Source organism: Stegodyphus dumicola, chromosome 8, assembly GCF_044657685.1.
Source record: "Stegodyphus dumicola isolate Sdum_Otavi_A_Nest chromosome 8, ASM4465768v1".
Lineage (NCBI taxonomy): Eukaryota > Metazoa > Arthropoda > Arachnida > Araneae > Eresidae > Stegodyphus > Stegodyphus dumicola.
Window position 1 is genome coordinate 8,753,687 of NC_140775.1, and position 144,179 is coordinate 8,897,865.

The 144,179-nt window shown below is 32.8% G+C and overlaps 1 protein-coding gene and 1 long non-coding RNA gene across 2 annotated transcripts; one reads left to right on the forward strand and one right to left on the reverse strand.

Moving 5' to 3' along the window:
* Positions 1 to 2,239: 2,239 nt before the first annotated feature.
* Positions 2,240 to 4,624, reverse strand: LOC146995637 (THAP domain-containing protein 1-like). The gene is made up of 5 exons (XM_085822896.1): positions 4,577 to 4,624; positions 4,533 to 4,544; positions 4,414 to 4,433; positions 3,637 to 3,835; positions 2,240 to 2,284 (listed from the first exon to the last, which is right to left on the reverse strand). The coding sequence occupies exons 1-5, from the start codon at positions 4,622 to 4,624 to the stop codon at positions 2,240 to 2,242; spliced, it is 324 nt and encodes a 107-aa protein (XP_085679022.1).
* Positions 4,625 to 5,440: 816 nt separating this feature from the next.
* LOC146995638 (uncharacterized) lies at positions 5,441 to 44,013 on the forward strand. Its single transcript, XR_015042479.1, has 2 exons — positions 5,441 to 7,461; positions 32,773 to 44,013. It is a non-coding gene; the product is annotated as an uncharacterized LOC146995638 (long non-coding RNA).
* The last annotated feature ends 100,166 nt before the right edge of the window (positions 44,014 to 144,179 follow it).

Consider the following 144,179-nt stretch of genomic DNA (forward strand, 5'->3'; position numbering starts at 1 on the left):
CAACATGCCCTGAGAGAGGCGAAATGTGTACGGAATATTTACCACACCCTGGAGAGTTACCTTTCAGAGCGAAAATTGATTCTACCGCATAACAGCGGTGTCATCCAGCAAGACCAAACCCAAGGATGTCCGCAAGGTTCCTGCGCAGGGCCGTTTCTATGGAACGTAACGTACAACATCATACTCACACAACCGTGGCCGGAACACACAAAAATAATTGCATACGCTGACGATACAGCTCTAATTGTGAAAGGAAACACCAGGGAACAGCTGCAAGCAAATTGCCAGGAATCCTGCAACCTCTTCCAGGAGCGATGCACAGCAATAAAACTCCAAATAGCTGAGACAAAATCTCAAATACTGCTGATTCCTAAAAAAGGGGGCACACTCGCACGCCAACCAAGAATAACGCTCAACGGCCAAAGACTCCGCATTAAGCGAGAATTAAAGTACCTGGTCATAACTTTTGATGATAAACTAAACTGGATCCCTCACGTGCTGGAGCTTAGGAAACGAACAGCACAGATTGCCCTCAAGCTCAAGTTGATGAATGGTTACAGATGGGGACTTAACCCCCATTTACTCAAGACCCTGTATATGACAGTCACTAAGAAAATAGTAACATATGGAGCTGCAATATGGGCCTCTCCGATGCAAGGACGCAAAATAAAATATCTACAGAGTATACAAAGGCCGTTCCTGCTCAACATTACTAAAGCTTTTAGAACATCTCCAACGAATGCACTCAATGTCCTGGCCGGATTGCCCCCTCTTTACATAAATGTGGAAAAAGAGGCAGCCTACCAGTTGGTGAAGCTGAAGCAGCTTAGCCGCCCTGCGGTGCTTGGTGACCATACTTTTACGGCAGATAACCTAGAACGGGAGTCCAATCGCCTCCACACACACCCGTCAACGCAAGGCCAAGGCGTGCACATTAATATTAAGCAAAACACAAGAGCTACGGACAATGATATCGTATTCTACACAGATGGCTCAAAAACTGACAAGAATGTTGGCTGTGCATACATCGCATTTCGGCAACAGCAACCAATACGCCAATGGAAAGGACACTTGGAATCCAGAAACAGTGTTTTTCAAAGCGAAGCCACAGCCATTTATCACGCAATAAACATTATTACCCAATATCGACATCAAAACAGTTTTATAATAACAGACAGTCTGTCAACATTATATGCTATATTAAATCCTATGCACGGCTCCACCATAATTGCAGCAATTCAAGAACAACTCTTTTTTCACAAGACCTTAAAAATCAACCTAGAATTGACAAAAGCGCATATTGGCAACCTTGGGAATGAGGCCGCAGATCGGCTCGCAAAAGAAGCAGCCCAAAATAATGATGCAGAGACACTGCAAATTCCATGGCCCACCTCATATCTAAAAAAGAGCTTGAAACAGGTCGCTTTCACACTGTGGCAAGAGGCATGGAACAACGATGAGACAGGACGACGTGCGTATGCGCATCTGCCAAAGGTTGAACCAGAACGCCTTATAGTAAATCCACAACTGGTCTACTATATTACCGGGCATGGCCCGTTCCCAGTCTACTTTGAAAGATTCGGCAAGACGACTACCTCCTTATGTTGCTGCGGTGAACTGGGAACGCCAGAACACTATGTCGAAAAATGCTCACTAACGGAGGATCTACACATCCCGTTCCCAGAGATAAACAGATTAGCCTTCAGCAGGTTCATAATTAAGCAGCGACATCTCAAACACAGCATTACAAAAATTGTTGACAAGCTTATGGGCTTAGGAACAGACCTATGCCAAGTGTAAACCATTTAAGAGTACTTAGTGCATCATGCAACATTCCCATACCAGCTAAAGGCTGGTATTATATACACTGGCAGCATTATATAATTGTAACTGCACATATGAATGGCTCTAACTTATTATGTATGCAGCAGTAGTATACAAGTACTTTGTCATCATAAAACGCAGTAATGGCAGCATCTGTAATCACAGTCAGCAGCATCATATGTACTATGTACAGATGAAATACCAAATGTATGCTTTATGTACTCCTATATTCTGCCACCAATGCACTATTATTTTCGTATTTTTGTAACGCCTGTCTGCAATTTCACTATACGTATTAAATTTGTAATGCGTATTTTCCCCCGGTATTTAATTCAGTAATCATGTATATAATTCACTATCTCGTATCAGTATAATCTCACCCTCTCTATGTTTCAATATCACCGAACTATGCATCTCAAGTCTGTAATTTATATACGCCATTATTACACACTCCTATATCCTGTCAGACATAAAACAAATGAAACACTATGTTTATAAGTAATAGAGAATGAGAATAAGTGGTCTGTTTCATCAACACAGAAATATACACTATACATGAAAGTAACAAAACTTGTACATGTCACATACAGTGCACTGTGTGTAATCTATGCATTCAATTATATATATGCAGCTGTATTGATTCATCAGTTTGTAGAGACATTAGGTATTTTTTTGAAAGCAAGCAAGATGAAAAATATGCAACGCCTTCACCGGGAATCAAACCGCAGACCTCTGGATACATATCACACCATGAAGGCATGCCAAGAAGGTGGGAGAAATACTTTATATACTCCCCCTTTTAAAGGGCGACTGGGGTTTTTGGGGGACTTAATCGCCAAATCCTGGTTGTGGAGAACAATCATCTAACACCCTTTTAGTTCGGGCGCCACTGTACAGACATTAGAATTTTACATTGGAAGCAAGAGCGATTGAAAAATTAGCAATGCCTTCGCCGGGAATCGAACCACGGACCTCTGGAATATGCGCCCAGTGTGCAGACCACCACACCAAGAAGGCGGGAGAAATACCTTATAAGTTAGGTGGAGTATGTGCAAACACACTAGAAATACTGCTACTTATACTACAACTACAATACATAATGAATTATCCACTTATTATAGAAGATGAAAATGAATTTTGAATTAAGTAGCCGAAAAAAAAATCACAGACCCTCTCACTAGAACACACAGAGTCGTAGCTAGGGTTTTCAGCGCACAGGGACAACTGAAGATTTCACGCCTCCTACTGCTCGCCAAGGATGGAAAAGGTTTAATTCTAAAATGTCGTAACATCAATTTGCCGCCCATTGGATTCTGCGCCCGGGAACAGATGCCCCCCTTGCCCCCCCTCTAGCTATGCCCCTGGGAACACAGAAAGAATGAACTAAAACAAACATGTTTAGAATTAGTAGATTCATTAAAATCTGACAAACAATGTGATGTGTTAAACAAGATTCTAAAGCCAGCACCACTACAACTAGAAGCGGCTGATATGTTAAATGCACAAGAAATACATTTCTTAAGGGCTAATAAAGATATTCCACCTAATAAAAATATAATACCCAAAAGATTCTCAAATACAAAACGAAAAGGGAACTGACAAAGTAACATCACAGAATGAAGATAATAATACAGTTCTAAAAATTACTTTGGATCACAAAAATTTTACACATAATAGCACAGAAGAAACTTAACATATCTAGTGAAAAGTACAGAAATATTTGATCTTTTGCAAATATCATTTCAGAGATAAACATTTACACAAATTCTTATTTAATTCCTTATTCTATGTAATAATAACAGAATAATGTACCTTCTGCAGGTGAAGTGGAAATGCTTTGAAGATATTAGGCACAGCATTTTCTCTCAGTCTTACACAGCATAATGAAGTTCTGTCAATCTGATCTTCAGAAAAATGATCCGAACAAAGTCGTGAATAGGAAGTTGGCATCCAATTCTCTCTTCGAACAGCTCGTATCCAAGCTGCTCTTCGTTCTGCATTTTTAGGAAACCTAAAATTAATAGCAGATAATTATCTAAAAAAATAGTCACAGGTTGCATTTTTTTTAAATGAAAATTTAAATAGAAGATCCTTTTCACAACTTAATAAAATAAAACAGATTTATGTGAATTCAATGATTTCAGTTTATGCGCATTTCATATTTATTAATCTCAAAGAAACTGCCTTTAATTAAGCTGAATTACAGAAATATACCTATACAAGTTTTTGGATACATCTTTCCACATGTTCAATAAATATTTTACTTAATTTTATCACTATACTGCCCAGAAATTTGTAAGTTTATGCAAAAAAATTTTAACAACAGAACAGTTTATCTTAACTTAAAAAAATGAATAACAATTAATATATAAAGAAAAGCATTGCTTAACACCTTTACAATTAATAAAAATAGTAACAATTGATTTCTTACTTTTCATGAAAGTTATAAAAGGAATTACCTAAAACATTCAAATTATACAATTTAAATCCTACCATATATCATTGTATCTTAAGGAACGAAGATACCAGCTATAAACAGAAACATTAAAATATATTTAACATTTTTTGATTGTAGTTATATTACATAACATGTTGTGATTATTTAACTCCTTTTTTTTCACATCTGGAAAGAAAACATAACATTGTGATATTTTTTAACATAGTTGCCATATTACATAAAAAAAGAAAATCAATACTTACGTGTGAAAAGTAATGCCCGGAATTTTTTTTTTTTTTTTTTTTTTTTTTTTTTTTTTTTTGAGAATCTATTTGTGCATCCATATGCAACACAAGCTGACATGCTTCAAAAAGAAAAGAAAAAAATGTTGCAATGACAGACTTCCTTGCAAAAGTCACGGTGATAACAGGAAGATGGCCGCCACGCTTCACCGTTTAAGTTGAACCTTCCCTCCTTCTATTCTAATCTCCTTAGTGAAAACATGTTTTGCCCCTGTGGCGACTTGCCTATTACAATGCTGCCAGTTTGGTAACCCATAACAATGAAAGACAAAATAATATTTATTCTATTCTATTGTTATGATTATTACGATCTGTCTCAATTATTGTACTACCTTAATAAAAATTGTATTACTACAGCCCCCTACCCCCTTGGGGGCCAAATTCTCAAGGGTAGGGGTCCTTGGGGGGTCGAACTTCTGAAACTGGTTTTTAAGTATTCATGTTCCATACATTTTAAAGCAAGACTCTTGTGTACATCTGTTTCTTCCTTATATGAAAAAACGTAAAAAACATTTTTGCCCTCCCCCCCCCATTGGGTGCCGAATTTTTAAAAATCTCTTCTTAAATGACGCCTTCAGTAGACAAGAAATGAGTTCCTAGCTTTTGATATCTGCATCTGTAATAGCTTTGGGCGATGATGTATAGATGAATGAATGAATAAATATCAGGAATTCTTTTATACACAAATCAAAATAATATATTATTTGATAGAAAATGAGAAACAACCAAAAATCAATATCAAACATGTAAATATGTATCCGACTTAAAAAGAAAAATACTGTAGAAAAACTAAAAAAAGAAATGAATTTGCACTGAGTAATGCGCAGCACTTTCGTAACTTTACATTCTTTGGCCAGCTGATTTCTTTCTGCATGCCGATCTCCCTGACATAAACACGCTGCGCGTGAATGCGCGCAAATGATCAGGGAGGAATCAGGAGGAAACTAGCATCTGAAGGGCTAGACGCTTGTGTAAGACTTCAATTTGTGCACCGTGGTTTTGCGTAATACTTCGAAATGTTATCAGTACCAAAGCTACTACTATACATACGGCTTTGGTTAATACGATGCCCAATTTAGATACCGCTTTAATCCATGTTATTAAAAGGACCTAAAATTTTACGTATTGTTCTGTATTTCTCTCCATGTTCAAAAACGTATTTTCTAACGATTCATGCAAGCTTGCAGCTAGTAGCATTTGCTGGCAAAACTGGAGATTGCATACCAGTTTCGCTTGTTTTGGTGCCTGTTTTGGAAATATCAACTCGTCCGTACATGCTAGTTGGCGCGTTTTCGAAAAATCATGAATTTGCCCAAAGGATAACTGAGCAAAAAATAGTATTCCTGTGAAACATATGTAAGTTATTATTTAAAGTGTTCCTTGAAACCATCCCATACCATGTCAATCACCTGTATAATATGTATTGACAGTTCAGTGAAGATGTTTACAAGTATCTGCATAAGACACCGAAAGCCGAAGTGAAATATGAATTTTTTTTAAACAAATGTTGTATATTCATGCAGAACATGAACATCCTGAGGTGTATTGTGGATTAAATTATATCAAGGCTGTCGATTGTGGATAATGTGCTTAACTTTTCAAGTTCTAGGAGATCTGTAGCAAATCATTTGGTGAAAGCATTGTTTTAAAAAGAGATCATGCCTAACGATGCAAAAGAAAAATGTCATGTGTGTACAGTATGTAAGAAGAAATTTAGTAACAAATATGGTTTAAATTTGCATATGCTTATTCACACGAAAGAGAAGCCTCATGTGTGTGAGGTATGTGAGAAGTCATTTAATCAAAAGGTTCATTTAAGCACACATATGCTTATTCACACAGGAGAAACACCTCATGTGTGTAAAGTATGTAAGAAGTCATTTAGTATCAAAGGTAATTTAAATGTGCATATGCGTATTCACTCAAAAAAGAAATATGTGTGTAGAGTCTGTAAGAAGACATTTGATCAGCAATCCAGTTTAGATGTGCATAAGCTTATTCACACAAATGTAAAACCTCATGTGTGTGAAGTATGTGAAAAGTCATTTAGCCGAATATGGGATTTAAACAAGCATAATCGTATTCACACAGGAGAGAAACCTCATGTGTGTAAAGTATGCAAGAAGGCATTTACTCAGAAATACACTTTAAAAATGCATATGTTTACTCACACAAAAAAGAAACCGTATGTTTGTAAAGTATGTAAGAAGTCATTTATTCAGAAGGGCTTTTTAAACTGGCATATGCTTATTCACACAAAAGACTAACCTTGTGAACGTAAAGTATGTGAGAAATTATTTAGTCACCAACTGTAATTTAAAATGTGCACGTGTTTATTTACACAAAAGAGAAACCTGATGTGTGTGAAGTATGTAAAGAAATATTTAGTCAAAAAGTAATTTAAATATGTATATGCTTATTCATGCATTAATCTGTGTCAAATATGTAACAAGGCATGGGACAAAAGGCTAATTTAAACTAGCATACTCATGCTGCAGAAGAACCTTATCTGTGAAGTACGTAAAAAGTCATTTATTAGAGAGGATGAATTAGACATGCATATTCAGATAAGTAAGTGATCTTAAATTATGATTATATCAAATTATTTTTGCGAACAAAGAATTTGAAGAAACATTTATTTATCTGCACAGAATGCATACTTCATGTTTCTGAACAGATGCTACATTAGTCAGAACCTTTATTTGCCATTGCAGTAAGACATTACACATGTGTAGTAGAAACCTCATTGTGTGAAGTCAAGATTGGTTCAACGACGGTAGATAGCCGAATTTAGGAATGGCATATTTCTTAGAATTTAGAGAGGTGCTCAGTGGTAATATTTAGGACTTCCATGAATTACAGCTGATGGCATAATATCTGTTGCTGATCCTGTGTGAGGTATGTAAATTTTCATTTTAGTAAATTAAGTAATAAACTATTTATTTGTTTTCACAACAGAAGAAACTATTTAGGCTGATCTTTAGAATATGGTAACTGGTAGTTTGGCGACATTTTGGAGGCGATAAAGGTTACTACCTGGAACTTTGGTAATAACGTGAGCAGTACTCAGTTCCGATTAGGCATTATTTTGTGTGAGGAAAATGAGAGATCATGGGATATGTCATGTGATATTAATGGACAAATTACGGTTCTTTAATCGGAAAAGGGGGGAAATCGGGGAAAAATCTGGAAATTTTGTATTTGGCTTTATTCTGTGTTGTGTGAAACAGTGTTCGTTAATTTTTGGATCCCGTGGCCCTAACTAAAGTGAATTCAAAATGGGTATTTAGTGGGATTGAAAGGGATAGTAATAAGTGTTTCTTTAAGGTTGGGCGAGATAGAAGTAAAGATGTTATTTATTTTACCTGGTACCTTGCTGTGAACTATAAGTATGATTTTAAAGATCCTGAAACAGGCGCAAATACGCTTGCTTTTTATTTAGTGGAGGAAATAAGAAAAGTTTATCGGACACGTAATCAAGATTCTGAAGAAGATTAGGTAAGTTAATATTTTTAATTATTTGAGGATATTATTTTTATGCATTGTTCTAAATGTAAGGTGGAAGTAAAGTAATTTGGTATTATTGGGAAAATTGTTATTAGCAATGATTTAGTTTAAAGTAATTAGGATTGTAAGCTAATTTGGTTTAATCCTAGTATCCGGTGCACACGAGATTTGGCTGCTTTTGGCGACTTTATGATGAGCAGTAAAAACGGGACATAAACGATGAGTAGTAAATGGGTCATTCAAAGAATATATATAGTTATATATAGTATATATTATGTATTTGGCTCTAGTGTAGAATTGGGTGCCCCTTCAATTAGCAACAATTTTTTGTAAAATTTTGGCGATGAAATCGTACTTCTAATTACCATGATAGTGTAACTTTGCTTTAGCATCCTGATTTTTTTTAAATAAAAATAGATTGATGTGTACATGGACAAATTTAAACAGTGCGCAATGCCTAGTTTGTGCAATTCTGGGATTTTTTTTAAGTGAAAACAGATCGATGTGTACATGGACACACAGTTTATGCAATTCTTTGACATTTTATTTTGGTTTTGTGTACCGGCCATCTTGAAATTGTGTCTTCCTGACGCTGATCTTGCCGTCAAAAAAGAATCTCCAAAAAACAAGGGGCACCCAATTGTAAACTTTTACCATGTATTTACACACATAGTGTATAGTCAAAGAATCTTTGGTATAGTATATAGACGTTCTTTGGATCATTTTTGGTGTTGGCGATAATTTTCAAAATCACACCAAGGCTGCACCGTATACTAGGATTTTACCGCTAATTTTTATTAATTTAATGTATGTGCTTATTTATATTTTAAGTAGTGTTTTTGAATTTAATTATATTTTAATTAAATGATAGTTATTTTGTGAAATTTATGTTTGTAGGAATTTGGTATACGTTTTAGTTGAAGTAAACGTGCATGGAAATAATTTAAATATTTGACACTAAGTATTTGTAATGTTTGCGGTATGAATTCGTTGGTGATGTTTATAATATAATAGATAATTTAGAGGTAAAAGTTTTTGGATATTTTATTTATTTTATACTTGGAAATGTTCATATTTGGAAAGGGTATATACTTTTTCGGGTTTAATCCTAGTATCCGGTGCACACAGGATTTGGCTGCTTTTGGCGACTTTATGATGAGCAGTAAAAACTTGACATAAATGATGAGTAGTAAATGGGTCATTCAAAGAATATATATAGTTATATATAGTACAGTCAAAAGTCGTTAATCCGGACTCGTCGGGACTTCGGCGATTCTGGATTATCGATTTTTCCGGATTATAGATCATCAGTTTAAATCTCGTAAGATGGCATGCAGAAATTCTAAAATTAAAAATATGAAACCGTAATTTATGAAATAAAGAACAATTATGATCTAAAGGGTATCAAAAGTTGCAAAAAGAAAAAGCTTAATACTTATTTGTTTACTTTATTAAACATTTCTTTCAATTTAAGTTTTGCTTCGTTTCATGTGATAATACTTTCTCTTTAATTCTATTAAACAGACATAATTTCTTGTTCAGTTACAAAGTTCCGCTGTTCAAGTCCTATAATTGCTGTGTTGAAAACACCGACTAATTTGTCAATCGAAATTTTTTCGTTTTCAATAACCTCTGTTACTTTCTTCACTATCGAAAGCAAATTATAATGACGAGGAACTTGTTTTAAATCATATCAAAGACGGAGCATATTGAGATGAAATACTACATTTGGTAAGGAATTATAAGCCAAATAAAATAAAAACATCTGCACTGAAGATAAGGATAGTGCTGACAGATCAACTTCCAATTCATTACGCGCCTGCAGCGGCGACCCCCCCCCCCCCCGCCGAGCAGCGTGAAATTGATAAACAGATTTCCTATTTCAAAACATACTTTCGCTTTAGATCCTTTACATATTAACAAATATATATCGGAAATTCTATTTGATATAATCGAAAGTTTAAGCTTACTTTTATAAAATTGCTCTTACAGTCTGCAAAAAATAATAAGCCGGATCCAATTCGAAAATTAAGGAACAACGCAATCATCAACATTAACTGAAATAGATAATGAGATAATTTTAGCTTATACGTTCGTTATACATAAAACGCGCACGCGAAAACGTATTCTGCACTTGCGCACACTCATATGCGCAGTCGTAAAAGGTCTTACGCGCAGGCGTAAACGCCTATGCGCATGTGTCAACGCGATGCATGCGCAGAAAGTTTTTAGTTTTGAGGTCCGGATTATAGATCATTCCGAATTATGAGTGTCCAAATTAACGACTTTTGACTGTATATATTATGTATTTGGCTCTAGTGTAGAATTGGGTGCCCCTTCGATTAGCGACAATTTTTTGTAAAATTTTGGCGATGAAATCGTATTTCTGGTTACCATCATAGTGTAACTTTGCTTTAGCATCCTGATTTTTTTAAAATAAAAATAGATTGATGTGTACATGGACAAATTTAAACAGTGCGCAATGCCTAGTTTGTGCGATTCTGGGATTTTTTTAAGTGAAAACAGATCGATGTGTACATGGACACACAGTTTATGCAATTCTTTGACTTTTTAATTTGGTTTTGTGTAGCGGCCATCTTGAAATTGTCTTCCTGACGCCGATCTTGCCATCAAAAAATAATCTCCAAAAAACAAGGGGCACCCAATTGTAAACTTTTACCATGTATTTACACACATAGTGTATAGTATGTAGACGTTCTTTGGATCATTTTTGGTGTTGGCGATAATTTTCAAAATCGCGCCAAGGCTGCACCGTATAATAGGATTTTACCCTTTATCGTTATTAGGTAATTTCATATATGTTCTTTTTAACGGGTTTAAAGATTCAGAAAATTGTCATGCATTTTCGTGAAATTTTTCTAATTTATGAGAAAAAAGGAGTGTACGTGGATATGGTGAAAGTGTGCGCAATGCTATTTTTGTGCAATTCTGGGATTTTTTTTTTTAAGTAAAAATAAGTCGACGTATACATGGTTTAGTGATATTTTAATTAAATGATAGTTATTTTGTGAATTTTATGTTTGTAGGAATTTCGTATACGTTTTAGTTGAAGTAAACGTGCATGGAAATAATTTAAATATTTGACACTAAGTATTTGTAATGCTTGTGGTATGAATTCGTTGGTGACGTTTATAATATAATAGATGATTTAGAGGTAAAAGTTTTTGGATATTTTATTTATTTTATATGTGGAAATGTTCATATTTGAAAAGGGTATATACTTTTTCGCGATCAGGTAATTTCATATATGTTCTTTTTACCGGGTTTAAAGATTCAGAAAATTGTCATGTATTTTCGTGAAATTTTTCTAATTTATGAGAAAAAAGCAGTGTACATGGATTATATACATGGTACATGGATGGGTATAGTGAAGAGTGTGCGCAATGCCATTTTGGTGTAATTCTGGGATGTTTTTTTAAGTAAAAATAAGTCGACGTGTATGTGGTTTATGTGTATGTGTTATTTTGAAAAACGCGTAAGGAGTATGGTATTGTGCACTTTTTCCCAATTTTGCAGTGAATATTTGTCATGATTAAGCAGTTTTGTTAGATAAAATTTCTAGCATAAGTGTAATTCGGCTAGTAGATTGTTGGAAGAAGTGTTCAGTAGATAAAAAGAAAAGAAACATGTCTTTACTTCGTGAAGACAAAATGGCAGCGGGAAAAAAAAAATAGAGGGTTGCTGTAGGAGAGTTGGTCGCCAAATTTTCGCCAAAAAATCGCCAAGTTACCATAATGTAAAGATCAACCACTATTGGCGCAAGATAAATATATCATTTTTAATATACTGAGTTAAGGAAATAGTTGCTTATCCATCAACTCCTCCTATGAAAGAGAGGTTTAAAACAGCATTGCGAATGAAATAAACAAAAATATTGAAGTTATCTAGGTATTTAATTAATAAATTCTAAAATTGTTTTCGGTTGTATATCTTAAATGGTATTTGCACTAAAAATAAATTAATATATATGCAAAAAGAATTTTGTAAGTGCCGCTAAATACCTGTTAATGAAACAATTTGTAATTAAATAGCCTAACAATTTTTCATATACAGTGCGCAAAAAGAAAAAAGGATAGTTCTATATCTCCCGTTCTACTGGGCCGATTGACGAAATTCAAGTTGCATTCTTCATGTCTCAAAAGCGCGACTTAGGATATATTAGATTTATATATAGCTCTATTCTGACATAGTTATTTTGACACAAAATCGGACTTTTTCTGAAATAACAGATAAATTTTTTTCCATATTTCGATTTTATGACTCAAATTATGCTCAAATATGAAATTTTGTAAAATTTGGTGTGAAATTTACGGAGAAATTTACAAATTTATGACACTTTTTTTTTTTTTTTTTTTTTTTTTCAGTTTAAGCCAACAATAGTTCACTTGGCGAACTTCTTAATATAGGCAACCTATTTTTCCTTTTCCCTGAAAAAAAAAAAAAAAAAAATAACAATGTTCTTTCTTTCAAATAATGTTCTTTATATTATATTTTTATGTTATTATTTTAAATATTTATTTTTTCTTTTTCGAATTTCATTTTAATTGTTTAAGTTGCATGGTTTCTTTTGAATAACTGTTTTAAAAATTTCTATTTACCCATTCGAACTGCATAGTTTAAATATAAGGTGCATTCAAATAGTTTTCTTTATAATTTATTTATTTTTGTGATCACAGTTATTTTTTTAGGTAATTTTTAGACTTTTATTTTAATTGTTTGTGTTGCTATTCAAATTTACTATTTTTTCATTCAAACTGAGCATTTTAAATATATTTATTAATATACATTTTTCAGGATTTTATTTTATTTATTTGAATTGCGTTTCAGTTGATCTTTGGATTATGGTAACTTGGCGATTTTTTGGCAAAAATTTGGCGACCAACTCTGCTACAGCAAACCTCTATTTTTTTTTCCGCCGCCATTTTGCCTTCACGAAGTAAAGACATGTTTCTTTTCTTTTTATTTACTGAACACTTTTTCCAACAATCTACTAGCCGAATTACACTTATGCTAGAAATTTTATGTAACAAAACTGCTTAATCATGACAAATATTAACTGCAAAATTGGGAAAAAGTGCACAATCGCAAACTCCTTGTGCGTTTTTCAGAATAGCACATACACATAAACCATTTACACGTCAACTTATTTTTACTTAAAAAAACATCCCAGAATTGCACAAAAATGGCATTGCACACACTCTTAACTTTATCCATCTACACTGCTATTTTCTCATAAATTACAAAAATTTGCACGAAAATGCAAAAAAAATTCTGTGAATCTTTAAACTCGGTAAAAAGCACATATATGAAATTACCTGATCGCGAAAAAGTATATACTGTTTCCAAGGATGAACATTTCCACATATAAAATAAATAAAATATCCAAAAACTTTTACCTCTAAATTATCTATTATATTATAAACGTCACCAACGAATTCATACCGCAAACATTACAAATGGTTACTAAGTGTCAAATATTTAAATTACTTCCATGCACATTTACTTCAACTGAAACGTATACCAAATTTCTACAAACACAAAATTCACAAAATAACTATCGTTTAATTAAAATATCACTAAACCATGTACACGTCAACTTATTTTTACTTAAAAAAACATCCCAGAATTGCACAAAAATGGCATTGCGCACACTCTTCACTATATCCATGTACACTGCTTTTTTCTCATAAATTAGAAAAATTTCACGAAAATGCATGAAAATACTCAACGTATTCTACTCAAACGTATTCCAAAATACTACAAACATATAACTCACAAAATCACGATCATTAAATTAAAATATAATTAAATTAAAAAACACTACTTAAAATATAAATAAGCACATACATTAAATTAATAAAAATTAGATTAGAATCCTAATTACTTTAAACTAAATCATTGCTAATAACAATTTTCCAATAATATCATATTAATTTATTTACTCCTTAAATTTAGAACAATGCATACAAATAATATCCTCAAATGATTAAAAATACTAACTTACCTAATCTTCATTACGTGGCACGCACACTTCCACGATTTCACATATCACACAATGAAGCTTAATACAAAATAATATAGTACCACAGTTTTCCAAATTCCCCCCCTTTTCCGATTAAAACTGTAATTCGTCCATTAATGTCAAATGACATATCTCATGATCTCTCATTTCCCTCACATAAAATAATGCGTAATCGGAACTGAGTACTTCTCACATTATTACCAAAGTCCTAGGTAGTAACCTTTATCGCCTCCAAAATGTTGCCAAACTACCAGTTACCATATTCCAAAGATCAGCCTGCGTTTCTTTCAGAAGAATACTTTGTGTCCCAGACTATGATGCATCTGAAAACTGAATACAGTACAAAGTCTTTAATCCGGATGTCCGTAATCCGGAATGATCTATAATATGGACCTCAAAGCTACAAACTTTCTGCACATGCATAGCATTTACGCATGCATATAATACCTTAACGCATGCGCATAATATGTTTACACATGCATGTTTAATGTATAACAGACGGTATAAGCAAGGCTAAAATGATCTAATTATCTATTTCAGTTAATGTTCCACATTGCGTTATTCCTTCATCTTCTAATTGGATTCGGCTTATTATTTTTTGCAGACTGTTAAAGCAATTTTATAAATTATGTCAAAAAGAGTTTCCAATTCTGGAGCTGCTAAAGGATCTACAAAGCGAAAGCATGTTTCAATGTCCATCAAACAAAAAGTGGAATTGCTGCAAAAAATGGATAAAGGCATTAAGAAAGTGACAGAGAGGTTAGTGAAAAAGAAAAAATTTCGATTGACAAGTTAGTCGATATGCTCGGCACAGCAATTACAGGACTTGGAACAGCGGAACTTTGTAACTGAAGAAGAAATTATGTCTGTTTATAGAATTAAAGAGAAAGTATTATCACGTAAAATGAAGCAACTTAAACAACTTACATTGAAAGAAATGTTTAATAAAGTAAACAAATAAATATTAAGCTTTTTTTATTATATATTTTGATATTCTTTAGATCATAATTGCTGTTTATTTCATAAATTACGGTTTCATATTTTTAATTTTACGAGGGCTATCCAGAAAGTAGATTACGTTTTGGAATAAAAAAATAAACAAAGTATAGGAAACAAATTTTATTATATACAGATGAAAGCCACACTCAAATACTACTTTTCTACATAGTCACCATACAAATTAAGGCATTTATCGTAGCGATGTACGAGCTTGGAAATTCCTTCGTCGAAAAATTTGGCCGCCTGCGCCTTCAACCACTTCGTTACCTCTTCTTGCATCTCTTGGAATCCATCTTGCACAAAACTTGTGGTAACCAAGCTTTTCGCTGATGATTTCGTGCAACAAACTTCGCGAAATTTGTGGAAAACTCAAAGAAAGTTCCGTTATTGTGAAATTTCGATTTTCACGGACTTTAGCATCAACTTTTTCGAGAAGTTCGGCGGTCACTATGCTGGGTCTCCCACTTCGATCTTTGTCGTGAACATTGGTTCGGCCATTTTGAAATCTTATGACCCACTGACGCACTCCACCTTCAGTGATAATGTTGTCCCCATACACTTCACGAAGCTGCCGATAGATTTCTATCGGTTTACAGTTTTTTGCAGTTAGAAACCTTATTACTGAGCGCACCTCGCAGCTCGCGGAATTTTCAATTAACGCAGACATTTCAAACCGTCACAGTATCTGAACGGAGCACAGCACGAACCTCTCACTAGCACGGCTAGATGCAGACTGAGCTGCGCAATGCTCTGACCCCAAGATGGCCGCGCTAGCCCCGCCCTTAGTGGACACAGACGGAAACGTAATCTACTTTCTGGATAGCCCTCGTATAATTTCTGCATGCCATCTTAGATTTAAATTGATGATCTATAATCTGAAATCGAAGTGCCGACGAGTCCGGATTAAAGACTTTGTACTGTATATTAAAAGAGAAAATACAGTAAAGCACAGTTAACACGCCTTTCAATTTTCCGTTCAGAAAAGATATATAAATAAGAGAGAGATATATCTGACAGTTTAATTTAGGATTGCTTTACACAATTTTATCATCCTACATTTAGTTTCTTAAAATATTATTCATATTTTAGTCAAATATTTTATTTTTGAAATCGCAAGAATCAAATATCATAAGATTAAAAAGTTTTAAATAAAAAAAAAAAAAAAAACTAAATTTTATGCAAAAATTTATTCTTTTCTTCTTAATGGCTTGCTTTTTTTCTTCAGGCATTCTGCAAGTATATTAAAAAGCATCCATGTTTTCGAAACGTCTTGATATTTCTGACATTCATTTTAAATAAATTTATCGCCTTTCATTCCATACAGCCAGCGACGGCTGAGCGGTAAAAATCACTGAAAACTGGTAGTTTGCTCCGGGGTTCGAAAATGGGCTGATTGCACGGGTGTTTTTATGGTATTTCTCATTATAATGTGTATGCGAGCTGGTTTCCCATAGAAAGTTCTTCACGAAGGCCTTTTAGGGCAGATAGCCCTGCTTTGCCGTAACTTAATAATCCAATTCAATCCATTTCATCAGTACTTGGTGTAAACCTTTATCAGTCTTTAGAGGCTAAGCATTTTAAGGCATGAGATGAAAGGAAAGACTGGTTTCCTCAAGAGGGAAAACGTCTTTAGGTGACATCCACATACATCACTGGATAAATTCATGAATATTCAAATAATTCGACTAAGAAATCATGGGATTCTCCATTTATGATGATATGATGTTCTATAATGTAATTTAAATTTATACAAACATATAGTTGAAAACCAGTCGCTCTTCATTTTAATCTGCAATGATATCGTTTTTGTCTTTTCCTTTAGCACAAGCTCATTTGATGGTACAGTCAAAAGTCGTTAATCCGGAATCGTCGGGACTTCGGCGATTCCGGATTATAGATCATCAGTATAAATCTGGTAAGGGCTAATCTTTGGAATATGGTAACAGGTAGTTTGGCGACATTTTGGTAAGGCGATAAAGGTTACTAGCTAGGACTTTAGCAGTGTACATGGATAAAGTCAAGAGTGTGCACAATGCCATTTTTGTGCAATTCTGGGATGTTTTTTTAAGTAAAAATAGGTCGACGTGTACATGGATACCGTGTATGTGCAATTCTTAAAAACGCGGCAAGCAGTTTGCGATTCTGCACTTTCTCCCAATTTCGCACCTAATCTTTGTTATGATTAAGCACTTTTGTTCCATAAAAGTTCTAGCATAAGCATAATTTGGCTAGCAGATTGTTGGAAAAAAATGTTGAGTTAAAAGCCTTTACTTCGTGAAAAGAAAATGGCATCCAAACAAAAACTAGCAGGTTGCTGTAGCAGGGTTGGTCACCAAATTTTCGCCAAAAAATCTCAAAGTTGACATAATCCAAAGATTAACCCTGGTAAAATAGCATGCAGAAATTATAGGATTAAAAATATGAAATCGTAATTTATGAAATAAAAAACAATTATGATCTAAAGGGTATCAAAATTTACAAAAAAAAAAAAAAAAAGCTTAATATTTATTTCTTTACTTTATTAAACATTTCTTTCAATGTAAGTTGTTTAAGTTGTTTCGTTTTTTATGTGATAATACTTTCTCTTTAATTCTATAAACAGACATAATTTCTTGTTCAGTTACAAAGTTTCGCTGTTCAAGTCCTATAATTGCTGTGTCGAGAATACCGACTAATTTGTCAATCGAAATTTTTTCGTTTTCAATAACCTCTGTGTCACTTTCTTCATTAGCGGAAGCGAATTATAATTACGAGGAATTTGAATTAAATCATATCAAAAACGGAGTACATCGAGATGAAATAATACATTTAGTATGGAATTATAAGCCAAATAAAATAAAAACATCTGCGCTGAAGATAAGGATAGTGCTGACAGATCAACTTCCAGTTCATTGCGTGCCGTGACGTCCCCCCCTGAAGAGCAGCGTTAAATTGATAAACAGATTTCGGAATGGATAGAGAAACAAAGGATATGCCTTTATCCATTTTTTGCAGCAGTTCCACTTATTGTTTAATGGACTTCGAAACATGCTTTCGCTTTGTAGATCCTTTGGCAGCTCCAGAATCAGAAATTCTTTTTGACATAATCGAAAGTTGAAGCTTGCTTTTATATAATTGCTCTAACTGTCTTCAAAAAATAATAAGCCGGATCCAATTCGAAGATTAAGGAACAACGCAATCTGCAACATTAACTGAATTAAATAATTTTAGCTTAGCTTATATTGTCTGTTATACATTAAACGTGCATTCGTAAATGTATTTTGCGCATGCGCACACGCATGTGCGCAGCCATAAAGGTCTTACGTGCATGCGTCAACGCGACGCATGCGCAAAAGTTTGTAGCTTTGAGGTCCGGATTATGGGTGTCCGAATTTACGACTTTTGACTGTATTTGCTAGTGTACATGTCCAAGTGTTTTCTCTTTGAACACCCTTGATTCCTTGATTAATTCCTTGAAGTATTCCTTGAATTATATTCAAAAGTATCTAACTTTTCGAAACACCTTTGTATTTCTGACAGCCAAAATCCCCTTAAAATGTTTGCTTCCTTTTCTCCCCACATTTGTTCCTTCTACATTTATTTTCAATGCTCACCACAAGAAAATTGAGATTTTTCAAATGTTACACTTCCATAAATTTTGCATTCTTGTCATTTTTTAAAAAATATCAATTACATCAACTGCATTTCAGTGTAAGATAGCTTTTCATTTTCTAGAGATTTTAACTATAAATAAAGTTTTAAAGCAAAGTCCAAAGGATAAATATTTGAAATAAAGATTTTTTACTAAATGACAAAGAAATAACAACTGTATCACCAAGTTGACCCGATTTTTTATATCGGCTGAATCTAAATCATATTAAAGATCATGTTTTTTTATATGCAATCTATAATGCGAGAGAAAAATTATCTTCTTAAAATATTCTTTCTAAGAGAATTAATATAAAAATTTGTATTTATATATATATTTTTAAAGCTGGGACTTGAACCAAACTGTCAAATTTTTAAAGTTTAATTTACATGGTGGTTATAATTAAATTTCCACTTTCAAAATAATAAACTACTGATCATAAAAGGAAAAGTACCGGACCATATGTTATCAAACTTGGTAATCATGTAAAGGAGGTTATGGGAATTTATTTTCCGCGGGGAAGGGAAAAGTTCAAAAACTCGCCACCAGGGGGAAAATGGCGCTGTATGCAATATTGTTAAATGAAATAAGACATCAGTTTAAAATGTGTAAAACTTTCTGCTTTTAAGCATGCGTGTAAGATCTTTACGGTTGTGCATATGCGTGTGCGCATGTGCGTTTCATGTATAACGGACGGTATAAGCTAAAATTATCTAATTATCTATTTCAGTTAATGTTGCAGATTGCGTTGTTCCTTAATCTTCGAATTGGATCTGGCTTATTATTTCTTGCGGACTGTTAGAGCAATTTTGTAAATGTAAGCTTGAACTTTTGATTACGTCAAATAGAATTTCCGATGCTCCAAACCTCCCAAAGGATCTACAAAGCGAAAGTATGTTTCGATGTCCATCAAAGAAAAAGTGGAATTGCTGCAAAAAATGGATAAAGGCATATCCTTTGTTTCTCTAACCATTCTGAAATCTGTTTATCAATTTCACGTTGCTCTGTGGCAGGGGGGGGGGATGCTGCGGCACGCAATTAATTGGAAGTTGATCTGTCAGCACTATCCTTATCTTCAAGGCAGATGTTTTTATTTTATTTAGCTTATAATTCCTTACTAAATGTAGTATTTCATCTCGATGTACTCCATTTTTGATATGATTTAAATCAAATTCCTCGTCATTATAATTCGCTTCCAATAGTGAAGAAAGTGACACAGAGGTTATTGAAAACTAAAAAATTTCGATTGACAAAATTAGTCGGTATTCTCGACACAGCAATTATAGGACTTGAACAGCAGAACTTTGTAACTGAACAAGAAATTATGTCTGTTTATTGAATTAAAGAGAAAGTATTATCACATAAAACAAAGCAACTTAAACAACTTACATTGAAAGAAATGTTTAATAACGTAAACAAATAAATATTAAGTTTCTTTTTTTTTTTTTTTTGTAAATTTCGATACCCTTTAGATCATAATTGTTCTTTATTTCATAAATTACGGTTTCATATTTTTAATTTTATAATTTCTGCATGCTATTATACCATATTTAAACTGATGATCTATAATCCGGAATTGCCGAAGTCCGGACGAGTCCGGATTAATGACTTATTGACTGTATTAAATTTTAATTTGAAGTTATGCATTATATGTATACCATGCATAAGATTTTCGCTTTTATGGAAAAAATAAAGAATCGATGCAAATAGACTTGGGATAATGGACCAAAACTGAAAAAATTTGCCCTCCCTCTGAAAATATTGAGAATTCGGAATTTATTGGATTATCGAAATATTCAATTTGACTTATCTTCTAAATCTTAGTTCCGACAACAATTCTGTCAAAAATTCCAAATTACTGAAGCTTAAGTAAAAGGTTTAGTATATATTCACTGTATGTTAATAAAGTAATCATAGTTTAATAAAAATAGATTATAGAATTTATGCTTATGCAACATTCTGTCTGAATGCACAACATGTAATGAAAGAGAAGGCTTGTAGAGATCTGTTTTTGACATGCCTCTAAAAGTAGATGTCATACTCCTTTTGTCTCTTCCATGTAAAAACATTTTCCTTTGAGAGGCAACTTTAGTTTTTGGGAAAGAAAAAAAATCACCAGAAGATAAATTTGAAGAACATGCAGGACAACTGAGTACAAATACTTATTTTCAGAACAGAATCGGCTCTCGGATTGGTTATTGAATAATGAAAAGATGCATTGTCGTGCAATACAAAACATTTAGAATACGTTTTCTGACTGAATAATGCAAATTAAAAGTCATCTGCTTAATTCTCAGCCATTTACAAGTCAACTACTCGGGCAATTGCAGAAACACTTCTTTAATCTTCCGAGAACATTCCTTCTTTAGCACATATTCCCAAGAATATTAAGTGAATACAATTATTGCAAAAGAAATTGAATATTCATTTGCACTACGGCTTGGTTGTTTACTAACGAGTTAACAAAATTTAAATTCTGCTTATTATGTCTAAGAATACAACAATATTTTAAATATTTAAAAATAAAATATTAAATTGGAGCCTCACCAGTGACCTAGCATTTGAAGATTGTTAAATACTAATTGTTTGTTGCGAAGTCTAACCCATCCTGCATGGTTGGTTTTCGTAGTTTTCTAGGTTCTAGGTTTACAAAGGTCCTCTATGAAAGCATCTTAACCAAATAGCACCCATGTTCTTTCTATGTTCAAATAACCAACTAACCTAGTTTAAGCGCGACTTCCATGTGAAGTTACTAGAAAAAGCCGAACACTCATTAAAAATCATGTAGCTTGCCAATCGGGAGAAACTTGAAAGATATGGCGCCAATAATTGAATTGCTATTACGGCACCAATACGCTGTTTCTAAACTTAGAAAACATTCCTTAATTAAACATAAGTGATTTGTAACTTCTACTAGAGCTGACGGTAAGAATTGAAGTGCAAATAAATAATATCTTGTGCAATCTTGATTAATATAAAATTAGAAATATTTGCATAGAAAAGGACAACTTATTTGCAATTACTTTATAAGAAGGATTTATTAGTAACCATAATAATAACTTATTATATTACTAATGATTAGAATTCAGTTCTTGACAATTACATTCTAAATTAGAATTTTAAGGATATAAGGAAAATACGCTATGCAGAAAAATACATTTTAGGATAAAAAATGAGTTGATATTTTATTAAGACACAATAACACGCCGAATAAATACTAATTCAGAAGTCAAACAACAAAAATCAGCGTTAATTCACAAAATTTTCACAGGACTAGTTTCGATGATTTTACCGAACCATCATCTTCAGCTGCAAAAATGCAAATGAACAAGATAGGAAATAATGTTTAGATAAGATAAGAAAGCCTGGACAAGAATAAGCAAGTGGCGCCATCTGTTGGCGAAACCAGAACTAAAACATAATTTCTCTAAAAGCCGAAGGCAAATTTGGATTGGAATTAGGATCGTTAACTAGAACAGAAAGATTTTTATGAATGTGAAATGCCTCTAGAAAATCCAGTTCTCCAATGGAAGATGTTTTTTGAATAATTTTGGCAGCAGAAAAATTGAAAGTGTGATTTTCGGACCAACAATGTTGAGCAACAGAAGACTTCTGTGTTTCCTTTTTTCTAACATATGCCTCATGTTCTTTGATGCGAAATTTTAAGGCTCTCTTAGTTTGGCCAATGTAAATTAAACCGCACTGGCAAGGAATCCTATAAATACCCCAGGAATTCATATCCGGAATGGGGTCCTTGAGTATAGAAGTTGGAATTTTATTGATGGGAGAGTAAACAACCCGAAAGTTAAATTTCTGCAAAATATGTGCAACTTTATAGCTAATTGATGGAAAGAAGGGAATGACAACAGAATTTTTATAATCTCCTAAAATAAGAGTGTGGCTTTTAGTGTGTTGAGATGAGAATTTTTTAACTGCTTGATTAATAATGTTGGGTGAAAAGCCAAAATTATTCAAAAAACTATTATTTATTATTTTCTGCTGCCAAAATTATTCAAAAAACATCTTCCATTGGAGAACTGGATTTTCTAAAGGCATTTCACATTCATAAAAATCTTTCTGTTCTAGTTAAGGATCCTAATTCCAATCCAAATTTGCCTTCGGCTTTTAGAGAAATTATGTTTTAGTTCTGGTTTCGCCAACAGATGGCGCCACTTGCTTATTCTTGTCCAGGCTTTCTTATCTCATCTAAACATTATTTCCTATCTTGTTCATTTGCGGTTTTGCAGCTGAAGATGATGGTTCGGTAAAACCATCGAAACTAGTCCTGTGAAAATTTTATGAATTAACGCTGATTTTTGTTGTTTGACTTCTGAATTGATATTTTATGTTTAAAAACTTCTTAAATTCATTTAATAAACATTGTTCCCTCTTTGGTAATTGAATCCAGAATGTTGGGTGTCGCTTATGTAATTATTCTTATTTGTCTACACAACATGCTGACCTACTCAGCTATTAAGTAACTGTGGATCATTTCTACATAACCATTGAACTTCCATTAATTCGGTCTCTAGAGGGCTGCATGTTTATATCATAATTTGACTTTTATAAAAATGATTATTCTAAATCTTATGTTTCTATAAAAATATCCTGTACTTTAAAAATATGAATGGTAGTATCAGTCGCTCTTTCAGCATAAGCAACAGCTTGTTTAGAAATAAATTATGCAGTTAATGTCACAGAATATTTTTGAACACAAAACATAAATTTTAAATTGCTGCACTTGCTACAAACAGGAAAGAAAAGTAAAACCTTACATTCTAGTAAATTTTGCAGTCGTTAAACATTTCTGTAGTAAATGGCAACATAATATTTTGGCATGTTATTTGAAGTATTCAGAAGTATTAAATACATCATGTGATAAATCAGTTTCAAATCTGAAGATGCATTTTTGCTTATATATCGAACATAAAAGACATTATATATCATATAAAGAAACACAGCGAATTGAATGGAATTTTTTGCAGAATATTTTCGATCCCAAAATGATAAAACCTGCAGAATATTTTCAGGAAAAGTCTGATTTCTGATTTTGCAGAATATTTTCAATCCCAAAATGATAAAATTTTGAGGTAATGAATTAACTCCATCAACCTGAACTTTTTGGAACACTATTTTTGATTCCAAAAGCTGTAGTTTGGTTTGATCAGTTATATTTTGTGCAAAATCTCCTCCTCAGTTATAGAAAGTGAAACTCTATGAAACATTAGACTGCTAATCTCTAAGGTTATCACGCACTTTTGGGTTTGTATGTCACTTTTTAAGAGTATATCACTAACAAACAGGTGTGTACAGCAAAAAATAAGATATTTTAAAGTGTTTTAATCATCTAAAGAAATAGAAACTTTATAAAATAAATATAAATAGTAGAGTTCTGATAAGCTGAAAGTGAATGGAATTTAAAAAGCTATGAATAGAAAAAATTAACATTCATTCCAATTCTACATTTCAGCTTATCACAATAAAAAAATTACTCATTCAGATAAGATAATAATGATATTTGTTCTTTCATTCAACATAAAGAAATCTTATATGAGCTAAGTGCTTTTAATTGTAAAAGCTAATTGATTTTATTCTTTCATCTTCACAATTCAATTAATTCAATTTAAACGAAGTAAAAGTAAAATAGCAGACGATAATACGATGAAGATAAAAATTTATTCTTACAGGTATTTTTTTAAAAAAAGAAGAAAGAAATTTTTAAAAAAAGTTAAAAATTTGAATAATATCATCTAAAATTTTTTTAAAAATTTTCTTTTTCACATAGTATTAATAAATATTTATTACGCATCATTGAGGGAACAAATTTCACATAATTAATTCTCCCTAAAAATTTATTTGAAATCTAAGGTTAAAAAAAGCTGTGACAATTCACTGTAACAAAATCCATAAACCACATTTGGCATTATTATCGTTCAAAAAAAAAGATGCCAAATTTCAAAACACGAAAATATGTAAATTCATGTATATCTTAAAATTTTAAATAAAAAACTATAATTTTTTGCAGGTATGCTTAGAAATATGTCTACTTTAAGATGACGGTAAAAATTTGATAGGCTATAATTCAAACATTTTTTCGAAAAATTTATAATAATTATTTAAAATAGAAATTAAAAAAATAAAACACAAAAAAAAGTGGCTGAATTTTATTCGGAATGAGCCTAAATTTCGAAATGTGAAAGGAAAAGTCAAAAAAGTTTAATAAAAAAAGAGATATTAATAAATATATGCCAAATTCAATTAACATTGAGTAGCTAAAATTTTGAGAGCTAATTTTTTAAAAACTACTCGTACGATTTTTACAAAACTTGGCAGTCTGGCATAATTTGAGTCGTAGAATCGAAATATGTAAAAAAAATTGAATAAAAGTCCGATTTTGTGTCAAAATACCTATGTTAGAATAGTGCTATATATAAATCTAATATATATCCTAAGTCGCGCTTTTGAGAAATGAAAAAGGCAATTGGAATTTTGTCAATCGGCCCAGTGGAACAAGAGATAAAGAACTGTCCCCCTTTTTTTTTGCACACTGTACACATGTATTTTTTTTTTTTTTTTTTTTTTTAATATTTCGAGTTTTAAGCATATGTATGGTAATGTTTAATCAGAAACTTTTAGTGTTCATGCACACAGAGTGCACATTTCATAATATTCTTGAGTGAAATCTAAAAAAGGTAAGTGGCATGCCTAAATTATGATACAACTGTTTAGATCTGAAAATTAACCAAAAGTAGCATTAATTAGCAGTCCCCCCAAACCCCATTCAAATGTAATAAAATTGTTGGTGAATTTAGAAAAGCATTTGCAAACTCATTTCCAGCATTGAAGAGAAAGATTTGTTTGGATATTTGTATATCTATCACAAAGATGCATCCAATATTATCTATGTAAAAGTTTACAAATGGGTGTCCTTTTTTTTTGGGGGGGGGCGATTCTTTTTTGATGCCAACATTGGCACCAGGAAGGCGCAATTCCAAGATGACCACTAAACAAAACCAAATTAAGAAATCAAAGAATTGCACAGACTTGCTGTCCATGTACACATCAATCTATTTTCACTTAAAAAAATCAGGAAGCTAAAACCAAGTTAAAACTATCATGGTAACCAGACATGGAGTTTCATCGCCAAAACAGAACAAAATTTGTCGCGAATCGAAGGGGCACTCAATTCTACGCTAGAGCCTTACCTATTTTTATGGTTTTTTTTTTTTTTTTTTTTTTTTTTACTTTCTCTCCATATAAGACATGCACACTTCACAGTTTTTGATATTTTTCTTTTTCGTATATACACATAAATTATTTTCACAAAATAAAATAAAGAAAAGAAGCAAAATAAGAGAGTTGTGCGAATTTGTCACAAATATTTTGGGTTGAAATTTACTGAAATTTACCGCATGGTTTTTGTCTGAAAAAATCAACAAGTGATATTAAATTTTCATGAAATCTAGAAGCCCGTTGTGTGAAGTAGGTTTCTTGGTAACCTTAATGTTGATAATGCTGACAAAACTAGTCTTGGGGGAAATTGCGAATATTGCCAAATGTATTGTGATAAGTTAAGATTTTGTCTATTTTTCGTAATAGTAACCCTTTCGATTGGACCGGAGATTTTGAATTGCTGTGGTTTGGTTGCACGTGCATAATGTTTTATGAAAGTGGTGCATAAAAGTTTGCTTAGTATTATAAATAAGTATATTATTCCGGATACAACTATAATTTCTTATTGCTGGAAGGAGTACATTAAATAGAAGGAATGGATTTATGGCTTTCTGGGATGCTATTATACATATTTATTCATCATTAACAGCGGATGAGCCAAAACGACCAGATATTTAATTGAATTACGGCTCTACTCTTATATGCACCCTAGTGTCACCAAATGTGACGATATGTGTTCTGTGCTGGTTTTTGGCACGATTGCATGTTGTATGGCAGCCCTGTTGACATTGAAAAATCTTCTGCTGGAGTGGTTTAATTGCTCGTTGGTTCATGTGCGTGTTTTGAAATGGCCTATGTTGCAATGATAGATGTGGTGGCAAGATTTCAGTCGCGTATTTTAGATTGTGTGGAAAGTAAATTTAGTATTAAGAAGTACGATGTTGGAGTTGTTAACGAGTCTTTTGTGCACGGGTGTGTTTATGAGGATTGAAGTGTATTTTTGGAATTTCTGTTGGATTTTTAAAACGGAGTCTGAAATGTGGAGCTGCTATGAGAACTCAGACGAAGAAGGCAGTTTCTGATAGTTCTTGTATGAATTTGTAGTCAAATGGTTGCTGGTAAAGTATGTGGCTGTCAGTGGAGTTTACGATTTGGATTGTGGTTTTCGTGTAGTAAGTTAACTTTGGAGGAAGTTTTTACCGTTATTTTCAAAATTTTAAATCTCAGAAAGACGTGTGATATAGCAAAATCGTGGCACTTTTCAAAGACGTGGGGCTGGCGAAGTTTTATTAACAAATGTATTATGGTAAGTGCATTTTATTTTACTGTTTTTATTTTGTAAAATGTTATGTTCATTGTTTTTTACTGTGAATTTCTGTTGTTATTTGAATTGTTTGTAATTTAGTTTATTTGGTTGATTTGTGCGTAGTGCCTAGATTGTGCAATTCGTAGATGTTTTTTTAAGTTTAAACAGAATGCTGTGTACATGGTATTCTTTGAAATTTATTGTTGTTATGTTAATTTATTGAAGCGAGGTGTTCGTAGTTTGTAGAATCCTTCGCTGCCTAGAATGCACAATTTGTAGATTTTTTTTTTTAAAGTTAAAACATATCGCTGTGTACATGGATTCTTGTCAAATATTTTTGGTTAGAAATGTTATGTTTTTGCTATCTAAAGTTTTTGTTTTGGATTTTTAGCTTAAAATGTGTGTTCAAAACGTGGTTTTTGTATGTGTAAAAACCATGTTTTTGGAGATATTTTAGGCTTAAAATTCGAAATGTAGACATTAACATGATAGTTTTAAGTTTGTTTCAGCTTTCTGATTTTGAAGTGAAAATAGATCGATGTGTACACGGAAAAAGTGAAATTTAATGCGTAATACCTTGGTTGTTCAATTCTCTGATTTTTTTTTTTTTTTTTAATTAAAATAGGTCGATGTGTATATAGATAAAGTTAAAATAGTGCAGTGCCTAGTTTGTTCAATTCCAATTAATTTGAAGTTAAAATAAGTTAATGTGTACATGGGTAAAGTTAAATTAGTTGGCAATGCCTAGTTTGTGCAATTCTCAGATTTTTTTTTAAATAGGCCAAAGTGTAAATGGACACAGAGTTTGTGTAAATGTTTGATTTCTTGTTTTGATTTTCTGTAGAGGGTGGAAGGATCTGCATCGTCTTGAAATTGGTGCCGATGTTGGTGTCAAAAAGGATTGGCACCAATTTTGCGTCAAAGTACTGCCATGTTATTGCAACACCACCTTAGTAGAAGTTGTCAGATTTCAGAATGTGCCAAATCCTGGTAGCCATGCACATAACACATTCTTGAGGAAACCATGCTCATAATAATCTTTCAGTCCAGCAATGTTGCCATTTTCGAATGTTTTCTTTTTGTTTTATTTCAGGTTTCGAAATTTTTAAAGATGAATTGTGACTTTTTTTTTTTTGGTCCTGAATTTAGTTCTAAAATATTGCTGTAAAATTTGCTAGATATGGAAGGAACTGTATTATAATACCTGCAGGAATACAGGCAGCATTTTCTGCAAAATTGCTAAAGAGAACAAAGTTTTAGCATTATTTCATATTTATTTAGTATTAGCGTTATTTTATATTTTTATTCATTATTTTCATATTTGTTTACTCTCATTTATTATTTCATATTTATTTGCTTTCTCTTTCTTATTTCATATTTATTTTCTCTCAGCACTACCACCTTCTGCAGCCTTTAACAGTTAATATTTGTCATTGACTCTAATTTTGAGGTGGCAAATTAAGTGACACTTTTGTCCTGCCTCAAGAAATTTAATAGCTGAACTACAATCGTACATACTCAAAAGCTGTCTTAGACATTCTGCAATCAGTTATTGCCATCGAAAATTAAAATCTGTAATAGTAATTCCAGAAACTGACATTTTTCTCTTGAACATTATTGCTTGTAGTTATGATTAAGGAAACAGTGTACTAGTACTTCCTTTTATATAGATGTCCTATAAAATACTCATCATTTATTTTTCTTGCTGTTGCACATTTGTCAGTAATGAAAAATTGTAAAAATCATTTTTTCCGTAGTAACTGTTGAGCAATATGTTTATAGTAAATTTTCCCAGCCAATGGCCATGAAGTTAAGATCTCTGAACACTGCTAGTTGGCAAATCTCGGCATATGAATTGGTCCGGTATATGTTTTTATTACTTTTGGATGTTATTTTTAAAATGTTTTTGTTACTTTTGGATGTTATTTTAAAAGTGTTTTGAAACATCCATAATTAAAACTAAATTTTGATATAAATATTTTCAGAGTTCAAGGTATTTATTGGCATGATGCATGTATCTAAAAACTATTTCAAGCAGACACATGAATGCAAGCATTAACAACAAAAACATGACACAGGTTATGGGTAGGTTTCCTGAAAGGTTTGGTAACAAGCCACCAAGTTCTAAATCTTGTGACAGAGAGGTTTATGTATGAGAAGTGTTTTGGTTGTCCCCACTGTGGTCAGCCATCATCCCAAAGAAAAACATGCTAAAGTTATTCCATCAGTCACCCATCAAGTCGAGGAGAAAGTATGCTGCAGAACTTGGAATTAAATGAACTCCATATGAAAATGGACTTTAGCCTGCAAGCATTTCGGCCAGTGGCCATCAATGAACTAACTTATGACGACTTAAATATCCAGCAGGAAGCATACAATATCTTATTGCAGGCCTTCTCCACCATTCCTGTAGGTGTGCTCTTTTCTCTAAATCTTCACATGGGGAAAAGAAAACCCACATGCGGACAAGTCTGCTTGAAGCTTTCCAGCACGTGAACCCACAGCTGCTAAAGTGGATGAGTTGGGGCACATTTAAGTATATCATGCTCAGCATGTTTGATGGCAACTGCACAAAATAAATAAAAATGGAAAGTTTGTGGCTTTTTTTTTATGTTTTGTGTGTTACCTTTATTTATCAAATATCATGTTCTTCGCACTTAAAACATAAAATTCAGTTCAAGAGCAATATCCCAAAATAATTTTAAAATGAGCATATCTGTAAAACTTCCGATACACAGTCTCGTGTGCTGAAGATAATCCCCCCCCCCGTACAGTGTTACCATTGCTGGCTTTGAAATCGTTGAGTTTGTTAATAAAAAAAAATTGTTAAAACTTTACAAAATATGAAACAGATAATAAAACGATTTCCAAATTTGGGCTTCCAGATGCTCATATTCGGACGGAAACACACGTTTTTCAAAATTTGATGGCTCTAAATACTGTTATTTTATCACAATGCGAGAAACATACACACATTTATGCAGATTCTTCATTATTTAATTTCTTTAAATATAATACAGGGCTCAATATTTGGTGGCAACAGTTTGAAAATTGAATCGACAGTTCAATGCAGAATGCCAAAATGAAATTAATAGTCCTTCTGGGCAAACTGCCCTTTTGAACTAAAGAAAGGGACAGTTTTATATCTCCCATTCTACTGGGCCGATTGACAGAATTCAAATTGCATTTTTCATGTCTCGAAAGCATGACTTAGAATATATATTAGATTTATATATACATAGCATATTTTTAATATAGGTATTTTGACACAAATTCGGATTTTTCTGAAATGACATACCAATTATTTTCCATATTTCGATTCTGTGACTCAAATTGAACCTAAATATTAAATTCTGTAAAATTTAGTGCGAAATTTACGGAGAAATTCAAAAATTTATCTTGGTACACTTTTTTCAGTTTGCACGAATGGCAAACTTCTGAATTTATAGCAACCTATTTTCCTTTTCTTTATTGAACACAAGCAGAAAAAAAAGTCATTGTTTATACTTTCAAATAATTTTAACAAAGTGTGTAAACCACATTTGGCATTATTATCGCTTATAACATACACCCAAAGGCCGTTACATTATGGCCACCCTGTTAATAACATGTAGAACCATCTTTAGTCACCGAGCTATAACAATTTGACCTTTATCGAAGTCTAATAAATCAGTTGCTTTTTCCATTATGTTGCTAATTGCACTATGTTTCGAAAGACAATGCATAGCCGCTTTATATACTCCAACATCAGCCACACACATGCAATGGTTTGCTTCCTGGATGAAACCATTGTTATAGATAGAAGGTGGTCATAATATGATGGCTCTTCGGTGTATATGCCAAATTTTGAAATGCACCAATATGTAAATTCTTGTATCTCTTAGAAAATTTTGATTAAAAAACTCCAATTTTTGCAGGTGTGCCTAGAAATACATCTACTTTTAAGATGATTTAAAAAATTGTATAGGCTATAATACAAAAATTTTTCGAAAAATTTATAAAAAGTATTTAAAAGTACAAATTTTTAAAATAAATATGAAAAGTGTGCGAATTATATTTGGACTAAGCCTAAATTTCAAATTCTGGAAGAAGGAATCAAGCAAGCTTAATAAAAAAAGAGATATTAATAAACATATTTCAAATTCAATTAACACTGACGAGTTAAACTTTAAAAACTACTTGTGCGATTTTTACAAAACTTGGCACTTTGGCATAATTTGAGTCATAGAATTGAAATATGGAAAAAAGTTGGCATGCCATTTCAGGAAAAGTCTGATTTTGTATAGAAATACCTATATTAGAACAATGCTAAATATAAATCTAATACATGCCCTAAGTCACGCTTTCAAGATATTAAAAATGGAAGTTGAATTTTGTCAATCGACCCAGTAGAATGGGAGATATAGAACTGTCCTCTTTTTTTTTTTGCACAGTGCATATATCGACATTTTGATGAAATAACCAAGTGTTATTAAAGGAATATAGTAAAGTTAAATTTAATAAACATTCTCTATTCATAAGAAGCAAATTTAAAGTTAATTAAATTTTAAATGAAATTGAATTACAAATAATTAACTTTAAATTTGCTTTTTACAAATAGAGAATGTTTGTTAAATAAGTGTTATTAAAGTTACAATGAAATAATTGCACTTATAAAGGGAGTTCCTAGCCATCTCTTATTGTACCATCAGTTATGTACAATATAAAGTAATTTATCAATATTGTATAAAGTTTAAATATTAGCCAGAATTTTTTTATACCAGAAAATTATGCATGTAATCCATTGCAATGAATTATTTTCAACATTCATCCAACAGTAGTGTTTGATTTACAATTTTTTAGCAAAATTTTGAGACTGAGAAATATGAATGAATTTAAGGGTTCCATTAATGCAAGGTGAACGATTGCATTTGATTGTGTCTTTGACTAAGTTTAAGTAAGCCTGAGAAATAATAATAATAAAAAAAATATATATTTTTCACATGTTTTATGAAAGGTTTATAGAAATTATCTTTTCTCTTTTTTTTTTTTTTTTTTTTAAATATTGTATACTTAGAAACATGGCATAACATAGTAAGGTTTTTAATTCTTTAAATAAATGTAACTTTAATAATATTTAAAATGTTATTTATCAGTCTTTCTTAAATATTCTGACTCAGCTCCTTTTTATTATTTTTAATCTATTTAGAAATCTATACCCTTAATTTCCACCCAAATTTCTCTTATCATTTCCCTAAATATCCTCAAATTGCATAATTTTGTGCTTTGCAGTGAACCTTAATGCATTTTAATTGCAAAAAATTTTAATTATAATCATGTGTTTCACATCAGTTTAATTTAGAATTTTAATGCGTAGGGCTCCAGGTTTCAGAATTGATTTAAAATATATTTATACCAATTTTTATAATTTCTTGAATTTTTTAAACCGTTGGCTTTATATTGTGTTCAATTTTGAAAATTCAGATGTTAAAAGACATATTTATTTTAGTACCTGTTTCTCCTAAAAGTAAGGTAATTTTATTATTCTAGATATTTTCGTATTTTTATTTACAGTTTTCAAGAAATAGGATCATGGTGATTATTATAAGGAAGTGTAATGGAAATCACTGAAGTTTCAGAAGAACAAAGGTCAGTGAAGTGCTTACATAATTGAGACAACTGAAGATTAAATCTGAGAGATCCTCTTGTAAAGGCAGAGCTTTTTCAAAGAAATCTTCAGCTAAGTTCACCTACATGCAAATGATTTATTGAACACAGTACAAAGTCATTAATCCAGACATCCATTATCCGGACCTCAAAGCCACAAACTTTTTTTTGTATGCCTTACGCATGCATCGCTTCCGATAGTGAAGAAAGTGACAGAGAGGTTATTGAAAACGAAAAAATTTCGATTTACGAGTTAGTCGGTATTCTCAACACAGCAATTACAGGACTTGAACAGTGGAACTTTGTAACTGAACAAGAAATTATGTTTGTTTATAGAATTAAAGAGAAAGTATTAGTGCAAAAAAAGAAGCAACTTAAACAACCTACATTGAAAGAATTGTTTAATAAACAAATAAATATTAAGCTTTTTTTTTTTGTGTAAATTTTGGTACCCTTTAGATCATAATTGTTCTTTATTTCATAAATTACGGTTTCATATTTTTAATTGTATAATTTCTGCATGCCATCTTGCCAGATTTAAATTGATCTACAATCCGAAAAAACCTCTAATCTGGAATCGTCGAAGTCCTGACGAGTCCGGATTACGGACTTTGTACTATAACATTTTCTTGTGGTTTATCATGAGAGTAAATTTGCATGTGTTTTCCTAAATGTCCTTTACTTTAAATGAATTGCTACGTTTAGCACATATTTGTGATTTCTCACTAGTGTGGGTAAAAATATCTTTATTTGTTGTTGTTGTCATGTCCAGGGCAAGTGCTAAAGACAGACAGATAGAAAGAAAAAAAGGAAACATAGAAAGGAGTAAAGAGAGAAAGTCAAATAGGGCCAAAGGCATGAAGCACTACCCTGGCCATGTCCTTGGCTTTGTCTGTGAAAAGAATTTCTCTAGTCCATTCATTGTCAATATGGAAAGAGCCATTGCGATGGCAGTACGGACCAGGATATGTCTGGAGTCCAACTGCGTGTTCGGGCAGTGCATACATTCCATGTATATCCTGGTGCCGTCAGGCAGGATCTTCATGCCCCTCATATGCCTTGTTCTTAGTCTTGCGATTGTGGTTATGATATTTTGGGTACAATTTAACTCAAGTATTGAAAATTTTGGCCGTGGATGGACAAAATGTCTCCACTTTGCGACAGGATTAGCAGCAAAAAGTGGGGTGGGCAAGATTGCAAGTTCGACTCTTCTGGCTTCCTTGGCGAGAGAGTCTGCTTGCTCATTCTTCTCGATATTCACATCAGCTGGGATCCATTGAAAGTTGCATGACTTCTTCTCTTCCACAAATACACAAAAGTGTCTTGATGTCTTGGGAGAGTTTTGTCTTGCCATTTTGGATCCCTTGAGTGAGTGCGAGAAAACAATGATGTGATCAAAGGGAGCATTCAGGTGTGAAATAGATGTTTAACACTTCTCTAATGTGACAAGTTCACACGTGAAATTGGAAGCAATCTTCCCTACTAAAACTTTGTGTTTGGAAATGCTGCCATTCGGGTAGATAAAAAAGATGCCGACTCCTCCTCTATGGCAGTAGGAGTCAGAAGAACCATCAGTGTGAACTATGACTTCATGTGCTTCATGTGCTTCTTTATGTGGCTTCATGAGCTTTGATAATGAGCTTTGATATAGTCTTTAGGCCTTTTGATAGTTTCTTGTGATTCTTTTTTGAGCATGGTTCCAATATATCCAAATTCATTTTAACAGAAGGGGGTCTGTCACGAAATTAACAGGACTGACAAGGAATATTGATTCCTGCGGCATCTCAAGACGTGTGTTCCAGATTTATTTCTTGCCTGATGTCTTTGTCATATTGAAGCATGGATGATCTTTTCAACCTGTTCTTTGCTATCCAAGCATGTTAAGTGACATTTGAGATGTGTTCATCAGCACTGCTCCTGATTTTGTATGTGAATTTCAGAATGGCAAGTTTCCTTCTGTTTTCCAGCGTCCAGCAGGGTTATTCCACATTTGGTCTCAGTCTTTGAGTTGTTTGTAGATGAGACAGCTTCAATAATAATCTTGGATGCTTTTAATTGATCTTTTCCTTTGCTAAACAAGATGCTGGAGCCCAAATGGGAGCAGCATATTCCAGGATCGGTCTGATGACTTGTATTTAGAAGTGTGCTTGGTTTGGAACCCCATGTTGATCTGCAGTTTTCTCGAGGCTGTATGTGAGATTTCCTTGAAATGTCTGGTAAATCTCAGTTCTGCATCGAGTGTAAGTCCAAGGTGTTTAAGATGAGTTATTTGTTCAGTAGCAGAATTGCAAGTTTTGATTACAGGATGGTAGGTGTGTCTTCCTTTTCGGTCAGTTGTGAATATGCACTGTTTGGTTTTCCTAGGATTAATCATCAGCTTGAGATCTTTAGGCCAAGTGCGTCCGCCAATAACAATATCATTGGCGTAGCAGGCTATCTTAGCATCTTAGCTTCTTAGCATAACATAGTAAGGTTTTTAATTCTTTAAATAAATGTAACTTTAATTAAATTAACTTTTGCCAATATACCCATGAATGGTGTTCACTTAAAGAAATAACAGACAGCTAAGGACTGAAGCCTGTGGGACACCAACCCAAGATTTGCGTTATCTTGGAAAATTCTCCACTCACCTTAAGAACGAATTTTCTTTTCCTGAGAAAGTCTTTAATCCAGAGTAAGGAATTGCCAGAGATGCCAACGCTGTGTGTGACCTCGATCAGCTTCTGTCTATATGTCTATTTTGAACACACATTTAATTGTGAATAACTAGTTATCACATTTATGTCATTTCTCATTATGGGTAAGCATTTGCCAGTTTAATTCATTTATATATGTAATTGATTTACATACATTACATTCATGCAGTTTGTTCTCAATGTGTGTAAACATATTTATTTATATCATGCCTGCATGTAAATGATTTATCACATATAGCACATTTTTGTTTCTCTCATCAGTGTGCTTAAGATTTGCATTTTTGCTTGACTTTTAAGAATAAATTGCATGAGCACATGCATGTGGTTTTCTGACCTGTCTGGAAAGCATATACTACATATATTAGTCATATGATTTCTTATTTCCTTTGATATACATGTGGTTGTAGAGTGCACTTAAGTAAAGATGTCATCTATGTATACTAAACACCTGGTGTTTTCTTTTACATGCCAGGTTGCATATGTATTGTAACAATAATCATTCAGTGTTCATTTCTGTTTATAGGTGTAGTCTCTTTATTCCATCATTCAAATTTTAACATTTACAGTGTATCTACACTGCTCAAAAAGAAAAAAGAGGGACACTTCTAGATCTCCTGTTCTACTGGGCCAATTGACGAAATTCAAATTGCATTTTTCATGTCTCAAAAGAGCAGCTTAGGATATATATTAGATTTATATATAGCATTGTTCTAATATAGGTATTTTGACACAAAATCAGACTTTTTCTGAAATGACATGCCAATTTTTTCACGTATTTTGATTCACTATTTTATCTCCTCAATGTTAATTGAATTTGGTATATATTTGTTAATATCTCTTTTTTTTTATTATTATTATTTCTTCCTTTTACATTTTGAAATTTAGGTTCAAATAAAATTTGCCTCTTTTTTATGATTTAATTTTTTGAAAAAGAAATTGAATTACAACCTATAAAATTTTTTACATCATCTTAAAGTAGATGTATTTCTAGGCACACCTGCAAAACAATAGTTTTTTTATTCAAAATTTTCTAAGATGTATATGAATTTACATATCGTAGCATTTTGAAATTTGGCGTATTTGTTATAAGCGATAATAATGCCAAATGTGGTTTACCCACTTTATTAAAATTATTTGAAAGTATGAACAGTGACTTTTTCCCCGCTCGTCTGCAACGAAAAAAAGGAAAGGAAAATAGGTTGCCATAAATTAAGAAGTTCGCCATGTTAAATTTTTGAATTTCTACATAAATTTTGCACCAAATTTTACAAAATTTAATATTTAGACATAATCCGAGTCTTAGAATCGAAATATGAAAAAAGATTGGCATGTGATTTCAGAAAAAGTCAGATTTTTGTGTCATACCTATATTAGAATAATGCTGTATAGAAATATAATACATATCCTATGTCGGGACATGAAAAACGCAATTTGAATTTCGTCGATCGACCCAGTAGAACGTCCACCCCCTTTTTTTTGCAGTGTACATACATTTGTGTATTCATACATGATTGAATGATATGTTCAGTGATAAGCCGTTGGGTACTTAAAATTTTTTTTTAATTTCTCTGTGTCACAAGACTGTTCTTTTGTTGCAAACTAGAAAGTGCTTCCACTGGATGAATATGGGGTTGTGGAAATAATGCTCTAAGTTTCATATGGATTTTCTGAAAAGTATTCAAAAAATCCTTTAACTGCATTTTGTTCTAATGTAGCTAGTGTAATGTTAGGAAGAAAATGAACATTATAATCTGACATTGCTTAGCTGGTTACTTAGAATTAGTATTAAAATATCTGATAAAAAATATGTGTATTATTTTGAAAATATGAAATGTATTATTTTGAAATATTTGTTGACAAATTTAATATTTTTATCATAAATCCACCCTAAAATCAACAAGAATTCAATAATCTAAGTAAAGGTCTAAATGTTGAAAAGTAAAAAAATTCAATGTGTTTTTCGAGCATGCAATTTATGAATTGCTTTTGACATTTGAAGAAGTCACCCAGACTTATGTGAGCATTTGTATTGTTTGATAAATATAAGTGTTTTTTTTAAGTAACTCAAAAGTTGGAAATATTTAAAACCTAACACTGACCAGTCACTGACCGGGAGGAAAAAAAAGTAATTTTTATGGTATCTGCTTCATCTTCGACATATGTGTATAATTTGCAACCTCCTAAAGCTGGAAAACCACTGCACAGTTCCGCTAAGGTTATCGTAATGAATAGTTTTTTTCAAATCACAGGAGCATTTTCCTAATAATTCCAATAATGTTACTTGTTATAATCTTAGCGGGATTAAATACCTTAGTTAAAAAAAAAAAAAAAAAAAAAAGGAGAAAGAAAAAAAAAAAAGGCCCTTTTAAGAGCTACAAATTAAAAATACTAGGGCCGTTTTTAAGGCTAAGAATAAAAAAAAAAAAAAAAAAGGCAAAACTATAAACATTTATAAAAAGCATTATAAATACAAGCTAACAACCTTTAGAAAATATAAAAGTAGCCAAGTGGTTAAATCTCAGAATACTAGTTCTGTGCTTTGCTATATTCAAATCACCTAACTTAATACAGAAGTACTGATCAATTAAGTTAACGACAGTAGAAGGAACAATGGTTTCTGTGTAAAAGAAGAGATGGCTTCATGTGGACTTTATAAGGGTAAAGGACTTTTTTTATATAATACACTGAGGGACTCCCATGCAGTTCAGAGCTTACAGTCATTACAGACAAACTCGCTGCATACTACCAGCGTTTCATGGCTAAGGAATGGAATAGCTAGAACTTTCCATATGATATGCTTATTTTTTTATACCTCGAAGGAAATGTATGGTTTTTACCTAACTTATACAGTCTTACACGACATAATATAACTCGTGGATTTTTATAGAGCTGAATCAGCCAGCCTTTTATAAATTCAGAGATGTAAAAGCAATGCATTTCCCTGCTGCGAATCAAAAGACTCACCTTTCATGCCCCATAGACGTTTTATTCATCAAAGCATAAAAACATTAATTTATCTTTTAAATAAAGCAAACAGTCGTTAATTAATATGGTAAATGTCTTAAAAGGAATAAACACATTTCTTAAGAATTAAATTTTTTAAATACTTTTTTAGTTCGTATGAACATTTGCGATTTGTTGTAACTAATATAAGGCATTTCTAATGTTATAAATATTTTAATTGATTGGTATAAGGTCATTTGCTTAACTTTTATGTTTGTTTCACAATTTTAAAGTTTTAATATTTATCTAATGCCTTCAAACGTTTAATGGTAAACTCTTAAGTTATTAGACTGCAGTCTGAAGATATCAGTTTCTAGTCTTTTAATTTACTTTATTTTTTATTTTAAAGGGAAGATGATTATCTGGGCCTGACTGAAAGTGTATGTGTCTTAGGGCACAATTAATACAGGATACAATTTTTATAATGTCTGTTATATAATATAGTCAGAGTTTTTTAAATTAAAATCAAATTACTTTAAATAATAAAAATCGAAATTTTCCCCCCATTCACTGTTTTGGAAACAAAAAACTGTATAAATTCTTAAAAATTAATAGAAAATAACTTACTACCAGATTTTCAAAAATTATATATTTTACATCTAACTAAGCAAAGTCTCGAGGAGGGGGGGGGAAATTTGACCCAAACTACAAGGAATACTGTGTTAGCGCTTCCGTTTCAAGTTTTAAGTAACAATTCGAGTTTTAAATGTCATCAAATTCGTATACGTCACATTTAGATAATAGTGAAAAATTTAATATAAATTAAGACAATGAATAACATACCCTACATTTTATACTACAATAAACTATCAGTTTCAATTGCATAAAAAGATTGTTGTTTAAATACGCTGGATTTTGCAAGAAGTCTTCAAATGTGCAGTGATTGGAAGAATTGAATCTCCGCATGCAGTTTGCTGCGTATGGATAACTTGAAGAACAAGGTGAAGAGGTCGTTCTAGCCTTGTATGTGTTCTCAGGTTAGCTTGTCGTGAAGCATAGTGATTCTTATCCTACAGGAATTTTATTCTCTGATAATTTGTGACTTGTTTTTTATTTTAAAATATTTTTTGGTTTATGTAATGATTGATATTCTTTGTTGCTCTAAAAAGTAAAAGTATTATTATTAGGTTAGACATTTTGTTTTTATAAGATAAGTTTATGAATCACTTGATAAAATTTTCATAGTTTTTGATTGCATGCATAGAATGAATTCATTGATGAAAGAATTATGAAAAAATTTTGTTAATAAAGATAAAATATCACTTGCATTGGACAGGACTCTATTATTTAGTAAAATTAATAGTGACAAACTAAATTTGAAAGTGCAGTTTAAAAATAAGAAAACTAGGTTTTATTTTCTACAATTAGAATAAAAACTAATTTGTTACTTATTATATTTTGTGACTGATGGTAATATATGTATTTTAACAAATTAAACAGTTTAAAGATATGTTTCGAGAAAGATCTGCAAAGAAATAAGTGTAAAAGTATTGGGAACTGAAGGAAAGATATGCAATTATCTGATAAGAAGGATTTATTTTAAATTAATTAATATTTCATTATGTAATCAAGTGGCTAAAGGTATAAAGAACTTGTAATTAAGTCTTCGTTGTTTGATTTGTAATAGTTGAATGAAATAATTAAATGCATTTTATAAAGTAATTGAATTACTAAAACGGCAAAGCATGAATGATTTTTTAATATGATTACCTTAATGAGCTGATAGCATGATCTGATTTGTGACAGAAATCATTTCCTATTGAAAGTATAAAATTGTATTTATTTCTCTTTAGGCCAGATTATGTAATCCATAGCAGAATTGGACGTACTCATGCATAATTTAGCTGAGATTTTAATCTTAAGATATAACAAACTGCAGACAAAATGTACTTTTGCAACATGGAGGCGAAAGCCTCTCATATCTGAAATCTACTTGAGTGTTTAATCATAAGGGTATGATGAGATCTCAAAATATATGTCTGAGAGTTTCTACCTTCAAAAGCAGGTTTGGCCAGTTTCATAATCTGTATGTGTTTTATCCTAATTAAGTAATTTTATTTTATCATATACAGATAGTGCAGCTAAATAGGTAAAGGTCTGTAAGTCTTTTGTCATAATTTATCCACTGGCAAGCTAATACAGTCAAGTTCATGCTTTTTTCGTACACTATGCGTCGATTCTTATTATATATGTATAATTAAATCTTTGTCATTTTGTACAAAAATTTGTTTGAGATTTCTGTATTTGAATACATATGTATTTATTTACCATTTTCCAGTTCTGACAAACTGGAAAATGATAAATAAACTATGTTTGTGAATTAAAACTATTAATGTTCTTGTACCAAATTACAATTTTTTGCAGATAGAGACAATTATATTACTTTTTACTAACTGTAAATTAATATGAAAAAACACATCTCTGTTTTGAATTGAAAAGAATTAGTTCAGTCTCAATAAATAGATATATTTGATGTAATGAAATTTTATGGTAAAATTGTCAACATTATATTATTTTTTAAAGTGAAACTTTAATGTTTCCTAAATAAAAAATTCAAATAAGTAGCTTTAGTTAAGGATCATTAAAGGAATCGTCAGTAGTAATACAGTACGAAGTCCGAAATCCGGACTGGTCGGGACTTCGGCGATTCGGGTTTTGGGATTTTTCCGGATAATAGATCATCAGTTTAAATCTGACATGCAGAAATTATACAATTAAAAATATGAAATCGTAATTTATGAAATAAAGAACAATTATGATCTAAAGGGTATCAAAATTTACAAAAAAGAAAGCTTAATATTTATTTGTTTACTTTATTAAACATTTCTTTCAATGTAAGTTGTTTAAGATGCTTCCACAAAAAAATTCAAAAAGTTCCTTTTTTTCTTGTGTCATATACAGTGGACTTTCCAATGCCCTATTCCTTGCATAATTTTGAGACGGATATGCCTTTATCCATTTTTTGCAGCAATTCCACTTTTTGTTTAATGGACATCGAAACAAGATCCTTTGGCAACTCCAGAATTGGAAACTCTTTTCGACATAATCAAAAGTTCAAGCTCAGTTTTTATAAAATTGCCGTAAGAATAACAGTCTGCAAAAAATAATATGCTGAATCAAATTAGAAGATCAGGGAGCAGCGCAGTCTGCTACATGAATTGAAATGCCTTAGAATCAGTAGAGATAATTTTGGCCTAGCTTAATGGCGTCCGTTATACATTATTGGCTGTGTATCACAAGATTGGCGACAAAAGCCAAGCTGTTTCGCTAAATTTTGTCTTGCTCCTATTGCGTACTGAATTAAGCCCGCATTATAATTGTTTTATACTGTACCTACGTTTGTTTCTTGCACATGCTTCAAACTAGTCCAAGTCCTGAATAAATAAACTCCCACATATACTTAAGGCTTTATCTAGGGCCGGCGCTTGATACTGCCTGGTGTAGTTTCTACAGGTCCTAAATTCTGCTACAAAGCACTTTCCAAAGTTCCAAATTTTCACCGTGCCTAAAACTGTGAATCCCAGTGCCTTCCCTAAATCATAAAAACTTCTCATCCCTTAATTTTGCCACTCGGTGCTTCCCCAAATTCTAAAAATTTCGTCTTCCCTAAATTCTGCTGTCCGGTGCCGACATATTCTGCCACCGCTTCTGGTTTTATGGTGAATAACATATCAGTTATTCTTAATTAAAATAGCACTAAATGTAATCTTTTGGCCTACAAGTTTCATTAACAAAATCTATTTTTAGCATATGAAAAGAAATTTTCGTTGAATTTTTCCTCATTAACATTTCTTAGAGCATTTAAAAATCTATAATCATCGCCAAGCGTAATGTTAGCGTAAAAGGTTGCCATACTCTTGTTATTCAATTACTAATATAAAAAAATTTAGACATCACAGCATGAGTTATTACTGAAGCTGTCATGTATTGATAAACATGCGGTGATGAAAGCAAAATATAATAAATAATGACTCGCCAGGGATATAGAATAGGTGAATGTTTCGGTTTGAGATGTATGCCAAAAAGACACTCAGCTACGGAGCCAAATTATTAATCTCACAAATTTATGTTTATATGATTGTTTTTCTATAACAAGGTATTTTATTTAATGCCTAAGTGAAATTAAGAATCGGAATTTTTAAGTGAAAATCTTCACGTTTTATTATGGAAGAAAAAATCAAATGCGCATGCGTAAAGCATTAATAATAGAAAAAAAATGTTTGTGGCTTTGAGATCCAAATTTTCGATCATTCCGGATAATGGACGTACAGATTTCGGACTTTGTACTGTAATATATGTAAATAGAAAGTACAAATGTGCACATCAGTAATATTTTTCCTTGAAATATGTATATGATCCTTAGAATAAATAATCTCAAAATGTGAGATTTGTGTTCTTTTATGAAAGCCTTCCTTGACTTTGATATTGACTTTCTTTTGATATATATGCAAGTTTCATAAAAGTTAAAAACTGTGTAATTTTGAATCTATATATAAAAGCAAGAAGTATGTGCATATAAATTCTACAGTTTTATTGTGTGGAAAAAAATACATCAAGCGTATTATCAAAGCAGCCTTATCACCTGTTTCATCATAAAACAACTACATTGAAGAGTATATTTCTGAAGTACATACAATTTCTATTGAAAATGTATTGTTTATTAGGTAAATATGTTTCATATTTGACATTTTACATAAAGTTTTGAAGATTTTACCTATTTCTATTATAAGTCCTTTTTATGTCTGGCAGGCTGGATATACTTTTGTAGCCCAATGGTTTATTTACTGTATGAAATCTATTAATCAGTTCTCCCAGGATAGTTCCAAGTTTTCAGTTTTAATCAGGTTTTTTTTTTTTTTTTTTTTTTTTAAATGGCCGGGTGCTTTATTATAGCTAGCCTTGTGCTACCACAAAAAATGGTGGCCACCATTGATTCCTATGAAGGGACGGACAGGTTCAACCGTACCTTTTCTGGGATTCGAACCTGGGCACGTCACTATGGCAGTCAGGGTCACTAACCACTATACCGGTTCGGCGGCCATATTGATAAGTTGTGGTTCCTACCATCAACAAAATTTTCACTAGCTATCCAAAAGAGCTCAGCAAAAAAATGAATACAACATCATTTTCAAAAACACTGAGATTTACCTTTTCTACGAGTTTAAGCATTTTAAAATATTTTTTATTTAGAAAAATATCACAGTAGACTCTGGTTTGTCTGCACACATATTCAGATAGAATTTTCCTTTGTAATAATCAACTGCTCAGAATTGAAATATAATGTGTAGCTAAATTGTGTATGGTATTGTTATTTGTACTATAGTGCTACTTTGTTCTTATCTGTGATGTTTGATTGCATTTGTAATTATATATTTCATTTTGAAACCATTTGTCCTTTTACATATATTTTTGTGATATGTTTTAATAAACACATTATTTATTGACATTATGTAAAATGCTACTAATTGTACTATATGTGTAAAATCAACTGCTGTGACATCGCACTAAGTATCACTAGTACCCCATCAGCACAGTGACATTGCAAATGTGTCACACTGTGGCGATCTCAATGTCACAGTCACACTGCAGGCATGGCTTAAGATCCATCCTCAAGTAACATCACACTGTGACTGATGACTCGTAAAGTGGAAAAAATCTTTAAACATGGCAGTCTAGCCGAAAGCAAACTTTTAACATCTATGGAAAATTGCCATAAATAATAATTGCTAAAATACATGCACAAAGTTAAATTTTGCATGAGCTAATTGAAATAAATACAAAGTTAAATTTTGCATAAGCTAACTGAAATAAATACGAGTAAGATTAAAATTACAAATTAATTACATAAATACAAGAAAATTTAAAATTTCAGTATGTTAACTTGGACAGGAAACTTGTTGGTGTTTTCTAATTTTCATAAAAAAATGTTCTGTAAATGTCCTAAAAGCACTTACTTCCACAAAGCTATTTTAAAAACAAACCCCTTGGGACTTAACAACAGGTCCAATTTTAAAATCAAATCAATATATTTGCTCTTATTATGAATATTTTTTTAAGCATAAAATATCACTATTTATAAATCACCTGCATGTGAATGATCAAAATCCGAACGAATGTTGACAGCTTCATAGTCAGAAGACTGAAGACATTTAATTATCAATTGCTTTTCTGCATCAGTAGGTTTATAATGATACTATTTGATAGTTTTTTTTTTTTTTTTTTTTCCTTTCTTTGTTGAAAAACAATCTTATTTGCAATTTATTTGATAGTCAGTCAGTGAGTGCACCGAAATAGTCTCTTAGTGTATCGCGGTTAGTGCATCATCGAGAGAGTGTGTTGAGCTCTGGGAATGACTAAACCAAGGAGTCTGGAGCTGTACTCTAGTGTATCATCGACTGCATCGTGAGTTGTAGCATGGAGAGTCTCAAAGGTACATAGAGTTCTAAGAACTATCGAGCAGTCGGGAGCTGTACTCTGGTGTTTTGCCATAAAGCTGTCTTCACCGTTATAGCCTGATAGTGTGAAGGCTGTATCGCTGATTGTGTCAGCGTGTCTATTGTAGTTCTTCAACGACTGTAAAAGCGTGATTTTGGAGCTGTCTTGGGGAAATACTGGCCAATAAAGTGTGTTTCTATTCTTCATCGAGTGCTGTTGTCGTAAATCCCTCCAAATCCACATGAACCTGTATGTAATGTTTGGAAGAAGAGAAAAATGCAACAATATTTATTTTTGATATTGTATCGACTGAATAAGGTCTCTGTGATATTTGATTGTCCAAATATTTCAATTTCAGATTGCACATAATTTTTCGTTTATCTTGAGTTTTCTGGAAGTGTTTGACTAGCAGAACAAATTTATCCAAAGTTTTGTTTGGAACTTATCCAACGTTTCGTTTGGAAGTGCAAGGCAATGCAATTTTTATGCTCGCATGAATATGCCTGGATGTATTATTTAGTACAAAATAATTCTGCATGTGAACACATGTACAGCACATTCTACAAACCAATTCATATATATTTTCACAAGAAGCAATTTTTATTGCTTGATACGTTACACCAGTTTTAGTACAAGATTTAACAAACCATTCGCTTTCACAGTTCTGTATAAGTTTCGAGACTATACTTGTATGACTCATTAATTTTAACAATTCTTGCTGAAGGTGTCTTTTGCATAGTTAAATTAGGCAACCAAACATTTTGTCTCTACAGAACCTCATGCATTTAAAGTTTTGTCAAGCCTCTTTATTTTTACACTTTCAATATAACAATGTTTCAAGGTCTTACGCAAAGATTTTAAATACATATTTGTTTTAATGCCTAAATTAGCACGGTAGGCTGCAGACCATAATGAATAATTACTAGCATATTCCTTAACAAAATGCACCAAATTCTTGCGTATCAAGATCAGAAGAAAGCTGAGCAACTGTATTATCTAATAAATTATAAAACTGAGCTTTATCAGTTGTCTGAAGCAAAACTCATAAAGCCTTATATACTAATGCTTTCTTTTCATATCCACTTTTTATCTCTGATAAATTTTTTCCTCCAATTCGGATCTATGTATCAAGCACATGAAATTCTGTTTTCAGGTGGGAGCATCTCTGCTTCCAAGCATTGTAAAATGCAGGGGCATCATCTGACATAAAAACAAATGGGTTTATTTGGTCATACTTACTTTTAATAGAATTTAAAAATAATCTGATTGCAGTGTAATCAATTCTATTTGTTACAGAAAATGCAGCAGGACATCCAGAACCAAATTCATCCGTGATTAATGACATGAATGAAAATCATAAGGATTTGTGTCATGAGTGCTATCAACACATATGTTATTCTCAAATTTTTCCAAGCGTGGTAGCTTTAAATTCTGTCATTATGCAAAGATGAAAATGATCTTTATTTAAGGTTCCACTTTCATCTTCTATTTATTGCTTTTTATAATGCATAACAGGTGAACTACTTCCCAAAAGATTGATTTTATGAACCTACTAAACTTTTGGATCACTTTTATGCATTGAACATTTATCAAAGTCAAAATCTTTCAATAAGGTGTTCCCGGCTTATATCTTCGTTATTTAAGGAATTTTGAATATCGTCCGAAATTCTTTCAAAGGAAAAAGAATCCTTATCTAAAAATATCACTCATATTACATAAACAATTACAGCATAAAAAATAAACATGATTTTAAGATATATAATAACAAAGTCAGAAGAAGCAAATGAACAGTGATTATAACACACAATAGGAGCTGCAGAAAACAAAAGAAAGTAATCCAGTACTATTTTAAAATCTTTATAGTAAAAAAGAACTGAATACATTTATGGAACATAATTTTTGCTAACATTCTATACACAATTTAATCATTAAATGTAAAATTTAATATATCAGAAATGAAAGATAGAATTTGACCTTAAAATTATTTTTAATTTTAATTTTAGATTGACATCGTTTTCTACAGAAAAACACCACATACACATTAAAGAACATATTTTTTAATGTTGATGATGTAATTTCAATTAAAGAAATACTCAACAATTTTCACTGAAATGAATAAAAATTTCTGAAATGATGAAAATAAAGAGAAAAATTATATGTAGGGATTTTATACAGGATAAAGTTACAAAATACTTTTATGAATTCCTCACAATGATTAATATTTTTTTACTAGACTGATTTTTTCATTATTATTATCCTAGAACGAATTATGATAGTAATAGTTATGAAGGGGATATAGTTATGAAACTTTGTGGAAACTATTATTCTTAAAGTTTTGAAATTGCTGAGAAAAATAACTTATTAGCTTTAAGTTATTAGTTTAACTTTTATTAGTTTTAAGAATTTCATGACTATCGATTCTTACTGATTGATACTTAATGAAGGTCAGTTATTCAACACTGAAATGCAAATTTCTGAAAACATTAACACAACTGGTATTACTTGTGAACACAATACTGGGTCATACCAAAATGCGATTTTTTAATACTTCTTTTATTTTTCAAAATGAAGATAAGCAGAATTCTATTTAAAGTAAAATTATATTCTTTATCCTCTGCTAGTTAATCAAAAGTTATAAACGGATTCTGTTCTACTAGGGATTCCAGGATGGTTCTCATCAAGTTCTGCAGATCTTCCAAGAAGAGGCTCATTTTCTAAGCTGTAGTTTTAGGCTCAGAATTCTTGGAATCACCGTTGATGCCTACTGTCCTATCATCACATCATATGTCACATACTGCTATGAAATCATGAAGTAAAATAGGCTTCTCAGTCACTTCCAATTTTTTTTTTTTTTTGAAAAAATAATTTAAATCAAACACACTCTATGAAACTTGCATTAAGAATAAAAACAAGGCAAAATTATTATCTCCTTTTATAAAAAGTTGATGCAGTTAATCCCTTTTAGTTTAACTGAAAAAAACTACATTATTTATGAGATAACCCAATACATATCTAATCATAGATAAAAACTATTTATTCTTTAATAAATGACAAAAAACAATCTGAAATATAAATGTCAGACATACATACCAGCAATATATGTTCTCTCATCTTTGCTGAGGAAGAGATGTCCAAGAACAATTTCATGTGTTTTCCCAAACTGCACTTTGACACCCTCTGACTCAACTGATTCTTTTGTTCACCAGACCTTTATAGCACTTCTTACTAGTTGATTGACTTGCATAAATGCCCGACCAATGACAAACATACACAAATCTGACACTGGAATTTGCCAGAATTTATGTTTTCCTGATAACATAATTGGACTTATATTTTTTCCATTTTTTCTTTCCAGATAGTAAAAACCTGAAATAAATCATATTAAATTACATACTTCCTTTATAGAAATTTTCATAAATGCTGCCATTTTTTCTTAACATTTATAATAAATTGGATAAAGCAATTCAAAGAAAAATTATAGGTATAATCCTGATATATGATATAGCCTTGGCACAATTTTGAAATTTTTTAGACCAAGAAATTCAACTGATTACACACAAAGATACTTAGAGAAACCAGAAAACTTGTGCCAATAAAAATCCTCCCAAATCCAGATTTTAAAACTTGATCTAAGCAGTAACCCAGTTATCTAATTTAACTTGTTCTAAGCAGATAACCAGAATGTTTCATTAGCTATCAAAAATGAGTTCGTAGTCACATATACACTCCTGAAAAAAAAAAAAAAAAAAAAAAAAAAGCACTATTTTATGTAAAACTTGTCATGTACTAGACAAGCATTGAAATTGGTGCATGATTTTACTATTATACATTTAACTGCATCCTATTCATTCTTCAAATCTAGTGATGAAATAGGTTTAAAAATTATCATATTATGTAAATTTCCGTTTCAAGACAAGTAAATTTTGTCTCTTCAACATTCACAGCATGTACATTTCGCAAATGAAGAAAGAAATTACAACAAGATAAAAATAATTTATCAGGAAATAAAAAGCATATTTCTTTTCCAGTTGATACATTATGTGATAAATTTGATGATGATAGAAATAAATTCAAGAAATTTTGGATGCAACCATTGGACCTTTTTCCGAACAGAATCCATGTGGAGGAAAAAAAAAAAAAAATGAGTTTACACAGTTTGCTCTATAAAAGATAAGCACAGTCACTGTACATTGCAATCAGTATACTATTTCATTATTGTAATCATTTTTCATGCTTGACTAAATCTTACTTATTTCCTTAATCTAGTGTTACAAATGGTTTTAAGAAAATATAAAATACCTTTGAAGTCGGAAAATGATAGTTCATTACATTCAAATACAATATTGTGCATATTCCCAATATGCTATCTGGTAGGGTACGAACTGCGCGAAATTTGATCCAAGATCCCCCCTTACCTAATCCAAAGCTGTATGTAAGCTGCATACAGCTTTGATCTAATCCACGAACTGCGCAACGTTTCCTGCCCTCTTTCTTTACCAAGAAGATTGGGTGCTACAAAAAGTCATTTAATGGGACATTTTATTGGGACTGCAAGCCTCTATTTCTGTTCATCAATATTGTAAAAATTCTGCATACAAAACAAATATCAATTTAAAGTCTGGTTTATGCTAAAGTAAAAATGAATTTCTTATACACTCATTTTAAAGTTTTATGATGCTTAAAAGAATGATGAGCCAGATCTTTTTTATTCTCTGTAAGAATTAAAAACTTTCCAAGTTGTAGATTTTAGTCGCTGATATATATATATATATGTAGTGGGGGAGTTGAAGATGCTAAATAACAATTCCAACGTTGTTTTCCACACCACAGAACATTTAATAAAGATAATCAGAAGAGGTACAAATTAGATTAAATACAAGTGCCGTTTGATACAAACAGGATTCTGTATAGTTTTACCAGTCTTATCACATAACCGATTACTCGCACTTGCTGATGTATTAAACAGTTCAATTTACCACCTTCGCGTGGAAAACTACAGTTCCTTATTCTACACCTTCACGTGTAGACAGACATCTCACCACCTTCGCGTGGGATAGCAGAAGAGTCTCTGTCATACTCCTCTTTCACCTCGCTGCTGGCGCATCGGTGAGGCCCTCTTGTGGTTGTGTCGCACTTCCAGATACTACAACTCGGCCTTCCTGACACTTTTTCGTCCACGAAAACACGTATCAGCAACACTGGAACATCAAGACAGCACCTGAAAATAAATTTAAAAAAAACAAAAAAGAAAGAAGTGCGGAAGAACCACACACAGTCCTATATAGTAGAAGTCCACGGCTTCATGAGATCAGCTGCTGTAGTGGTACATCCAGGACCTTCATGGTGTCCCACTTTTTCCACCTGGTAACGATCTTTGCCTTTCTTCGCTCTTACACGATATGGGCCGAAGAACTTTGGCCTTAACTTTAGTCCACCTCCATATTGCGTTCTTTGTATGGCAACTAAGTCGTTCACATTGTATACTTGTGCCTCTTTCCTCTTTTTGTTGTATGTTTTTCTATTCTCTTCCTGAATTTTTAGAATGTTTTTCCTTGCTTCCTCTCTCATATCTTCTCGATCTTTCATCATAATATTTCTTTCTTCTTCTTCAAGAATTTCCATAATCTTTAAGTCTTCTCGATTTCTCATTTTAACACCAGTGAGAAGCTCAAATGGAGAACTCTTTGTGCTTCTGCTCTTAGTGCTGTTCAAGATCCGTTGTACATCTCCGACATATTTGTACCACTTGGTTGGATCATCTATGGATAATTTAGATAGGACTGGAATCAGAGTGAGATGAATTCTTTCCACTTGCCCATTTCCTCTAGGAACGCCTGTAGTTGTAAATATGTGCTGGATCTTCTCTTGACTACAGTAATCTTCAAAGTCTTTCGAGGTAAACGCCGTACCTTTATCACTTATAATTCTCAAAGGACTACCGAAAGTTGATTGTTGCAGTTTCAGCTTCTGCAATGCCTCTTGAGCTGATGTAGACTTTACTGGATAGAGCCATACGAACTTTGTGAATGCATCAACCACGGTTAAGATGTGATTGTAGTTCTTATTTGTCGACGGTAATGGTCCTATGAAATCGATATGAAAAGTGCTCAAAGGGATACTATCTTTTGGTATGGGATTCAGCAATCCTTCGCTCTTACCTCGTTTTCTGTCGCACAAAGTACATTCTACACAATTTGAAATAACTTGCTCAATTCGTTTTCTAAGGTTAGGAATATAAAAGTCGTTTTTTAGCAGATCTTCTGTTTTAGACACTGCGAAATGTCCCTTGTTGTGGATACTACGTATGATTTCTAACTCTAATGCTTCGGGTACCACAAGTAGCTCACGACCACTGTCGAACTTGTATAATACTCCATTTTTCACTAGAAAATCTTTCTTTAGTCCTTGCTCGACTAAGGATTTTAGCAACTGGAGACGCTCATCACTTCTCTGCACAGCTGCAATTTTGGCTGTAACTTCTCCCTGAGAACAAGTAACCATCATAACTGCGTTCCTACTTAATGAATCCACATGCTTCATTTGTTGCCCAGATCTGTGAACAATTTCATAGTCAAATTTTTCTAGAAGTAACGCCCATCTCGCCACTTTAGGGGTTAGATCTTTCTTAAACATGGTCTTCTGGAAAGCTTCGCAATCCGTAACTATCTTGACCTTAGATCCTAAAAGGTAATTCCTGAATTTCTTTAGAGCTTCTACTATAGCTAAAACTTCAAGCTCATGACTAGATAGCTTCTCTTGTTGGAGACTAGTTTTTTTACTCATGAAGTAAATGGGGTGTAACTGTCCATCATCTGACTTTTGTAGCAATACAGCGCCGAAACCATGACTGCTTGCGTCTGTATGCAATTCTAATGGTGCTCCTTGTTTAAAAATATGAAGAACCGCACTTGTGGATAAAAGTTCTTTCAATTTATTAAATACATCTTTTTGCTCAGGCCCAAATTTGAATTCTGCTCCGTTATGAAGAAGATCACTTAGTGGTTTCGCTATTTTTGAATAGTTGGCAATAAATTTCCTAAAATACCCAGTAAGGCCCAAGAAACTTTGAATCTGCTTAAGGTTTTTGGGTTCCGGGAAATTTTGAACAGCCCTGGTTTTTTCAGTAGAGGGGCGAATTGTACCATCCTCAATAACATACCCGAGAAATTCTATTTTTCTTTTTAAAAATTGGCATTTCTTAAAATTAATCTCCAAACCATATTCTTTGGCTACTTCTAAAACGCGTTTCAACTTTTCTAAACCTTCGTTCTCATTTCGTGCTGGAATAATAAAATCGTCCATGTAAGTAACAACAGTGTCATCCCGAATTAAATCTCTAAACACATTATAAATAAATCTTTGGAATACACTAGGGGACGTGCACAAACCAAAAGGTGCTTTTAGAAATTCGTACAAGCCTGCATGAGTAATAAATGCCAAATATTTAGTGCAGTTTTCCTCCACTGGAACATGAAAAAAACCATTTTTTAAGTCTAATGTCGAAAAAACCTTTGCTTCACCCAAACGATCTAAAACCTCTTCTACTTGTGCCATAGGAAAAGAATCCTTAACTATTTTTTTATTTAACTGCCTAAAGTCAACACAAATCCGTGTCTTCCCACATTTTTTTGTACACAAAACAACTGGCGAAGCATATTCTGAACACGACGGCTTTATAATCCCATCCTTTAACCATTCATCTATTTGATTATCAACAATTTTTTGATCAGCAAAAGGAATTCTCGAACGCTGAGAAACTGGAATATTATCTTTTAATATTACTTTCATTTTTAAGTCTGTACTGCGCGGCTTTTCTAACGGTTTATACTCATTAATAAGAGTGGAAACAGTATTGCGTAATCCTTCATCTTTAATATGCCATAAATCTGTTTCGCTGTCCGCCTCAATGGCTGCAGAAATAAAAGACAAAAAATTCCTTTCCGAAGAGACGGAATCATTTTCATATTGCGTAATCATCACCTGGTCACAACAGATCATTTTTAGACAGAAAGGGGGGGGGAATACAGTCTGTTATCAATTCATCAACCATCGCTGCTTCTATCTATTTTTGTTTTTTGCTTTCGCATAAAGAAAAAATAAACTTAGCCGTTTCCGCTTTAACCACGTGACCAAACGAACTTTTGATAATTTATTCGGAAAAAGGGATTTCTTTACAACTATCAATTCACTTCCAGAATCTATTAAACATTTTACTTTCTTACCATCAGTCAACAGTTCAATAAATTCTAACTTATTTCTAGCTGCATTATCCGATTCAATCTCTAACCCAGATACCTTTTTTGGAGACAAACTTTCCTCCTTTCCTAAACGTTTGGGACAATTTCTCGCAAAGTGAAATAATTCCCCTTTACTCCCACAAACATAGCAAATACTTTCTGGTTTACTACTACCTTGATTTACAAACTTCCCTGAATCCTTGAAATTGCTCTGAGTTTTTCTAAGATTGTTTTTGGAAAAATTAAGCTTTTTATTTTCTGGAGTTTCGATTCGTGTGTTACTGGTATCAGCTAAAGATTTACCCCTGGATGAATAAACTAAATCACATTCTCTCCCCAATTGATTAGGTGGATACCAACTTTGACACTCCCGAACATTAATATGTTCCTTTGTTTTAGAATCCAGAGTTTCATACAACTTATCAGATACAATGAGATCACACAATTTCTTAAAGTCATCTACCTCTCTTAACTTGCAATAATAATTGAAAGTTGCACTGAGTCGAGACGCGAACTGAACATGCGGTTCAGATGAATGTCTCTGCGCATTTTTAAAATTGTTCAAACACTCACGCGGTGTTGGCTGAAATTCTTTCAAGATTAGAGTTTTTAATTTATCATAATCCGCGATTTCTTGTTCAGAAATATACGTTAGAACATTATTACATTTATCACCTAATATATTAATCAACACTTCTGATTTTAACTCCACTGGTACACTTTTAGCAGTAAAAGCTTTCTCAAGTGACTGAAAAAACAAATGCATAGCTTCCGGTTTCTGAGGTACAGCTATAGTTAGTGTTTCGACGCTTTTAATAATATCTTCAACACTAGTATGCGCGTTTCTTCTATCACTGGATAATGATTGTGATTTTAAACTTTCTAGTTCAATCTGCTTCTCAATTTGAGCTAATTTAAGACGTTCGATCTCTAACAGAAGTTAGTGTTCATTACTTGTTTTAGGCGTCCGATCCTCTGCGATCGACTTAACGACGCAACGAACAAATTCAACGTTCGTTTTGAAAACATCAGAATTTTCGATAATTTTTCTAATGTCAGCTTTTTTAGCATTTTCTGGAACAGTCTGTCCAATTTGTTCCGCAATTACTATTAAATCACTTTTCTTTAAATTATTTAGGAAACTCATTTTAAAAACGAAACAAAAGTATCACTATCTTCAAGAAAGAAATAAAGCAAAGTTTTCACAGTACCTTCTCTGAAGTATCCAAGTATGAAGTATCCAAATATCCAAATATATCGGACAGGGCCCCCAGATTTTCTGTAGTGAGGGAGTTGAAGATGCTAAATAACAATTCCAGCGTTGTTTTCCACACCACAGAACATTTAATAAAGATAATCAGAAAAGGTACAAATTAGATTAAATACAAGTGCCGTTTGATACAAACAGGATTCTGTATAGTTTTACCAGTCTTATCACATAACCGATTACTCGCACTTGCTGATGTATTAAACAGTTCAATTTACCACCTTCGCGTGGAAAACTACAGTTCCTTATTCTACACCTTCACGTGTAGACAGACATCTCCCCACCTTCGCGTGGGATAGCAGAAGAGTCTCTGTCATACTCCTCTTTCACCTCGCTGCTGGCGCATCGGTGAGGCCCTCTGGTGGCCACATTTAATTAATAAATTGATAATTATGAGTGTCTACAAAATTTTCATAATTAACCAAAAAAAATCGAACTTCCTTTATATTCATATCTTGGGATTTTCAGTTCCCTTTTAATCCATTCCTTTTTCACATATTGTTGCACTGTATTCAAGTTTTATATGTACGTTATAATAATTAAAATTTATTTACAATTTATAAGTAAGAGTTCCAAACGCATACTAATATTGTTATAATAAATTTCATGCTAAGCTTTTTTTTTAATTTAACTGTTAATTTCTTCAAACATTTACATGATTACTTTAATTGACAAAAATATTTCTAGCACACTTTGATACGGAATAACCTTTTGCACGCCAGTAAGCTATACTAAATTTTGCAGTCTAGTTCAGACTTCATGACTATTATTGATGTCATTTTATAAAAAATACAACTGGTATCCTTTATAATTATTTAATTTATGATATTATTATAATATTCCTTGCTGTAATATTGTAATTAATGAAAGATGTTTGTAATGCTATTATGTATGTTTACTAATACCTTTTACTTTCTTTGTTAGCTCTCGCATTTATTACTGTTGACAAGTAATTAGCCTGCTTGTTAATAATCTTGTTCTTGTGATTGTGATATGCAATTCTATTTGTTTATTTTTATTTGCCTCTTGGTTACAATTGGCTTCGAAAAGTAAAACTGTAACTCTGTAGGCAACAGGGGGGAATTTTGATTCGCACGGTTGGACAATACCAGAACAAGGGGGGGATTTTCATTGACGCAGTTGGAGTACACCCTGCTGTCTTAATTGTTGATAGGTTACTGAATTTCAAAATGGGAAAATTAATTACCTCCTACTGATTCAAGACATAACATAATCATGCACATTACGTAAATGGCAAAATAAATTATAATGAGATGAAAATATCTTTTCTAAAAAAAGGTGCAAATTGTTTTCAGTAATATCTATCCAGAATCAAGAAATTTTGCATACAGTGCTAGAATACTCTGCAAAAACTAAAATGGCGATGGAATGACGATACTGCGTCAATATTTTGTCTAGGCGTAACAAATATCTTGAATATTAATACAATCCTACAACACTCTGTAAAACACTAAAATGGTGGTGGTTGAAACTAAAATTTGACTACACAAATTCGCTAATTTCTTGAACAACTCAAGAGGATTTGGGTTAGAATTGAGATGCTTTAGAGACAGCAATAAGAACAGGGGTCAAGAAAATGAAGATATTTTATCAGATATTTTAATGTTAATATTATTATGTATTCATAGTGGAAACCAGATTAATGTTAAAGAAATAACACAGTGAAAGTTGCCTGAAGTTTATTCATGATTACTTTAAAATTGTTACATTTATACCGTAACAGCATCCTTCGGAAATTACATTACTTGCAATTTTCTTTTCCTGATTCTCGGATCATAAAATTAGTACAAAAAAGAGAAACTATGCCACAAAACATTCTGGTACCCTGCAGTGGGACATTTTTTCCTGCTTAGGACTCCACAATTGAGAGACAAATGATGACATTAGGCATGTCTACACTGACTTAAACACTACACCAACGATGTTGTGAATTTTTATCTAATAAACTACATGCGTAGCTTCCTGTACTACCACACACATGCAATTACAAAAATGCGACTATAATCAGTGCTTAAATTGCACCGGAGCACGCCTCCGGCACTTCTCAATTTTTAAGATAAATTACAATTCTAGCTGGAGCCCTAAATAAGATGAGCTCCAGTCCTTCTTTTTATAAAACTGAACCACAATTTCAAGTAAAAAGTATTTAGAATTCCTAACGCTTTAGTTTAACAATAAGCAGACCTTGCAATACTCTATTTCCTTAGAAATCCAAACTCATGAGGTGTTCAAGAAGTCCCCTTGTCATTTCTAAAATCCATAGTTCTATTTGTGAGAGCTTTCGATTTCTATATTCGATTCAGATCACTACTTCAATTAAATCTTAATGACTTTTATTTACACGCATCTTTTATATTACAATATATACATAATTTAAGATTAATTTCAAATCAAAAAATGGGGATTATCCCCCCTTCGTATCAAATTCTATCAAGAGAAACCGAGTGAGCGACCGCTCTCTTCCAAGTTCGTTTTTCGACTCCCCGTTGCCACTGGCTGAAGAGAAACTTTCGCTCATTTCGTGTTCGAGTTGTAACATTTCTCCCACCTTTTGATTTTTGACAAAGTAGGAAAAAATCAAAACAATTGTGAGATGAAATTTGAAATACGAATATAAGATCAGTAATTTAAATCTTACCAAAATCAACAATTTTGTCTAGGCGTAACAAATATCTTGAATATTTTTAACTTACTTAATATTCTTCAAACTTACATTCTTAAAACAACAGGCAAAATATTCTTTTCTGAAAAATACTAGCAAAGAGATTAATTCACTAAACTGGAAAATCAAATTGTATACACAATTTTAATTCAAATAAAGGAATAAAGAAAACAAATACTAGTGGTACTGAAAACAAAATTAAACTAATTAAAGTTCTTTGGTTTCACAATTTTTCTGCCATATCTACTAAACTGAACGTTTTTATCAGAATTTTCAAGTTCACAGTTTTTGTTATCAATTATTAAATCATTCATTTTACCAGTATTTCTCGAAGATTTGGATTATTCAGTAGTTTTAAGCTCGAAGATAGATTCTTTATTGTCTGTCTCCATTGGAAATACTCTTTGAACTGGTCTTAACAGTTCACCACTAGATGTTTTTACTTTCATCACTCTGATGTTGTTGTCTTTACCTGGGTATGTTTCGATCACACGACCCATAGGCCAGTCTGTTCTTTTCCTTTTATCGTCCCCTACAAACACTAAATCACCTTTTTTGATAGTTCGCGAAAGTACAGTCTTTGGTCGATGTACTAACATACCAAGACATTCATCTCTAAATCTTTTACGAAATTCCACACGTAACTTTTGGTGGTATCGCCATCTTTTCGATAAGTTGATTTTATCCAAACTGTTCAGATCTGGAACACCTTCAGTTCGCACATCCTGAATAAACATAGATGGAGTGAGTGCACATAAATCGGTGGAATCTTCTGACTCGTATGTTAATGGTCTGAAGTTGATATTTGCTTCTGCATTACATAGGATAGTTAACATTTCTTCATATGAAAGTAATGCTTTTCCCAGGACTCTTCTCAATAATTTCTTGATCATCTGAACCAGTCTCTCCCACCAGCCGCCCCACCATGCTGCTGTTGGTGGATTTAACTTCCACTGAATTTTCATTATCGAAGACCTTCTGATAATTTGATTCCAGTCAAGAGATCGGAGCAAATTCCTTGCCCCTACAAAATTTGTGCCATTATCGCTGTATACTACTCTAGACCGTCCTCTTCATGCTATGAATCTTCTAAATTCGAGAAAAAAATCCATTAGTCGATAAGCTTTCAATTAATTCTAAATGAACCGCACGATAAACTCTACAAGTAAAAAGCAAGATCCAAGCTTTTCTATTTTCTTTTAAATAAAGTGGTCCTGCTACATCAACACCTGTCACCTCAAATGCATAAGCATCTCTGACTCGATCTTCTGGGAGAGGACAAGGCTCTGTATCAAGAGCTTTCGCCGAGTGTCTCTTGCACCGAACGCACTTCGATATGATTCCTTGTACTGTTTTTCTTCCTTTTATTATCCAAAATTTTTGACGAATATTGGTCAAACGAACTTGAGTACCAGCACGTAAAAGTTGTAAATGGTAATCTTGTATCATTCTTTCTACTAGTTCATGTTTCGATGGAAGTACAATGGGGCACCGGAAGTTTTCATCATCATGTCTTCTCAAAATCTTCGTTTTCAATCTTATAATCTCTTCTTCATCTCTGAAAGTAAAATGTCCCTTCAACTGTTCTTCACTAGAGAATACTTCTTGTTGAACGATCTTCACTAATTTCTTCTCAGCAATGTCCAATTCTTCAACACTCAGGGTTTTGCCATGATTTCTTCCTCCATGTCTACAATTATTTATGAATCTTAGAATCCAAGAAATCATTCTCACAATTTTAAAATAACTTGAAAAGTAAATCAGATACCATTTTTCAGCGGCGATATTATCCAGAGTCGAAATAATGTTCTTTCGCTTTTCTTTCATAATTTCTTCTTCGTTAGTAATCACTTCACTAGTTGGCCACTCTTCCTCGTTCTTCATAAGCCATTCTGGCCCTTGCCACCAGCGAGATTTCACAAAACTCTTAATCGAACACCCTCGTGATGGTATATCTGCTGGATTCGAATTTCCTGGAATGTGACGCCATTCAGATTCCGATGACAATTTTCGTATCTCTTTTACTCTATTTGCGACAAATGGCGCCCAATGGTCATCTCTTTGGATCCAAGAAAGAGCAGTACTCGAATCTGTCCAATAGTTCCTTGGAACGTTGTCTAATTTGAGTGTTTGTAAAGCAAGAGCTGCGAGTCTGACTCCTATACAGCAGGATAATAATTCTAGACAATTTATGGTCATTTTCCTTAATGGACTCACTCTACTTTTAGCTAGAAGAAAATACACCGATACATTTTCACTTGTTTCTTTTCTTAAATAAATCACACATCCATAGGCTTGTTTACTTGCGTCACAGAACGTATGAAGACTAAGACTTTCATTTCCATTTAAATCTAAAGCCCTGTAAGGATCTTAAGTTTTACTAACGTTTATTTTATTTTAAATCTTTACTATCACTTCTTATTTTCTACTTCCGGCCAGAATTATAAGCGTGAAGGATTTTATGCAAAGTTGTCTGGCGAACGCCAAGTATTTAAGTGTGGCCTTTTTGCCAAGAGTGAGAGAGGAAGCAGTGAGTTCGAAGCAGGCCGCTTACCTTAGAAGTTACGCAGTTGCTATTTGCCTTCCAGGCCAGAGGTTTTAATCCTCTTGATAAATTAAACGTATTGTAGTGTTCACAGTCTCTGTGCTACATACGCTTCCTGTTATTATAAGGCCAATCTTACACGTGTATTATTCTAAAGTTAAATTTGAGTTTTATTTTAATATCTTTTACGTTAGACCCCGAGTGGAGGGTCATTGTATTCCGAAGTACGGAAGTCATTGTATATAAAGAAAAATAAAGGGTTTTGTATACCCTTCGTCTGTATCCTGTCTACTTACTACAATTAGTGAACATAGCTTTAGTAAGCTCTCTGTTCTAGTCAGGTCATTGTATGTTTCCGAAGAAGGTTAGAAGAAACATTGAACCTGATAGTGGCGCCCGACGAAGAAAAATAACCATGGCCGAGTTTCAAGAAGAACCTGTGCTGCCTGCAGAAACGGCTCAGAATCCAGAAATGCCAGCTGCCGCCCTGGAAGGATTTGGGTACATCGTCCCAAAGTTCACGAACACCCCCAGAATGAAGAAGGGAGAAGGACGACGTATGTGAAGAGGACCAGGAGAAAGGACGGCAACTATAACCCGGCTTTAAAACGGAAGATCGACTCATCCGACAGAACTCTCCGCAGCAAAATTCGCCGAACTGCGGAAGGGCCATCAGCGGCGGAGGAAAAAGTACAAGAAAAATTTGAACGGCCAACAACGAGGTCCAAGCAGGATCACGACAGAAGTTTCCCGGTTCCGCCAAGACCAGCTGCCTTCAAACGGCCAAGACCACAAGCAGAGGACAAAAGGAAGATGTTCAAGGGTGGCCGTACTGGTGAAAAACGGAAGCTTCCAGAGGAAAGCACTAGAGGGCGAGCCCGTACAAGAAGGAGGATCAACCTACTATCTGCTATACCTTTAAAGACTGGGCTCAGAAAAGGATGTCTGAATATTACAAAGATAAGTAAAATTTTATGTTACTTTGCAAACTTAAGTTAATCTTTCATTCTTACTGCAAGTGGCAGATTTCAAGAAGTTTTACCTCATGCGAGGTCTACCTTTATCGCCGAAAGGGCGAGAAATGAGTTGTGACCGATTTTCTTATTATGTTTTTCAATTACTCGCGCGTAAAACTAAAGTTGATGTATAATAGCGTTGTGTAAAGACTTAAATATTGTAAAAAGTTATTGTATAAATTTTATTTAAAACATTCTAGCAAGAAAGAAGTTTTAGTCTGAAAGACTTTTTGAAATGTAGTATTATTTCAATGTAGAAAGAATTGGCACTTGCTTTGAAAAGAATAGAAGTTAACAATGTACTACTAATGTATGTTTTCAAATGTGTAAAATTAACGGCATGTTGATATGTTCTTATATACATGTGAACTGTTATTTTAAATGTTAAGAAATACCGTGATATGGTAAAAGTGAAAGTAATGTTAAAAATTTGTTATTCGTGTGACTGTAAAGATTAAATCATGGCAAATATGTGGTAAAGGTTGAATGATGTAGTTAGGCTCTCTGACGCTACACTTTAGAGTTAGCCACTTTTAGAATAGTACCTCAGGGTTTAGAGTTGAAAGTAGGGTGTGTTAAGAGGTCTCGTATGTTGAATTTTAACACGTTAGTGTTTTGATTGTAGGAGGAAGTGTGGCACACGTAGACAGAAACACATTCGTGTTTGGTGTTCTTTTACAACACATGTCAGAGAGCACGGGGAGAGATAATTAAAATAGTCATGAATGAAATAAGAATGTTAAGAGAAGTATATTCTATATGTTATTTGCAATGTCATTCTGTAACATTTCATTAAACTAGTTTTCCTTCCAGATCTCTGGAAGGAACCAGAATTGAATAAAGCTCCTGTTGAGATGCAGTACAGATGAAAAAAAAAGATTGTTGTATATCCCGGGAGCTGCTATTGTAACAAATTTCTTTCTTTTAAATTTTCTAGTTTCTAGCTAAGTTATGATTATAAAAGGTTGGCCTCGCGTTAGTTTCTAGAGCTAAAAGTTTTCAACAAGGTCGTTTTAGACCTCAGTTTCAAACTAATTAACTCTGGCGGGAAGTATGTAAGGATCTTAAGTTTTACTAACGTTTATTTTATTTTAAATCTGTACTATCACTTCTTATTTTCTACTTCCGGCCAGAATTATAAGCGTGAAGGATTTTATGCAAAGTTGTCTGGCGAACGCCAAGTATTTAAGTGTGGCCTTTTTGCCAAGAGTGAGAGAGGAAGCAGTGAGTTCGAAGCAGGCCGCTTACCTTAGAAGTTACGCAGTTGCTATTTGCCTTCCAGGCCAGAGGTTTTAATCCTCTTGATAAATTAAACGTATTGTAGTGTTCACAGTCTCTGTGCTACATACGCTTCCTGTTATTATAAGGCCAATCTTACACGTGTATTATTCTAAAGTTAAATTTGAGTTTTAATATCTTTTACGTTAGACCCCGAGTGGAGGGTCATTGTATTCCGAAGTACGGAAGTCATTGTATATAAAGAAAAATAAAGGGTTTTGTATATCCTTCGTCTGTATCCTGTCTACTTACTACAATTAGTGAACATAGCTTTAGTAAGCTCTCTGTTCTAGTCAGGTCATTGTATGTTTCCGAAGAAGGTTAGAAGAAACATTGAACCTGATAGCCCTTGGAATTCTAACACTGGATAAAAGTGACAAATCATCAATCCACGAATAGAACTCTTTTCCTAAGTCTTCGGGTATATTTGTATCCCAACTAATTTTTAACAACCATGTCTTTTGTATGAGTAGTTTAGGTGTTAGCGTTATAGGGCAGAGAAAACCCATGGGGTCGAAAATGCGATGTACCTCAGACAATATATTTCTTCTAGTAAGATTCGCTGGTTTGAAAGTAGCAGTCTTCACCTCACAGAAAAGGCTATCATCTTCCTTATCCCACAAAATTCCCAACACAGGAGTAGGTTCTATACTGTTTTCAGATTTCAAGAGAGAAGTGTGCTCGCACCCTCTCAAATCGAATGTCGCAGAATCTAATATCTGTTTTGATTCCTCGATGAATGGCGTAAGTGTCTCTTCATCAGGAACAGATGTAATGCAGTTACCTACGTAGAATGATTCTTTTAAATTTTCCACTGTTTCAGGATATTTAGACGAATTTAGATCAATGTGATGGCTTAATACAGCAGCCAATAAAAAGGGACTGCAATTCAATCCAAAAACAACGCGTTTATGTCTAAAAACTCTAAGTTCCTCCTTGTCAAAGTCTTTCCACCATAAAAATCGTAAGAAATCTCGATCACTCTTATTCACTGACATTTGCAAAAAAGCCTTTCTTATGTTTGAAATAACTCCTATTCTATTCTTGCGAAATCTTAAAATTATAGGAATAATTTGTTCCAGCAAATTTGGACCCTTTTCTAGACAATCATTAAGTGAGCGCGAATTTTTGTCTTTGCAGGAAGCATCAAATACCAGTCGCAATTTCGTGGTCGAAGTTTCTTTAAATACCCCCTTTATGTGGTAAATAGTGACACTGATTATTCATTTCGTGTTCAGGAACTTCTATAATTTCTTCATTTAACCAATCTGTGAAAACATTTTTGTAATCCTCGAATTTGCCCTTTTGTATCAACCGGTGTGTCGTATTGTTTAAACGCTGTCCTAGCAATATCGAAATTTTGACTTAAACAGACCTTTTCTGTTACCCAAGGCAACTGAACCTCATATCTTCCCTCTTTAAAGGTAACAGTTTCGTTAAAATGATTCAATGCGGCAATTTCCATTTCCTTTCTACATTTTGTTTCAGCAGGGTCTTGAATCCCCAATAAATCTAATTTCCCCAAATTTTCAATATTCGATGTGTGAATTAATAAAGAAGTCACTGCGACGGCATTAGTTACATATTCCTTATCGTCGGTATGATCAAACAATTTTCCCATTAATATCCAACCCATTTTGGTTTCCATTGTAACTAATGTTGAGTTCAAACGTTCAATTTTGTCTTTTACTAATTTCCAATAATTATCAGCTCCAATGAGTAAAGATACTTTGTTGTCATCTAAAGATTCGTGATCAACATCCGCTAAAATTATTCCCCTATCTTACAACAACTCCCGAATATTTTCCGGAGGATAGTCTAGCTCAGCATTCGATATTTCATCAGTCTCTAAAACCTGAATAATTAATTCCTCGTTATCGAAAATGTTTTTGATTTTTACTTCTACTCGCGCACAGTTCTGTTTGGTAGGCTCTTGAGATCCGAAAGTATGAATCATTATTTCTTCCCTTCCCACGACTTTTAATCCCAGTTGTTTAGACAGACGTTTCTGAATATACGAACGTTGACTAGCGCTGTCAAATAAACAACGAACTAATTTATTGCGAGACCTACTTTTGAGTTCTACTGTCGCCGTCTGTAAAAATATTTTATTTCTACCGATGCTAATGTGATTGCACGCTGAATTTTCTACACCTTTTGACTGCGATGCTTCGGGTTTTTTCTCATTTTTGTAACAAAGGGTTGCATTATGTTTTTGTGGCAGTATACACAAGAGTTCTTCTCAGAACAATCAGATATTCGATGACCTTGAGCCAGACAAACATAACAACGACCTTCTAATCGCAATACATTTCGTTTTTTATTTACACTCATATTACACTTTTCACTATTATGTGTGTTATTTTTGCAAAAAATACAATTTTCTTCTTTTACAGGAGCTAATAATTCTGCCGCCGACGAGGGATTAACTTTAGAGTTAAACTTATCGTTTGTGTAATTATAATTACTTTTGTGTTTGTCGAAGTGTTTATTCTTTCCGTTCAATGGAACGAATTTCGGTTCCGGTTTGTTAACTGCGTACGTTTGTTCGCGGCATTTAATTTCGTTTTTCAAAAAAGCAATTAAACCTGTAACATCAGATTCCTCTTTTGGATCACGCTTTCGGTGATATTCGAGAATCAAATCATGAGGCAATAATTTCAATAATATCGGATTTAACAAGTGTCCGTACGAACCTGAAGTTACTCCTAAATTACTTAAGCTTCGAATGTTTATTTCACAAGCGTCGTGTAATCTTCTTAGTGCATTTAAGTTAGAAGAATTTTTAACTGGTTCTATGTCCAAAAGATTATTCATATGTGATTTTATAATTTTCTCTGGTTTTCCAAAGCGTTCTTTTAAAAGTTCTAAGCACGAATCGTAATTGTGTTTGGTTAATTGAAATCCTTCAACGACATTATATGCTTGCCCTATCAATAATGATTTCAAGTATACGAATTTTTCAATCTTGCTTAACGCTTTGTTCTGATCAATCGCAGCTTGAAAACTGTTAAAAAATTCTAACCATTTTCCTGCATCTCCTGAGAATTTTGGTATATTTAACTTTGGCAATTTCATAGACGATGACGATACATTTATTTCAGAAACAGAAGTGTTCAAAGAATTTGCATCTGATGCATTTTTCACAGACAAATTTTCATTATATTTATTTAATCTTATTTTAATTCTAAACTTTGCAGACATAATTTGTTCATTGTATTTATCACTTGCAGTAATATCTTTTCAAATTCTTTGGCATCTTTTAACTGAGTTTCGATTTGTGAATTCAACATTTTCAACGTGTTTTCTCTTTCGAGAATTGTTTCATACATCTCCTGTAATTCCTCAATGTTTGTGTTTTCGATATTTTCTGACAACAAAGAGTCTATTTTTACAGGTAATCCATCTGCTAATCTTCGAAATTCTAATCCAAAAGTCCCTTGGTGAAGGCACCACTAAAATATATCATTTCTAAAATCTATAGTTCTATTTGCGAGAGCTTTCGATTTCTATATTCGATTCAGATCACTACTTCAGTTAAATCTTAATGACTTTTATTTACACGCATCTTTTATATTACAATATATACATAATTTAAGATTAATTTCAAATCAAAAGATGGGGATTATCCCCCCTTCGTATCAAATTCTATCAAGAGAAACCGAGTGAGCGACCGCTCTCTTCCAAGTTCGTTTTTCGACTCCCCGTAGCCACTGGCTGAAGAGAAACTTTCGCTCATTTCGCGTTTGAGTTGTAACACCCCTCACTTACATGCGGAAACCTTTCCCTTTAAGAAAGGCAATAAATTTGGAGGAGTTTGTTTAGGAACGCGTAAATTTCTCGCCATGCCATTGTATTCTAGTGTATTGTTATCCATGGTTACAGTTAGTTATCCTCGCAGGAAGGAAAATTTGTGTTCTTAAACGTGCCTGAAGTGACAGCGAGTACACTAAGAGTGAAATACTGAGATAAACTGCTCAAACACATTCTATAAATCGTCTTGCCACAGTATCCACTACTGTAACCAAATACGGGAGGCGAAAAGTGTTACCAGCAACTTTACATTCATCCTTAGGAGTCAGATTCAGGACTCATTTTACTCCTGACACACATCCGCTTGATGGCTATAATTATATCAGCAGAGAGCTGCGGTCAAAGAGAACGTTCTCTCTCACCAAGATTCCCGTCATTTTTTGCTTCCACCCTGTTTTTAGCATTATCTGAATTTTCATCAGCTATACTCTAAGTATATTTAATTTTCGTGATGATAAAAGAACTCACCCCCCTCAACGATCAGAGCTTAAATTGGGCCGGAGCTTACCGGAGCTCGCTTCCAGTGCTTCTTAGTCTTTGTAATAAAACATAATTCTAGCCAGAGCTGTAAATAAGAAGGACGCGGCATTTCTTTTATGTAATTGAATAACAATTTCAGTAGAAATTTTAGCAATAAAATTATATTAAAAATTGCTTATTAAATTTTAATGTATCTCTTTACATTTAATTTAATTTTAATTACTTTAATCTTTAATTATTTTAATTAACAATAATTATCAATCAAATTATAATTAATTATATACTAATTATTAATTAAACATAATTAATAAACATTAATTAATTTGATAATAATTAATTACTTAATTTAAAAATTATTAATGAGTTTAATAGTCATTTTAGTTATTGATTTACTCTTATTCCTCTTTTCTGACGGTCTTCCATGGGGCTCCGGCATTTCTAATTCTAGAAATTAAGCCCTGACTATAATACAGAACAAAATCCGAAATCCGGACATGTCGGGACTTCGGCGATTCCGGATTATAGATCATCAATTTAAATCCGGTAAGATGGCATGCAGAAATTATACAATTAAAAATATGAAACCGGAATTTATGAAATAAAGAGTAATTATGATCTAAATGATATCAAATTTTACAAAAAAAGCTTAATATTTATTTCTTTACTTTATTAAACATTTCTGTCAATGTAAGTTGTTTCAGTTGCTTCTTTCTTTTGTGATAATACTTTCTTTTTAATTTAATAAACGGACATAATTTCTTGTTGAGTTACACTGTTGATGTCCTGTAACTGCTGTTTCGAGAATTCTGACTAACTTATCAATCGTTTTCAGTAACTTGTCTGTCACTTTCTTCGGTGCTACTTTGGTAGACGGTTGCACGGATTTTTGGCGATTTATGTTGGCACAGTTTTTACAATCGTCAGCCATCTTGAGAAACGCTGTTTTTACGTATTTTACGCATAGTAAAGAATTCAAAACTTTAAAATAATAAATATTGTTAAAAATAATGGATTAATTTTTTTTCTTGAAAATGTCGTTTTTTAAGATGGCAGGCAAATGTAAATAAATACATTTACTATGATTATAAAATACTAAATTAAGGTTAAATTATTACTTTCATATAGCAAAGAAATAGAATAAAAACACCGCTATAAAAACATTGCGCCCACGTTTAATTGGATTAAAATATTACTTAAATTGAATATCGAATTAAAAACATACCAATGTTTAAAAGGATTAAAATATTACTTAAGTTCAAATCCTTTAAAATAAGTTTTATAGGATATAATTATTTAACATTAAAACATATGTGGCAATAAATATCTCGGCAATTTTTGAAAACAGTGTATTAATTTTTTTAAATAAAAATTGAAGTATACAATTATAAAGTAAAAGTAAAATAGGTACTTACACTTTTTTGAGTATTTAACCTGTCGTATATTGATAAGTACCACAAAAAAAATCGGAATCATAATTTAGATATCAATGAAAAAAATTTTAAAAATGTAATAAGGAAAATAGGAATAAGAAAAATAGGATTTTCTAAGGAAAAAAATTTGTAAAACGTAATCTAAGGAATTCGATGAAAATTCGATGAAAAAAAAAAAAAAATTCGATGAATCATACATAATAAAATCATTTTAAAAAATGCAAAATTAAATTGTATTTTATATTTAATAGCCATAAATATTGTTTAAAACATTAGATTAAATTTATAGATATTAAAACCAATTACATTTAAAGTAATGTGATGTCAATCTACATCATCCACAACATAAAATTCCATAAAATATCATAAACAATAAAATTTTTATTTTAAATAAAAATGCAAAATTAAATTGATTTTTAATATTTAGAAGCCATAAATAATATTTAAAACACGGAATTTGTGCATAATAGAACACATCATTTTTTAAATAAAGTGACAACAAAGTATCGGTTACCATAAATAACTTCTCTAGCAACGAGTTTACCATAAGTCGTATCACACGCCAAAATCCGTGCAACCGTCTACCTAAGGCTCCTCTAGACCAGGGTAAATCACCAACATTTCCCTCTTGGCGAGTAAAAGGGAAAGCGCTGCCAATTTTAGCGCGTTTATCGCACACACTAGCTGAATGTCTGCTGTTTTTTTAAAGATTGATTTTATAGACACGTGGCATTCAGCGCATATAAACTTTTCGGATAATTTATTAGTTCTCGAATAGTATATAGACGTTTTCACTTAAATAAAAATTTTGCGTATATTTTGTAAAACATATTCAAAATAGCTTATGCTTCAGATGTTTCAGTTTTGTTAGCAGAGTAAAATAAATAAGATATGAATAAAAACTTTCAATAGTGTCAAACGGGGAAATAGTTAAAGTGTAGAGTGTGCAAATAAATTTATCTTAATGACATTTTAACAAAAATTTCAATAAAAATACTGTAAATTCATACTAAAAAAATAACTTTAGAATATATTGTCAGTTAAGTCTCAGATATATGAAAATAATTGCACAAGACTCTGAAGAAACATTTTGTTTTAAATGTGTGAAATATTTCATAACATATATGGAATAAGAAAGTACAGCATTCTGAGTTTTGGATGCTTTTCTCCAAATGTAATATAAATACGAACTAGAAAGGGTAATAAAAAGTCCTTCCCCTCCAATCAGATCACCTTTGTGTTGCATTGTATTTGTAATACTTCTAAAAATCCAATTTTTACCTAAATTAAAAAACAGTTATTGCATAAAAGATAATAAATTTGAACATATAAGAATGAATTTTGTAATTTGAGTTATGTTACAAAATAATTCATAGTTTATGTATTTTATATTAATAATTTAGATAAAAACTTGTCCTTTTACAATTTAACCACATGTAATTCATTTCAAAGCATAAAAAAAAGCTTATTTTTTATTTTACACAGCAACAGAAGTTTCATGCAGTCAAGAGTTTTTTTAATTGCTAGTTATTATACATAATACTTAATTTGAAAACCATTTTTATTAGAGAGCATAACTAAGAAACCTCTCACACAGTGATTACAAAGAATGTTGTTAAATTTACAAAAGTATTGAACATATATTGAACAGCACTGTAGCAAGAAAGTCCTGTACAAAATATGTAAATTTAGCGTAACTTATTTTTTAGTATTTGCACATAGTTTCCTCCAAATGAACCTTAATGGGAAGTTATTTTGCGAAACTTTAAAAGTATTAAAATGGCCTCTAATTAAGATGTAACTGCATTTATAATTATTTTGTAATTGTGAATATTATTAGTCCAAAGGGATTTCAGTCCCGAAGGACTATTGCTTTCGTTTTGGCATTTTGCGTCGGACTCATAAACGTCGGTTCACTTTTCAAACTGTTGCCACAAAATGTTAGAGTCCTGCATTATATTTGAAGAAATTAAATAATGAAAAATCTGCATAAATGATTGTCTATTTCTCGCATTGTGATAAAACAATGGTACATAGAGCCATAATTTTGAATGACGAAATCCTACTGCGAATATGGGCATCTGAAATCCCAAATTTGGAATTTGTTTTATTATAGATTTTATATTTTGTAAAACTTTAACGAATTTTTGATTTACAAACTCAATGCTTGCACTTTCTTGCACTCACTTTACTTGCACATTATAAACATCGGAGAAGATATAAACTCTAAATGAAAGCGTAAATAATACTATATTTACTAAGCAAAGTTGAACGCCTGGACTAGGTTTCCAATTGTCTCTTCGGCAATTCTTTGTCTTTTTTTATTCATTTTTAGGAAATTTTACCAATATATGACCTTTCCGTGAATGATTTGAGCAATTAATAGCTGCACATCCGCCCATTTTACAAAAAAATGCACAAGAAATTGTTGTACCGCTAACTATGCAGCCGCCATTAATACTCCCACTTGGGATACCGAATGCCTGATGATTCAGCCTGGTATATAGGAGCCTTGCGTCTATATACCAGGCTGTAGCACCCTTTCTTCACTATAGGTAGCGGTATTTTCTGGATCTAGAACCATACTACAGATTTCGTCATTCATTAATTGATTGATGATTGAGAAGCATTGCCATCACAATGAAAAATATCATATCATCTTCATTTAATACCGCTTCTCCACATTTCTTTACAAAATCCATTAATTGGAAAATTTCAAAATTCGCGGCTATCGTCATCAAATTTAGCTGTCGTTCAGTATACATATTTGACTATGCATCATGAGTTTGGCGACGAACGACAAGTTGTTGCGTTAAATTTTATCTTGCTTCTATTGCGTACTGAGCCAATTAAGCCTGAATTGAATAAGTTTAGTTATTTATTATACTTATGTCTATTTCTTGCATATGCGTAAGGCTTATCAGAGTTCTGAATAAATAAATTCCCACATATACTTAAGCCTTATTGAGGGCCGGCGCTAGATATCTTACCGCCTGATGCAGTCTCTGTGGGTCCTAAATTCTGCGACCCGGTGTTGCCATACGAACCCTGGCGCTGGTTCTGAGTTTATGTGAATAACAAATCAGTTATTCTTAATTCAAATAGCCCTACATGTAATCTTTGGGTCTATGAGTATCATCAACAAAATATATTTTTAGCATATGGAAAGAAATTTTTGTTAAATGTATTCTCGTCAACATTTTTTAGCGCATTTAACTTAAATCTGTAATCATCGCCAAGCGTAATGTCAACATAACAGGTTACCATACTCCTTTATTATTCAATTACTAACATAGAAAAAATTGTTTAGGTATTGCTACATGAGTCATTACTCAAGTTGTCATATTTTGATAAACATGCAGTGATAAAAGGAAAGTATAATAAATAATGATTCGCCAGGTTGGCGTCAGATTAACGCTGTATCTATGTGGAATGTTTCAGTTTAAGATATGGGCCAAAGCAGATACGCAGCAACGGAGCCAAATTACCGATCGTACAAATTTATGTTAAGTAACTGTTTCTTCAATAACAAGGTATTTTGTATTTAGTGTCGAAGTGAAATTAAGAATTGGGATTCTCCACATGTTTTACTATGTGCGGAGGGGGAATCAAATGCGCATGCGTAAAGCCTACAAGAAAACGTTGTTGGTGGTTTTGAGGTCCAGATAATGGACTTCCAGATTTCGGATTTTGGACTGTATTTATGTTATGAATATTTAAAATATCTATTTATCATTAATTATTATTAATATATTTATGGTCAACATTTCTTTTTTGATTTTATGGTTCACTTTATCTTTTGATTTTAATTTCACTTTTAAATTTTCACACCATAATTTTATCAAAGAAGTCTTCTGAAATTTAGTTATAATTTCTTTTGGTCAAATCTGACAGTTTAGTTTACAGATGTAACATAAAAACTATGTCAAATATCAGTCACTATGTATGGATTACGTATTTTCATGTTCATCTGTTTTGTTAATTTCATGCTTATAACTCCATAAGAAGATTTACCTGAAACAAATGGTTGTGTCACAAGCAGTGGCATTGAGATGTTTATTCATAAATAATTGAGAATCACAGCACTAATTAACATTGTAGATTAAAGAAAGTATCCTAGCTTTTAAAAAGTTTTGTTGCATGTAATGTTAATTTCACATTACTTTATCATTTTAAGAATAAAAAGGGTTTATGGGTTCATTTAATTCAATATGCAAAGCATGTGAGGGCTAGCTGAAAAAGGCATGCTTTTGTGAATATTTTCTAGGGTAAATACACTCATATTTACATCACTTAATGAAAACCAGGAGAATGCTCACAAATCGCATGTTAAATCACACACACACACACAAAACAAACAAACAAACAAACAAAAAAAAAAAAAAAAAAGACCTGCACAGCCAGCTCGTTCATCAGGATTTGAGCCGAGATTGAACTGCCAATATTCAACCGTCTTTACCCCTCTTAGGACAAATCTAAAGAAAATGCTTATAATATCATGTAATGAAAAGTTAATGGCAGGATTAGTTTCTTAAGTACCGAGAATCTGTTCCCCCCTTTTTTCCTGAAGTGTTTGGTCAGGGTATTATTCATTACATACACTTTCTATAATTCATATAGAATACTATTATTTCTATTAAAAGTTTTTTTTATTATTATTTTTAAGTGTTTTGTTGATGTTCTCAAAATTGTATCTGATAATTAGTATAATAGGTATAAATACAAAAGACGCATATAATAAATTTCCCAGAAGCCACAGCTGCATATTTATATCATTTTAAAAGTGGTGAAATTCTCTTCAGTAGCCCTATTAATAAAACTAGAACATTGCACATTTTATTATTTTTCAAGAGTCATTTGTACTTTGATTCATTACGCAAGTAGTGGTTTGCTAATTTTGATGACACTTGGGATCCATAAAACTATTTGGTAAAAGTTTACAATTGGCTGCCCCTTGTTTTTTTAGCGATTCTTTTTTGACGCCAAGATCGGCGCCAGGAAAGTATAATTTCAAGATGGCCACTACACAAAACCAAAATAAGAAATCAAAGAATTGCATGAACTCGGTGTCCATGTACACAATGATTTATTTTCACTTAAAAAAACACGAATTGCACAAACTAGGCATTGTCCACTGCCTTAAATTTGCCCATGTACACATTGATCTAATTTCACTTCAAAAAAAAATCAGGCAGCTAAAAAAAAGTCACAACTATCATGATAACTAGAAATGGGGTTTCATCACCAAAATAAAATTTGTCCCTAATCGAAGGGGCACCCAATTCTACTCTAGAGCCCTATTCTGTCATTTTAGAGAATCAATAATTTATTTACTTCAATTTAATCATCTACTGTGTATCACACCTGCTATTAGGAGATAGTATTTTATGCCTTTTTATTTCCTAACATAAAAATAAAGTATAAAACAAGCAAAAACATTTATGAATACAAAACGTAAGTGATGCCATTCACAAAAGGGTAATGTTATTTTTAATAGTTCGCTGGCTTTGCCGCAACATCCTCCCCACCCTGGTCAACCTCCAGGGAAATGACCAGCTGCACAGGTAGGGTATTGGTATGTCAATTAGTGCACAGAACACAAGTGCGGACTTTCTTGTCGCGGCCCAGGATTAGCTCCTCAACACGGGCCTTTTTCCAGGTGTGGCGAGGTCTAACATCTTCTTGTAGTAGGACAATGTCCCCTTTCCGGATTTTTGATTTATTTCAGATGGATTATGCACTTGATGAAATGTACGCAAGTCCATCAAATATTCCTTTTGCCATCTTTTCCAAAAGGAGTCCATCAAATGTTGACGATTCTTCCACATACGATTTAAATTTGTTTTAGGATTTGTGAGGCTGGAAGGAATAGTAGTTAATTTCTTTCCTATGAGGAAGTGAGAGGGTTTTAAAGCTTCCTCAGAGTCATCTTTTATTCCGTATTCATGGACAATCGGTCTACTGTTAAGAGCGGCTTCAATATCACATAATACAGTGATCAATCCAGCGTCTTCAAAAGAGCCTCACCTAATGTTTTCCGAAGGCATCGCTTAATTGAGCCTTCATTCTTTCCTACCATCCTCCCCATCCAAGCCGCTTGTGGGGCGATGAATTTTCATTTGATATTGTGGTGGGCATAGAATTGTTGTGCCTTGGCAGAGGATATAGTATGCCAGGATAATTTCAGCTCTTTGTCCGCAACGCAGAAAGTTGTGGCATTATCAGTGTACACTGTATGAGGAAGTGAACGTCTAGAGACAAAACATTGTAATGCAAGTAGGAAGACGTCAGTACGCAGATCGGAAACTAATTCTAAGTGGATAGCTTGAGTTGTAGCACATATAAAGATGACAATGTAAGCTTTTGTAACAGAGTTATTATTTTTTACGTAGAGTGGTCCAGCAAAATCAATTCCGGTAGTTTTGATAGGCTTTGAATTCGCTCAGCTGGTAATGGAGCTTCTATCTGTTCACTTCTCTTTTGTTTCAGTACTTTACATCACCTTTTTAATGGCTTGCCTTAATATCCAATATTCTGAACGAATCTGAAAAAGTTCAATCCGAACACCGATATGATGCATTTGTAAATGTGTTTGGCATATCAGTAGGCTTGTAAAATGATGAGAACCTTCTAATAATATGGGATGTTTTTCAGCATGAGATAAATCAGAAAATTGTAGTCGACCACCAAGAAGTATAACATTGTTCTTGAAAAAAGATTAAATTTTTTTATCCTTGATTTCTTAGGGAGCGATTTTCCTGTCAACAGAGCTTCATATTCTGAAGAAAAGGATTATTTCTGAACTGTCTGTAGCCAATAAATACGAGCTTTATTTAGTTATGTGGCTTGTAACTCACTAACTTTTCTTGTTTCCTACAGTTGTGAATAAAGCAAAGAATCCAAGATGTTACACATAACAATTGAAAGTAAGAACTGTAGTTTCTAGCCTTTATGATTGGTTGAGTAGATACGATGTGAAGGGTCTGAACATTTTCTTTCTTTGCTTCTAAGTTATGATTGTAATCTTCAGAAATAGTATCAGAATGAGGCCAATATTCTGGAGATTTGACTAACCATGGAGGACCTTTCCACCAAATTTCCAGGTTTTTTTATTTTTGATGGTCAAACACCTCGAGAAAGTTTGTCAGCTGGATTTGCTTTGCCAGGGCAATATCTTCATTGTGAAGAATTAGTATAGGAAATAATTTCTGTTACTCTCTTGCTAACAAAAGTTTTCCACTTGTTGGGGTGATTGCGTATCGACCCAAGACAACTTGAGAATCACTCCACAATGTTGCATTTGACAAACAAATGTCTGTTCAGCACAGAAATGTTGAAACAATCGTACTCCCATCAGGGCCGCCAAGAGCTCCAATCACCTGCGAAAGATGCAATAACGACATCTATGCGACAAAAACCTCATCTGCAAAGACGTAATAAAGACGTCTTTGCAACGGTTGCAAAATAGTGGATGTTCGCGGATATCTGCGCGTCTTAAAGACGACATATTGTAACGTTTTCGCAACGACATCCGCGACGACGACGTTGCTGTGTTACTTGGGAATTATTGCATGCAGGTTAACTAAAGGCATCAAAATCTTAACCAGAACAACATAATTCAATCATTTTTAGACCAAAAAATGCACAATTTACAAATATATAAGAATAAACAAACTGAGATCACTGAGCCGAGTAACAGAGTGTTATAGTTATATATAGTTATATACTTTTGGTGGGACCGATTGCAACCAAAATACGAGGTACACATCTACATGTTATAGCAGTCCTATATACAAAATTTCAACGTTCTGAGGCTACTCGTTTTTGAGTTATGCAAGATACGTACGTACGTACCTACAGACGCCACGAAAAATTCTCTTCAAAATTCATTTTAAATCAGTTTTATAAATTTTTTGGGGGAAAAGAGTCCTTTATTCTGTTACTTTATCCGTCTTATGTACGGATGTCACGCAAAAACATCGTTAAATTGCATTCCATAGCGGTCAAAATGGATATTTTCGTTGAAATATGATGACTGAAAATTTTCGCGATTACAATATTTCCTTTTTACTTTGTACAAGGAAGTAACAAGAGCAAGCGTATTTACAATTTTTCACATCCGATTGTGTTGGAACTACATATTTATGTTTATAACTTTACTAAACACAAATTTAATAAATTGCATTAATTAAAAGTTACTTCAATTCCTTAATAAAATTTACAAAACCATTTATTTATTTTCTTTTTTTATATCACATTTACATTCTAAGAAAGTAATGAATGTATTGTTAAATATTTACCCGATAGATGTAATTAGCGTACCTTTTTCCAAAATATATGTGAAAGATACAATAAAACTAATAACGGAATATTCTCCTTAAGATTGTTTGATGCTAAATTAAAACAAATGAAATTTAATTTATTATTTAAGATTATCGTTATTTGCTGTAGTATGAAACCTTTGGAACGATAGTAAATACGCCCGCTGTTGAAATATCTTTAACGAATTCTTCATGCAAGGTAAATCTTTCAGCGGTTTAGATGGTTCAACTATTATTTATTCCTGATAAAGACATTGTATGAACTGAACTTGCAATAAGTTAGATAAAATCAAAATCACACACACACACACACACACACACACAAAAAAAAAAAAAAAAAAAAAAAAAAGGTGAGACAAATAAAAAAAAAAAAAAAAGAAGAATACAGTCCTTTTTAAGTAGATCTCATATTACATCTCTGTACTTATCACATCAATTCTCAAAGCTCTAGTAAACCTCAGTTGCATGTGTTTTTCCCATTTTTATGCAAAGAGTAAGCAACTTTATTATGGCACTTGAAGCTTAAGGATATAATACGCCATTTGAATTTAAGTGACATCGTAAAGTTTAAACTCCTCACAACATAGTATGCATAATATACATCATTTTTAGTTTAGTTCGAACAAAATGGCTGGATAACGAGGTTTAATCTTTAAATAATAACATTGTAATATCTTCTTGTTTAGTTTTTGGTGTGACAACTGAAGTAAGTACAGGAACCGGACAGGAGAAGAGTTAAAAGAACCCTTTATTAAAACTCTTTAAAACTCATAATGCGTCGAACTACGCCTCGCTCGGTAACATCTTCGACATATCTAATACTTACTACTCTCAACATTTTCGGTAATTTCGATAAGCGCAATACTTGCGACGTTTTCTTCCGACAAATCTTTGAAGAGCATAGATGCAGGTACAACAGGTACAACAGCTTATACCCCGATATATACGGATGGCTCAAAGTCCAACAATTAAGTTGGATAGGCATTTGTGTGCTGTGATACCACAAAAAGCTTTATTCTGCCTGAAGCCCCCCCTTTTTTTTTTCTTTTCAGAAATATTTGCCATCTATGATGCTCTGACATATATTTCTAGACAACACTGCAAGGAATACATCACCTATACGGATTGTAAAAGTGCCCTGATGTCGATGAAAACCTATACTAATGACACATCTTTAGTTTGGAAAGCAGCTTTCTAGCTAAGCTAGAAAGATCAGGGTTACAGCATCATTTACTGCTGGGTACCTGGACACGTTGGAATCATGGGGAATGAATTAGTTGATGTTGCAGGTAAGTCGCCTGTTGAAAGTGTCCAGCAGTGTATTAGATATTCAGAAGGTCATCAAAAGCGGAATGTTAGGCAAATGACAGAAGTTATGGGAGACTGAAGTGAATAATAAATTGAGACGTGTAAAACCCCGGGTGCAGTGTTGGGAATTGAATAGAAATCGTCAGGAGGAAGTCCTGTTGACTCGCCTTTCTATCGGTCATTCAAGAATAACTTATCAGTATTTACTAAATGGAGGATATGAATCTATACGCAGTTCATGCAATTCTCTTTTATCCATTGAACATATTTTAATAAATTGTCCTCTTTTTAATCTTCATAGGTTACAGTGTTTTAATAAAACAAATCTGATATTGATATATTTAATTGGGGAACAACCCCATTTTAATATCTTTAGGTTTTTGAAAGCAATCAAAATGTATTATAGCAATTAAATTTTAACTACATCTGGCCTTTTAACACATACCAACTTTAGACAAATGTTTCCCACACAGAAAATAGTTTTAAACTTAGCTTTCAAATTTCAACCTTTGCTGTCATTTTATTTCATACCTTCATTTTGTGCTTATACTCAATTATGTCACGCAGTTACACTGTAAATTTGCATTGATGTACTTTTTGTGAGATTCTGACGATTGTTTCCGTATTTCCACGTTTGTATATATAACCCTACGCTTGGCGCATCATAACCGCTGGGTTATGCGCCAAAACTCAACATCAACACCAGCGTTCGGGCGGTAACTCATCCAACAAAAACTAAACTAAAAATTCGAAGATATTAACAAGCAGTAGAATTTTTCTACAGGGCTCATATATTCCTGTTGCCTAAAACCTCGTCGAAGTCTCGTGGCAGCCAAGTATTAACTGTTACGCCACGTTAACCAGCAATAAATGCAGAATCAGAAGCTCACGCTACAAAGGTACAGTGCTTGCCCACACTCTCTAACTTTTCCTTCTAGAACTCGGTATTTAAACCTTTTCTCCTCAAGGTAGAATTTGCATTCCTTCACGCGCACTACCAAATTCAAATATTCTGGCATTAACAATTAGGGGAATGAAGGCTTATAAATAAAAAGAGAGTATAACTCAAACTTAACTACTTACTTAAATTAAATATAAATTCCTACAACATACAGTTTAGTTATTTCATTATTATTATTATTATTATCATCATCATACTAAAGTGTCTATTTCTTGTGCTCAGAAATCTATCCTGTAAATCTCACATTTATATTACAATTAGGGTATAAATTATAAGAGGATTTCTAGAATGGTGTCTTAATTTAAAATGATGTTTAACTGAAAACTTTAATCAAGCTTTAGAAGATAACTGATGAAACGGTTAAATATTTGCTGTTGATTTATGATAAGTATACTATATTGGGTTTTATTGAATTCCTAAATATTTTATGAAGTATTAAATTATCGCAAAATCACAAAATACATTAGTGCTAGAGGTTAAATAAAATATTTAAAAATGAATCGAATTACGATTAAATCAAAAGTAACATTTTTGAACGATACTTATCGTTGAAATAAAAAGGTAACTAAATGCTTCATCTCGTTATAAGAACAAGCTGAATCAATGCTCATTTTATAAACTTAAGATCAATAATTTGGAAAACTTAAAAAAAAAAAAAAAATTTCATTCACATTTTTTTCTTTAAACACATAAATTTCGACAATCTGCTTTTTTAAAATAAATATTAGGCAAGAAATGAAATTGAAATAACAATAAGGTATCACATTAAAATATAGACAAAATATTAAAACTATATTTTGACCCTAAATTGCAATGTAAAATTATTCACTTTCAGATTTCACAATATCTCATATAATTGCAGGAGGTTTTATGTATTTTGTTTGCCTTTCCTTTTAGACTTACCGTAAGGTAAAAAAAAAAAAAAAAAAAAAAAAAAAAACATTTATCACTATGAATCAAACATATCCAAAGATGAAAATCTTTCATGTAAATTCATATTCAGGAATATTGTAAATGCTACAACAGGCAAAAACACAGCTGTTCCTTTCTGCTATACAAATTTATATGGATAATCATTTTTTCTGTTGTTACGAGTTATTAAGTTTTCCAAACCTTTCGCATACAGGTTCGCTTCGGAGATCTTTTTAAATTCGTCGGTTGAGAAAATATTTTCCGCCTGCTCAGAAGTATGTTCTAAGGCAGCCTTGTTCAGATCTTCATCAGAATACACATGGGCTAACTGGAGAACTCGGCAGACATTTTGGGCAGAAAGATGCCATTTTAGGAAGCAAGAACACTTTACTTTAAGAGACGAAACGTTGTATTTATTGGCTGCTGCGTATAAAAAAAGCAGCAGTTTCTTCCAAAGGTTTTTTTCAAGCAACCGGAGTACGTATATCCAAGCACTTCATACATTACATCAAGAATCGGCATCTGGGACTTCAATTCTGCTTTTCCTCCAACTCTACTCTTCGCTTTCTAGTATTCTAGAAAATACAGAAGATCGGGTGCATAGAATAAACCTATGAGAAAATATTTTCGGACCTACTACAATACTAATATCCGACAATGTTTCACTTTCATAAAGTTTCCAAAGGCTGTCGCTGAAATAAAGACAATTTATAGAAGATCTAAAAGCACAAGAGGATTCCAGATTCACGGTTGAAAATGTGCAGTTCGAATACTTAAAATCGCACTTCATCAACAACCGGTCCTGGGGATCTGTCAAAATAATTACCGAGAATTCAGCATATTTCCAGCTTTCATCATTTTCGAACAAATGGCTACTTTCAGAAGAATGTATCGCGTTGATGCGTATTTTGCTTTTCAAGAAAATTGGCTGGAACTGAAGGTTGGTCTGAAAATGAAAATATCGAAGACGTTATCATGTTTCTGATTTTTACGTATATGTAATTTTAATTTCCATTTGCAGTTTTTTATGCAGTTGACAATAAATATGGTGCGTAAAATTGCATTTGTAGGTAGGCGAGAGAAATTCTGTATTGGCCTTTCAAATGATATCTTGTCTGCACTGATGTGGGTCCGGCATTTTTCCGAAACAACGGGCATAGAGCTCAAACCAGGAAGCCCATATTTCATGGCAGCCGTGGACAGTTCCTCAAACGACTCATATCCGACAAAATCTGTTTTTCTGGCGTAAATATATCTGAACATGTTCTCTAGCAGGTTAGATCCGATATCAAAATCTTCCTCGCATGCCATTTTTTCATCAAGCTCTTTTATCAAATCAGGCCACCTCGACGATAAAATAGCTTTATGAGCTCTGAACGTTCTGCCGCCAGCTCGTAACACCATGTCACTAAACAATCCATCCATTTTCGTAAGAAAGAGGAGGCAATACGTGTGAGTGTGTGTGTGTATGATTATGGCAAAGCCTCGAGGGCTATCTGCCTAAGAGGAGGGATGCCTTCGTGGAGGACTTTCTAAGGAAAACTGGCTCGTATACACGTTACACATGGGGAAAACCACGAAAACGCCCATGCAGCCAGCCCGTTCGCGGGATTCGAACCTCTGGAGGCAATACGTCTTCGGCATATATATGCTATAGCCTCTTGAGAACCAAGCGCATGTTTGTTAACCTATCTTTACCAAACTTGAGATTAACCATTCTATTAGGACTACAAAACACCACATATAGTCAGTTTTCAAAAAAATTAAAAACATATATATATTTTAGCGTGTATATTATAATGGACATTGGGTCTTCATCTTGCAAAAACACATTTTACTAATGAACAAGAGAAGACATTAAATACTTACTTCAATTAACATAAATACAAGAAGTAGCTTTATTTAAGTGTTAAAAACTGAAATTTATTTTATAGTTTATGAAACATATTATTATATGCATTAATAAATTTAAATGAACTTGGATCATTTAACAAATATTTATTCACAAAAACCTATGTATGTACTTCCGCAAAACAATTATTTTGCACTGTTAAACAAAAATACATATTACATTTCATACACATTACTTTAGTTTTTTTGGTACATCCTTTATTCTTGCATCTCACATAATTATTAATGTCCATCATTTTTGGAAGATGTTTAATTTTTTTTTTCTTTTAATATCGGAAGGGGACTTCATACTCAAGTCATGTGTTTTACGTTTACGAGTATCTGTTTCTTCATCACTACAATCAGTCAATTGAGATGGTCTCAGCAATTGTTCTGAAATTATGGTTTTAAAGTCTAAAAATTGCATGAACTTACCACCTACATTAGATTTTTGATCCTCTCTCAATAAATTCATACATTGACAACACTGAGATCAAAGAAATGAAGGATTAATTTCACCGTCCATTTATTTGTGCGTGTCCTAATTCGATAGTAGCTGATCATCCTATCAATCAGATCAATTCCACCCATATTAGCATTGTACTCTTTTATTATTACTGGTCTTGGAATTTCAATATATTTTCTGCCTTTTTTTGACCATCGTTTACATATATCTAGTGGTTCTACTCCAAGTCTGGACGAGCATAACAATACAGCTTTTTTATCATACCATTTTACGATGCATATTTCATCATCCTGACGAACTGACATATCAAACGAACCTCTTTCCATTTTTGACATTATCTTATCATTTGTAAGATGAACAGCATTTGGGACTCTTGATTTCATGATAGTGCCCGTACATGCAATATCTCTTTTTCTTAAATCATCTATTAGTAAATAGAAGTAAAATATCTGTCAAAAATTAAAAGATGTGTTCCTCTAGGTACTGTCTCTATCAGCCTCATTACAGCTGAACCACCAACACCGAAGCTCTTGGCCCTCTCAGATGAAAATAGTGTATTTTTTCCTTGGTAGACTTCAAATTCTAACACTAAACCACTTGGTGCTGCCAAAACGAAATTCTTTAGTCCTTCTGGATTTGGCTTCCCTGGTACATATTGTTTTACAGCACAAACATCTGTAAATGGTGTCACCTACTCATCTACAGCAAGATATTCTTACTACGAGGAAGTGTAAGGCAACCCTTTCTAACTCGATCCATAATTGGTCTTACTTTCCAGAGCTTGTCTTTCTGTTTTTGTTCATCTGTAACTTGAGCATCATCAAGCACTTTCAAATGGTTTCTAATCTGAAAATACTTGTTTCTAGTTATCGCGTTAGCAATAGCAGGAACACGTGTAGTTTTCTGCCAATGCATGCGAACTCTTGGATAACCTAAGCATGACATCAGAAGGGTTGCTCCTAAATATGTTTTCATGTCATTTAAACAAATATTTAAAACATTACCTGTTTCTTTATAAAACTTCATCTTCGTGTATTTGCACATTTCCATTAAACATTTATCATCCCAAAAGAGAGAAACATATTCCTGCGGTGTCCAGTTTTGCCTATCAACTGCTGATTCATTACTATCCCAGGCGATATCTTCAAGACCATTGAATCTGGAATATGCAAAATAAAATAAATAATGTAATGGAATATTTAACTATAGAATGCTAAATTAATTACAACTATAAATATGACCTTTCAATTTTCTTCCAAAATTGGCGCCTACTTGTTTGAAGTTTTGCCTGTGCTTCTTGCTCAGAAGTTTCTTTTGTATCACTATTAGAAGGCTCATCATTCTCACTTGAACTGCTCTCATCTAATATTTCATTATGTATTAAAATATCATGCTCTTGGAGGCTTTCTTTTCCCTCATCTTCATCACTAATGTCAATGTCCGACACATGACCATTCATTATGGCATCCAAAATTTTTTCTGCATCTTTTTCAGCATCTAAATACCGTCCATTTCCAAAAATCTCTAATAGATATAAAACCAAAAACAAAAGTTTACGACTATGTTCAAAATCACAAATTATTTTTAAATTATTAATATAGAATTTGTATTTAAAATTTAAGTTTTTATTTCTAATCTGATATTAAATAAAAAGTTAAAACAGAAGTAAAATAATAAGTTTTGTTTAAATACACACTTTAAAAATTCTAACTAACTACTAGTAAAAGATTATTATTAAAAATACAAAATTAATTAATTCAGAAATTTATTGTAACAAAAGAATATGTAAGCTGATTATAGAATGTACCTGAATTACTGACATCATAACTGTATGCTCTGCATTTAATTTGGATAATTTAGGCCCATTATCAATAAATTTTATAAAAGCATACCCTTTTAAAAATACTTTTTTAAATGTTTATATAGAACAGGAAAGCCTACTAACTAATTTAACAATCAACTTTTAATTTTTGAGCATATTATGACGTTATATTAAAATAAAAAATATTTTACTTCCGTATGCCAAAAATTAGTGAGTAGGAATATAATCAACTGACTATGACCCACTGTCCAACAGAATGGACGTAGATGAAAATATAGCTATTGTCTCAATATTATTCATGCAAACCCTGAAGAAACAACTTAAGTTTATCATTTTATCATTTAAAATCAAATATCAGTTGTTTTAATATCAAAAGAAGTTAGCAAAATATGAGAAAAATGGTCTAAAATAATGCACTTTACCTTCGACTGTCCTCCTTGTATTGGCGGCCATTTTCAAACGATAATTTAAGAAACATTCCACCGCTTTATAGATGTTTGACTATATAGATGGCAGCACCAGACGGTCCACTATCATGGACTGTGAGACTTTACAACTTGAAACGGTAATTATTTTTATGACATGCAAAATACAAATGTCCATTAGAATGGACGCTGGTTTTGGAAGTAAATTGAAAGGTAAATGTCATATTTATAGTTGTAATTAATTTAGCATTTTTGTAGTAGTTAAATATTCTATTACATTATTTATTTTATTTTGCATATTCCAGATTCAATGGTCTTGAAGATATCGCCTGGGATAGTAATGAATCAGCAGTTGATAGGCAGAACTGGACACCGCAGGAATATGTTTCTCTCTTTTGGGATGATAAGTTTTTAATGGAAATGTGCAAATACACGAAGATGAAGTTTCATAAAGAAACTGGTAATGTTTTAAATATTTGTTTAAATGACATGAAAACATATTTAGGAGCAACCCTTCTGATGTCATGCTTAGGTTATCCAAGAGTTCGCATGTATTGGCAGAAAACTACACGTGTTCCTGCTATTGCTAACGCGATAACTAGAAACAAGTATTTTCAGATTAGAAACCATTTGAAAGTGCTTGATGATGCTCAAGTTACAGATGAACAAAAACAGAAAGACAAGCTCTGGAAAGTAAGACCAATTATGGATCGAGTTAGAAAGAGTTGCCTTACACTTCCTCGTAGTAAGAATCTTGCTGTAGATGAGCAGATGATACCATTTACAGATGTTTGTGCTGTAAAACAATATGTACCAGGGAAGCCAAATCCAGAAGGACTAAAGAATTTCGTTTTGGCAGCACCAAGTGGTTTAGTGTTAGATTTTGAAGTCTACCAAAGAAAAAATACATTATTTTCATCTGAAAGGGCCAAGAGATTCGGTGTTGGTGGTTCAGCTGTAATGAGGCTGATAGAGACAGTACCTAGAGGAAAACATCTTTTTTTTTTTTGACAGATATTTTACTTCTATTTACTAATAGATGATTTAAGAAAAAGAGATATTGCATGTACGGGCACTATCATGAAATCAAGAGTCCCAAATGCTGTTCATCTTACAAATGATAAGATAATGTCAAAAATGGAAAGAGGTTCGTTTGATATGTCAGTTCGTCAGGATGATGAAATATGCATCGTAAAATGGTATGATAAAAAAGCTGTATTGTTATGCTCGTCCAAACTTGGAGTAGAACCACTAGATAGATGTAAACGTTGGTCAAAAAAAGATAGAAGATATATTGAAGTTCCAAGACCAGTAATAATAAAAGAGTACAATGCTAATATGGGTGGAATTGATCTGATTGATAGAATGATCAGCTACTATCGAATTAGGACACGCACAAAGAAATGGACGGTCAAAACAACCCTTCATTTCTTTGATCTCAGTGTTGTCAATGCATGGATTTTAATGAGAGAGGATCAAAAAATCTAATGCAGGTGGTAAGTTCATGCAATTTTTAGACTCTGAAACCATAATTTCAGAAAAATTGCTGAGACCATCTCAGTTGACTGATTCTAGTGATGAAGAAACAGATACTCGTAAACGTAAAACACATGACTTGAGTATGAAGTCCCCTTTCGATATTAAAAGGAAAAAAAATCAAACATCTTCCAAAAATGATGGACATTAATAATTATGTGAGATGCAAGAATAAAGGATGTACCAAAAAAACTAAAGTAATGTGTATGAAATGTAATATGTATTTTTGTTTAACAGTGCAAAATAATTGTTTTGCGGAAGTACATACATAGATTTTTGTGAATAAATATTTGTTAAATGATCCAAGTTCATTTAAATTTATTAATGCATATAATAATATGTTTCATAAAGTATAAAATAAATTTCAGTTTTTAACACTTTGTATTTATGTTAATTGAAGTAAGTATTTATGTCTTCTCTTGTTCATTAGTAAAATGTGTTTTTGCAAGATGAAGACCCAATGTCCCTTATAATGGACACGCTAAAATATATATATGTTTTTAATTTTTTTTGAAAACTGACTATATGTGGTGTTTTGTAGTCCTAATAGAATGGTTAATCTCAAGTTTGGTAAAAATCGGTTAACAAACATGCGCTTGGGTCTCAAGAGGATAGGAAGTAGAAAATGTCGTTTGTTTCAGTTTCCATAATACACAGAGGTTTGCTTTTCTAGTAGTTCTCTGCTACTATGAATGCGAGCATTATGCCTTAATGCTTATCTAATCTATAAGAACTTTCGCTTTGAGACATAAGACGAAAAAAGCTTTAATAAATTTCGCTGCAAGAGATGAAAATGGATTCCTAAAAAGTTTTGAAAATACGCGATTTCAACTTTCTTTCAGTAAAAACTTTGTTATTTAAGGTAAAGGTGAATTCTATTTCATAGTATCAGAATAAAATCTAAGGAAACTGCGAGAACTGTTTACCTTTGATTTCATTTCTATATTTGCCAATAAATGAAATTAAATATTAGTGCAAGAATTTATTCCTTTTCTATTATTTGTCCTTACTATCCTCTATTATTTAAACTAACGTGGGAAGATATCTTCAATGTACCTAAAAAGTGAAAAATATGTAATATAATTCTACAAAAGTGCGATATCTTTTTAATTAAATATACCAAGATTTAAATACCTTTTTATTTCAATCAAATGGAATAAACACTAAAAAAAAATATTCAATGTTTTTAAAAAGATATAGAACCATGAATTAAATGCATTTTTATTTAACTAAATTATATTCAAAATTATAAAAATATTTTAAAAAACTGCATCTATTGCTTTTAAATAGCTTAGTTTGTTCATGAATAACAAATAGATTAAATTTGAAAGATAATACCTTACATTTTGCCAAATGGCAACAAATTTGAATGAAAAATGAAACAACGCAAAATCACGTTTCGAGACTAATAGCCCTTTTGGGCTAATAAACAAAACTCTTTAAAAGAAAGTAAGCTTTTTATCCACTCAACTGGGTTTAATCTGTAAATTTAAATTGCCAAAGCCCTGTAGAAAGCTGTCAGTAACTGAGAAAATTAAACAAAATTATAACAATTACAAACTTCAAATAGTAAAGTTGAATAAAATCATAAGTAATATGTAAAAAATAAATTAATTAAATTAAATTAACAATAAATAATTTATTCTAAAATCTGTGTCTTTTTAGGAATTCCAAATATTGTAATTCTACTTAAAATGTTCTTATATTTTCTATATTACTTCTTACGAGAGGAGTTTTCTTAGATTTAAATCTGTTACGAAGTATTTAATAGCTAAAAATGAACTGGAAAAATCGGAAATTTTGCTAACAGAAAAACAAACCAAATAAATAGAACTTCAGAATAATGGAATTAAAGTTTTATTTCAAAAATTAATCGGAGCTTTTATTTATTTCTCTATATATCATTTTAACATTTTATAGAATTTTTTTTGTATGTGTGTGTGTGTTCATTTAGTCTAGCTACAACACCTCGTTTTTAGAATAGTTTATTGAAAGACGAAAGAACAATGTGTTACTGAACATAGCATTTAGTTGTTTTATTTGCCGTCAGATGGCAGCAGCATAATACAATCATAAACTAAAACTAAAAGTAGTGTTTCCGTCGATTTATACAATTATCCTTTTATTTTATATTCTTAATTAATTTTTGCAATCTTTGACGTTATTTAGATATACTTAACTTCTACTTTCAATGTTAATAATGTTTTAAGAATTAAAAAATAAGTTTTGATTTACACAAACAGACAATTAATTGTTAGATGTTTACTCATTTGGATGAAGTGTGCGTTAAGAGCTTGCTTGGTTCATTTTTTTTATGTTCGTTACTTTTTTCGATTAGTTTTTTTAGATTTTTTTTATTAGTTCTTTAGTCTCCTTTTCCCTCCAAAAAACAGGTATTATGAGGTACTCGATAATATTGGCAGATAATGGATTCTGCGATGGCGTTTGTTTTTCGTAGATTACTGTGAGAACAATTTTAATACGCGTCCAAATCTGATCTAAAACATTGCAAAAATTTCAGAGAATTTAGAAGCATTATCATTACTAGAAATGCTTAAAATTTGCTAATTTATCAGCCATAATATATATTTATGCACAATATTCAATTAAATTATTAAGAAAGAGTATCCCTTTGGAAAAAGTAGATTATAATCTGTTGTAATTATAAAACTTAATAAAGAGGAAATCCTTGGAGATGAAGAGTTAAAACTATTGTATTCATAAAACTTAATATTAATTTTCACTTAATGCGGGAGAAAAGTCTATTTAGAAAGTATGAAAATTATATGAAAAATAATAGAAGCAAATTTAATTATCGCTGATTCCATCAAAAGAAAAAAAAAAAGGCTTAATTTTCATGGCGAATCAGCCGTTTTCGATAAAATTAGCAACGATTGTTGAGATCTAATCGCGTTTCCTCCCCCTCGTATATTTGAATAAAATTCAATCCAATATAATCCAAATAAATATTTCAATTTAATTAATTAATTTACGTTAATTCAATTCATTTTCAAATATAGAATGATCCCAAATTCATGGTTCAAACTTAGAAAGGAGGTACAGAACAAACAAACGAATAATATTCCTCAGCGTCCTCAGCTGAGTCAGCTGGAGTCGCATAAGCAAGACTCTTCAGATGTTCCCAGAAAATATTATCTGGGATAGATATATCGGGGTGTCTAAGGGACTGATCCACTATGGCTAGTTCATTACGTTCCAGAAGCAGCATTCAGGTAATTATGAACATCAATGCTCAAGTGGGTTGGCGCCTCATCATCCTGGAACCACATTCAGTTACGAATGGACATCGGGTCATCTTGCCGCAGTTCTGGTAACATATGTTCCAGAAAAATAAGATAACACTGGCCATTGAGTCGCTGCGGTAGTAGGTATGGACCAATTAAAACGTTGTGGATAATACTCGCTTTACATTCACACCGATTCATTGCGGAGACGCATGTGGTCGCGTTGCGTTTAGATTCTCAGTTGCCCACACATGAGAACTGTGCGCATTAAATACACCCTCGCGGATGAACGTTGACTCATCTGTAAATAACTCATAAGATGTGAAATCCAGCTGCAATTCAAATTGATGCAAAAGCCACTGGCAGATGCTCAGGTGCAGAGGATAGTCTTGCGGATTCAAAGTTTGTATTTGCTCAAAATTGAAGGGGTGTAAGCGATTTTCGTTTAAAACTTTACAAATGGTATGTTGACTCATCTACGTTTTGTGCTACAGCTGTTATACTTGACTCAAGGTCTATCAGCCACAAAGTTCAAGATGATTTTTTCAAATCTTGGATTCAGTGCAATTCGTTGTCGACCAGCATCCTGTCTTGTGACGTTTAAATGGTCTCTTTCACAAAGTTGATAATGTAACTACTGAAACATTCTGTAACCCTCATTCGCTATCCGGAAACTGCGCGTGATACATTCGTAGCGCAGCTCTAGCGTTACCGTTTGCACGCTGTACAAGTAATGCATAACTGCTTTTTCGGTATACGTAAAGTCTCCCATCACTGACGACAGCACAATCGCGAATGGCGTCTTTCCCTGTTGAGATACACACCTTCTGCCCTCTACCGGCAATAGTGTGTTTTTATGCAAATTATTAATATGAAAAGGTGTTTTGTGACGTAGTTTGAATCAAGATCTTTTTAAATGACTGATAAAAGATTCTGTGGGTGTTGTTCTTTGTATGAAGCAATTGACGCCAGATATTATGTGATCTCAATCTCAGTGTAAGGTTTTCTTATTATAAATGCATTTTAAGCTGTATTTATTCCAAAATAAATGGATTGCGATGTGGGTTTCCTATGTGACTATTATTCACGACTTTGTTATGTACTTCCCATCCAAGTTTGTACCGGGAATTTGGAATCACCCTGTGCACAAAAAGACATTAAAATTTGCACACAATATATATACACGCAGACTCACAATTCTTTAGTTCATTTTTGTCAGATTAAACTTAGAAAGTATGTAAAACAGGCTCTCTCTTCTTCGAGACGGTCTTGAAGTTTGAAGCTTTTGGGTTTTTAGATGATGGTTAAACGCCAATTTGTAAATGAACATGACGTCCAGAACGAGTTTGGTAATTTGCTTTCGCAGAAGACTTCATTTACTGGACATACTGGTTGCTGAGATGAGGACTTGTCAACATCTGGTAAAATACGAGGTACAGATACATCGTCTGGGACCAAGTCGATATACACAGTGATATTACTTTCTTCTTTAGAGATGGTAAAACTTTTATCACTACGTTGAAGCACATTGCAAGGACCAGTGTAGGGTGTCTGCAAGGTGAGTTTCAGTGCGTCTACACGTAGAAAAACACGAGAACATTTGTTAACGTTCTTGTAAACAAATATTTATTTGAATGATATGTAGTAACAGTCGGTCGAAGGTGCTCTATATGGTAATTTATGTTTTGTAGAAAGTCATTCTTTAAATTTTTGCTTTTGGAGGAATATATAGAATCGTTCTGGGAAACGTAAAGTTTGACCATACACAAGTTCAGCTGGAGAGCAATTAAGTTTCTTTTTAAAAGCGGTTTGGAGTCCTAAAAGAACTGGTGATAATGCAACAGTCCTAGTGTACAGATGCATGACACATTATGGACTGTTTAATGGAGTCCTAAAAGAACTGATGATAATGCAATAGTCCTAGTGTACAGATGCATGACGCATTATGGACTGTTTAAGCGACCTGTGTTATCTTTCAATGATTTGATTGGCTTGTAGGTAATATGCGTTGGTTTGCGAAGATATGTATGTGATATGCGGTGGTAATACTAAAGGTTTTAGCTAGCTCTTGATGATCTAGGAAATTACTCAGAATCTAGATATCCAGCTTGCAAATAACGAGCCGGGGCGATGATCTTTGATCGTGTATCTTTCAATGTATAAGCTTCAGGCCAGCAAATATGCCTGTCAATGCATGTCAGACGAGATGAAGGAAGAAGTCTAATCAATTCTATATTAATGTGGGAAAGCGTTCATGTGAAACTATAAAAGTAGTTAAAGGAAAGCGAACATGATGTCTAAAACGAGTCTGATAACTTGCTTTCGCAGGAGCACTTCTGACTGGCAAAAAGAAAAAGAAAAAAAAAAAAAAAAAGAGGGGGGGGCGAGCATACAGCATCCGTAGTTACGCCGGATGAGCTATGGCAACGTGTGGAACCGCACAGAGCATGGACTTAATAGCAGCTTAAAGAGGGAATGAGGTAGGGTGGCCGCTCATGGCGCCATTCTTATAAAGTTTTTCTAAATATAAGTATAGGGACCTGGGGAACGTACAACAAATTAGAATTCCTAATTTTTATAAAATTGATTTCTTTTAAATTAAACGTGCCAAAACATGAGTATTTGCATCATTTAAAACAAATATATAGTTGGAAATATATGCTTACGACCAACGGTTACGAGGAAAAAAATCAAGTATTTTAGTAGACATGATTTATAGTATTAAACGTCAGATCCTAGAGCCAGTTTATAGCAGTTGCTTGTCATTGTTAAGATCCTCACGATTTTTACTTTTAGACAATGGAATAATTTAATTTATTTTTCCTATTAAGTGCATTTGTCAATGTAAGCAAGTTAGATAGATTACTAATTCAGAAGTCAAACAACAAAAATCAGCGTTAATTTCACAAAATTTTCACAGGACTAGTTTCGATGGTTTTACCGAACCATCATCTTCAGCTGCAAAACCGCAAATGAACAAGATAGGAAATAATGATTAGATAAGATAAGAAAGCCTGGACAAGAATAAGCAAGTGGCGCCATCTGTTGGCGAAACCAGAACTAAAACATAATTTCTCTAAAAGCCGAAGGCAAATTTGGATTGGAATTAGGATCGTTAACTAGAACAGAAAGATTTTTATGAATGTGAAATGCCTCTAGAAAATCCAATTCTCCAATGGAAGATGTTTTTTGAATAATTTTGGCAGCAGAAAAATTGAAAGTGTGATTTTCGGACCAACAATGTTGAGCAACAGAAGACTTCTGTGTTTCCTTTTTTCTAACATATGCCTCATGTTCTTTGACGCGAAATTTTAAGGCTCTCTTAGTTTGACCAATGTAAATTAAACCACACTGGCAAGGAATCCTAATGTAAATTAAACCACACTGGCAAGGAACTAAGAGAGCCTTAAAATTTCGCATCAAAGAACATGAGGCATATGTTAGAAAAAAGGAAACACAGAAGTCTTCTGTTGCTCAACATTGTTGGTCCGAAAATCACACTTTCAATTTTTCTGCTGCCAAAATTATTCAAAAAACATCTTCCATTGGAGAACTGGATTTTCTAGAGGCATTTCACATTCATAAAAATCTTTCTGTTCTAGTTAACGATCCTAATTCCAATCCAAATTTGCCTTCGGCTTTTAGAGAAATTATGTTTTAGTTCTGGTTTTGCCAACAGATGGCGCCACTTGCTTATTCTTGTCCAGGCTTTCTTATCTTATCTAATCATTATTTCCTATCTTGTTCATTTGCGGTTTTGCAGCTGAAGATGATGGTTCGGTAAAACCATCGAAACTAGTCCTGTGAAAATTTTGTGAATTAACGCTGATTTTTGTTGTTTGACTTCTGAATTAGTATTTATTCGGCGTGTTATTGTGTCTTAATTAGATAGATTATTTTATACATAATTTATTACTTTTCAGCAACCCCCCTTCGAAACTTTCATGAATTTTTCTCTTTTAATTTTACATTTCGGATTAGTTTTTTTCTTTTTTTTTTAACGGGTATCTTGCTAGCAATTAATTCAATTGGCACGTATTGAATACGTACTTTACCTCCTACATTTGGAATTCTATCGGATTACAAATACAGTGAATCATCTCGAAGACAAGCACTATCGTTTCAGCATCATTTTGATCTTCTGAAGAGGTGGTCGCCTTAGGGAGAAAATATTGAATATTGTTGTACTTTTCTGTAAATATATTGTTGCGTTTTTGTACGGGTACGTAGATTTGGAGTGATTGACGACAACACTTGATGAAATATTAAGACACAATTTATTTGCCAATATTAATCAGGACAGTTCCAAAAACACGTTTACAGTCGTCGAAAAACTATGACAAATACGCTGACACAATCAGCAACACAGCCTTCAGATTATCAGGCTATCACGATGAAGACAACTTTACGGCAAAACACCAGAGTACATCTTCCGACTCAGTTTAGTCGGTTAGTTTCCCAGAACTAACTCGGTTAGTTAGTTCTGGGAACGTCTCTCGAGATTCTCCACAGTACAACTCGCGATGCACTCGACGATAAGCACCAGAGTACAGCTTCCGACTCGATTCGGTCGTTCTCGGAGTTCAACACACTCAAGATAAAACTCGATGAGGCAGTAACTCGGGATCAACTCGATAGACGAGATACTGACTGATTCGCGATCGCCTCGATAAACTACGAGACACTACTGATGATCGACTAGACTCTCTCGATCGGCTGCTACTCCGCGTTCCAGCAGGGTTTATACAGCTTTTGGCTTGCGTCCGAGCACATTCTGGGCCAAACCGGTAAGAATTCTTTCCAGAAAGTTCTCCATCCGTCTATGGCATATTGCTAATTTTGTCGCAAAATACAGCCAAATGGGCGATTTCGCGTCAAATATGTCAACCCTCATTCCCTTGCCAGTTTTCGGCAACCCTAAACCAGCCTTGCGGGGAAAATATCTTACCGCGGCTGGACATTTCGTTTAACAATATATACTTATTTGTTTACAATATGCCGTTTAATGTACTTTTGTGTTCTTACATATCTACTTTTATTTCTTTATTTATATAGCTATTTAATTAGTGCATTTTGTTACAGTAGCAGTTTAGGTTCTTTTGTTGCACAGTTTATTTGCTTTTGAATCCAAGACCATTTATAATGTTCGTAAGCGTTTTTTTTTTTTTTTTTTCCCCATGTTGCATGTAGTAGAACTTTTGATTCTGAGTCAAATAAGAAATGAATTATAAGGCTATGACAAGCAAAACAGTAAATATTGGAATAAATCCTATCTACTGGACCCTGAGTACGATTTTATTCCCAAACTGGGAACATTTGGAGATTTTTGCTCAACGTTTCGACGTTCTGGAAATTTCAGATGTGTCTTAATGCAAAGGATAAAGATAATATGCCTATTATTACATCTATGACTTAAATTAGAAAATATATTAGTTTAGCACAGGTGCACAGATAGCAAAAGTAAACATCAGATATAAATCGCTTGCCACAATCAAAGAATACTCTCAGGCAGGAATCCACATTTAGCAAGCGAGGTAGTTGGTGGAAAGGCAGCCGGTATTACGCGACAGGAAGGTCATCGAGGGTCTGTCGAGGGTCAGTCACGAATTCTGTTCCTTACGAGACGAGAGGAAGAAGGCTTGTAGCATCCATCATCTTTGGATGTGACTGCTCCTTAAAGAGTTCTCTAACCAGAAGTGCTTACCTATTCCCTTGAGTAACTCTATAAATAGGAGGATGTGAAAGGCCGTAATTCAGCTGTCATTTATTTTACGCTACTAAATTCTCTGCTTAGTGATTAGTGTTTTATACTTTGTTCTGCTGCAGTTTTTGGTGATAGGCTATATTGACCTTGTGATAATGTGAATTTTGCTTTGTCTCTGTATTTTTGTTTGGGAGAAGGGGAATTACTTATAGATTTTGTTCGTTGCAGTAAGAGCTGTTAATTTTTTTAAAGAAAATTGAAGTATTTTTGTACATCTGGCCTAGTTATTTAAGGAGATATATACAAATTTATTCACAATGGTACTAATCTTAGCCGTATCCCCCTCCCAGATTTTTAGGTTCTAAAAATTTTTTAAATCTTCGCATCGTTTTACCCTTTAACTGTTGTACATAATTTACGCTCTGAGAGCTATTTATCGGTGAATTGTAATCCACTGATTATTTTTATTTTGATTCTTTTTTTTTTTTTTTTTTTTTTTTTTTAATTCAGAGCATTTAAATTGTATCTGCATTTTTGTATTAGCATCTCCATTCACTTTATTTTCCTTTGCACTTATTATGTGAAACGTATTATTCGTTAAGGTTACACGTGGTAAGTGTTCTCACACATAAGAAAATTCCTAAACATAGGACTTTCACCCTATTTCTACTATTTACGTTCCAGTTCCTTGTAGCCTTATCTACTGCTGATGCATTTGATCTTCGGAAATCCGGGTCTTTTCTTCGCCTTCTTTCTCGTTCCTCCGATGTCCACCTCGGGAACTGCGATCAAGACTCTTTCATGTGAGGTACCCCTGAGGCTTTATAAGATAATTCAGCCAGAGCACGACATGTCTGTCCTAATTATTGAGACAGACGTGTCCATGGGATATTAGCTCAGTGTCCGCCAGATATTGTAATAGTGCTATGTATTCTTATAGAAATACATGTTTCTGTTTAAGAAAAAATATTACGATAGTTATCAGACGTTTCTCCATGTCCACTTTCCTTTTGTTATGCTTTTTCTGTGACCGCATCCTTTGGAAATTAAAGTAATCGCATAATTTTCCCCTCTTTACTTCCTTGCACAGAGTATTAAATTATACGCAAATTATTTTCATTTCATTTAAACACATTGGATTCAATTAAATCTACTTCGTCGATAGGGTATAAACCACTATAGAATAAATGCACTCTTTAAAATTCACTATATTTGTTTACCACAGCGACACTCTGGCGTTAGCTTCACTTACTAGCATTACATTTCGTTCATATTATAAATCAGAATACACATAAATTTATATAATTTAAAGAATTATCTAATCGTTGCCACATGTTCTATTCAAATACTATAATAAATCTAGAGCGATGTATAAAAGAAATTAAGAAAACAAAAAAGAAACAGTACTGACGATTCAGTATTTCTCATTCAATTAATTCAGTTCTCACTTCCCGAAAATGCAAAAATACATAAAAACTCAAAATATCTATATTAAAAATTGCGAAGTAAACCTTAAACACTTATTTCCTAGAATAAATTCCGGAATGGATTAAACATGATTTAATTCGCAATAACAAAAGAAGGCCTTATCTCTGTTGTTGCGAAGCTTAGCTTCTCTAGATTGGCAACAAATCCGCTATTTTGCTAAGTTTAAAATGTAAACAAACGTGTCCGCCAACGCAAAATTCATTAGGCTTAGCTGCACTTAAACAACTTTTAAATTCTTGATAACTCCACAAATATTGCACGCAGATTTACTAAAGGCATAAAAACCTTAACCCGAACATAAGAACAACATAATTCAATCATTTTTAAAGCAAAAAATGCACACCTTACAAACATATAAGAGTAAAGAAACTCAGATCACTGAGCCGGTTAACAGAGTGGATATATATACATATATTTATATACATTTGGTGCCGCCGATTGCAACCAAAATGCGAGGTGCGCATCTACATGTTATAGAAGTCCTATATACAAAATTTCAACGTTCTCAGTCTACTCGTTTTTTGAGTTTTGCGAGATACGTACGTACAGACACCACGAAAAATTCTGTTCAGAATTCATTTTAAATCAGTTTTATAATTTTTTTTTTGGGGGGGGGAGAGTCTTTTATTCTGTCTTTACGTACAGATGTCACGCATAAACATCGTTAAACTGCATTCGATAGCGGTCAAAATGGATATTTTCATTGAAATATGATGCCTGAAAATTTTCGCAATAACAATACTTCTTTTTTACTTCATACAAGGAAGTAAAAAAGGGAGAAATACGCTATTTAGGGTTTCATAAATACGGATTATTTTCAGAGAGGTCTTAGGAGGTTTGCTACATTTTATTATTTTTTTTTTCGGCTAACAAACTTTATTTTGGAAGTTTTAAGGACAGCGCAAGGCATAAAAAATTCTCTCCCTAATGAATATGTTCTCAAAAATTTCACTTATAGTTGATATTAATAACTTTTCTTGCCACAAAATATTCAAATCTGTATCGAAAGGATTATTAAAAAAATGTAGGAGAAAGAAAAATACATATTTAAAAAAAGCTGTTCTTTTTTACTCACATTTTGATACGCCGGAGATGGACGATATTTTTCCACACTAGAAGCTCCTATCGACTTGCAAATTACCCTTGAAATCACAAATGTTAAGCTCTTAAAAGACCGCGGGTGTGAGCCCCATTTGCATAATAATAGCCGAAGTCCTCTCTTCGGCGAATCGTCGCTTCAGCTATTTTAATATTCGAAAGGGCAACTTATATTCCTTTCAACCCTCGAAGTTTTCGCAAAGCATTCCGGGAATGCAGTTTAATATGTTTTGTGGAGCGCATAAGGAATTTTCTGGAAAATAAATAAAGGAATGTATAGAAATATATTCTTTTATTATTTTCTTCGGATGCATTAACAGTGCCTGGATATACTTTCGTTCAAGTTACAGAAAAAAAAAATTCTCTAATTGGAATGTTTGTTAAATTTGGATTCGCAAAACGAGCTAGTAGTCTTTTTAAAGAAACTGAGAGTTAGAAATATTCATAAAAGTTTCAAATTTAATTTTTCTTCAATCCTCTTTTGTAAATACTTTTATAAACCAGTTTTTAACAAAACTCTCCACCCTCCAAATATTAAGGTTAATTTTTAGTTTTTTACTATATACCCTATTTTCAGTAGTACAATGCAATATTTATGGTATTTTTACCTCTAGTCATTTTAGCATTTGATTTAAAAGCCATATAATACTCATATGTTTTTGTTATTTAAATATTGTTTTTCACTATATCGTATTGCGTTATTCTAATACAATGTTTATGTTATTTTTACCTCTAGAAATCTGAGCATTGTTTTGAAAACTTTAGAATAATCATATGCTTTTAAATTTCTTATCAAAATTCAAAATTGTTGCGAATTACGAATTAGCGGCATTCTCTTTAAATAATCACTCCGACTCGACAAAGTGGGAAGAAAATGATAATTTATTGCACAATCAAATAAATAGCTGTGAATAGCTCAAGAGGAATGTGGATATTAAGCAATTCCCTCCTAGAGCACTAAAAATACCATTAATCCTCCAAACCAGTCACAGAGTAAAATGCAATTCAGCTAACTATTTTTGAGCCGCACAGTCTAAGAATTGATTAATATCGATTCATTCTGGTTGAAGGACCATATTTATATAACTTTATATAATGTTGCTTTATATAATGTTGCACGAGCTTGGAAACTGGGAAAATTCGCTTCTTCAGCTCTCCGAAAATGCTCTTTCCCGAATCATCCAAGAAATCGCCAAGTTGGCTATAAATCTCTGAATGTCACCGAATCAGGAGCGGCCAGGATTACGTCTCGAGATCTAACTGAGCCTTTTTCATTTTTTCAGTTTAAGTGTTATGAGAACACTTAAATTGAAATCTACAGTTCACTGTGAGAATCTACAATTCAATCTGAAGATCTACAATTCACTCTAAGAAATGAGCACTTATAAATTGTTGCAAACATTATAAATCCTAAAACTATGGCCCTGAAGGCGATATATTAACAAACAGTCAAAGAAAACGCAGTTTACAATATTACACCCAAAACAATACTGCAATCAAAAGTTTATAGAAATTTATGACAATGTGAACTGAATCTAAATTCATTATACGAACAAAGAAACACTTTTGTAATAGAATCCAGTATGGATGAAGGAAATCTGCAGAAGGTAGGCCTTGTCTAAAATCTTCACAATATTTTTCCTGTGGAAGGGTTCTAATCATTATGATGATGATTTCAATCGAGCAAGCTTCAGTCTTGATATTTGGAGTTCTACCGTATAACTTCGGAATTCTTTATTTGAGGTCCAAATCATTTCCCCGCCATCTTCCCCATTCTTCAAAAAGGAGCCAAAATAAAAATTTGCATTTGCTCAAAAAATTTTGTAAGTTCTGACGAATTCACTTGGCAACACTGCCGTGAATTTGTTAAAAGGTACAGCAATGGTTGCAGTAAGTGATAAGGTCTTATGACGGATGGACATGTCTGTCATTTGGAATGGCTTATCAATCAGAAATGCTCTATGACGTATTTTTTATTGGCTGAACGGTGATATCCGTTGGAATTAACCACCATCTGCATAACTTGTGTAATGAAGAAAGCCGATAACAAAATTATAACATTCCTGCAAAATTCCAGTACGAGATGTGGCAGCATTTTGATTCAGGCTTCACGCCTTCCGATTTCACTGTGTTCGGGCTCAAGAAAGGAGAATTTGGAGGAGGGAGGCATATCATTCCGATAAAGAAATCCAAATTGTGAGACAATAATCAGTATTCGAAAGTTATACGGAAATCTTCGAATCTCCTTGGGATAAGTGTTTGAACCAACTTAATGATTACACAGAAAAATACTAGTTTTGTAATTTAAGACAAGTTTACGAATATAATTCCTTTCTGAAGGCTGATCGTCATTCGTGATGTACGAATGCAGAACTATTCTTCCCGTAAGAATTAAGATAAAATTGATTAATCGTTTATGCACTGCAAATAACAGCTTATCTAAACTTTTGCAACAATAATTCTTTCTTCTGCAAAAAGTATTCTTTATACAAAGCCAATGGAATAGTACTAAGCATAAACCAACGGAATAATTTTTAGCGTAAACCAATGGAATAGGTTTTAGCATAAACCAATGGAAATTTTTTTTAACATAAAAACCAATGGAAAACCTCTTAACACAGAACCAATGGAAACGTATTTAACCATTACCTATGGGAAAGTTCTTAGCACAAAAACAATGGAAATTATTAAATTTAAGACAAAGAGTATAAACTTAAACATAATACGAAATAAATAAATTTAAAAAAATCTTGGAATAATTTTACTTGATACCGTAAAGACATCAAATCGCTATCTTTGGAGGCATCTATGTATATCTTTCCATTATTCTCTTAGCACAACTCCACTCCGCATGAAACTCACTAGGCCTCAGTTTCCTTCAAAACTCGTTCAGTGTTGTCATTGTCCTAATATGTTTCTAAAACACAGACATGACATTATCACTGAAAATATTTACCTTGTAGCTTGCTTCAACTTTGTCAGAATGATATGTTTACGTGAAAATTTTAATTCTTATTGCTAGAGCCAGAAAACTAAGTTCATGTTTTCTTCCTTCCTCTTTCTTATGAAGATATTTTCTTTACAGCAGCCCTTTATTTCTTCTTCTGAAGTGATACCAGTTCTTTTTTGTTGAGTTTATTTTCATCACTACGTCTTCGTTGTTAGCATCCAAGCTCATGGATTTGTTAGAGATAGCATGATCTTCGCACAATAAAATTCAATCCAACAGCAGTATCGCAAAATATATAAAAGAGCATATCTTTAAAATTTCCGATACACAATCTCCCGCGCTGGAGATAATTTATTTTCCTCCCGTACAGTGTTGCCATTGCTCGCTTTGAAATCGTTGAGTTCCTTAGTCAAAAACTCATAACTGCTTTACAAAATATGAACTAGATAATAAAACAGATTCCAAATTTGGGCTTCTAGATGGCCATATTCTGGTGGAGACGTTCGTTATTCAAACTTTGATGCTTTAAGTACCGTTGTTTTACCACAGTGCGAGAAACATACATACATTTATGCAGATTCTTCATTATTTAATTTCTTTAAATATAATACAGGGTTCTAATAGTTGGTCGCAACAATCTGAAAAGTGATTCGCCGTTTATAGTGAATCGACGCAAAATGCCAAAACGAAATTAATAGCCCTTCTGAGCAAATTGTCCCTTTGGGCTAAAAATCCTCATTGTTTGCAACCCAAGTCGACCATTACTTTCTCCAGATCGAGCTCATAATCGTAAAAATCTCTTACTGCCAGGCTTTGGTAATGAGAGTTAAGCAACAGGAAATATTAAAATGATGTTTCTGGAAGTTCCTGAGCATTAATAAGTTTCAGGATCAACGATATTCATTTTCATGATAATCTAGGTATAATTTAGAAACTCACTCTGTTTAAAACGTTTTGTCTGTTCCTTGAAAAAGGCCAAAGTATTTTCAACTATTTATAAATTTATCATATTATTATATTGTATTGTTTTTGTTTAAAGTTTTATTTGTATTCTTGTTCTTCATGTTAGCTAATTAGCCACCACATCTAAATTAATTATTACTTACTAATCATATATGAGAGAGAGTAAGAGAAGAGGCTTGTACGCTATGTATTGCTACAAAACTTTATTTTCAACATTCCGATTTTATTTGTAATGCCGAGAAGAAATAAAGTCAGGAATTTTTGCAATTGGCATATTACAATAATACTTTGGAAATCAATTTTTTACATGATACTCTTGTATGAAAACAAGAATTATTGCCAAATATTGTTAAAAGGCCAAGATAAAACAATTAATTAATATTTGCTGATGTACAACGTACTTTTGCAAGACCTAAATATTAAATTAAATATTTTATGCGTTACTGATTGGAAGTAACGTTTAACTTTCCCACACAGAGTTTTAGCGAAACCTGAAAATTAGCAAATAATTAGAAAAATTAGAAAATTAGCTGTAAATTAGCAAAAGAGATTTTTGTGGACTTTTTACTTTTGTTTACACTGTAAAGCTAAATAATAATAATAATGAAATTCTGAAAGGTTTCAGACTTTAACGGCAGCCCCAAAGGGTTTATTAAGCTTTACGCTCTCGCTGAACTCATAGTCTACCGGTCTGCTGCCATTTCTTTCTTTTTTATTCTTTAACAGGAGAGTTTTTTTTTTTTTTTTTTTTTTTTTGTTAGCTTAATTTTTAGCTTTACTGTTAAGCATCTTTTGTTTCGCACTACGCTATATACAATTCAACAGCAAAACCGCAAAAAATTTAAAAGCAGCATAAGTTTAAAATTTCTGATGCTGTGCTAAGTGTTGGCATATATTTTTATATTTTTTTCAGTTTTTTCTTATTTCATCATATCAATGTTCAGTTTTCTTAGTAGATGGCTTAAAATACTGTTTTGCTCCTTTTTATTATTGACGTTCGGTGAGTTAATTATGTTTATTAAATATGACATTCTTGGATTTTGCGCCACATAAAATTCGACTCAATTGCAAAATGACATAATACTTAAAAATAGCATGATAGATCGTTTCCAGCACTGGAGATAAAATATTTCATTACGTACAGTGTTGCCACTTCTCGCTTCGAAATCGTTGAGTTTGCTAATAAAAAAATCATTTACGTTTAAGAAAACAGGAAATAACTAATAAAAAAAACCTAGCGTTAATCTATGAAAATATTGAGTATTTTTAATTAGACAGATGGCGATATAAATGGATTTTTATTATTTAAATCAATCCGACTAAAAAGTAAGAAAGTAATATTTTTAAGAACTTCACCCGTTGCTTTCAAGTAGCTTAGTTTGTTATTCCACAACAGAGAGATTCCATTTGAAAGATAATTAATTATCTTACATTTTGCCGAATGGCTACAAACTCGAATGAAAAGTGAAACGACATATTTATAGTGATTCGACGCAAATAATAATAGGACTAATAGCTTTTGGGGGCTAGTAAAAATTACAGTTTTTAAATGTTTACATTTTATCTAAATCTGTATAGAAAATTACTTTCATGTATGAAATTGCATATTAATTAAAAGTTTAAAATTCCTTTTTATGGCAACTGAATACTTTTGTTTTTCAAACGAGCCATCTAAAAATTTAAATTTACCATTTATATGCAAATAACTCCCTGCACAGGAAATTTGCAGGGCTTTTGCATTTGTAAATACGTGTCCGGAATTAAGATTGAGAAGTAAAAATTCAATGTAAATGTTTTCGAAACACTTTGTCGATTGGTTGAAATCTATCCCTATTATAATACGCCGTTGAATTTTGCTGACTTTGACTGGGGTTATATTGTAACGTTGAATAAATTAATTATTTCCCTAACTGTGACTGTAAACATCTCAAATGAGAAATAAAACAAAATTGTGACGACCATTAAATGCTACATCAACAACAAATCGTGCAAATATATTTGCACAACAAAACCTCGTAAGAAGTTTGCCTATTTACATGTACCAATGCATCGCATCAGAAGCTGAATTCCCATTTGTTATATAAAGCAATAAAATGCAAATTTCCTAGCAAAAGTTAATGAAACGAGAAATAGTAATCCTTTCTCGACAGAAAAGAAATTTATTATTTAGTTGTAGTTTAAATATAGTTGCTTAAAAATGCTCGACTAGAAAGAATACAGGATTAGGAAGTCTTATATTATCACCTTTGTACTCGCATAACGAAAGGCAAATTCCAAAACAACCTAATGAGACAAACTTAAAAAGATGAGATTCCCTTTGGATTAGAGTAGTTGGTACAAGTGGTACGATATTATTGTTACGCTGAGTAAATGAATTATTTCATTTGACTTGTAAATATTTTGTTATCAGTGTAATACTAGTTAACGATAAATTAAAGAGATTAGGAGCATTTAAGCAGAAATTAATTAATTGCCACATAGGATGATTATTCTGCATTGATATTGGTTTTTTTTCCGAAGTGTTTCGAAAATGTGTAGGGAAAATTCTAGTAATTTTGAGATTCGAATTTTCGGATTTATATGAATTTTAAGTCTTTAATAAAAATCTGATGAAATCTTTTTACGGTTTTTGATCTCAAATGGACTAGGAGAACACAATATTTATTCGAAACATATTAATTGACATTTATGAAGCTTTAATTCTTTTTCTCCTGATGATTTCTGAACTAGAGTTTCAAAAAAAGGAGATTAATTTTTATTTGTATAACGTATATTTTCCCTTTCGCATTTTTATTTTTCGAGATTGTACTACTATGAATTCTTTCTTTAATTGTATTAGGTTTGATATTTTGTTAAACCTCTTATACACGGTTCCAATTATTATATTACAGAGGAATTTCCTTGCTTTTATTCTAATTTACTAATTAATTTAGATGCTTTAAGTTTGTACATATAGTAAGTGACAGAGTGGGTATATTGAATAATCTAAATTTCATTGAATTCGAAAACAAGTTTTTCTAATACTTGCGCAATAGCTACAAAGTAGGATAATAATAATTTATTTACTAAAGAAATATTGATTATATTATCTCCTAATATACATTTAGTATGAGAACCCATAAGTTAAATTCCGAAAATTGTTTTTTAAAGTAACTTGAATGTAAATCATGAAAAAACTTTTTTAGGGGACTTGAATTCAAATCATGAATAACAAAATTTCAAACTTTGAAAAAGAAATTAAAAAAATAAAAAAAGCACTGAATGTAAATCATGAAAAAACCTTTTTAGGGGACTTGAATTCAAATCATGAATAACAAAATTTCAAACTTTGAAAAAGAAATTAAAAAATTAAAACAAAAAACACGTAATTATCGCTATTGATCGGAAATTAGTTGACTTTTCAAGGGCAGTAAACCAGCTCCCGTTCAGTGAACAATAATTAATAAATGCGAAGGTGTTTCGTCTTTTATTCAAGTAAGAATGATGATGCCAAACTGGCAAATTAAGTTAGGCCAAAATTGTAGTTCCGTGAAGTGATGGGATTTATAGCCAAAGTAGAGTATCAAGGAACTCATTCTGAATGAAGCATGTTCGCTAATACAAGATTCTTTAGAAATTTTGAGTGAAAAGCCAGTTTATGTAGTAAAATTTACAAGCTACTTGAGTAAATGTCCCCCGACACCTTCGCTTTTATGCATATTAATTCAAGACATTTTTTATAAAAATAAACATAATAAACAGTAGTAATTTTAACTGTAATTCTGAAATAGAACTCAAAGTAATTGTAATAAACATGAGAAACAGAAGAAACATAACTATGCTATCTTTGCAAAAACAAATCAAATTAAAGTTGAAAAATTGAAATATATATAATAAGAAATAGTGAAATGTAAAATATTAAATGTACATGATATATAAAAAGCCAGAAAATGCATTAATTAACTTACTTTCTTTCCAGTGGGATGTCGGTAAGCATATTTCACAAGTGCACATCAGCGTAGCCACTGAGGGAGGGGTTTCGAAAATGGACCAATGAGCTTCTTGTGACGCTAAATCTTCGTACATGTGAGAGTACGTTGTTTACGTTTTAATTCGCATTTGTTTCGCATTTATATTAAATGGATTGGATTGGATTATTGAATTATGGCAGAGCACACGAGGGCTATCTGCCTAAGGGGAGGGATGCCTTCGGGGAGGACTTTCTAAGGGAAACTGGCTCGTATACACGTTACACATGGGGAAAACCACGAAACCGCCCATGCAGCCAGCACGTTCGCGGGATTCGAACCTCAGACCGAACTACCAGTGTTCAGCGTCTTTACCGCTCGGCCGCTGGTGAGCCCTTATATTAAATGTATGGCGTAATAGTAGAAAATCTCGTAGTGCTTTCGTTTTCTGAGTTTAATTAATCACTGGCATTTTACTTCGCGATTTTTATTACCCATTAATATTTGGATTGATGTTCACGGCATATTATCGCTCTTTATTCGGAAAAATGACTCAAGCTGCAATTAGCCTTGAATATTATACATTTACTAACACATGTGGATTAAGAGAATTCAAGTGTATAGATTTTTTTTAATTGAGCTGAGAAGGACTAGAAGTGTTACAATGAATCTACTGTTTTCTTATTTCAGTGCTTGCATTCCTTAGATTTTTAAAGTGTAAGATTCAAAATACATGTTGTGTATGATTTGATTACATCCACTGTTAACATTAAAAGTTGTAGGTGAATAAACTGAATATATTCGTTGTGAATAAGTTAAATTCATTCTGTTTGATGAGTATTTCCTGTGTAGACGGTACATTTAAGAGTGAACAGTTATTAAATGCGAAATTGTAAAGTTGCAAACTACGAATGCAAACTAGTAAAGTTCCCTTTGAATAAAATTCTGCATTGGCTATTACTATGGAACATCTTTTTCATACAGACTGAAAAAAAAAAAAAAAAAAAAAAAAGTCTGAAATGTTTCAGATTTTAAATTACGTCCAAAGGGGCGTTTTTTAACATTTTGTGTGTTACCTTTCTTTATTAAATATCATGTTCCTCGCACTTAAACCATAAGATCCAGTGCAACAGCAATATCGCAAAATAGTTTTAAAACGAGCATATCTTTAGAATTTCCGATACAGAGACTCACGCGCTGGAGATAAAAATGTTTTTTCTGCACAACGTTGCCATTGCTCGCTTTGAAATCCTTGAGTTTGTTAATCAAAAATTCGTCAAAGTTTTAAAAAATAGGAAATCGATCATAAAACAAATTTCAAATTTCAAATTTGGTCTTCCACAGGCTGATATTCGTTGGAGGATTACGTTATTCAAAATTCGATGACTCTATGTACCGTTGTTTTATCACAATACGAGAAATATACATACATTTATGCAGATTTTTCATTATTTAATTTCTTCAAATATAATGCAGGACTCTAACATTTTGTGGCAACAGTTTGAAAAGTGAACCGACATTTATGAGTCCGACGCAAAATGCCAAAACGAAACTAATAGTCCTTCGGGATTCAAATCCCTTTGGACTAAAAAAAAAAGAACTCCGCTTATCCGATTTCCATGAATTTCAACCAATATTATTATTCATCTCAAACCCCATTTGTCGAAATTAATATTTCAGATGTATCACATAAGAATGGAGATATGTTTAACAAAAATGTTGATGTTTTGGAAATGTGCTTGGCATAGGCCAAAATGTGCTCGCGAGAAGCCAAAGCTTGGGCATCACTGTATATATATATATATATGGCACAAGCTATTTAGTCTTCAGTTGTTTTGTCGTGACTCTTATGGCGATAAACTCCCGTTATGACGAATTCGATATTCAGTTGCATTCTGGATGGCCAATTGTGTAATTTATATGAGCTTCCATAGTAGTATTGTAAATATAAAAAACTATTTTTAACAATATACATCATATATATTGCGCAGAATCGTTTTAATTTATTTCTAATTGAGAATCCTGATTAATGGCAAATAATATTTTAGACGTACACTTTATTTCTTTCTATTCTGTCTGAGATTACCGAACTGTAACCTTAATAAAAAATGAACTCATTTCAGACATGGAAAAACGTTCTTGCTGATGTTTCTCGATATAAAAAGAGCCAGGTTAGACTACGGAATAAAAGGACATTCATTAATAAACCGCAGGAGGACATGAAAAAATGGATGAAATTTGAGGGTTTCTGGCATTCCTCTGAGAGATGAAAAACATTTGTGGTTACATATTCTAGAATAACTTTGCTTTCTCACCAAAAAAAAACTGAAGCCGTCTGCGAGAAAATATAAAAAGTAACTGAAATTATTGAAATTAGTTAGAGACTCATTCTTTAAGGCTCCGTAAAATATTATTTCAGTTGCCCTATGGATTTTCCCAATTTATTTGAGCTCATGATAAATATTTTACTTAATCTTAAGTATGGCCACTCATTTTAGTTATTTATTTAAGGCCAATGAAAATCGTCTTTTTAATGTTTTTACCCAGAACACTTGCAGAAAGAGAGAAAAAACCCTGAAATGGTACATTTTTTGATGTTTTCACCCAGAACACTTGCATAAAGAAAGAAAAAATTTTTTTGCCACCTCCAAAAAGCCTGCAATGGGAGATCACAAAGATATAACCCATAGCAAAACGGCACAAATTTATATGCCCACCCAAAAGATTTTGTAGTCAATATTCCAATAATGTGCTTTTTAGAAAAGTCTTGTTTATACGCGATCTATTCATTAATATAAAAGAATCACTTTTTAGCAATCTCATGCTTTAAATATATTATTGCCAACTTAAGTGCCTTAAGAATATATAGCAATATTAATATTGCCAACTTTAAGTGCCTTAAGAAGATCTTCAAGCATACCATTAACCAATTTTTTATCTTTCAAGACACGAAGTTTTTAATTTGCAAACAGAACTCCTTCATGCGGGTACGTGTTACTATCATATTTTTTCCTCAGGTCGTAAAAGCTAAACACAATATTCGGAACTTATCTCCATCACGCGACAAGCGTAACTTTATCCGGGGGGGGGGAGGAAAAGAAAGAAACCATGTAGTTAGTTCCTTATCGCAAAATGAGTCATATGTTTTATCGCGGCCTTGTAACCCTATACTGGGCTTTCGTTTGCTCGTTGACAACCCGAAACTGACGCATCTGTGGTTGATCACGTGACTACCTCGCCGTAATCAGCTGAAAAACACTCGTCGGGTTAGTAGAACACAACAGAAGGCTCATTGCCCTTGAAGCTATTGTGTTGATTCAAGCGCGAAGAAAAATGGGTTTTGGTCCCGGGGTATTTTAGTAGAACCGTTTTATGAAATTTATTCTTGATGCTCGAGAACGTAATTTATAATTACAGTGGACCTTCTCCCTAAGACGACCGGCCACGTTTCCAAACTATTTTGGTCTTCGACGGAAAAGATCTTAGAGAAGAAAATTATCGGTGAACATCAGTGTAGTACAATATGAATTAAAATTACAGTAAACCTCTCTCTAAGACGACCACCTACGATTTCAACCTATTTTGGACTTACATGAAAAAGGTAGTCTTAAAGAAGACAAAAATCGGCGATTATAGATGCACAACATGGATTATAATTGTAGTGAGCTCCCTCTAAAACGACTAGCACCGTTCCAATCTATTTTGTTTTCCTAAACACGGGCAAATGAGTCTTTCGAGTTCTATCCGAAAGCCAAAAATGGATGTATTTAGCAACTGCCCATCGCTGCCACAGTACTTAATGGATTGTGGGCTCTTTCTTAACTATTTCAAGCGATTCGGGAAGAAAACATCACATCAGTGCCAATATCGAGAAGAGGGCACAGCGTTTGATTGCATCAATACAAGAGAATGGTATATTGCAAAAAACCGATACTTCGACATGGGCAGCATGGGCGGAAAACATGAAATCTAATCCTTGTGCTCTTACAAAATAATTTATATGCCCTTACAAAATAATTTATATTATAATATAATTGAAATACTACATATAATACATATCTTTTGAACAGTAGCTTTACTTTCATCTCAGGAGATAAAGCAATGCCTCAAAAATGTATATAACTATAAATCATCCCGTATATTTTGCACCTTAAAGTATGCACCACATGCTGTTATTCAAAACTGAAAAAGCACTTTCTTTTTGTGCATAACTAGACTACATTATTAACAGTTATTCATGTCTAAATAATCTAACTTTGTATATAATACATATCTGTGTGTACTGTAATGTGTTTTGCAGTAATTGACAAAATAACAGATAATCTTCATAGTAAAACATAAATTTTATTTTTAGTTTACGGAGATAGATAATTTGAATGAAGTCTTTTAGTTACAAATTCTTCATGCATCTCCTAGCTGATAAAACTTCAGAATTCTAAAGTTTAAACAACTTCTTCCGTAGCTGAGCAACGGTTACATCATACAAATATGGCGTTGCCACTTCAATAAAAATATAGTTATTTGTTAAATAATAAGATATTACAAACTCTCCCCCCCCTCCAGGTAAACTTTAATTTATATTTTTATAAATTAAAGTTTATAATTTTTTTTTTCAAACAACAGAATATCAACGCAATACATAATTGAAATACTACATATAATATAATAATATTGTATATAAGATAGCACCCCAGTAAAGCAGGTTTAGGGTTGCCATAAAATTGCAAGGAAAGGCACGGCTGCCACATTTGGCGAGAAATCGCCCATTTGTTGACAAAATTGGTAATATGCCATGGACGGATGGAGAACCTTCTGGAACGAATTCTTACCGGTTTAGCCCATAATGTTCTCGAACACAAGCCAAAAACTATATAAACCCTGCTGGTACACGGAGAGAAGTGCGAGATAGTCTCGAGTTTGTCAGTCCGTGCGGAGTCGATCGAGTTGACAGCCGGACAGCGAGTGCCGAGTGGGTCGTCAAGTGCATCGAAGAGTCTCCTAGTGTATCGTGGTTAGTGCATCATCGAGAGAGTGTGTTAAGTTCCGGGAACAACTGAACCGAAGAGCCGGGAGCTGTCCTCTGTGTGACGACGAGTGAATCGCGAGTTGCAGCGTGGAGAGTCTCGAGAGTACGTGGAGTTCTGAGAACGACCAAGCAGAGTCGGGAGCTGTACTCTGGTGCTTTGCAGTGAAGCTGTTTCCACCATTATTGCCTGCCAGTATGAAGGCTGTGTCGCTGATTGTATCATCGTGTTTATAGTAGATATTCGACGACTGTAAAAGTGTTTTGGAGCTGTCCTGATTAATATTGGTAAATAAAGTGTGTTTCGATATTCCATCAAGTGCTGTCGTCGTTATTCACTCCAAATCCACACGAACCTCGTACGAACGTGAAGGAAGAAAATAACATAACAACTGGTGTCAGAAAAAAACGCAACAATATTCAGTAAGGAAGAGAGGAAAGAACAAAATATTTTTTTTATCTATATAGGAAAATAAATTTTTTAATCAGGCCACCGACTACGATTTAATGCATCTACATTTTTATGGTTTTTACCACTTCGATGAACGACCGTGTAATTGTAGTACTAGTGCCCATCTCATAAGTCGTGGATTTAGACTCGCATTATTTTTGAGCCAAACTAGGGAATTATGATCGGTCATGATGAGAAATTTAGTATGCCTGTCTAAATAACATTGAAGTTTCTTTGCAGCAAATATTATGGCGGAGCATTCCTTTTCTGTGGTAGAGTACTTTTTTCATTTTCTGTAAACTTCTTACTGAGGTATAATACTGGATGTTCATTGTCTCGTTCATCTGTTTGAGCTAAAATAACACCCAAATCTGAGTCTGAAACATCAGTTTGCAAAATAAACTCCTTTTTGAAATCAGGTGAGTGTAAGACGCTTTTGCGGCAGTTTTACTCCTTCAACAACTCGCTCTTGTCTGTTTAGTTCCTTTGAAAACTTCTCCTTCACTTGCATCTCACCTGGAGAACTTGGCAATTCACCTATAATTTTTAACTGAGAATCGGCTAAATTTGTCAGTTCTTTCTTTTCAGATAGTTTTTACTCGTTGCGAGATTTTTTATCTGTTACTTGCATTCTCATTAAATATGGCAACTTTGAGTGTCCTTTATCATCCTCTTTGCTAAGTTTTCTGACGCAAGCTTAGATTCTAAACGTATTTTTAATTTCTTAGCTTTAGAAGCACCTTCATGAGTTCTTTTATCAGAAGTTCTTTGATCTGCTGTTAACAAACTGTCAAACGCATTTTTACTTTTTGGAGAAGAACGAACTGGGGAACTGGTAGGGGAATAAAATAATCATATACACTATCCATAGAAGTTGAATCACCAGAGAAATAAGGTGAGTCAATTTCCATATCAATAACTTCAGTTTTCTCATTAGGAGATGAACGTTTAGACTGTCTGTCAGATTTCTGTGAAGCATTGACAGAAGCTTGACCTTTAGGAGGGTGAGTACTGACTAAATCATCATTAGATAATAAATCATCTCATTCAATATTTTTCTTCCATAAATGCTGCATTAAGACTTTTAATAGAATCGTTGTAGGTGATAAAAAAATAAATAAATTTTCGCTATAGTTGACAACAGTTGACGGTTTGTTAAAACACTATCCATAGATGGTTTTATTCTAATTCTGAATACATCTTCTTTAGCATCCCAAATGATTTCTAGAATTGTATGGATTTGTCTTTCTCCACTCTGCCAAAGGTCCGCTCGGCTTCTTAGTTCTTGGTGTAAAACCTCAATGACTGACGGTTCATTAGATACCATTTTTTCTTATTGGAAAACGGCCTTTCTTTGTTAATTCGATAATTTGTGAGACTAACTCTTTTGCTTCTTCATTATTCTTCACACCTGTGAGAATATCATCTATATACGTATCTTAAGCTTTATATTCACATAGGATGTGGCAGATTTTACCGTCTTATCATCATTGAGCTGTGATTCTTTATTAAATGAATTTAGATATGTTTCTATTTTAACTAATGATTCGTCTGCCAAATCCTGAGTTTCAGACAAATTTTTAAATTCAGATTCTTCATCAAAATCTTCAAGAGTAAAACATCCATAATAATATTCTTTAAGCTTGTCACGACATCTTCGCAGATTTTATTTTAATGTAAGAATTTTCTCTAAATTTTCTGATGTTAAAACATCGTCAACAGTTTCAGCAAATCTTCCAATTTGCTTGATTTGAGTTCAATACATTTACGGAACTGATGATTTCCTTTTTGACATATTTATTTTACCTTAAAGAATAAAATTACGTACAATATAGTTTTATGTACAGATGTCGTGCAAACTTCAAACATATATTTAAAAAATGTATAATAGAAACCAGAGTTTAAGAATTAATTTTACATGAAAATAATCTGAATACAACTAAAACTTCCTTATAGTTTTTCATTTATAACATAAAAGTGCATACTTCGATTTTTTTTTTTTTTTTTTTTTTTTTTTTGTAAACCAAGTAACTTTAATGGGATACTAGAATTGGATTTTCGGCTTTTAATATTAATATCTCGCCGGTACCTACAGTTCAATAATTAATAATTATTAAACAGCTTACCTCGAATTTTCATCGACCTGGAAATACTTGAATTTGACATAGTAAAAAGACTCAAAGAATTGAATAAGGTTTTGACTTTATCAGCTGTTAGAATTGTTTACATGAGCTCATTCTTTCTTAGTATGGAATACTAGTCGTTTGATTTTATTTAATCTGTTGCCACAAACTCACGGCAAAATTAAAAAAAAAAATACATTACGAATTAAACATCTGGAGCGAGGGCAGCGCCATATATAGAAAAAGATAAAATAAGGCACAAATATTTTTAAAACTGAACAAAAGGTAACACACAAAACGTTAAAAAAAGTCCCTTTGAACATAATTTAAAATCTGAAACCTTCAGATTTTTTTTTTAGTCCAAAGGGATTTCAGTCCCGAAGGACTATTGCTTTCGTTTTGGCATTTTGCGTCGGACTCATAAACGTCGGTTCACTTTTCAAACTGTTGCCACAAAATGTTAGAGTCCTGCATTATATTTGAAGAAATTAAATAATGAAAAATCTGCATAAATGATTGTCTATTTCTCGCATTGTGATAAAACAATGGTACATAGAGCCATCGAATTTTGAATGACGAAATCCTACTGCGAATATGGGCATCTGAAATCCCAAATTTGGAATTTGTTTTATTATAGATTTTATATTTTGTAAAACTTTAACGAATTTTTGATTTACAAACTCAATGCTTTAAAAGCGAGAAATGGCAACGTTATATAGAAAAAAAATACTTTTATCTCCAGCTCGCGAGACTGTGTATATCAGAAATTCTAAAGATATGCTTAATTTAACATTATTTTGCGATATTGCTCTTGAACTGAATTTTATGGTTTAAGTGCAAAGAACATGATATTTAATAAATAAAGGTAACACTCAAAACGTTAAAAAAACGCCCCTTTGGACGTAATTTAAAATCTGAAAAATTTCAGTTTTTTTTTTTTTTTTTTTTTTTTTTTTGTAATTCTTGTATCTGAATAAAATTTTTGCGATCCCCAACCTTTTGCTTAGCGAGAAGAATGGCTATCGGGCAACAGATGTGGGAGAGAACTTGTCATTGTCTCCGAACGACTCTATTGGGCTAGAATGTAAACGTAGAAATGACTCATTTTAGAGAGAGATGTATGTGAAGAATGTCAGGACAAGTCGAAATTCACGCCTGTTACCCCAAATATTTATCTGAGTTGTAAACGAGCAGATAAAACCGAAAGAGCTTTATCACTTTAGATAATTTTAGATATATGTGTACAGAAAACGTAACTTTCACATGCATTGGGAAGCTAAACAATTCATTTTTATCGCGATATTTATTTTATTACGATGCACTGGAACCGTATCTGTAATACCTCGATATGCTTACAAGTATATCGCAATGAGATGTTTTGAAATTAGGTGAAGCATTGCTAATATGGACAAAGAACTATTTTATGTGTAACACTGAAATAAAATTATACTTTTCAGATAAGGAGTGGCTTAATTTAATGTGCATGACCGTTACCGTTGAACTAGCTAGTTATCTTTAAAACCACATTTTTAAAAAATTTTATTTAATATTACAAATTAAGAATCACTAACTATTTTTAATTAGGAACAAAATCGCAGGCACAATCTTTTCCTCGTGAACCACCATTTTTAAAAATTTCCTCCGTATAGCTAAACAGATTTTTATGTTTATTAAAAAGATGATTTGATTACACTTTTTTTATTATAAAGAAGGTAATTTGATTTGTATGAAAAGTTGTCTTTTAAAATTTTTCGTGGATGATTCTCGGGTACAGTTGAATAGTTTCAGCTTTTAATGCAATGTTTATCACTGCGAATTTACACACTATGCCAGATAACGAATTAAGACTTGAGCTTGTTATATGACCAACATACACTGCTGGCCACCGAAATTACAACACTAAGAAAGACAAGAGATATCACAAAAAAATTTATTTAGTAGATAAATTTATTTAGTAGACCAAGTATCAAATGATTAAATTTATAGACTTCTGTGAAGTGTGGTTCCTTCCAGAATCAGTAGCCAGAGTATCCGGCCATTGTTGGAGATCACCCTGCCATACGCCTCGGCATTGATTCAAAGAGACTTGATTGGTTCATTGAGACATTGGATGTGTTCTTGGGGTACAGCAGACCAAGCAGCTTCCGCACGTTGCCAAAGTTGATCTGGTGGGGCAGCTTGGGATGTAATCTGGGTCGATCGTTCAGCAGCCATGGACCACATGTTTTCTATCGGCGAAAGATCCGGAGAGCGAGCCGGCCAGGGAAGCAATTCAATCTGGGGATTGACGAAGAACCCTTGGACAATGCGTGCCACGTGTGGTCGCGCATTATAATGTTGAAATATGGCTGTGGGCAAGCCCTGAAGGTAAGGAAAAACAACTGGCTCCAACACCTCGGAGATGTAGCGCTGGCTGTTTAAAGTACCGGCAATGCATACTAGAGGAGTGCGAGAGTGATATCCAATACCGCCCCATAACATAATACCCGGTGCAGGACCAGTGTGGCAGTGCATAATGTTCAGCATCCTCTTTCCATGGTGTCTCCAGACTCAAATCCGACCATCGTGGTGTTGCAGACAGAAGCATGACTCGTCAGTAAAGACAATTTCATTCCATTCTGCCGTCCACATCCTTCTCTCATTGCACCATTGGCGGCGGAGACGTGTGGGGTTCTGCGTCAAGGGTAGACGAAGCAATGGACATCTTGCGGACAGACCACTCTGCTGTAAACGGCGTCGAATGGTACGCGCAGACACTGGATGATGCGTTACGAATTGAATGTGCTGTGTTATGGTTCGTGATGTGATTGAGCGATCCGTCACTGCCATGCGCACAATGTTCCTGTCATCACGTGAAGTGAGGCACTGAGGTAGATGCGATCGAACACGTCGGTCCGTCGTACCCTCCTGCATCCAACGGTCATATATCCGCATCACAGTTGTTTGGTTTCGTCCAACACGATTACCGATTTCCCTGAAAGATAATCCACACTCTCGGTAGGCCACTATTCTTCCTCTGTCGAACTCGGATACTTGATCAAACGATGATCGCTGTTTACTACGAGGTATAATTGATTTTTTTTTTTTTTTTTTTTTTTTTAAACCACAAGAAAAACTCAATTGACGAACTTGAAATCGTCGAAAACTCCAAGCCTTAAATAGCGCTTTGAAGTGGCGCCAGAGACGCGCGTGATGTGCGCCTGCGCTGAAATTCCAATCATTTGCATATCTCACCTCCGCTAATGCATGTTTTAAATTTCATGTTATTTTCATGCTTCCTTCAGGGTGTTGCATTTACGGTGGCTAGCAGTGTATTTATTATTTATTATATACAGATATTTAATATTGCCTTAGAATTAAAACTGTCCACCAGGGGCTCAGTGGGTAATTCTGCTGCAGAGTGGTATTTCAATTCAGGTTCAAGTTCTTGAGAATGGGCTTGCAGCATGCAACTTTGTGTACTGTACCAGCGTATAGCGTAATTCCTTTAGTACGATCATTGAGCTTCTGCAGAGGTGGATTGACAGGGCATCGCAATTGCAAGAGTGCACAAGTTTTTCAAAGGGCCTTCACGTCCCTTTCGGGATTCAAAGAAAATCAGCGTCGAAAGTTGTAAAGGTACCCAACGGCAAGGGCTTCCCAAAAATTTAGGTGTAGTGGAGCTTTCTCCCTGATATAAATCCACCACTTGGTTCATTATATTTGGTTTTGGGATACTTTCAAACTAAACAACTCTTAAAAAGTTCTCAAAGAAGATATTCTTTCTCTCGGAAAAATAGCCCTCTTGGGCATTACCGTGTTCGAACAGATACACCAATTAAAGTTTCTTACGCTAACTATCGAAAATGGTGCGGAGAGCTATCGGTAGCTAACTATTCAGATTCTTGGACCACTGCATAAAACAAACGGGATACTGAAGAACAGTCACAAGAAAAGAGTTTCGGAAAGAAAATTATTGGGCTTTCCCGCCAATAATCGCCACGAAAATTTCAGAAGTACATGCAAACAAAACAGTGTGACATTTCACAATCCCCCATACCAATAAATATTGAGAATACTGTTGAATAATCGCGCACGTAACTTTCGTGGATAGGGGCAAAAGAAAAACCATGTGGCATTTTCTCGATCACCCATACGAATACCAGTCCATATCGAGATTATTTTCGAATTGTCGCCCACGAAACTTTCAGGGGTACATGCAAACAAAACAACAATATGATATTTCGCGATCATTTATACCAATACCAATCAGTATTGAAATTATTGCTCAGTTATTGCACACGCAGCTTTCAGGGTTTCATGCAAACAAAACAACAAAACAACAGTGTAACATTTCGCGATCGCCCATACCAGTGAAAATAAGGCTCAAATATTATATAAAAACACAATAATATAATTCTGATGATAAAATCTCTTTTAAATGTTTTCTTTCAAAATATTTATATATATTCATATGTTTATAATTCATTTAAACCTTTACATTTTATTAATAAGTATGGAAAAATAGAGCAACAAAAATCCTTTCAAAGGCGGCTGTCGGATATCTCACGTATCACTAAATACATACTGTAGGTTCCACAACAGTCCAGTATGAAGAAAAGAAATTCCCATTTACCTCAAAATATGAAAATTCCTTATAGTACTTCCGGGATACCATACCAGTACCATCCCAGGACTGTATTTATCTTTGATACCATCCAGTACCAATCAATATTGAGATCATTGCTGAATTATCGAGCACGAAACTTTCATGGATGCATGCAAACAAAACAACAGTGTGACTTTTCGCAATCGCTCATACCAATACCGATCAACATTGAGATTACTGCTGAATTATCGTGTCAAGCGTAATTTTACCATCTCTTTTTTACCATGCCTTCTCCAGCACGTAAATTTGTAGAGCAGTTCGGCGTGGGTACTCAGTAGGGATGAGAGCAGAGGAGACGGGGGCATAAGGGGTAACAGCAGCTCAATGAATCGTCTTGGAAGCTACAAGTCGGATGTCTGATGAAAGAGTGGATGTGACGTGATTCCAATGGCGAGTCAGAAAATTCGCAAACAAAGCTTATTTATTGAATTGTACAGGTCAAGTGATCTGGAACTTAGCGAAAATTTCTTTTGCTTTTGCTGAAGCAAATGCAGTAAAAATAAATTTGGAACCTGATAAATGAAGAAAATGTAAATTACAGCATTTTTCAATATTTACCGATGCACCCAAATCACTAGACAAAGTTAAATTTCTCTTTTGCGGGTTTGCATGCATTACATTGGACATAGATAAAATTTTTATTAGCGTGTGCGTCCTATAAAATATAGATCTCAATATTTAGATAAAAGTTTCATCAGCGTGTGCGTCCTATAAAATGTAGAACTCAATATTTACACTATATACATCTGAAATTGCTTCACAGGCAAAGTTCATTTGCAACTCGGGAGCTGTGCAGTAAAGATTAAGTGACGAAATTTCTATCAGCTTGCAGATGTGCTGCGAACGGTCTTAATTTCTTGACATATTCAAGGATCTCGCACTGAAGTACCTGTTGAGAAATTTACTGTGTCGTAGTTTATCGTCTCTGATCACCCATACCTTCCAGAATAGGGCTTTACGTGGTCTGTCTAACTTGAGAAGAGGTACCTCGTATGTTATCCAAGCTTGCAAATGAGTGAATCCGCATTCAACTGTTATAGAGCATGAGCTATTAGCCATGGTTTACTTAAAGAACCTGAAATCGTTCTACACCACGTGATGGGTAGGCATGGATAAGCTTCTTCCAGTGGATAGACTATAGCAATTGCCCCAGGATCTGCAGCCATAGATTGGAAACGGAAGCTATAGAATGCGGAACGTAAGACTTGAGGTACTCTATTGTAAACGAGTCTCATGCTCCTTCTGGAACTTGCTGTAGACACGCTAATGATTTCTTTCCATCTTGTGTTCTATTGTACCACCCAGCTTCTGGACAGTTTGCTGTATTTTATTCGGTGTTATCTTGTAATTTCGGGTAGTACCTGCTAAGGAATTTCTTTTGCTCCAACAGGGCATAACATTGTATGAAGCTCTTATCAAATTAATGTTGCAAAACGTCATCTGTTGAGTACTTCTATGTATTCAACTTTTTTGATAAGAGCTTCACACAATGTTACGCCTTGTTGAAGCAAAAGAAATTCCTTAGCAGATACTACCCGAAATTACAAGATAACACCGAATAAAATACAGCAACCTGTCCAGAAGCTGGGTGGTACAATAGAACACAAGATGGAAAGAAATCCATTAGCGTGTCTACAGCAAGTTCCAGAAGGAGCATGAGACTCGTTGACAACAGAGTACCTCAAGTCTTACGTTCCGCATTCTATAGCTTCCGTTTTCAATCTATGGCTGCAGATCCTGGGGCAATTGCTATAGTCTATCCACTGGAAGAAGCTTATCCATGCCTACCCATCACGTGGTGTAGAACGATCTCAAGTTCTTCCTCTCTACATCAGGAGGTCTGCCACCCATTGGGCTAATAGTATAAAATATTTATTACTCCCAAAATGCTGCTAATAGCTGACCGAATACCTTTGTGCTTTCTATCACGCTACTCAAGCAGCAGTTAGTTGAGTATAACGCGCATATTCCATTCCAGGAATGAGATTCTGTAACTCGCAGATACATCAGGATTGCTTACCTGTTGCCGCAAATATAGCGGACACGTGCTCTACATTCTACGCCCTGTCCTTGGGTTGCGAGACTTTGCCAGCTGTAGCCTTGTTTAACATGCTTCATCATCTCTGAAAGTTCTGTTCTTTCTCCGATACCTGTTTTTATCAGTGAAGATTGTCGAAACTGGATTGGTCTAACTCTTCAACAAGCAGAACTCCCCAAAACCCACAAAATAAATCAAAAATCTAATCATTTCTTGCAAGCACGATGGGAATACAGAAATTATAAGACCAATATACTTCATTTTTTGCCTCCAGTAGTATAAAAATTAATAATATTGTGGGGTTTCGACCTTTTATCTAACAGATAAGTGTGTAGGAACTTTGTGAACAGTTAAGCGAATATTCGCTTTAGTTCAGAAACAAATACGTAAAACTCAAGAAGAGTTAATTACCCTTTATTTCTCAAAATAAGAACTTAACAGTCGGCTCCTTTCTGAGAGCGTACAGCAAAGCCTCCACTTGGGCTTCAACTCAAAGTAATAAGAAATAAAACTTAACTAATGCGTAACTAAACGATATAGCCGAAACTATCAAGAATTTCTAAGTAGATGGCCCCTAAATATCAGCTAAACTGGCGAAGCTATCGAGGGCCTGAGATACGGCCGAGCGTAGTAATAGCTTGGAGAGAGTGTGGCTAAAAGGCGAACGCGCGCTAATCAGAATCTCTGGCTCTCTAACGAAATCAGCGAAACTTTGACTTAAATACCGCTCTTACTTATTTGCATTAACCACGATTCTAAAAACACATTCTGGTAAGAAATTGTAAGTTGAAATTAGGAGAGACAGGTAAGTAGCTTTAACTAAAGATAACTGTTAAAAACTAATAAATAATAAATAAGGATAAACTTTACAATATGAATACAGAAATGCAAATACTACAAGATATCCTCTTTTCAAATACAGAAACAGCTCAGAATTTGATTTCCATTTTGTTCCTGAATTTTTTTTAGCATAAGCCAATAATACAATTCTATCTTCCAAGTTATCTGAACATTCATGCCTAACGATACATGAAAATTCTCCATTCGAAGAAACTTTCTAAAATTTAATCTTTAACTTTCTCATTTCCTAAGTAAATAAAGTTACAAAATACAGGGTGCTTATAAAGTCCCGTATCCATTTTGATGGTTAATGATTCATAAAATAATAAAGATAGATTAAAATTAATAACATAAATGGTTAGTTAGACTCAAAAAGTTTCATGACCCTTGTCAATGAACTTCCACGTATGTCCCCTTCGTCGCACGGAGAATATCAAGTCGATATTCAATTTCACGCCAGGTACCGGCAAGCATGTCGGCATCCACAGAGGCTATTGCGGTTGTAATTCTGCCTTTTAGGCCATCCATGTTCGACACTCTCCTCCCGTAAACGTTGTCCTTTACAAATCCCCAAGGGAAAAAGTCCACAACATTGCAATAGTTGCCAAAAACAAAAGAGAGAAAAATGCAATTAATAAGCAGAAAAGTACAGATATTTAGACTGGAAAATGAAATTATCCGAAATTAACCACAGGCGCAGACGATATTTACAAAAGTAAAGATATTCAAACTTGAAAAGGAAATATATAAGTTATTCCATCAATAAATGCCATAAGTTTGTTTATACCTTCATTAAGAGTTATTAAACATCAAAATGGATCCGGGACTTTATAAACACCCTGTATTTCTACAATATTTCCAAATAAAAAATATGGTTGCGAATTTGGTTGCCATTTTTTTACCTTTGTAGTATTTCTTGCATTAGGGAATTATACTGTCACGAATTCCGCATACATCTAAATAACTCTAGTTAACTTATTACTTAAATTGTAGTATTTGTTGTATAACATAGCATGAAAGGCATCACGAAATGAAGCATCGCTGGAAAAATAAGATAACACGAGAAAGTGCATTTAACATTGAGGTAAATGGCTACATGAGATGGCAATGGCTTTGGCGACAAATATTTGTCATCAAATTTGGTGAGAAATCACCCCAAATCTCCAAACTTGGAGACCGTTTGCCGATATTTTGGTCTAATCCGTATATAACTCTAATTGCATATTGCCCTATGTATGCAACTGTGTACGCCTTCCAGCAGTTTCGAGAAATCGAAAGTACTGGACATTTCTCGGAAAACAGGAAAATGAGTACATATAAACATATAGATTCTTCATCAGTTAGTTTTTTTTAAATTATATATTGCGATAACATTTGGTGGCAACCACTTGAAAAATGATTCGGAGACAAAAGTGATACAAGCAGAAGGTGAATTTCAGCTCTGACGCTAAAAACAGCTAAGAATCTTGTTGCCATTTTTACTTCCTTGTACGAAGTAAAAAGGAAGTACTGTAATTGCGAAAAGTTTCAGGCAGCATATTTCAACGAAAATATCCATTTTGACCGCTATATGCAATTTAACGATGCTTTTGCGTGACATCTGTACGTAAGGACAGAATAAAAGACTCTTTTCCTTAAAAAAAAAAAAAAAAAAAAAAAAAAAAAAAATTGTAAAACTGCTTTAAAATGAATTCTGAAGAAAATTTTTCATGACGTATCTCGCATAACTCAAAAACGAGTAACCTCAGAACGTTGAAATTTTGTACATAGGACTGCTATAACATGTAGAAGTGCACCTCGTATTTTGGTTGCAATCGGCCGCACCAAACGTATATAAATATATTTATATATATATCCACTCTGCTACCCGGCTCAGTGATCTCAGTTACTTTTATATGTTTGTAAATTGTGCATTTTTTTGCCTTAAAAATGATTGAATTATGTTGTTCTTATCTTCCGGTTAAGGTTTTTATGCCTTTAGTAAATCTGCAAACAATATTTATACAGTTATTAACGAAAGCTGTTTAAGTGCGGTTAAGCCTTAAGATTTAAATAACATGGCGGACATATTTGTTTACATTTGAAACAGCAAAATAGTAGATTTGTTGCCAATCTAGAGAGACTAAGCTTCGCAACAACAAAGATAACGCCTTCATTTATTATTGCGAATTAAATCATGCTTAATCCTTTCTGGAATTTTTTCGAGGAAATAAGTGTTGAAGATTTACTTCGTAATTTTTAATACAGATATTTTGAGTTTTTATGTATTTTTGTCTTGTCGCGGAGTGAGAACTGAAATAACTGAATGAGAAATACTCAATCGTCTGTGAAAAACTGTTCCTTTTTTGTTTTGTTTGCTTAATTTCGTTTATACATCGTTCTAGATATATTAGAGTATTTGAATAGAACATGTGGCAATGAGGAAACAAATATAGTGAATTTTAAACAGTGCATTTATTCTACTGTGGTTCATGCGCTATCGACGAAATAGATTTAATTCAATCCAATAAGTTTAAATGAAATGCAAGAAAAATGTGTATTATTTAATATTCCGTACAAGGAAGTCATGTGGTGTACACACATCGGGTTTTTTGTATATTATTTCTTATAAAACAATTCTACGATACCTTTTTTGAAATTAGTTCCATACGTTAGAACTGAAGTAGCTTTTAGAATTCCCACTAAATGAAACACGAACATAATTTATTTCACGATGTTACCCTTAAGTTTGAACATTCCCACTTTCGATTCCAAGTAAATGAAGGTGCGGAATATTCACCCTGCGCCAAAATATGCTCTTACCTAACTACAGCAACAGTTAAAGGGTCACTTGAAAGTTCGCTAATTTCCCTCATCAAAAGTTTTCTTCTTTAGCTCTTAGAATTAATTTTTCCCCTCGGCAAAATTTAAGAGCTCTTTTAACTTCCCGTTTTCGAAATCCCTAATTACCACGACGAATAAAGATTTTGCTATTCTCATCCTGAAGGAAGCCGGCTCCCCAGCGCCATCTATTGAGACGCCATATCAATTATTTGTCTCCATCAGAGCGTTAACGTAAGGTTTCATTCAGTTGCCCGTGGAATATCAATGCGCGGGAAATAAATGAAAACTCAGTTTCTGAGCTGCAAGAAATAAAAATGAGGAACGTGTTCAAGGGGTTGGAAAAGCCAGGAGTGTGATTATTAGTATTCCTGACTTGTCAAATAATTCTGATGGGCGCTGAGAAGATATTGGAAAAAGAATTTTGTTCTTCACTGTAACCGTTATTCTGTTGATTGATGGCGATCGTTTGCTCGCGATATGAAAAATGCATATTCTTCCATCTTTTATAACTTTTTTCTTCATTCTGAAAGGTTCTTGTTTCAGTCTATGAAATGAAACTCAACATCAAGCAGCAGCGTATGTGGAAAATATATTTCTTATTTATTTATTTTTTAAAATTCCTTAGAGGTTTTATTTACCAAGAAAAGGGAAAGCGGAAAAAAATTGCGTTAACTGTCTTCGTTCGCAAACTTTCAGGAAAAAATCAGTAGAATTTAAATAATTTTTTCCCAACAATAATTTATGGTTTCATACACACATTAAAAAATTCCACTCCTGTCTTTCTTTTTCTTTTTTTCATTCTCACAATAATTTACAAAGGGTAGTGGTCTTTGAATTTCTTCCATTTGGGGAATCCATAAAAGTAAATCTTTCTTTTTTTCTTTCTTTCTTTCTTTCTTTTTTTTTTTTTTTTTTAGTTTATTAATTAAAAAAAATTAGTTTCATTTCATTAAAAAACTGATCCGTTTTTAAATTTTTATTTTCATTTCTTTATTTATTTTGAGGAATTTACCTTGCTATATGAGATCTTAACCATTCCAATAAAGTTTCGTTTTCTTCCTGTTCACCTCTCAGCTCTAGAGTAGAATTGGGTGCCCCTTCGATTAGCGACAATTTTTTTTTTTTTTTTTTTTTTTTTTTTTTAAATTTTGGCGATGAAATCTCATTTCCGGTTACCATGATAGTTTTAACTTTGTTTAACCTTCCTGTTTTTTTTTTTTTAAATGAAAATAGATTGATGTGTACATGGACAAATTTAAGGCAGTGCGCAATGCCTAGTTTGTGCAATTCTGGGATGTTTTTTTAAGTGAAAACAGATCGACGTGTACATGGACACAGAGTTTGTGCAGTTTGACTTCTTATTTTGGTTTTGTGTAGCGGCCATCTTGAAATTGTGCCTTTCTGGCGCCGATCTTGGCGTCAAAAAAGTTTCGCCAAAAAACAACGGGCACCCAATTGTAAACTTTTACCCACCTCTCATATTTCTTAAGAATATAGAGATATTAAGTTCCTTCGAAGTATGTCTAGTTTGCCTTATTTGATTACAGCAGAGCACACGAGAACTAGGAATGCTCTACTGGAAGACTTCCTAATGGGCTCGTATCCACATTTACTCATGGGGAAAACTATGGGGAAAAAAAAAAAAAAAAACCTATGCAGACAGCCCTTTCGCTTGGAATCGAAACTGGGACAAAATACCCGTGCTCACCGGCGTCACCAGCAGCTCGTCAGCTACAGGGCCCCCTTCGAAGTACGAAATATAAAAAATTAACTATGTTCTCGCGGTGATTCGAGCCAGGGGTTTTCTAATTGCTGGCTGGATATTCCACTTACATCGCGATGAGAGAACGGACGGGAAAATGTAGCAATTCCTTATACTCTTTGCAAATAAAAGGTAACTGAAGAAAAGCACGAGGCCCAATCGACGAAATACACTTGGTGATGAATTATCATCATCACATTTAAATTCGGGAGCCACTATAGAGACATTTTTATATTTCTTTCTGGAGCAAAGGAAGGTACGAAGTTGTCGCCAGAATGCGAACAGCAATCTGCTAGTGCTAGCTGGATGTGCAGTTCGCTTTCATTGAAGTTTATTTTCCCTAAACTTAATATATATATATACAAAACTTTTCTCATAAATTAATTCTTATATATATATATATATATATATTATATAAGGAGTATTCCACATTCTGCAATTCAGGATCGTCCCCTAACCCAGTACCTGCTAGAACATTCACGCCTATTACATAACCTCCTCATATAAATGCTGCGTCATAAGTTTTCTACATTTTTCTAGAAGCTACTCTGTTACATAACCATTCATATAAATGCTGAGTCATAAGTTCTCCTAGACAGATGCCTTCTCGCCTTCGTCCTGCTAACGCTTCCGCTATGCTCCTCTTTCTTTGTTAGAACGTTATGATGTATTAAAGTTTAAAGTCAGTCTTATCTAATAGTTCAATTACTGAATAAGTTATTTGATTAACTTCATCTGGAAAAAGTCATCTGCTATAAATTAAAATAAAGATATGCTTGCTGTTAAAAGTGAAAAAAAGTCCTGAGTCGTCATTTTACTCCGTGTTTCAATCACCCCAGCTTCGTTAACCATCTGCCAGAACGTGTAACCGTTCGCCCACGATGTGTTGGAATAACTGAAAACATTACATATATATATATATATATATATATATATATATATATATTATATAAGGAGTATTCCACATTATTCATAATACTGATATATCTTGTATAAAGTATGCTAAAGGTTTATACCATTAATATAGTTAACAAAATATGGTTCTGCAATGTAGAATTTAAATTTAGTTTTTTAAAAAAATTTATAACGTTAAGCAACTGCGCTATATAATTTTATTTGTTCTTTTTCTTTCATTATTTTTTTTTCATTACTATAAGATTTTAATTCTTTTTAACCCAAAAGAGATGTTAGTCCCGAATGGGATATTACTTTCTAAACGGCATTTTGCGTTGAATTACTTTAAACGGGGTATCACTTTTGAAATTTTCGCCAGCAAATATTAGCGTTCAGTATTATATTAAAAGAAATTACGTAATGCAGAGGCTGCATGAATGTACGCAAGTTTCTTGCACTGTGAAAAAACAACGGTACCTAGAACCATAAAATTTTGAATAACTTAGTCCTCCACCCGAACATGGTCACTGGAAGCCCAAATTTTGCATTTCGAATGTGTTTTATTGATTTTTGATTAACAAACTCAGCAATTTCAAACCCAGAAATGGCAACACTGTACGATATATATATATATATATATATAAATTTCATCTCCAGAGCACGGGACTATCTGTCGGAACTTCTAAAGATACGCTGATTTTAAATATTTTGTGATTTTGCTGTTGAATCGAATTTTATGTGGCTTAAGAACCAAGATCGTGATGTTCCCGTATTATTTTTATTTTTATTGCTATAAAATTTTGATTCTTCTTCTCTGTCTTTTTTAATGTTAAAAAAATCATACTTGTATATTTTTCACTACAAAAATTTTTTTCTTTCTTTCTTTTTTTTTTTTTTTTTTTTTTTTCCGAAATTCATAGTAGTATATTTTTAAAATGCAATTTTAATGCCTCCTTTTTATCTATTATTTGAAATTTTTTTACTGTAGAATTTTATATTCTTTCTTTATTCTTTTGCCATTATTATTATAAATATTTTTCGCCTATAGCATTCAAAGTCGTCTAAGGTAATTTAAATCTCTTATTCTATATCGAAGTAAATATTTTCGGAGAATTCAATAGATAGCAAAGTAGTGTTCTCAAAGTCATTCTTTATCGGCGTAAACTGGCTTCAACTTATTTCATTTATTATCCGCTACAGGTAAAGGCTCTTTCCCTAAGGGGAATCGTCAAATCCCGATTTTCACGGAGGTTTTATTAATGACCTAAGCTATCTGCTGCAATTTTTCTTTCTCGTTCTCTGGAGGTTCGCAGCTCACTATAACGGCATTCTGCTTTTAAAATATTTCTTTCTGAATTTTATTGGGGATTTTGTGTATATTTGTTAAAGCTTGTTTGCATTATGTAAACGTTTTTATTCGTTAGGAATTACCTGTTAATTATTTTGTGCTTATTGTTTATTACACACTACGTTTTCTTATTTTATTGTGATTTTTGCATATTTCTAAATTTAATTTATTCTAAATTTATTATTTTAAATTTGTTTATTCTACATTTTTAAATTTAGCGATAGTTTTATTTTTATTGTGCTGTAAATTTTGAAAGTGATTTGTGTTTATGCTTTTGTCTAGTGCTGCTTATTATATAACTGGGACTGAAGTTAAATTTGAAACGCAGCAAAAAAATCAAATTTGGATTGACGTAGATTTTGACTAAAACTATTGACTTCCAGCGTGATCAAACAGGTCTCTCTTATTCAGATGCAAAAATTTTGATTGTTTACTGGCGAATTTTAAAATTTGTTTATTTTCTTTTCATTTATTTATTTATTTAATGCATTTTATGTAATAATTTTATGTTTATTGCCATTTTTTTTTGTTTGTGTGTGTTTATTTTATGTTTTACATTATAGGTCGTTCGTTTATGATTCGACTCGTATTGGAATTTGAGAATAACTCATGTAGAACCAGAGCTATAAACAAGAATCCTTCGCTTGTGCTTTGGTGACATTCCGAAAGTTTCTAGAAACTGTATTCCGAAGACCTAGAAACGATTCTTTTTCAGCTTCCAGAAGTGCTTTCCTCCCCTTCCGAGACCCCATAAAAAGGGAGTTGTGAATGGACCCAAATGCTCTGCGACCAAATGCTCTGATCGCATGAGAGTACCTCATACGTTGAGTAGAATTTTGATCTATCCTTTTTTTTTTCCCCTCCCTTGCGACATCCTTGTTAATCTTGCTGTAAGAGCAGATAATTTTCTTAATAAAATTTCGTCTTCCTGTTCATTTGATCTAGTTATTTAAGATCACAAAGAAACCGGAACACACAACAGTATGTTTAAATAGCTTTATAAGGTATTTTATTTTCCTTTTCCGCGTGCATTCATGTACTCTAAGTGCCCTCAAAACAAGTGTGTAGCTAGAAGGGGGTCCGCTCCGGGCGCCACATTTTTAGGAGCAACATTTTCACAGGAAGCATAATCTTATAGGGGTAAGTTCAGTGGATCGTCCAGACAGATGAAGAATAATGAGATTCCGAATTGACACATAGCAATACCTGAGAAGAAAAACTGTTCTTTATAATAAATGATATTTAGAGTGATAAAAATAGTGTAGAAAGCAATAGAAAATAATTTGTATATATTAGCATACAGAATATAAATTAGTATATAGAAAATATTAAATAATATGGAAAATATAAAATTGTGTAGAAAGCAATAGAAAATAATTTGTATAAAATAGTATAAAAAATACTAAATAACATAGAAAATGTAAAATAGTGTAGAAAGCAATAGAAAATAACTTGTATAAAATAGTATAGAAAATATTAAATAATATCGAAAATATAAAATAGTATACAGTAGTGTAGAAAGCAATAGAAATTATTTGTATAAAACAGTTTAAAAAATATAAAATAGTATACAAAATATAAATTAGCGTATAGAAAATATAAAAAAGTATATAGCAGTATAGATGCAATGGAAAATAATTTGTATAAAATAGCATAGAAAACATAAATTAGTATATAGAAAATATTAAATAGTACAGAAAATAAAAATAGTATAGAAAATATAATATAGTATACAGTAGTGTAGAAAGCAATAGAAATTATTTGTATAAAACAGTTTAGAAAATATAAAATAGTATATAAAATATAAATTAGCGTATAGTAAATATAAAATAGTATATAGCATTATATATGCAATGGAAAATAATTTGTATAAATAAGCATAGAAAATATAAATTAGTATATAGAAAATATAAATTAGTATATAGAAAATATTAAATAGTATATAGTATAAAATAGTATACAAAATAGTAAAAGAAAAATAATATTTAAAGAAATAAGCATATGATTTCAACTTTTTATATCTTTACTATTTCGTCAAGAGTTCTGATTGTAAACTACGAATATCAGTTAAATTATGATCCGGGTGACATTAATAAGGAAGAATTCCCTGCTAAGAGAAAATAACTTCAGAGTTTTATTTCCCTTATTGCGGGGGAAAATAAAACAGAAACGTGGAAGGGCAAACCTTCTGAATCTAGAAAGCGTTCACTATATTTAATTAAAGTTCAATAAGGTAATTTCAATTAATTAAAAATTTAAATTATGAACGGAAAAAGTTTATTTTTACCGAATTAAATTTAAAAAATTCCAAATGGAGTATAACTTTTTCTTTACGAAGGAGCTAAGCTTCCTTTACAAACTACTTGCGATTTTCTACATAACTAATTTATTTTTATACACTCTTAACTAATACTTCCATTAAACTAATTTAGATACTTTAGGCCGCCCAAAAGTGGTTAGTGACTTGTAAATTTTGTAGTCTGTGTAATAAATGTAGTGTCTGTGCGGGATGGAGGCACTCTAAGTATGCGGTGAGCGGAAAATCCTCTGGAGAGGTCGATGGTAGCAGAAGACTGGTGATAGACTTTCGGATCCGTCCCGGTTGTGTCTCAAAATTGGGGGCGGAAGGGAGCTAAAATCAGGCCGTCACCTATATGGTGCTAAAGGCTATGGTGCCAACAACAGGTGCATTTGACTCGTTGCCATGAGGAATCCCGCAGGTTTGTGCTGACTATTGTCAGACAAGTGAGATTCATAACATCAACAGATGCTAATATCTGTTGGTATTACCAATCTACCAATCTGCCTACTGTTTTAAGACCTTCCTGCTTCTTTAATATAATGACAAAACTGCAATAACAAAATCTATCAGAATTACAAAGTTTGTTTACATATCTTCAGAACGATTTCGAAAAACAATTTTAAAAATCAAATGTTTGGGGATAAAAGGTTTTAGCAAAGGCCTATTATTTGAAATGAGAAATACCGTCTGCTTCTTTTAAATTTATTCTTCTTTCAAAATGTCGCACGCAAAACGAGCTGTGGATGAAGGGATATGTTTTCGCGCTCTCCAAAAAGAAATATTCCTTTTCCATTATTCAACAACGTTATAAAGGGTATAGAATTCAAAATTTATATCTGAAAAATAATCTACATTATTAATCGGAAAGGGAAAAAACTGTCAATCATTACTTCTATGGGAAGAGGCCTCGGAAAAAAGTATATCCCGTTTCTAATGCTTCTAAGGCTAAATCGTTGATAACAAGACAAAATTCCCGGATGCAGAAATCAATTGCAAAGCCTTCAGATACATCTGTACCAACAATAAATAAAACAATAAACAAAGATATACAACTTAAAAAAAGTTAAAAAACATAATGTTCACCAGCTTTTACCGAAGCATGTGACTTAAAGCAAAGCAATTTGTAGAACCCTGAGTGAAAACTTTTTCTAGGAGATAAATCGAAATACATTGCGAACCTTGACGAAGAATGGTTTTATCTAAACCTATCTAAATGTTTTGGTTTTACCTAAATTACTGGAACCAAATAAGATCTGTTTATTATGGAAAATGTGCATATTTGGTTCCGTGAATGCGAAGGAAGTTACAGAAAGCGGTCCTGTCGCAGGATTCTCTTACAATGAGAAATTTAAAATAAATTAAAAAAATCGAAAAGCTTTCGGATTTTATATTACGTCCAAAAAGGGTTTTCTTCAACGTTTTGTGTGGTACCTTTATTTACTTAATATCATGTTCTTCGGACTTAAACCATAAAATTCAACTCAACAGCAATATGACAAAACATTTAAAAAGAGCATATATTTAGAATTTCCGATACATAGTCTCGCGCGTTGGAGAAAAAAATTACTTTTCATCCCCTCCGCTCACAGTGTTGCCATTGCTCGCTTTGGAATCGCTGAGTTTAATTAATCAAAGATTCTTTAAAGTTTTGAAAAATATGAAAAAGATAATCAAACAAATTCCAAATATGGGCTTCCAGATGAAAAATATTCGGGTGGAGGATTACGTTATTCAAAATTCGAGGGTTCTAGGTACCGTTGCCTTTTCACCATGCGAGAAACATACATACGTTCATACAGATTCTTCATTATTTAATTTCTTTAAATATAATGCTAAGTATAATATTTGGTGGCAACAATGCGAAAACTGAAACGCCATTTATAGTAAAACCAACGTTAAATGCCAAAACGAAATTAATAATCCTTCTGGGCAAATTGCAACGTTGGGCTAGTAAGAAAGAGGAGAAAATGTTAAAATACACTCTACAAGAAACATGTATGCCCGATGTTTGCAGATGAAATTCCATTTCTTTATCTCAATGATTTTCAACAAGTGAAACTTCATCAAAACTTCATCATCATTTTAATTCAACAAGTCATACTTCGAAATGTACCACTGGATTTCTTGAAAAGGTGAGGACTAATATAGGTATTGTGTATGCATCTTCTCAATGTATTCCTGCGAAGTGCTTGACTTTTTTTTTTTTTTTTTTTAAGGACTATTGTGCATTTGGGTTGTGTTCTTGAAAAGAATTCTTTCTAAGCGTGATTGATGGAGTCTAGGAAGTAGTGGAAGAGAAGCTGAAATCTGTACCCCTGAAAATTTTACGAAAATCCTTCTATTGTAAAAATCTCGAAACAGAAATTTAGTCCGGAACAAAGGCTATTAGACAGAAATTTAAAAAAGTGCTGTTACGGATTCTGTATTTAGCTAGCTATTTTCAGTAGAATTATAATTAAAATTGTTTTATATCCCCGTGCAAGGCAGCACGAGACATATTTTAAGAGAAATGTACGTCGGAAAAGTAAAAATACAAGAGCATACTCATTTAACATTTAATAAATAGATATTTCGTAATTTGTATTTAAATTGAATAAATATAATTGACTACTGTATTGGCTGTAACTGTAACTTTTGCTTTCCAGAGATTTCGAGGAGCAGAAATTACCAGAACTTTCTCGTGACCGATTAAAAAGGCTTTAAAAAGCAAGAGAGAAACATCTCAGTTCAGTTGTTTACTTAGTTGTTGTTGTTGATTGTAGAATTCGCGATGAGATCGGATAAGCTTTCTCTGCGCTTTGGATTGAGTTCTATTTAACGTTTTTGTAGTTTAAAATATAACTAGTGCGTGATATTGTGTGATATTGTGCGAATATCTTTGAGGAAAAATCCATTTGTTATATTTCTTGTGATAAGAATAAATTTTATTTACTTTTTATTGGACTTGTGCAGTCACTCTATTACATACCCGCACGCAAGCACCAATACTTTTTACATTTTAAGCATTAATTAGACGACCCCCAAATCATTCTAAAAATGAGTAAACGCTCTCTGTATTTTAAGTCCTTCAAGTTCCGAGCGCAGTAAAGCAATAGAATAAATTTAGGAACCAAAAACAATACATCTGTTATTTAAGTAATTAGAGAAATGTAAGAGTCTTGTTAGCCGCATGCAAAAATTGTATTGAATGTTTTATTTTATTTATTTTTTCGATTGACAGTCATTGTTTTAATGTGCTTTTACCTTAAATTTCATCTATTGTCTTCCAGTTTTTCAATAAAAGAACAATAACGTAAGGCAAAAGGAGGAATAATTAAACACAATGCACTCAATTCGTAATTGTCAGGGGCTACACGAGCGTGATGTTTATATAAATTCTGATTGTTTTGTTTTTAATCAGAGATTTATTTTTGTCCTTCTTGTTTTCTAAAGCGGAATTGTATCAAGAGTTACAAAATAATTATTTAAATTTTAAAAGGTAACGAAAATATCTATACATATAATAAAAGAAAGAGTCTACTTATGAAATTTGGTAGACAAGAGCCAGGGCACCTCGAAGCGATTTTTTCAAACTTCGAATCAGTTTTTTTTTTTTAAACTTTATCTTTTCGATTTTATGGCATCATTTTGAATAGTTTCATTCTTTTAGAAATGTGGTTTTGGCAACAGTTTTTCATTCAATGCTTTATATACTGGACTGCTGGCTGTTTAAAATATGAGATAAAAAGCTGCTTTTTTTTCCTTTTGATTTTTGGACACTCAACACGCACATTGCAGTCTTTTTATTTTAACGCGCATCTGTCTCGCGTGGCACAACAGAAAGAATTTCCTTTTTTTTTTTCCTTCTCTCTCTTTATTAGATAATGGCAAAGAGGTTTATATATTTTTAATTATGTCAAAGCACAATTTCGATTGGTTATTACTTTCTGATGATGGTTTCATTCTTTTAGAAATGTGGTTTTGGCATCAGTTTTTAATTCATTGCTTTGGATACTGGACTGCTGACTGTTTTCTCTTGAAAATATGAGATTTATTGCTTAATTCATTGTAATTTTTTTTAATTATGTTTTAATTATATATAATTTAAATTACATAAAAAGTTTTGCATGAGACAGAAAATTAGGACAGAAATTCTTAACTTCCTTTATACCATTTGAATTCTTACGATTTTGCGACGGGAAGTTGGTTAATTTATTAATTAGGATAATTAATATTTGTATTAAGGATTGGATTATTTAATTATGGCAAAGCACACGAGGGCTATCTGCCTAAAGGGAGCGATGCCTTCGTAGAGGACTTTCTAAGGGAAACTGGCTCGTACACACGTTACACATGTGGAAAACCACGAAAACGCCGATGCAGCCAGCTGTTCTCGAGATTCGAACGGACCGAACTACCAGTGTTCAGCGTCTTTACCGCTCGGCCGCTGGTGGGCATTTGTATTAAGGAATATTGCTTATTTCATTGTAATTTTGTTATATGTAATACATTTTTTTTTTTTTTTAAATTTCCTCTTTTTTTTTTTTTTGCTTGTTTTATTTTGGATAAATTTGTTCTGTAGAGTAAAATTCTGCGCAGTTTTTAAATGCAAAGTTTGGTTTTTTCCTGTAGGCATTTTTCCGGTACATTTAAAAGCCAGACGAAGCCTGACCGCGTAGCTGCTAGTAATAAATAAGTAAAAGTAATCGCCCAAAGATTTCTTTTAAAGTTTAATAAGTAATCGCCCAAAGATTTCGTTTAAAGTTTAATAAGTAATCGCCCAAAGATTTCTTTTAAAGTTTAGTATGGTTTATCAGTAGGTTTACCCAGCATGCAGAGATGATCCAGGTGAAATAGCGAAACGTTTTATAAGGCGTTAGATGAATGCGCATTTAGACTAACATGGAAACTTGTTCATGATCTTTATTATTTTGTTCATGATCTTTATTATTTTGTTCATGATCTTTCTTATTTTGTTTATGATCTTTCTTATTTTGTTCATGATCTTTCTTAGCAAACGAATTAAATAAAAACAGATCGAATATTTCACACTTCACGTAGACCTGACGAAGCCTTGCTGTTTATTCTTGGAGGTTCTATATAAATTTCCGTACCTTTTACGTATGTTAGATTGTGTTACTTAATTTGGAAATAGAAGAATAAGGCAGCCTTCTTAAACCTTTTGCGCATATTTTCAGTGTTAATTCTGCAAGTATGTACTTCTATTCCTAAAAGCTATGAAATTTCATGATTTCAAATTAAAAGTTGGACATTTGAATATATTCATTACACTTTAATTACATGCGGACGGAAGGAAAGCTTTGTATTTTATAAGCTCTATGACTTCTTTATAAAAAAATAAATTTAGAAGATTTTATTTGCAAAGAAAGGATTTCAAGCATATTGTAATTCACTTTTCTCCCCCCCCCCCCCCGTTTTCTCTCATCGTGTTGATTTGCGATTTCCTCCGAATCGAAATATTCCAAAGAGAAAGTAGTAAATTACTTATTTATTTTGGAGTACCCAGTAATTCTTTATTGTAGCCTCATCTTCGAAATAAATTGAATTCCTTTACATTTGAATAATTTTCAAATTTTATTTTATATTTGTCTAAGCTAGAATATTTTCATTTATACAAAATGCAAAGATTTGTATTTCCTAATTCTTGATTTATTTCAAATGGGACTTAATTTAAAAAGTTGCCATTATGAATTCAAATAAAATGTCAAAAGCATTTCCTACATCGTGACGTTTCTTAAAATCTCAAAAGCAATTTCGCATGTGTGTTTTATTCTTTTTAACAGCAATATTTTCCCCCTATCAATTGCTTCATTTAATTCTTTTTCTAATTTCTTTTCCATGGATTAAATTATTTCGAATGATTTTATCAAATAATACTGACGTAACTAACATAAAATAATATTTTTCTCGTAAATAAAAACACAGTTTTACTGAATTTCGATCATTGTTTAAAAATTTTAGATTTATGAAAAATTCTCTCTAGGCATAGATGAGACCTAGGACTTTTGATTCTTAAGGATACTTGATCCGTGAGCAAAAACTGTACAAAAATCAATTAGTAGAATTTTCAAAACTGACGACACATGTAATTTGTTTTGCTATTTTTCAAAAACTGGCAACACATACATAATCACTTTGAGCCATTTTGTTTTAGCGTGAGGAATAATTTTCTAAATGTGGCAACTTCAACTTTTTTAAATGTAAAAGTAACTGAAAGGAATATTTTCTATTATTTGCATTTTAAAAATTAATTTGCGTATTATTACTTCCTTGTATGAAGTAAAGGAAGTGTTGTAATCGTGGACACTTTCACAATTTTCAGATTTCAATGAAAATATCCAATTTGGCCGTTCTCTAATACATTTATACATTTCGACTACGTTTTTGCGTGACATCTCTACATATATATAAACACACACACACACGTATATATATATATATATATATATTATAAAAACTTGTTTTCGATTTCAATGAATTTTAATTCATTCAATATATATATATATATATATATATATATATATATATTGAATTCATTCAATATATATATAATATAATGTTGTATGATCTTAAATTCACTTAGTGCGAAATCGAGTTATTCCACTACTTGCGCAAAAGCTGCAAAGTAAGTTAATAATAATTTATTTACTAAAGAATATTGATTATATTATCTCCTAAGATTAATTTTAGTAGAAAGATTTTAAATAGAAATATCTTAAAAGAATGAATCCATACTTAGTAAGTTCAATTTCGAAAAATGTTTTAAAGTAACTTGAATGTAAATTGTTAAAAATGTTTAACGGGGACTTGAATTAAATCATGAATAACAAAATTACAAATGTAAAAGGAAATAATTTAAAAGCAAGTAATTAAATTAAATGCAAGTAATCATTGCCATTGATCGGAAATTAGTTGACTTTTCAAGGGGAACAAACCAACTCCCGTTCAATGAACAATAATTAAGAAATAAATACGAAAGTGTTTCGTCCTTTACTAGAGGAATAAGGCGATGCCAAACCGGCAATTTAATCTAGGCCAAACATTTCCGTGAATAGAAAGGATTAAGAACCAAATGCAGAGAACCAAAAAACTCAATCCGATTAAGCATTTTAGCTAATTCAACTTTGAATGAAAAGCAATTTGATATCGCTCGAGTAATTGTCCCCCGACACCCTCGTGTTTATGCATTTTATTTCAAAACTATTTGTAAAAATTAAACTTTGGAAACTGGCATTATGAAATAGAATTCAAAGTAATTGAAATAAACATTAGAAAATTACAAAATATAAGAAAAATAATGCAATCTTTGCAAAAACAAATCAAAAATTAAAAATTAAAAATTTTTTTAAAGATATTTCTACTAAAATTAATCTTAGGAGATAATATAATCAATATTCTTTAGTAAATAAATTATTATATATATATATAAGATGTTTTCTAGACCAAAATTGTTTTTTTAAAAATTGTTATTACTGCTTTGCTTGATATATATATATATATATAGATATAGATATATAAGAGTATATAGAACGGGAGTTGGTTTGTTCCCCTTGAAAAGTCAACTAATTTCCGATCAATGACAATGATTACATGTTTTAATTTTTCCTTTTACAATTGAAATATTATTCTTCGTGATGATTTAACTCCAGTCCCCGTTAAAACATTATTAACATTTTGCTTTCAAATTGCTTCAAAACATCTTTCAAAATATAACTTACCAGTATGGATGCACACTTTTAAAATAATTCTACTTTAATTAAACTTAGGAGATAATATAATCAATTAATCAATACTGTTTAGGAAATAAATTATTATTAACTAACTTTGCAGCAATTGCGCAAGTAATAATAACTTGTAATTTTCTAATGTTTATTTCAATTACTTTGAATTCTATTTCATAATGCCAGTTTCCAAAGTTTAATTTTTACAAATAGTTTTGAAATAAAATGCATAAACACGAGGGTGTCGGGGGACAATTACTCGAGCGATATCAAATTGCTTTTCATTCAAAGTTGAATTAGCTAAAATGCTTAATCGGATTGAGTTTTAATCGGATTGAGCACTAAATGGATTTAAGATCATACAACATTATATATATATATACTCTTTTTACATTGGCAATTTACATTTAATTATTATTTTGATTCTAATTAATCTTATATTATTCTAATTAATCTTCTTAATCTAGTCAATTTGCTTTCTAAATTTCTCAAAATTCCTTTTGTTTAAATTTTTTAGTAATTCACTACATTTCATTTACTTTTGGTTTTGAATATTACTATACCCATTCCTATATGGATGACGGAACACGAACTGAGTAATTGAAGAGTTAGGTTTGGGAGAAACTTCCCCTTGATAAGCTCTGTCTCCTGCCTGCTCAACAATTATTCACTAATGCAAATTAATTTAGTTTTAAAAATTTTTTAGGATTAATTTTTTTGGAATATTATATATTTATTCATGGTTTTAGATACTTACACTTAATTTACATATGCTCTCAGAATTTAAATGATATTGTAAATTAGTTCGCAGCGATAATTAATCATTTATTTGTATGCAATTAAAATTTCATAATTTAAAATTTAAATTTTAATTAACTTTAAATTTGTTTTATACAAATAGAGAATGTTTGTTAAATATATATCTTCCCCCATGGTTAGTTACGTTTCATTGGACTTTGCTTTCTGACGTGTCTTTCCCCCCTTGGCGTAGTCTTGCCCAAATGGGTAATTTAATTCTCATCTTCTTCACTGTTTTCGGTCGTTACTTTCCACACCCTTATTCGGCCATTTTTATAAAACAGCTTCTAGCAGAAAGAAGTCTTTCATTCAGGTATGTTTTTATTTCAACTTTTCGTAGTTCCGAATTTTGGTCACAAACGGGCCCAATTTTAATCCTTTTTCTCTTCCTAAGACATTTTTACTATTTCTCCTTTTTAAAAGTTATATCTTTTTACACTAGAAAGTTCACCCATAAAGTTCGCGTATTTTTTGACTAATAGCAATTTCGCTATTTATTTTATTACTGTAAATTTGCCTTACCAGGCAGCCTTTTTACTTTTACTGCATTAATAAACTATTTCTCTAGTACTAGTTCACAGCGGACGCGTCGGGAAATGGAACAGGGAAATTGAGACTGGGTTTAAATTTATTTTGGGACTTTTTAATAAATAATTAATAATCAATAATTTGTTGGCTATCAGTCTCGATGCCTGATCGACGAAACGCGTTCCGGAATGTTGCAGAGTTCGAATATCAATATGCATTTCCCTTGAAAAGTCCATGATGATGTTCGAATTAGGCTAATTATTCCATTTACCGCTGCTTGTGGTTCTTATTATTTTTAATATGTTATTTTGTTGTATTTTTCCTACTATGTAATGAGATAGCTTTATTTTACATACATTTCTACTTTTAATTTCCAATCAAGTTAAGCATTCATCTTTAGCTTTTCTTTCTTATTTTTTCATGCATTCTATGTTTTTACATTTTATATTGCAATTGGATATTTACTATGTGTTTATACCTATTTGCATAGGAACGAAGTATCACTTTATGCGTAGGCTATAGCTTGAAGAATTACTTTTTAATTTTAATTATTTATATATATATATATAATAATTTATTTCCCAAACAGTATTGATTAATTGATTATATTATCTCCTAAGTTTAATTAAAGTAGAATTATTTTAAAAGTGTGAATCCATACTGGTAAGTTATATTTTGAAAGATGTTTTGAAGTAATTTGAAAGCAAAATGCTAATAATGTTTTAACGAGAACTGGAGTTAAATCATCATGAAGAATAAAATTTTAATTGTAAAAGGAAAAATTAAAAACATGTAATCATTGACATTGATCGGAAATTAGTTGACTTTTCAAGGGGAACAAACCAACTCCCGTTCAATGAACAATAATTGATAAAAATACGTAAATACGAAAGTGTTTCGTCTTTACTCGAGTTATAAGTTAAAGCCAAACCGGCAATTCTAGTCAGGCCAAATATTTCCGCTAATAGAAGGGATTATGAACCAATGCTGATACTCAAAGAACTTATTCTTATGAAGCATTTTAGTCAATTCAATTTGGAGTAAAAAGCAATTACTGTAGAGAAATCCTAATTAACCCGAGTAACCGTCCCCGACACTTTCATGTTTATGCATTTGAGTACTATATTATTTGTAAAAATTAAACATTGGAAATTGTCATTATGAAATCGAATTCAAAGTAAAGTTGAAATAAACATAGAAGATTACAAAATAAGATAAATAATGCAAACTTTGTAAAAACAAATCAAAGACAATATAAAAATAATATAAAAAATAATATATAATAAGAACAGTGAATGTACATGAAGATATAAAGGCCAGAAAAGATATTAAGTAACTTACATTCTTTCTAGTGGGGGAGTTGGCAAAGTGTTCTCTTCGTGTCTGACTCATAAGTGTAGGGTGTCCGAAAATTCTTAGCGGCAGTGGGGGCTTTGAATAATATCAGTCGGTAAGACTTGGGTGAATAGAAAGAGATAGATAGATATACACATATATATATGTAATAAGATGATATGTTGTAAGGTGCAACAGACTGATGACGATTCTCAGCGTTATATCCTGGGAGACTTTACTGCGTAGTTAGAAAGATGACACTCAACGGAGACTGGTAGACAGACGTGGCCGAATTGAATATAACTTTTATTGGTGGAGCTAATTATCAAAAGCAGAGGCCCGGTGGCGCAGTGGCTAACGCATCGCGCAGCAGCACCACAGGTTCAGGGTTCGATACCTGGGCTGGGCAAGGTCTACTCAGCCTTTCATTCCTTGATTTCCATTCTTTGTGTCGATAAAATGAGTACCAACGCTCGCTTGGGGACTAAATACTGCGGGCCCTGCGACAAGCTGACCACTTATTCAGGGCATATGCTTATGCACAACGGGGCCCATGGTGAAGAAAGCAGATTTCGGGGCACTGCAGGCATTGGCCCACTAGGGCTGTTACGCCACTAAGGTTTAGTTTTAGTTTAGTATAATTATCAAAAGCTAATTATCGAGCTAATTATCAAAAACATACCTTTCACCACACATGATCATGGGCGCAATACGCACCCCACAGTTTTTTTTTTTTATATAATATCACATTAGGTTAGAAAAGTTTCCATTCTTGAAATTTTGAGTTCAGGTTCCGAGTTAGCTACGTCTTCAGCGTTACGCAAGATAGACTGATCTAGAAATGACGCAGTTCAGAAAAATTATTATTACTATTTTTAGAATAGAGAAGGAGAATTAAGGGATTACCGCTAGTTTAAATTATAATTTTGATTTACATAAATTTTTATCTTACATATTATATATATATATATGATGTACCAGCTTTTGTCCGGAATAAATGGATTGGTGAAGAAATATAGATGTAGTCGTAGCTTAAATTATCAGACGATAAGTTTAAAAAACAGGATCCATTTATTATTGGTCAAGAGAAATAGCAGTTACAAAAATCATATTTCCGGAGTAAATAAAAAAGAATTACTAATAACTTTTTGTATGAAGTTTACTGCATCGTTACATTAAAGAAAAGACCCCGATATTCCTTTGCGAGTCCTTTTTCTGTAAAGGCGGAGCTTCCAAGAAATGACGTCAGCCTCGTCAGCCAATCCAGTTCGCTTTAAATATCTCCAGAACATTCTGTATCTGTACGTGTAGAAAAGGCGGGAAAAACAACTTGACTACGGGGCTGTGAATTTAATTCCACGTACTTTCAAATAAGACACAGTCGCCATTAAAAATGAAAAAAAAAAACATACAGTTAGAATTTGAAGTGTACTTTTGACTATGGAATTTAATTATTACATATATATATATATATATATATATATACCCCATTCCCTGCTTATAAGGTCCTTACCCGGCCTTTATTATCTCACTCGTTGGGCGCAGTCAGATAATTACAGTTACAGAAATGTTTTGAGTCACGAAAGTATTCATGTTTTGGCAACGTCAAATTAAAAAAAAGAAATATTTTTAACAATTAACTAAACTTAATTTTTAGTACTGTCTCCCTGTTTCGTTTATGTATATTTGTGAAAGTTTCATACTCGTTGTGGTTAAATAAAAGTACAAGAAGTTTGAGTCCCATGCGAAAGAAACTGCAAAATTTTCAGTTTTGATGTCACTTTGAACCTGGCTTGAGGGATTGGTAAATTAAGATGAAATAATTCGAGGAAATAGGTTTAAATGAAGTGCAACAAAATTTTTTAATAGGTCCTGTATCAGAATATCAGAATCAGAATTTTTTCAAACTAGTAAGCCTCCTATTCTGTAACGATTACTAAAAAATAATAATTTAAGTTATAGTAACTAAATAAGGCAAATAATGGAAATAGTAACTAAAGTAATAATAAATAACAACTAAAGTAAGCAACTCATGCTTTAAAGCTTATCTTAAAACTAGCATCAAAACACTTCATAGAATACAAATCAAAAAATAATATCGTAATGACTCGTATGAGGCTTACGTTTTCTAAGCTTGATTTTATCATAGGAATCTCAAAATTCCCAAAATATATAAAAAATCAAGTCTCAGATCTTAGGATTCCTTTTTAAATTGCTTTTCAAATCATTGCCACTTTTAAAACAAAGAATAAATAATTAAATTCAACATTTCGAGATTTTCCAGTGTTTTTAAATATTGAGTTAGTATTTTTGCATGTTAAAAATTCGTATGTTTCACAAACAGGCCTGAAGAACATAAAAGTCAACAACAAATTTGGAATTTTTTTTTGCCATTTCAAGCAGTAAAAATTTTTGCAGGCGAAAATATCCGAAGCACATCCGGATATCTTCATCATCCGGATGCATTCATCAATTTATATCCGCAATATAAAAAGTAAAGCAAATATAAAAAAGTACCTCAAAAGTTAACACTTTGCAAATATGAACAATGCTCATTGCGTCCACGACACACACATTTCTTTTTCTCTTCACCTTTTCTGATATGCGATGTGAACATTCGCTGAAGTAATACAATTTGTACAGGAAATTATCTTTGTTTATTATCCAAAATGGAGTTTTGTTTAAAACACATGAATGAAGAAGAAGAAGAATGAAGAAGTTTCATGCAAAGAGGTTCGCTTGGAACTACGTCCTGGTTGGGCGCGAAAACTTGAGTTTGGTATACGATATTTATTTGGAATATGACTCGAGTTCGATAAGTCACTACTGCTAGCACAACACTTGTTTATCTCTTTTGAGACAATGTTAGGATTCTTATGGCCATCAGTACGGCTGTTGCTGTTATCAACAAACAATCGGAGTTGTAATTACAAATTTTCAAGTGATTTAGTCTTTTTTTTTGGGGGGGGCACAAATTTCTTGTAAATTCTTTAACAGCAAGTTTTAGGATGGTTAATGAGAAGAGTCAAGCAACGAAGAAAATTGTTAAGATCACCCTGAAGAAAGAAATAGAGACTGCTGAAAAGTACAAAGATCTCATAAGTACCTGGGACTTAGCTGTTCTATACCATATGTCCAGTAATAAGGTTATTTTGAAGCAGGAGACATGAAAAATGTGCAGTCCCGGCGAAGGCACTGATCTCTATAAATAGATCTCTTAAATAGGCCCAAATTTCACAATAAGTTTTAGAATTAAAATATTAAACTTAAATTTTGATAATTAAAATGGTAACTAATTTTTAATCTAACATTTTTATGTGCACATATTTGATACATATAGTCAACAGGTTGTACAAATGGCAAAATATATATGTGATGTACCAGCTTTTGTCCCGAATAAATAGATTGATGAAGAATTATAGATGTAGTTGTAACTCAAAAGTATCAGGCGATAAGTTTCAAAAACAGGATCCATTTATTATTATTCAGGAGAAATAGCAATTACAAAAATCTGATCTCCGGAGTAAATAAAAAAGAATTACTAATAACTTTTTGTATGAAGTTTACTGCATCGTTACATTAAAGAAAAGACCTCGATATTCCTTTGTGAGTCCTTTTATAGCCTCTGGAAAGGCGGAGCTTCCAAGAAATGACGTCAACCTCGTCAGCCAATCCAGTTCGCTTTAAATATCTCCAGAACATTCTGTAACTGTACGTGTAGAAAAGGCGGGAAAAACAACTTGACTACGGGGCTGTGGATTTAATTCCACGTACTTTCAAATAAGAGACCGTCGCCATTAAAAATGAAAAACTTACAGTTAGAATTTTAAGTGTAATTTTGACTATGGAATTTTATTATTACATATTATAATATTTCTATTGAGAAATTGAAAAATGATCATTGTAAAATGTAGCACTGGTACTTAAGTTTTTCAATATTTGTTTAGATGGTTCGCGTTAGTCAAAAGGTTCTGAACCGCCGCCATAAGGTTTATGATTGTGAAAACAGAAACTATTAAATCGGCTAACGTTGCAAAGGGGAAGAATCGATTATTAAACAAAGATAGAGATGTTAGAGCATGTAGAAAAATTTCTTTTGATCTGGATAGCAGGAAAACATTTAATGTATTTCTTTCCCCCTTTTTTTCTACCAATTTTATCGTTTGAAAACTAAGAGGGGATAAGTATGCGAAAAATAGTAAGAACATAACAAATGAAAATGGATAAACTATTAAGTAATTATCACAATATTATTTATTTAAAAGAAACCTACATTCTAATAAGAACACGTAGTAATATTAACACTACAATTTTGTAAGTCAAAGCAACATGTCCGGCTCAGTTACGGTCCGGCTGAGCCTTAGGGGGACCTCATATGACTGGGTTTTGAATGCAGTTCCCATGAGGGATATCCAAGGAACGAAGGAGAGGTGGGCGAATTAAAAACACGGATTTTCAAAAATCGAATGCATCAGCAGTAGATGAAACTACATTGAGCTGGAACGTAAATAACAGAAGTAAGGTGAAATCACGTGTTTGGAAAGTTGATAACAGAGGTAAGGTGAAATCACATGTTTGGAACGTTTCTTAAGAGTGAGAACACCTGCTGCGTCAGGATAGCTTAACGAAGAATCTGCCCAAAATACGTTTCAAATGATAAATGCAAGGGGGCATAAAATGGATGAAATGCTAATAATAATAATGGAATACAAATCACCAATAAACTAGGCCTAAGAGAGAATACTGTGTACACCAGAGAAG

What these genes read in the sequence shown, in the direction of transcription:
- LOC146995637 (XM_085822896.1), bottom strand. Translation starts at nt 4,624, where the DNA reads ATGTCAGCTTGTGTTGCATATGGATGCACAAATAGATTCTCAAAAAAA. An exon ending in GAGTTAAATAATCACAACAT is followed by an intron (nt 3,836 to 4,413) that starts GTTATGTAATAT and finishes TATTAATTTTAG; the next exon opens with GTTTCCTAAAAATGCAGAAC. An exon ending in TTCCACTTCACCTGCAGAAG is followed by an intron (nt 2,285 to 3,636) that starts GTACATTATTCT and finishes TATGTCTGACAG; the next exon opens with GATATAGGAGTGTGTAATAA.